The 144,179-nt window shown below is 40.2% G+C and overlaps 2 protein-coding genes across 4 annotated transcripts; one reads left to right on the top strand and one right to left on the bottom strand.

Annotated features, from left to right (window-relative positions):
• The first annotated feature begins 1,556 nt into the window (after nt 1–1,556).
• On the top strand, nt 1,557–22,112 carry EBAG9 (estrogen receptor binding site associated antigen 9). Of its 3 annotated transcripts, none has more exons than XM_068933136.1 (8): nt 1,557–1,724; nt 7,115–7,290; nt 8,197–8,294; nt 12,968–13,046; nt 13,170–13,328; nt 15,048–15,155; nt 16,105–16,196; nt 21,565–22,112. In XM_068933136.1, the coding sequence occupies exons 3-8, from the start codon at nt 8,212–8,214 to the stop codon at nt 21,683–21,685; spliced, it is 642 nt and encodes a 213-aa protein (XP_068789237.1). In that variant the 5' UTR covers nt 1,557–1,724; nt 7,115–7,290; nt 8,197–8,211; the 3' UTR covers nt 21,686–22,112. The 3 variants fall into 3 exon arrangements, with proteins under 3 accessions (XP_068789237.1, XP_068789239.1, XP_068789238.1); XM_068933137.1 differs by lacking the exon at nt 1,557–1,724 and adding an exon at nt 2,046–2,067; XM_068933138.1 differs by lacking the exon at nt 7,115–7,290.
• A 4,756-nt stretch (nt 22,113–26,868) lies between these two features.
• On the bottom strand, nt 26,869–69,691 carry SYBU (syntabulin). The gene is made up of 7 exons (XM_068933135.1): nt 69,553–69,691; nt 68,800–68,998; nt 55,495–55,692; nt 33,840–33,942; nt 31,195–31,398; nt 30,011–30,160; nt 26,869–28,967 (listed from the first exon to the last, which is right to left on the bottom strand). The coding sequence occupies exons 1-7, from the start codon at nt 69,577–69,579 to the stop codon at nt 27,854–27,856; spliced, it is 1,995 nt and encodes a 664-aa protein (XP_068789236.1). The 5' UTR covers nt 69,580–69,691; the 3' UTR covers nt 26,869–27,853.
• Nucleotides 69,692–144,179: the final 74,488 nt, after the last annotated feature.

Here is a 144,179-nt window from a genome sequence, read left to right on the forward strand (position 1 = left end):
TAAAAAACTGGGAATGTAGAGGAATAACTTTAATATATTTTTCCTAGACTAAAGAATCTAAAAATATAAACGTGAACTCGGTGTCTACAAGTACCAAGAACGATTGGTAAAAATGCTCAGAAAGATGAGAGATGTAAAGAAAGACCAATATTTAATCATCATTAAATGACAGACCCATATTACTGAGAAATGAATATAAGTGACAGCTTAATCTCTTTACCGAAAAATGAAAGCCACTGCCACATGGTGAGCTGCACATCTGAGGGCAGTTCTGCTTATTTCTCTACTTGTCATGATTAGTCTTGCAGTCTGGTGGTTGGGACAAGTGAATCCCTGAATCTCTAGATACGATGAGCTAAATTCACCAGGGTTGGCAAAAGTAGGCAGAAGATATATAATAAGGTATATAATAAGAAGATATTAAAGTGATGTGGAACTAGAGAAGACTGAGAAAGGTTTTCTCTGTATTAGCTGTCAGGCAAAGTGAAAATGCAGGTGACTTCCACTGGCAGGACAGGCAGTCTTTAAGGAAAGATACTTGAAGAAAGTATAATGAGCTGAATGGTACAGTCCGGAGTTGCAAAGGACTTCGTGCCTTTGCTTTTTTAGAAGTAGGTTAGGAGTCCTGGTGAGAAGGGGGCAAAGTTTCCACTTACCCCATCTACTGAGCTTGTTTAATGGCATAATACAATTTGGAAGCATTCACAGAGCTCAGAAAAATCTTACATTACATTACTTAGTATCTTCCTCCTCCCTTCTTCCCGGCGTGAACAGTGAATGAATAAACGATATTGGGAGGCTGGCTGGTTGACACGCACAAGCAGCTTTTGAAGAATCTACTTCAGCAAACTGAGACACTGGCGAGATCTGAGGCCAGCTGAGGCAACATCCTGTCACAAACTACTTCAGCAATATTTTTTTAGTAACTTCCAAATTTAGAGCACCCATTCCTGCCAACGGCATACGAGTATGTTCACAACCACAAACGCAGCACACAGATAACCTTACACTAAGGCCTATACTTATTGTCCCAGTTCCCTGAAGTGATGACCTGGCTTAAATTCCTCTGGGGACCGAGCGGACCAGTGGCCTTACTGTCCTGAACATAGCGTGTAACTGCTAGAGCGGATTTAATTTCAGGAGCACCGAGCTCCTCGCCGATGCCGTCTCCGCGCCACGGGACGGAGGGGCTCGGGCCCGGCAGGGCGAGCGCTCGCAGCAAGGGGCAGCCGAGCTGCTGCCTCGCCTCCCCTGCTCCCCCAGCGCGGCCCCGCCGCCGCGGCCCGGCAAGCCGAGGGTGAGGCCGCAGCCGGGATAGAGCCGCCGGGCAGAGCCGAGCCGGGCCGAGCCGAGCCGGGCCGGGCCGGGCCGGGAGACACGCGGCCGGCTGCGGGGCACCGGCGCATACGTGAGCGGCGGCGGGGCACAGCACCCCCCCCCCCCACCGCCAGCGGCCGTTAACCCCCCCGCCCCCGCCAACGGCCGGCAGCAGCCGCCCAACGGCCCGCCCAGGCGCCGGCGACGGTTGGCGGCGCGAGGCCGGAAGGGGCGGCCCCGTCTCCCAGGTGACAGGAGCCGAGATGGCGGCGCGGGAGGCCGTGGCGGCGGCGCGGCGGCGCGCGCCGAGCTTTGAATGAGGGGCGCCCGGCGAGGGCGGAGGCTGCGGGAGCGGCCGGCTCGGGCCCCGGCCCCGCGCCCCCGGAGAGGCCCCCCCCGCGCGGCAGGTGAGCGGACAGGGGGCCGCTGGCGCCGCGCCGCCCGCTCGCTTCCGCCTCGGCGGGGCGGGGGGCCGGGCTCGGTGCCTGCCGCCGGCCTCGCCGCCGGGACTGTCGCCGCGCGTCTCGCTCAGCAGCGCCTGGCCTGCTGCGCGGCCCCCGCGCCCGCCCGTCCTGGCCGCCGGGCCGGTGCTGCCCGCCGCCGCACTTGCGCTTGCGCCGGGCCGGGCCTTGCCCGAGGCGGAGCGCGGCCGGCTGGCGTCCCTGCCGGCGGCTGGCCCCGGGTCCCTGCGGCGGGGAGGTGGGGGGGGGTCTGCCGAGATGGGAGGTACAAGAGGTGGCCGACGAGTAGGTAGGCAGCGCGTTTGGGGGCTGGGAGGTTTGGCGCCCTGCTGGCACCACGGCCGGGAGGGCGCCCTCTCGCAGCTGTGGGGGTTTTGTGCTGTTTCCTGTGGATTAGGGGCTCAGCGGGACCGCGCTCTGGGCGGCTGCCTAGTGTGGAAATTTTCCGTGTTCGTGCTGATTCAGGAACTGCATAAAAGCTCACGTGAAACTCGTTTAGCAAACGTTTAAAGGCTTAAGAATCTCATGCAAAACTCAAGTGTTATAATCTGGTTTCTGTGCTGTGTCTCTAATAGCACTTGGGTTTGTGATTGTTCTGTAGAATGATGAAGCACTGTTATACGACCATGAATTAATGATGCAAGTGCCTCAGTTACACATCTGATGAAAAATAACGTAGTGTGCTGCTGTACGGTCATTCTGAATACTTTAGAAATACTGACATGCTCTGTAGAGTTTTCTTTAAGCCACCCTGCGCAGCATGTTTTGCAGTGTATCTTGACTGTGAGCACTGAATAGTTGGTGTTTATAAAGACAACATAAACAGTTGTGATAGTAACAATGAGAGTGTGTTAATTTATTGTCTCTAGCTTTCCATGTAGATACGGATAACTTAAGTCCAGGATGACTAACAAAGTCTAGAACAGAACTAGGGTCTCCTGAACTCAAGTTTTGTCATCTGAGAACTTCTCCAATATTGCAAAGTGAGTTACATGGATTAGTGTATTATTTTAAAGACTTCATGCAAGTGTGAACTAAGTTGTAGTGTAGTATCATGGGACTGTGTGACTGCAGTTGTTACATTCTGTATGTTTTTTCAGAAGGCAGTAGCATATGTAGACGGTGGGTTATCAAAGAAGAATCACTGTGCCTAGCCACTGGACATAAATATTCTGGTTTAACTAATGGTGCTTTGAAAAGTGGAACTTATTCTAATTCAGAGCATAAAGCTTCAGGAGTTCATGTCATCAAGACTGAAAGTATTTAGTGAGGTGAGATGAGGTGGCATTACCGTAGTGGTTTTATGGTTCCAGAAGGAAAGGGTTTTTAAAAAAAAAAAAAAAAAAAAGTTTAAACTCCCTCTATAGTAATCTGAGTGTTAGGTATCTAGGCATAATAGGAATGGTAGACAAATGCATTCCTTCCTAGATTTTACTGCCTTCTGCAGCTCCTAGTAATCTCAAAATCTGTTTCTGGATTTGAGCACTCTGGATAACTTAACTCACTTCCATAAAACATATGAACAGCCAAATCTCTCAGCTACTGTATCACTTCCTGGTTAGGATGCTTGCACTCAAAGCTGGAACATTAATGTTGAAAGTATGGTTCCTTTCACTAACATCATCCTAACCACCTACCTATAGTTAGGTAGAGAAGTACCTCCTGCTCTTCCTTTTGTATTCCCCTCTTCCCTCTAACCCCATAGTACCACGGCTTCAAGATTGCCCTGCTGCTGTTTAAGCTGTCCGTTTATCAAACTCAATTGTAAAGGCACTGACCTAGTAGTTTTTTTTCCTCCTCAGTGTTGCCAATATTATGTATGTAGCAAGCGATTTTTAAAATAAACAACCTGAAAGAGGAGAAAACAACATCCTCATTAGGATACAGAATCATGGTTGCTTTTTCTGAAGTGCAGGAGATGCTGACTGTGTCTTTCAGAACCCGACTGAACGCTACTCCTAACTCATTATTTTCTCCCTCCGCCACCATACACACCTTTTTTAATACAAAATGTCTTTGTACATCTTGTAATATACATGATTTGGAGGAATGTTTATGTACCTGAAAGTAAATAGTTTTTCAGCTCCATCTGCTGATGTTCATAAGATCATCATTAAATCGATTAACAATTTTGGTACCATAGAGTAATTTTATTTTAGAATTTTATTCTCTCTCTTGAAATATTGTTTAAATAGTATTTATTTTGTGCAGTTAGGTAAAAAAGAGGAAGTGCTTCTCTGAGCAATAATGTACTCGTTACACAGTAACCATCAGTGAGAATCTTGTTTGTGGCACCTCTGTTCACTCACTCAGCTGGACTATACGCACCACACATAACTTGCTAGCTAGTGTGGATGCAGTCTGAGTTGCCAGGAGTTCCAAAGCTGCTGCTGCTGCAAGCTGAAAGCAATGTGAAAATGTTTCAGTTCAATAAAATTCTGAACTCTCCCTCCCTTCACTGTATTTCCTCTATTGATCTGCAAAATGTTTTCAGGGCTAAGTTGCCTTGTTCTTCTGACTTATTTATAATGTGTTTAACATCTTGCTGCTGTTGTGTTTTAACCTTTCCTGTGCTCATCTTGCATGTGAGCAGCAGCTGTGACTTTCTACCACATGAACCGCATCATCCTGGTTAAGTTGAACTCCTGTTAAGTTTGGGTATCTGTTATGAAAGTGTTGCACTGGCTGCTAATACATTAAAAATTCAGTTGATAGAAAGTTTGCTACATCTTATATATTAGAAGAATTACATAAATTTAAATAATGGGAGAAGCAAAGCTCTATCCTACTTTACAAATGGGAAACTGAGGCACAGATGTGATATGCACAAGGGTGTATCCAGCTGACAGATGGACTGGATTTTCTTAACTCTAATCCAATGTTTTACCTCTACCTCCATCTATTAATAAATGTTCCTAATTTTCTTCCTGGAGCACTGCTTCTCTATATTCTGTCTCAGTGAAGTCCTATATCATAGTAAGCTGCTGATGCAGTTTTAGCTCCTTTTGAGATGGATTATCAAGGAAAGACTTCTGGGAAGAAAAGGGGGGGGAAGAACTTCATGGCCCTCCTGCTTCGTATTAGGCTGTTCAGTTTTTGTTCCCATTCATAAGACAAGCTACGTGGCTGTGCATCCTTGCTTTCTAGCTGCTGGAGAAAGACTGACAGCTTGAGAAGAATGAATACTTTGTTTCACCTGACAGGTCCAGTGTAATGGTATCAGGTGAATTAGGTTTGCACTAAGCTCAGAAAGTATTAGGTTCCTTGTACATTTCCACTCATGCAACTGTTTCAGAAGATAAAGTTATAACCCTCTGAGAAAATTCACTAGTTAACTTAAAAAAACAAACAAACAAAAACCTTTCTTTCTCATTGGGGGATGCTGTCCTTAGAACAATAATGCCGGTGTTTCATGTGCTGTTTTAGGCGCTGGCAGGAATGTTTTACTTGTCCTAATCTCAGTCCGAGGAGCTGGTTCAAGATTCTTGTTATGTAGCTTCTAGCATATTGCGAAAATTAGTGCGTATTTACTGCTTCATATCTTAATTAGCGGTATAACTGCCAGATATGCTGCTGCAAGCACTTTTTAAAGTGAAGTGATTGCTGATATTACTGTGGCCAGCTGATATTTTATTTTTTCCAAAACTCAGTGTATCCTCCTTTTTCTAGTATGTAAGGCTTAATGTAATAGGGAAGACTACAATCAAAGTTTAGAGAAGAGGAAGGCAGAACAGGATTTACTGTCTGGAAGGGCTTGGTTTTGTCATACTTGAAGTGAAACGTCTTTCTTATACGAATACAGTATGGCATGTCTTTCTCAATATAACTCTGAAATATCCACATCAGACATGGCAAGTGAAGGTGGGGAGGAGTCCTCTGAGTGCTATGGGGAAGGGAGTGAAGACAGTTATTGAACCTCGACAAACAGGTATATGTTGAAAGTATACTCATTCATGTATGAGAATGACCCAGGAAAAAAGCATTAACTTTGACTTCTGATGGCTAATTCTTGTCAGCAGTGAGCTGCGAGGCAGGCTAGACTTTCCATATGGATTCTGTGGATTTTCTTGTGGATTGTGTGCATGTGGGTTTTTTGTTTGTTTAGCTTTATATTGAGAAGTCAATACAGTATGCAACTCAACATCAAGAAAAAATTACAGAGGCTGGAGATCAATTGAAAAAACATATTTTATGTATAAATGACACTTCACTGTTGTTTAGTTTTGGTTTTACACTTAGCTAATAAGCTTCCCAGTCCTGCAGATTCAGTGTTATTTGTGCTTAATTTTGAAGAATTTTTTAGTAACGGTTGCTTCCTAAGACGATCTTTTCAATCAGTAGTTCTGTTTTTTAATACAGGGTCTGCCTGGACTGTCTGGTTTGGCAGCTAGGTAGGCTAAACTGGGAAAATTGCTTCACTCTTTCTGGCGTTGAGTACGTTTCTTCCCCTCTCCCCAGCAACAGAAGAGTGCATTGTGATGAAGAAGAGGGGGATAAGCCTCTAAACAACTCTCCTTTCAGAAGAGATATACCTTTACTCTGATTTCAAAAGGTCACCTGCTCTTTATACGGGAAATCCCGCCTAGATGGCTTCTAGCTATGTCTTTTTAAAGTAACAATTTATTTGCCAATTCAGTGTTACTTTGTAATAATCTCCAACTTTACAATAGGGAACTGCCCATCTAGTTGCTCTTCACTGTTTTTGCTCACCAGTTTCCATGTGTCCTCATTCTTCAGATTCTTAACTGATGCATTTTTCTGTCACCTAGATAGCATCAAAACTGCGTATTCCAGAAGATAAGGAAATGTGTGAGCACAATACAAAATGATGATCCTTTCTTTAAAACTGACAGCTAAATGTATTAGATGATGTCTGCAGTTCTTACTTCTTCTGGGGAAACTTGACTACTTCCTGTTGCAGTCTAGAGGCAAAGCTCATTTAATGCCCACTCCTGTATAAAATTCTCTGTTTTGTAGTATCTCAAGAAATGAGATTAAGGCAAAGCTAGTTTTGAAGCTGAGGTGAAATGTGTCCTACGAGGCCTTTCTCCTGAGCTACAACTTGGTAGTATGGTCTGTATCCTGGTGGTTACTTACTGACTTAAGCCTTCTGTTTTGCAGAATAAGGGCCTGTTTGCTTAATGGCCACCCCATTTAATTTTTCATGGTAGAAATTTCTTATCTGGGCTATATTTGAAATAATACTTACAGTGCCGTATTACTGCAATGTTTAATACTAGTTACGTTACCTGGCAAACGAGCACCAACTAATAAAAAGAATCTAAGCTCCACGACGCTCACAAATCCCATTGTGTACCTTTTAATAAAATCCTCAGGGCAGTATTGGAGCAGCCTACCTATTGATCCACCTTCCTGACTCTTCCTAACCTAAAGCCTGGAATATAAAAAATGGCTTAAATACCACAGCATATTTGAAATCAAGCTATCCTTGCGTGGAATACTCGTGGTCTGAGGAAAATGCCACAGGGCTGTCTTCTCTTCTCACCAGGAGGTATGGTAAAGTTGCAACAGAAAATGTTATCATCAGTCTAGCTGTATATAAAAGCTGCTTTTGTAGCCTAACTTCTTCCCTCTGAAATACTCACCTGTAGGAGAGATGAAAGGATCTTAGAATTACAGAAGCTTATTCTGACTTAGTGTATACTTATCTGAGGGGATCTGTTGGAATGAATATGGTGTGCTGAACATAAATTCTCTAGATGATCAAATTGACACTGAAAAATAGCAGCCAGCATAAGTGACTTCTGCCGAAGATCAGGTTTTACCTGATTTGATTTGCTGACTTGGTCCAGTCTGGCACAGAAATGTTGACATAGCTAGGGGATTAACTTGTGCTGTAATGCACCCAGGATGAGTAGAATCTTTCTTTCCTAATGATTTTCCAGTGATACTGATCTCTAAAATAAACAATGTTTGTTCTCATCACACATTCCCTATTAAGGTCATTGGAAACTTTAAACAGCCAGTTCTGGATTTTGACTTAATGGTGGTTTCATAAAAATGTATAATTGGAACATGCAGGACTTGTTTAAGCAAATATGAGCTTCTTACTGGTCGTCATTCTACTCTCCATGCAGTTGTTTCAACACTATTGTTCATTTCTAAAGTAGATCAGCTGTTCAGAGTCACTGCAGCTGATTGCCAGCAGTTCCCCTTGAAAAGTGTCTTTAACTCTGACTTTATCTATGTTTTGTGCTGTGTCTTTAACATAAATAAGATATTTTTATTATTTACATCAGTGAAATGTCCTGATAAATAGACAGGGAGACTCTCCATTCTATGTACTTCTGCTCTTTTCTTACATGGAATGCTCCTTGCTTATGAGCAGTAAGGAAATTGGCTTTGACAGCTATGTAAAGATGTATTATGCTCAACATTTAACTTTTTTCTTTTGCAGGAAGGGTTTCTCACCATGGCCATAACGCAGTTTCGGCTCTTTAAAATCTGTACTTGCCTGGCAGCAGTGCTTTCTTTCATTAAAAAGCTAATATGCAGGTAAACATATTCAATGTAATTTGGTTACCTTTTCTTTTTTAACTACAGGTCATTTTTCTTCTTTCCTTCTTGCCACACCTACCCACCTCTTTTCGTAGTTCTGGTATTAGTGCTAATTACAGAGCAACCAAGACAGATACAACTAAATTAAATTCATTCTTGAATCTGCATATTCCATTGGAGTTCAAAAGTCTATATACTGCAGTTGTAAGAATCGGCATATTTTGTGGCATGCCAGATATCGTGAGGAACGGTTTACAAACAGCTATGACAGGGTATAAATTTGCCTTTTAAAACTGCCCTGTGACAAACCTGAAGAAAAATTATTCTCCAATTTTTTTGAAAGGATTTGTCAAGAGATTTTTTTGTTTTAAAAGGTTCAGTTAGGGACAGCATCTGCTCTGTCTTCAGTCACTAAGCTTTCGTTATAGATATAGCTGATCCTCATCCTGCTTTATTAAAAAACAGTTGCTTAAAACTTAGGTTCTTCTGACTATTAGTGTTTTTTTTTTTTTTTTTTTTTTCAAAGGTTTTGAGGACAGTGATTAGAGGTCAAGAGAATTGCCTTCCTTTTTTTTTTTTCTTAAATGAAGGTATCTTATGACTTACAAGAATGCACACACAATGTATAAACTTACGAACGTGGCAGTGTAGGTTGTATTAGCTTAAAAAAAAACCCTCAAAAATTGTGGCTATGTAATAGTAGGGTTCAACAATACCAGAGCTAGATCTTCTCAGTATTGTACTGTCATCTGGACTACTGTTCATGTCTCGTCAACCATACAAAATGTTGTTCTACATAAACAACAGTCTGGAGAAATACATTTTGCTTTTGTGTATGAAGACTACTTGCCATTAAAGTTAAGAGGTATGGAAAACACGACGCAAAATAGTATCTGAACTGTTTATCTTCTCTTCCCCTTTAATTGTTCCAAGAATAAGAGGAAGCTTTCAGCTGACTGATAAATTCAATGTGGATCTAGTTAACTCCTAAAAGGCTGCATTTTAATGCTGCCTAGAGCTATATAAATGTCAGCCTTAGTTCTGTGACTCAAATTCCAGGTTCAATTAAGAATACTTGCTGTTCAAGTTCTAAAAGAAGTCAAGTCACTGAATTGATTATAACTTCTGAAACACACGGTCCCCTAATCCCTTTAAGTGTTAAGATAGCTTTTGTAAGCAGATAATTGTTTACTTGGTGTAGTGACAGTATTTTCCTCCCTTATTCAACTTTTTTAAAGTACTAAATCATTGAAATAGTTGAGGAACTGATTGGGAGTAAGAAGTAGGAGAGCTGCTCTTTGAATAACAACTAGTTAAAGGATGAAAATTATAAAATCTTTCATGTAAGCCAATCAGTGGGTCGGACTGGCTCAGTCGGTTAACCACAGATATTTCTCCTGTTTAATGTCAGCTTCAAAGCATAGTTTGATAAATTTTGATTTCTTGTAATCCATCGCTGCATATGAGTTTGTCTGATAACCAGCAAATGTGATTGCTTGTGCATTTTAATTCAATGGACATGAGCTAGCATGTATTCAGGTTATAATTTAAATTAGTTTTTAATTTAAACAAGTATCTGTAAAGACTGTGCATCTTTCTAGTCAGCATAAAACATATATTTGTTACTTGTTATCTTTTTAGTTAAAAATGTGTTGACTTACAACACTCTGCATGAATTGCTGTTTCCAGGAAATAACTAAATATTTAAAACAGAAGGATGCTTCCTTTCATTGTGCATTTATACCTGTTAAGTTCATCCTACTGGCAAATCTGGATGCTACTAAATTGTAAGGATTAAGAAAACTAAGAAGTCTTGAGAAATTTGGCCTTCAAGGCAATAATCAGTATCTGTCTAATGATAGGGTGCAACTGTTCCTGAGAGCCTGTTGGTCCCTCTGTAGAAAAGAGATGCAGATATGTAGCCTTCCTCAGTGCTGCCCTATATGCTGCCTAATTCTTTTCCAACTTCTGTGACAGAAGCTGTTTCCTTCCTCATTCATGCTTGTCAATGCCACTGTTTTGGCTAGATCATTTGTTATAAGCCACTCATTGATATCATTATTGTGTCTTCTAGATCAAGTCTTAGACATAGCTGTAGAATAGCAGTGCCACCTCTCCTTTAAGAGGGTTTGGGCAAAGATTGAGACAACTTGATTTCGTTAGTTACTAGAGATTTGAGAACTTTCTGTATCACAATTTCCCAAATTATCAGGAACGTTGTGTGGTTTCACACAGGCTTCTAGCTGTTAAGAAGTAGAGCTGGGCAAAGAAGTCCAGACTCTGAAAGTTTTAAATATAGTATGCCTTTCTGAGTGGCATGTTCTGTGCGATAACAGTGCTAGAGATGCTGTAAAGATATTTAACAGTTTTGAAGTTCTGCAGGTGCAGAACTTCCAGCAAGGCTTATTTTTCTTGCCAGCGAATGAAGATTTCATTTGGAAAGGTCTTATGTTAAATATGAATTCACAGAAGCTACTTTGCCTATATGTAGACCAATTTTTTTTCTCAAGATTAGAAAGCTAATGTAAACTGTTCATGTATATATAGGAAAATATAAGCCACCATTTCAGTAGTTTATATATACAATATGTATACTTCTCTCTAATACTACAGTAAGTTTAAAGGATGATGTTTCTAATGTTTAAAGGATGATGGGTTTCTTTTAGAGAGACCAGCTAAAATCTAGTCAGTGTAAGAACCAGAAGTCTCTAATCTGTTTGTGCTTTTCTTTTTTGTCCGTTAGAGAATCTAACGACAAATAGATGGAATTATTTTTTTATGCCAAGGAAAGAGTAAAGTAGATCTCACCTGACTGCATAAGTGAAGGCAAACACTCCTGAGGGAAAATGTAATTGTTCACCCTTCAATAGTAGATTGCCTTTGGTTTAAAGACCACTCCCGCTTCATCCCCCACGGTCATCCTGAAATGATACTTACATGTGGGTTTCCTTGTGATCTTTTTGTATGGGGATGTGCTCAAAGTTTAAACTTACGCATATACCACGTAGGATAGAGTTTAGAATTGTGTCGACTATTTTAGTGTTTTTAGAATTAGTCATAACTGTTTCTGAGCTACCTTCATTTGGACTTCTTAACACTGTAGGGTTTAGGGGCTTTTTGTTTTGTTTTGTTTTTTCCTGAAGCTGCCTCAAGGTTGTTAGGCCTCTGTAAGTTGCAGTCTTAAACCTGAAGCATGTAAGGTTTTCCCTCTCCTGGAATTCTTTTTTGCAAGTGAAGTGTAACTTCTCTTTTTTGCTTTCAAGGCAGAAGTATTTCAGTGTGACTTGTAATTGTCTTCCCTCATCTCTACCTTTTCAATATTTCCTGTTTGGAAAAGGTAAAAAGAAATTTGGGTAGTACTAAGGAGCTTCCTTCTTTTAATTTAAGATGTTGTGAAGAAAAATCACTTACATAGTTATTTTTAAGGCTGGAAATTTTCAGTGGAGGGTCAGTCTGTATTGGTACCTTTTGCAATTACATCCATATTACTATAAAGATTTTCAGAAATGAATTAATAAAATTATAGTGACCTTTCTTTATCCCTAAACTGAGTTGTTTTTCAGTCGAAAGGAATAATTTCTCAGTTGACTGGAGTTTATTGCATAAAGCCTGAAAAACTTAACATAAACAGCTGATCTCTCGTAAGGAAGACATCTGTTGGACTTCAAGTAGGAAAAATGGTATCTGATTGCTTACCGACGTGCAGCAGAGGTTGCATTACAAATGGTTGAATTGTTCTGACCTGATGGTAGAATGTTCTGTAATAGTAAAAATAACAAACACACACTCTAAACTGTAGTTTCCCTGGTGCATTCTCCTCAGTAGTAATAAATAAATCTTGCTTTTTCAAGTTGAGTAAGTCCAGTTATATGCCTGTCTTGCTATAGGAGAGTATGCTTCTTGGGGAAAACATGAGAGCGTCAGTATGAAGTTCATTCCCCTGTGTAATTTAAAATACATCAAATGTCAACTAAATATATTTTAATTATTATTATAATCTTTGCCCACTATCATTAAGTAAATATCTGTCTCATTTATAATGTACAAGTGTTTGTCTTCAATTAAAATTATTTGATACAATTGCTGAAACACCTTCGTTGGAACAATATTCTTTAATTAGAAGCATGTACTGAACAGAAGCTGTGGACTTGTATACTCTTGTGCTACCTCTATTTAGACTTCTGAGGACAAAGTGCTTTAGAGGAGCTTTCAAATCAAGACGCTCAGAACATGATTTGTAAAACACAGCTTAACATCTCAGACCGGTAGAAATATTTCCCAGAGAGCTTTCAGTGGAGGTAGTTGTCTTTGAACAAATATAGATTCGTAGTGTTTGCTTTTTAAGCACTGACAATCTGCAAATTGAACCTGACTATAAACACATAACTGAATTTGTCTCTATTCAAACTGTCATGCAAATCAAGGCTCTGTAAGAAATACAAAAAGTAAATCACACTTTGAAATTCTTATGAACGTTCCTTTAAACTCTTACTGCTGATGAAATTCCTTTGTTTAGCAAGACTCTTAGCAGTAGCTAATATTGAGGTAGTTTAAGCACTTAATGATTTAGCCATGACTATTTTCAGTAGTTCTGTTCTCAGACTTCCTTTCTTTTTTAACTTAATGCTCATGTTTTCAGAGCTTGGAGGAATCCTACGTTTTTCTTTCAGGTCTGGAAGAGGGCGAAAGTTAAGTGGGGACCAAATAACTTTGCCAACCACAGTGGATTATTCGTCTGTTCCCAAACAGGTAATTACTTAAGTTGTAGGTGACTTAATAGAGTCATTATTACCATTCCTCTTGTCTCAGTAATATATAGTAAGGCAAAGTTTTATTTGCAAGTAATAACTTCTGTTGTTCACTTCTCTTCAGCCAGAAGTAGAAGACTGGTCTTCATGGGATGAAGATGCACCTACCAGTGTGAAGATTGAAGGTGGGAACGGTAATGTGACTGCTCAGCAAAATGCTTTGGAACAAATGGAACCTGATTATTTCAAAGACATGACACCAACTATAAGAAAAACTCAAAAAGTAAGTACTGAGCTTTCAGCCATACTTACAATCTATTTTCAAGTAAAGTGAACACTCAGTAAGTAAATCGTAAAATAGGTGCTTTGGGCAAAATTAAACTGTCCTCCTGAAATGAGGTTAGATGCTAATGTCTAGCATAACAGTCCAATTGCAAGTCCTGAGTCTTGGAGGTCTTTCAATATGAAGCATTAGTTTATGTTTATGTCGTTGATCTTAATGTTTCTGGAAACTTATGAGGCACTTCATAGTATGAACGTTCTGGAAATATAGGGAATAACTTTGAGAACCCTCATGCCAGCTTCAATTCTGAAAATAGAACCACTGAAAGAAGACACTTGTTCACATGCCTTTCCGTTGTTCGCACAGAGACGTTCCAGGTCCTGCTCTTTCAAAAGTTTGAGGTAGCTATACTGGTGTTCTAGAAAACGGAATTTTGCTCATTTCACCAAGCTGCACTGGGAGAGTGGTATTACGGAGTTGATGTTTCAAAATAGCTTGCTCTTCAAAGGTCTGATTTTCTTTTCAAGAAAAGGCACAAGCATATCTCTGCAATAGTGTTAATACCATAAACAAATACTATAAACTAGATAAAGCCTGGAGTAACCTGCTCTAATCTCAAAGTTGACCCTGCTTTGTGCAGGTGCTTGGACTGGAGATCCTATGATCCTATGATCTGGAGATGATACTGGAGTCAGTTTTCTGTACGCTCAGGACTTGCAGGATTCTGCGACTTGAATTCTTCTTAGGATATTGATCTTGCAAAATCTGGGGGGTGGAGGAGGAGTGGGCAAGAGGTAGACTTCACTTTTGTATCTTGTGACGTTTTCCACCAAACAGATTGAGCCTCACGTACAGAAACAAAACCCAAGAGTCCATGCAGCTTGAAGTCTTTATGTTTGGTTTAGTTTAAACGCATTTCTAGGATTGCCTGCAGACACGTTAAAGATCATACCTTCCAACTCTGCCCTACTACCACCTTTAAATTTGAATTTGTAGTTGTAGTTTTGCAGTGAATGGGCTGAGGTGAAGTCTCCTTGTGTTATTGCTCGTATGTATAATGTCTGGATGTTTGTACAGTCAGTGGAATTGGGGATCTTCCTCTTTTGGAAGCAGCATGAACTTAAAGGAGACTAAACAAAGCAAGCGAGCTCATATTTTGAGCTTAAGACAAAGGGATGCATGATCTTGGCAACCATTTAAAACTTACTAATTAGGTTTTCAGGAGAAGCATTAGTGCATATTTTTCAGCTAAACCCATACAGAACCAGTTGATGCTATAGTGAGTTACTTTCTGTCTACTGAAACTCGGATTGTCGGCACAGCAACGTTGTTATGTACCTGAGATAACTCATGTTCCAAAGCAGCGTTTATCATGGAGGCTGGATTTCTCTAGGGGAACATGTCACTGGTAAATTATACGAATACTGGGAGATGTGGCTATAGGATCTTTAACTCTTTCTGCCCTTTTTCTGTCTTGATGCAGTCATAGGTCTCCATGTCACTGGAGAAAAAGCTGGCTTGGTGAGTGGGGGGATGAAGGCAAAAAAGGCTGCTGCTACTTATGAATCGATTTAGCTGTACAGCTTCTGGGACCTGAGCAGATTTGAGACACAGTACAGTGTGTAGGTGTCCTTTCATAGGTAGAGTATCTGATCACCAAGGAATCTGTGCAGTGCTCTAGCTCACCTTTTTTCATTCCTTTTTTTTGAATATTTTCAGATAGTTATTAAAAAACGAGAGCCTTTAAATTTTGGAATCCCGGAGGGAAACTCAGGATTCTCTAGCAGATTAGCAGCTACACAAGATATTCCTTTTATTCACCAGTCTGTAAGTATGCTCTAAATACTGATCTTTTATTTGACAGGTAAATTGCTGTTCCTAAGGAGAAAGGAGGTCTGCTCTATGGAGAGCAGGAGAATAGCTGCTGAATAATGTAAATGCTTTTAAAATTGAGCATTTAGTTCAAAGCAAAAAAGTAGCTAATCCTAACTAATTTATTCTACTGAGAAGTTTATCAGATTAGAGGATAAAAAGGTAGGAAGACTCCTGAACAGCTATGTATTTGCAAGTCTCCTAAAACAGTGGACTGTGAACTTTTGAGGCTTTGCATCGTTTAGTTCTCAACAAGAGTAGAAGTTTTTTTTTTTTCTTATGGTAAGGCTTCTGGCTTATCTTTCCATCTTGATTGTGTGTTCTCTCCTTTAAAATCTTCTAAATATTTTTAACTTCTTACCTCTGGACAAAGTGCCACAAAACATTTTTTTTAACATTTCGCCACATTAATGTGGTGCACAAAAGGGTCTAGGCAGGAAGCAGTGCGGGATGGTCATAACACAGCCGTAGAATAAGAATTAAATTATTTTCATTATGAAAATAATTCTAGAAAAGAACTTGCAAGTAACAGCAGCACTCAAACAGTATTGGAAGGATAAACCAATGGATGTATATGTCGGTTTGTCCATGGAACTTCCAGAAATCTGTTACATTTGCTCAGCTGTCTGTTCAACTTAATCTTCCCCTTCCTAAAAACACCTTTCAATAATTCCGTCCACTCTTCCATCCATCCTTCCCCAGCTGTGAAGAATCCAAAAAGCTATACCAACAATAAGCTGAAAAAAGTCAGTATTGGAAGATGGGAAAACACACAGATGATAAGCTCAGAAGCAGTCATATGCCAAAGGTTTCTGGAAATCTTAAGCATTAAGATTAAAAACAAAAGTGTTTTTATCTGAGAGCACCTCCATGTGCGTATAGAGCCTTTTTTGTTTTGTTTCAGCCTGAATTGGGAGACCTGGATACCTGGCAAGAAAATACTAATGCTTGGGAAGAAGAGGAAGATGCTGCCTGGCAGGCAGAAGAAGTACTTAGGTAAATGAAAATAGCGTAACACAGTATAACTTTTTTCCAGTGTTAAGATATAATAATCTTAACTTTACTGTGCGTTAGACTTTTATGTTCCCACATAAACTTTTTATGTGCAGGGGAATCAGATAGTTTTGTTTTTCGTAAGTCTTTTTTTGTAAGTGCTAAGAAAGGCCAAAGAATTTTTAAGACAAATGATTTTTATTCATCTTGTCTCAGTGTAACTACTCCTCTGCAGAATACGTTTTATAACTAATCCAGTTAATTTAGTATCTCAAATAGTGGAGAAAATCTGAGAATCCCTAAAAGTGGGAATAATAAATTTAAAAAACTCACTATACACAAATAGGATATTTCAGCTTAATTAAGTAAAATACTTACTACTGGGTGCCCTTAAAGATCATAACCGCTTGCTATCAACTGAAAAACAGCCGAGGATAGAATTGATAAGTAAATGTATTCTTGGAATCCCCATAAGTGCTATGCTTTTCTAGCTAACTTAATTTACCTATAATGCTTATATGCAAAATCAATGACTTACACAAAATTAGCCTGAATACCTCCTTTGTTCTTGTATCCTGTTCTTGTCACTTGGCAATTAAGTTTCACTTCAAGGTTTTATCAAATTTTAATTGCTTATTTCATGATCAGATAACCTGTATAGGATGGTTCCAACATCCTTAGCTGCTCTTATTTTGCCCTCAAAATCACAGATCTGTGGGGTTAGTATGACAATTGTGAAATAAGGACATGATATATTTTACAAAGTCATTATAGAACTGTGAATTTCTCCAAAGAAGTATTTTGCAGAAAGAGGATTCTGTTGAGCTATTTAGTGTAACATTATATGAGAAATTTACTTTTTTTCAACAAGTAGAGTAAAAGGAAAGGGAAGTCGCTAGAAAGCTTCTGATGAATTGATAATAAACTCAATTCTGATACTGATCCTGTTGAACTCGCCAGCAGCTTGTGAAAATGGGGCTGTAATGCAAGTATTTTTGTGAACTTAATCAGATACTTTCAAGTACACATTCTAGTCAATATCTTTTTTTAAATACTGAAACTGTTTCAAGTTCTGTCTTTCACTATTGTATCACAGAAGTACAAACTATGTGATATGTTTGAATGACGTGCCTTAGGGATGATTTTATTCCAAGGGTAGTATTTTTTCCTGTGAAGAATATTAACAGGCTCGGTAAGATCTTTAAAGTGCAATACGCTGAGCCTAGTATATGTCTTTCGTTTTTCTCTGTCTGGTACCCCCAGAAAACGCCCCTTTTCTTGAACTGAAAAATGAAACTACTTTTTTTTTTTGTTATTTTGTTAACTATAGATTCCACGCTATTTTACTGAAAATGCACTATATTACATTAAAGTGTTTAATTGTTTTAAGATTGTAAAAATAAGTACTCAAGCTTTCTGAGGCATGGACTTCTAATATAAAAATTAGCTACTGAAAGCTGGTGTGTGCATGTACCAGTTTATATCTGGAGTGTAAAACTTATTGTGGATTTTCATGGCATGCTTAAAGGCATATTGTTTCCCAAGTGTTAAGTTCATGCTCTAGAACACTCAGATTTAGACTTCTGGAGATCTCTTGTGTATGAAGAGCAGTGAGGTTTCATCCAAACTTTGTTTTTGGATATGTCAGTTTATTTGGTTGCAGCTCTTCTAAATATTTCTGCCTGATGCATTTTTACTATTAAGTTTTCAGCTCAAGTGGTTAATTCTCAGAGAATTGCTCCCTCCCACCCCCTACACACCTCCAGATAGCTCTACTTGTTTAGTAGGGGTGTGTAGGGGGAAAAAAACCACACACACACACACACACACACACACACACACACGGGTATGTGTTTGTATATACATGTGCAAATATTTCAAACAGAAAAAGAGCATGATCAGAACTGTAGCTATCTGTATGACATAACCTCTTGGCCAGCTATGAATGGCTGCCTCAGTGCAACAGATTGTTTTGAGTTGTAGCCCAGCTGTGAAGTAAAAGTTTTTGTTGAATTCATGACACATCACTCGATTTACTGCATTTTTCTGTAAATGAGGAAAATGCAGACAGATTTTTAGCAAGAGCAGTAGGAAATATCTTTTAGGTTTAGGATCTCTCTTGGAGTAGAGACCTGTGGCGTATTTGATTTCTGACTCTTAATGTGCAAGAGCTTACATTACTTGACAGGTCTGGCTCTGTGTTCAACAGACTATATTCAGGAGGAGATCTCAAGTCCGTTCTTAAGGCCAAAAGACAAGCATCTTGGCCTATGAAATGCTCTGAAGCTCTCGGACTAGTAATTGTTGCATAAAGTCTGCCTAATCCTCCAGAGAATGCTAATACTGAGCTTACTCCAGCAGTGCTTATCAAGAATGGAATGTGTAATTTTCAAATAAAAAAATAAATTAAATAGGGATCTCCGTTAGCTAGGTATGTCTAGGTACCTATTGGTGCCCAGTTAATATTCAAAGGTGTCTTAGATTGGAGTAATTCTTTCTGTAGTAATGGAGTGATGATCCATCATACTAAAATGGGCTGTGGCCTCTTAAATAGCAGAAAGGCTGTATCCTAAGGCCTTGTCTCTGGTGATTTAATACATATATATTAGCTGAAAGCATATATAGCAGGCCAAGTGCTTCCTGGGAATCAGCGCATGCAGGTAAACACTAAGACAGACAAGACTTAGGAGCACGCTACTATTTTCTGAGAAGTTTGTGTAGTCCACTTTTCTTCAGAGTGGAGTCTGGGCTGGATGCACTGAAATTTCTTCTAGTCAGTGGGTGAATCAGTGTAGTAGACAAAAAGCTGGCTTTACATTTCCTTTAAAATTAATTGAAAGTAGTGTTGTTTTTTTTTTTTAAACTAACATTTGTAGAACCACCTATTATCTGTCTGCACCTTTAGATTCTCTAATACCATTGAAGGTTTTTTACAGCAGGAACAACAGTTAAGCTAACTGTTTCTTGGTTTAATAAGCAGCTACATGTAAAAGATCACGTGTGAAAATGTTTTTTGCTTTTTTTTCTGTTGAAGTGAAAGAGTAAGTTATAGGAATTCATTCATCTAAGTTATTCAGAATTATACAGTAATTAAAAACACATAGGATAAGAATGTCTTTCTACTAACAGTGTTCTGATTATAATTTTATATAGTTTGTACTGTATAATTAGTGTTCTACTTCTAACCAATGAGAGATTTAGTTTTTGGATATAACTCATGTTATGAATACAGAGCAAGAATACTACTTCTGCTTTAAGCAACTTGCATCGTTCCATCCTAACTTCTTGCTGAACTCCTTGCTCTGGAATTCCCCAGAAGTGAGCCAGATATGGATGTGGTTCATCATAGGTGCTTTACTGAGAAATGAAAACTTCCTGAGCCGGAAACATAGTAATTTTATGTTGAAAACAGTAGGAAGTTGGGAATAGAAATTGGTATTTTGGATAATGATGAGCTAAGTAAAATGGTAGCAAAAAGATAATTACTTATGGTAAACTCTTTATAAAGATATTTTTCTGTTACATTACATTAAATGAATAGGGGCTTTACTTCCTGTATCTGAGGTATTGTGGAGGTCTCTTCTTGTTTGAATGTAACTGAAGTCCAGTAATATTACTCAGCCAGCAGAGGGCATAGAAACCACTTAGAGGAATCTTCTCTGTGCAGAGGAACACTGTGTCGTTTGCAGCTTATGGGGAAAAAACAATGATCTGCTATGACTTTCTCACCTCACAAAAACAAATGAAGAGTGGCATTGCTTAAAACCTTGTGGGTGGTTTTTTTTTTTTTTTTTTTGAGACTCCAATGTCTCTACATGCCTGATTGCGTATGTTACCTCTTCATCTCTTCTACTGCATCAATTTGTGGACAGCAGATGAGAAAAATCTGCTGCTGTGAAGTGGCAAATATGTTACTCTGCATGCTAGACTGACAGCCTTGATAACTATCTGTCTTGGAGATGGCTGGCCTTCTGGTGGGATGCAGAATAGCAGGTCAAGATCTAAGAAAATATTTGGGCTTCAGTGGGACTTTAGTGGGAATGGGAGTTAGGCGCTTGCATGCCTGTAGATTTAGACCCTGATGCGAATGACCCTCCATAGCAGCAGAGCAACTTAATAGACTGTAGGAAAACTTGTAGCCGTTACTAATGGAAGCCGCAAAGCTATTTAGTAGGTGTAATCTCTTCTCTTTCCACTACTTTCCTAATATGTAGTCTTCATACCTCTAATATTTCTAAATTTCATATGCTCAATTTGGCCGTGGTTGGGAATCTACAAAGAAGGTTGCCTTAGGTGGTGGTGATTTCTAAATCTGTGCGTGTATTACACATTTGAGTGGAAATATACTGTTAATTTAGATTAATGTTAACTGCCTTATCCACTAGATTTTTGAGTTATTCTTTTTTAATAAGCTATTTTTATTCTTACTGAATCTGTTAAATGTAACCTTTTCAAATTAATCAACCTTCACTTTTATTTTTAAGCTATCTTACAAGAAATCTGGCAAATTTTTCATATCTAATGAACTGAATCCAGATCAGGATTGACCTCCTTGCACTATTTTATTACTGCTTATGAAATACAGGAGAGAGCTACGATCTGTCACTTGATCCAGTTGCTGCCCCTGTGCCACACAATGAGTTCTAGCTGGAGGGGGGAAGTAAAGTGAGCACAGTCTGGTTTTCGAGTCAGCTATGTTTGTTGCAATTGAAAACTATTTCTGTAGACAGATCCTTTGAGCTGGCAGATAGCGATGTCGGGTTTGATAGCAGTAATAAGAAATAATGCTTAAAGGATACACAGCTGAGGACTTCCTTTTTTAGCTTTTATTTCCTAAAGGGTATTGTTTATATTTGTCCTGAGCAACAGAATTCATCACAGATCCTGGACAAGTGAAAGGGAATAGTAGAAGTTAGCACCCCATCTGATCATGGAGAAAGTGTTTGTAGCGCTTGCATACAAGGAGGATAGTTAGTTACGCCTCTGCTTGAGGGAAAGGGGGGACAAAACTCAATGTTCTAGGCAAGTTGAATCATATTGGTCTAAATTTGAGGAGATAAGTGTAATTTTGACTCTTACAGCTAGATGGATTTTCCTAAATAGTTCTATTTATTCTGAATTTTTGAGAATGAAGTAGCTTTTAGATGGTAAAATATTTGAAGAAATATTACGGCCTAAGATTAATCTGAGCAAAGGATGGATACTCTATCACAATAAGAAGAATAACTATTCTGAGTCTAACTGCTGTAGACTTTGAGATTTTGTTTGTATTAGCTATTATTTAACCTATGTAATGGTAGAAACCTAAGATACAACTATACTGAAAACTAGACTCCTATTTTTAGCAATTCATTTTTTTCTCTAATTGCAGGCAGCAGAAGATAGCAGAAAGGGAAAAGAGAGCAGCAGAACAACAACGAAAGAAAATGGAGAAAGAGGCTCAAAGGCTAATGAAAAAAGAACAAAACAAAATTGGCGTTAAACTTTCCTAACAGAAACCAGGCATCAATGGCAATGCCAGTAAAAAAAGAGAATTCCAGCTCTACAACATATGCATTACTGGTATTGATTTAAGTATTTCTAGGACTTCAATGTACTGCTTGGTTTTAATGCATTCTTCAGGTCATCTCGGAAGCCAGAATTCTCCTAAAATACCTTGAACTACTAGCGGACAGATCTTTAATGGGGCGGGTAGGGGGGGAAACCACACACAAAATCATGCCTCAAATGATCTTTTCTGCAATAGCTCTATTCTGGCACTGTTCTCTGCGAGAAAAGTGACCGAACGGGGATGTTGATTGAGAGACGTTCTTAATGAACAGCTCAAGCTTAGGGAAAGGAGTGTAAATATTCAGTGGTGGGGAATATACTGTATTGTCTGTGCTTACCTGAAATATGTAATTAAATGATTTTAAAGAACCCTTTGCTTCATGCCTGATACAAGAATGTCTGCTTTTGCCCTTCTTATGAAAGTATTTATAAATACTGCAGTGTTTTCCATGGGCAATCGTATTGACCTGTGCAGAAGAAAATGACTTGTTATGGATGACCTGCAACTTTTCAAATCTACTACTGGTAGAGCATACTGCCATAGAGGACACTAACTGAATTTCTTATCACTTTGTAACTTGCAACTTAGGGTCATACCATGCCTGCCTGCAACACATTGTAATGGCTACACACAATGGCATCATTACACAACAGTGGTGCAGTCTGTTTACTTCTTGTGAAGGTCAAAACAGTCAGCATCGGGGAGTGATTTAATATGCCAGGTTTTAATCACTTTTTGTACTGGTAAATGTGTTTGTGCTTCTAGCACAATTTTCTTTACTTGCTATGGTTAGGAAAATAAAATCCCTACACTTTATGCTTATTGATTAGGTAGTATAAGTGAGATCACTTGTGCCTTCCCCCTTAATGAAGCTGGTGATTCAGTTATACAGGGTTTTTTTTTTTTGTGTGTGTGTGTTAAAGATATACAAAGACGGCAAATTCTGCCCCTAAGACTTCTTCCCTGTGCATACAGTGAACAGTAAAGTTGTAAGAGGTAGGGAAGGGCTAAATGTACTCCCTTGCCTATTTGCCAGCTGCTCTTAGAGCAGCTTGGAGGTTGTTTGACTAGATCACCTGTCCCTAGAAAAATAGGAGTTTTAACCAAGTTGTAAGCAGGTTCTGACACAAGTTTTATTTAAAAGATTGAGAAAGCAAGACAGTAAGACTTACCTTTAATGGCCTCAGTGAGGGAGAGAAGTTTAAAAAATGTTAAGTCTGCTTGTCCTGTTGCTGCAGAGCTTAGATGATGGTATGATAGCTTCTCAGCCAACTTGATAGCAACTTTTAAGTCTGAATGAAGTCCTTTTGCCCTTAAGGAAAAACTTGGATATGCCACAGCTTTGAGAGTTTTAAAATATGTTTTGGAAAGCAACAGAGGGAAAATTAACTACAGAAAAATCACTATAATGTGTGTATTTTCTGCCCAGAGTTGTTTTAGTTGAAATGGAATGGGTGACTAGCAGCTGTGCAGACTCTAAATAGCTGTATGGCAAACCTGCTCCTAATGTATCTGAACGGGCTAATGGGAGATAAGGAGAAAGTCTGAATTGGGGAAAAAAAAAAGGGGGGGGGGTCCTTTTTAAGTGCACTGATGAAGTGAGGAGGTACAAGTTGCAATGGGGCTCTTAGGACAGGAAAATGTAGATTTAGACAATTCTATTGCTTATTTATGATAAAATTTATTGAAAGCTATATCTCATATTAAAAAAAGTTCAATGCTTACTTTTGCCATTTCTGGGAGAATACGAAGTAGATACTGATACTTTTCAATACATAAAGAATATTTAACAAATCATTGGCTAGTAAGTAAAAAGTTTGAAGCATAGACCCTGAAGACATTATAAAAGTGCATTTCTTCTTTTAGCCATCAAGTATGTTAAAAAGTGTTAGCTGCCTTTTTGTTGTTGCATGTCAGCCCTCTTATGTTGATTTTCCTACCTGTGCTGCATACTAGCACTGATTTACTGTTCTTCCCATATACGTGCCCATTTTCCAGTTTCAGTCTAGATAGTTGAGCACTGCTGCTCTAGAAGTTACAGGAATTTGACAAATGGAAGATGGAAGTATGTCCCAGCATAAAGATAGTAAGAATCTGCTGTTCTTGCAGGTAGTATCTTGCATATTAAAAACCCAGATGGTGTTATCTATTTCCTCCTCTTTCCTCTGCTAGCTGTCCCCACTAGCTGCTTTTTATCCTCGGCAAACGTCAAAACATTTTTGCTAAACCTTTATGTAGTTGCCCCTCTGATAATAACTTTTTCCTCACTTTGAGTTCCTTAAGCCATCTTGTGCAACCTTTGGATACAGTTGCTTCCATTTTTTCATGTTGCCATAGCCTCCTCCTTTCCCCTCTCTGCACATAGCCTGTCTGCCCTTTCTTTTCTTCTTTACTGGAAGCTGGTCTTGATTGCTTTCAGTGTTATTCTTCACCATACAGGAGTGACCTGCTGTGACAAGTGGAAAACCGTTCTTTCCTCAGCTGTGCCACTGATGGTTGTATTTGAAATGTCCTGCGCTCAATTTATCTGTCCGAAGGATTTTGAAGTAAAATGCTTGTTTGTTCTACTCAGGTAGGACACTGCAAAAATAAGACATGACTTTCATTTTAGTACATTTCCAGAGCTTGGGATTTGGGAGATGTAATGATTAAGTTATTTGGGGGGAAGGGGAAGGGAAGTTAAGAACAGCTTTGTGAGAGCGGGGACATAGTTAAGAGTGCAGGTGAATCTTTTGTGGGCAAGTGGATAGTCCCTATGCTTGAAAGTTTTCTGCAGCTTACAGACATGTTGGGAACCTCTAAGCTGAATGTTAAAAAGTCTTTTCTGTTTCTGGGTTGGAAAGGGAAAGCGTTAATGGGGTTATCAACAAACTTTGCTTCGGCCAGGAAAGGGGCTGGCTTGGTTCCTATGCTCTCCTGTAAGCTTGAATTTAAGTGCACACCTGCTACTTCACCCTAAGCCTGTGAGCTGCTTGTCCTCCCCATCTGTATGTTTTGAGGCAAGATTTTTTCAGTGCTGTATGGGTATGAACATTTTCTAAACTCAGAAGAAAGGATAGGATTTTTTATGATTAGAACTGTTTGGAGGCTCATGGTCTTCCTAGCTGCTCTGTACAGCACCAGCTGATACATGGCTAACACTTGAGCCAAATGTTAGAGGAAAAAAAATGTAAGATGGTGTGTCTGCTACAACTGCTGGGATATCCTCCTGTGGATGGAGATTAAAAAGTCCGGTTCCCCAAGGTCAGGGGCTGGAGCTTGGTACTTCAGGCCTCTTCTTGCAAAGGACATCTTGGGCTGTCTATATCCTTGCAGTACGAAGGAGGAAAGGTGGAGACTTGGAAGCAATCTGAATTTTGAGTAGAGATCAGAGGACGGGTTTTTACTGATCTTGTGATGGGGACTCTGTAACATCTCACTGAGCATAGTTAAATCCCTTTTAAGAGATGAGTGAACAGAAAGATTTTTTAAGGGCAGGAAGCAACAACGATGTTATTCTAGTGTTAGTACCTTATGTCTTGAACAATACGTTTACACTGCTAAATGGAACCTGCCAGAATCATGGCTTGAAATGAGCTTAACCCACTGAATTTTTAAAACGTAAATGTAAGGAGCTTTGTGTTGCTTTGTTGCCTGCTTGCTACCAAAAAAATCTGCAGTTGCAACTGAATGCCTCTCCTAAACCTGAAGATTATTTTTCCCCATAAATTACGTTCTATTTACCAGCACTCAAAGTGTAGATTGCTTGAGCAGTAGTGGAGCAAAAGATAAATCCAAAATTGTAGTAAAGATGGTAACAGAAGGGCTCAGAAATTGCTCTCTTAGCCTTGAACAGATGTATTTTTGAAGTAGGAATAAGGCTTTTTCCATAATGTTTTTCAGTCCTGAGGGGAAATACTTAGGAATGGCATAATTCTGACATTAAGTGTAAAATCTGCATCAAAAAAAAAGATTTTGGCCCTAGCAGCTACGTAAAAACAAAACACAACAAAACACCTCTTTAAAGCGATGGTGACCTTTAGATACCTATATATATGGCAGTGGTATAAGGCTAACTAGCCAGCATGGACCCAACCATGCACGAGACCATCGAAGAAGGTTAAGGCAGCGAGGGCAGAACGTGGTCATGGCTACCTTCACGGACTTATGCAGAGTCATTCATCAAATGCATCAAATAGTCTGTCAGATTTCCTTACTGTAATCTTTAAGGAACCCACTTAAAGTCTTTGTTGCAAACACAAGTAATTCAGCACACAGGTACCACGGGGAGGTAAAAGATCACTAGTACTCTCCTGTAAGCATCTGTATACATCACCCTCTTGAGTGCTGTAAATACTCCCAACATGCTGGCCAATTATTCCTGCTCCCTTGTAGTTTACTAGTAACTCCCTAACAGCTGCAAAGCAATGCATGAGCACGCTCAGGCTTCACCGTACGCCTGCTGCTCAGGGCTGCACAGGGCAATGCTGTACTTGCTTTGCTGCGGGGAAAACAGGAGGACAGTGAGGTTTAAATGTCGAATGGTACTGTTGAAAGTCTGTGTGGAGCCAGACTAACTGGATTGTTATCTCCGTGTCACGTTGCCCTCCTCTGATCTACGCACAGATCTCAAGTTCTGGACATGGAGAATTTGTGGTTTAATTGCCACTGTACATCTCAGAGTACATACTGAGACTGCATGACTCAGCTGCGTTTAAAAAAGGCTTTCTGGCTTTTTCTTAAACGCCAGGAAGACTGATATCCTTGTGGGAGTGCAGAAGTAAAAAGTTACAGGTCTCTGGAAGATTTTGTTGGGTTAAAGGCTAGGTCACTGTTGAATCTGTTAATGCACAACATTAACAGATCTGTGGGTGCACCCATTAACACATCTGTGGGTGCGGCAGAAGGGGTGGCTGCGGCTCTGCAGACAGCATGGAGCCTTTTTCTCTGGCTGAGCGCTTCCCCTTGAAGCCGTAATCAGGTTTTCTCTATCTCGTTCTGTTCTCAGGGTACTGACAGTTCCTTCCGGCCCCCCTACAGCTCCTCCTCCCACTTTGTGTGCGTGCCTGAGTGGTATCCCCCTCCCCCGCCCCCCCCCGAAACTGAATTTTCTTGTTATTGCTTTTGCTAGAATAAAACACTCTCTCACATTTTTAACATGCTTACTGTATTTGTGATTATAAAGGTAATTTACAATAAAGCAATTAAATAACCAATAAGTTAATACACAATACATTTATACATAGTATTTCACAGGGCTCGAATGACTATCAGGTTCCAATACATTTAAGACCTTAAAACAACATTAATATTCAAAGTGTATCCACGTCCACATTTATCCTTGTAACACGATTCAAGACTCCCAACAACTTCTACGTTTTTGGTTACTGTCCCCTTATACACACAAGACCAGTGGAATGCTCAAGCAATCGCCTAATTGAAAAGAGCACTACGCGAGACAGGCATAAACTATGCGCTGGAAGCTGCCTTGGAAATGTGAATTTTCCAAGTGGAACTGACAATTCAGACTACAAACGGAAAGCGCTAGCATGCTTTCAAGAGTACGCGTGTGATACACTTAGTGGAAACGAGTCTCCGTGTCACTTAACGGTGTAGTTTCACAAATGTTTTAGGTTAGTGCTGCCTAAGGAAAGTTCCAGTCCTCTCTGGCCGTGTGTTCCTGTATGCATCCGTGAGCCAGCGTGGAGCCTTTGTGCGCTCGCTCAGTGAAACAGCAGGGAAAGCGAGCTTAAAACTAATTCAGCAGACAAGCACAGAAGAGTGCTAGCTGTAATTCTCCTCCATTTCTCTGATCATTTTTCACTGTGCAGATGGGGTGGCACAGGGAAGACACCAGCACAGGGGAGGGAATCGGCGGCTAGGAGCACGCAGGGCTATTTCTGTAGGCAGCAGTACTAGCCTGTGCCAGTTAAAAACGTCTTGTGGAACTACAGGGTTCAGCTTCTTTGTTTGAAACAAGAAACATGTTTTCGAACCAATTTATAGTGCAAATCAAATAGTCAAGAGCAAAATGATGGACTCTGCCATAAAATACAGTATCTTTTTACGATCTAGCTCAACCTTCTTTCCCTCTGCCTCAGCCAATTGGTGCCTGATAATAGAGTGAAATTTAGGTTTTTATATTGAAGGGTGTACGACGTAAAGAGTGCAGGGCCACCAAGCAGCAGCCACGAAGCAATGCTCCGATATTATAAACAGGATCTGTACCTCCTCTCTGAGTACTGAATGCCCACATGAGAGTTGGTACAACAGGGGCTGCTACAGCTAGAAGATCTACAAGGAGACTGCTACTCCAGTATCGCTTCACGATTCCTGTCTGAGAGAAAGTATTGACATACCCCAAAGCTTCATCATGAGGGTCTGTAAAATCAAGTTCTCTCATGACACGGTTTTCATTAATTCCGCAATCCGCTTTGCTGCATGGAGACTCCATAGGAGACAAAAGAATGGCAGAGTTTGGATCACTTGGAGTTAAGTCTACTACTACGCCAGAATCACTCAAGTATCCAGAAGGAAATTCATCCAATTCCTTCAGTACAGAAGGTGGGCTGACAGGACTGCTATCTTGAGATCTGAAGATATTTTGAATGAGCTGCTCCACATCTAGGCTATACGGCACCACATCGGTCTGAATGGCCTGTTCCACCCCCATGTTGTTGCTGCTTTCCTCCTCTTCTGGGGAAGAAATCAGTTTTTCATCAGGAACATTTTCAAATACCTCTTGATTCATAGCAGAACTGAAGGCAGCTGGATCACCCAAGTCAGAAGTTGTGGTGGTCAAACTCTCTTCAAACGAGTCAGTCCCGTTAGCTGTGTCTTCACTTAGAAGCAGCCCACTATCTGCCATCTCCTCCAGCGCCTGGTCTTCTGTGATTAAGCTGTCTGACATTTTGGAATACAACGCTAACGACTTCCCCGGTGAGCCACACATGTACTCCAGACACTGCTCGTCCCGCATAGAGCCGTTCTGCGCCATCTCCATGCTCTGAAGCAAAGATTCCAGTTTCTTGTTTTGAATGTTTATGTCTATAAAATATTTCTGAATGCCTTTGTCTTTCTCAGCCAAGCTGTTCTTCATGGTTTCAATAACCTGCTTGAGTTGTTTAATTTCCTTTCTTGCTTCCTTCAAAGCCAGCTGTGCCTCCACACGATGACACTCTTCTTCAATCCAGTCTTCCCTCATGCGCCCCAGCTGAGCCTTGAGCTCTTCTATTTCTGTTTCCCTGTAGCAAAACAAAAATGTTGTAACACTTCTGCTGGCTGGTCAATGAAAGAGTCAAAGAGAAGGTCCCTGAGCTGGAATGCAGAGCTCCTCCAAGGAGGAGGCAAATTCCTCCACGCACCATTTAGTGCCACTTCAGAGAGAATTGGCAGAGGTGCAACGAGGCTGCCAAGATAAGCGGTTAACTGCTATCTGTCTGGAGTCACTGACCTCCTCACACAAGCAGCATGTGCCTGCTTTCCAAGTAGGCAGCTCTGCATGGAGTGAGAGGCTGCTGCCCCGACTTGTAGCCAAGTGGGGAGAGGCAGCTCCTAAGTGACCTCCAGCCCTTACAAATGCAGAGGTCTGACCTCTGCCCTGAGCCAGACACAGGGGGTCCCAGGAGTCCGCACTGGGATTTTGTTCAAATGCCGCTTTTTGCCTGCTTGGGGTTCTGTGTGATGGAGACCCAAGTCTCAGTCTGCACTTCTTAATTAAAGAAACTACATCTGTTGCTGTGTAATGCATACTGTCACTCCTTTGCTCAGCATCAGTACAAAGGTATGTACGTTGTGAAAAAGTCAATCATCTAAGCAACAAAAACACAGGCAGGCACACGGGTTTGTGTAAGAGCTTTCCTTTCATTATGGAAGACGGGGCACATTTTGTAGGCATATTTCACTGACTGAGGTAGAACAGAAGACTGAGGTGATACATACTTGCACGCATGAACTGTCGTCTGTATAAAAGGTCCTGATGCTAAATGAGACTGATAAAAAAACGTCCTTCTGAAATATTATTCTATTAGACAAGTTCAAAGAAGGGAAACAAGCCAATCATATTCATCAAATTCGTAAGTAAACTGAATAGTACATATTCACTGAACAGGCTACGAAACCTGAAATGCCTGAAAAGAACTTAATCAGACTGACTCTATTTTAAATTCCTTAGTTAAAACTTCTGTGAGGTCGAGAAATGAGGAAAACGTTCAGGATTCCCCCCTCAAATCCTTCTGAATAAATCTGACCCCTTCTTTGTAACTCTGATTTCTGAAATGAAATGCACCTTTCTTGAAGTTTGCTCTCAGATTCCTTCAACTTTGTTTTTAAATGTCGTACTGTAACTTCTTTCTGCTGCAGAGGAGTCAAATACTGCTCTGGATTTGGTGGCTTAATGCCATGATTCTCACCACAAGACGTGTATCTCACTGATCGCCTGAAAAGAAAAAGAAACAAACCAACCACCACATAACATCAGTCCTACAGTTCTTTAGTCTTGGCAAAAAGAAAGATATCACATTGACTGATACAAAGCTGAGTTTACACTTGACTCATTTTGGGCTTCTCCCAGTGGCAGCATAATCGACTCAGTCTGGCAAACCAAAGTACTTGAGGAAACTGCTGATTTGTGGCTATAGTAAAAATTTTACTATTTATTGTACTTGGTTTCAGTGCAGTCATATCAAATGAGATATTTGACTTTGAAATACCTAAACATTCCCTCATCTAAAATGGGTGGAGCGTTCAACAGCAGACAGCAAGGACACTTGCAAGGGCACTCCTCAGCTGTAGACGCAGCTGAGTAAGTTAGTTTCAGAATTCAGTTTAGATCCGTGTGTGAGCTATGAAGGCAAGCACAGTGAAAGTGGTTTTATCCTATCTGTCTTTAGGTGTATATTTGGCATGCCTAACAGCGAGCTGCCTGAGGGACAAAGAGAGAGAAGGAAACAGCAGCAGAATGGAAGCGACATCCAGGTGGCAATTCAGTCTCTGTAACATGTGAGAAGTCCTCTGGCAGGTACATGTTTTCTTCTCGGTACATGGAACTGCATTCTTTAGGTATGTGCCTAAGGCTAAGCAGGGTGAATTTTCACATGAGCGCATAACATTTTCTGTACGGCTACACCCAATGCTTTCTGAGGCAAAATGGACCCTTTTATATGAAAGAGCCAGTAAATTCACATGAGAATTGATGGTTTGAAACCACATGAGCCTGCCTTGGAGTGAAAACCAACTACAAGAGACCTTTGACCAAGAGTAGCACTGAATTTTGCAGTGCTGAAACAATCAAGCTTTCATACTGAGAGAAAAACGTGGGATGGAGCAACTTGCTGAGTGTCCAACCACGAACATGAAAAGTCACACCTATGTTGAGGAGCAAGATGACTTGCTCACCAATCCAGAGAGCTGATTCCACGTTCGAGGGTCGAGAAGGTAAGTGAATACTGGGAGGATGAAGTAAACACTTGCCTCATTATTGGGCTGCTGTCACTTCCTTTGTACGAGCCCGAGTTACTGCTACTGGCTGAAGAAGCCCCATAATTCTGATGGATGTTAACAGGATTCAGCTGATTTCTGCACAGCGTCGACAAAAGGTCCTTTTCACGGGAAGTAGGTGGGCTGCCTCCAGACTTGTAGGATGAGGATCCATTATTCCGACCATAGGAGCCACGACTGGAGGGGAACCAAAACGGTTAAAGCATATTAGGTAATCCTTGTCACACAACCCATCGTGTGTCTTATTTTAAACACAACTTTGTCTGTGTCTCTCTGTCTAAAACAGTTAAATAACAGCGAGTGGCTGGGGAGAAAGAAAGTCTTGACGTCATCAGCCACTGCACATTCTTTCATTGACCGTGAGGGTCTTAGTTTGAATTATGGGATCCAGGGAAACCTCTGGCATTTTCACATTTCTCTGTTTATAGTACAGTTACCAGTGATTCCATCAGATCATCCTTGTTCTCTGAACCTCTGACTCCTTTAAGTAATGAGAGGACTGCAATCTTGACTCATTCCCAAACAACCACATTTCAGCTTTTCCTTGCCAGGCCTGCAGAGAGATGCCTATCCTTGGAGGCTGATGGAGGTTTGCTGTAAGAGTGCTTTCACAATCCTCAGCAAGCAGCCTGAGGGATCACAGTGTGCAGTGAAAACAGATTTTTGTTTGAGCCACTGTTCTTTTATGCCTTTGGCATACTGGGTGCTTCAGCTGTCATTGTCAGCTATTCATTTACTTAGATATAGTTTGAACCCTACTGAGAGAAGGCTCAAACGGTATTAAAATAGACAAAGAAAAGCACAGCTCTTATTTTCTTCCCATTTCTCTCACACATATCTACCTTTCTTTTCCCAATATTTATTAAATAACCTGATTGTTAACTGTGTGTGCATGAAAGCAATTCACAGCTGCACTGTCCAATGGCTGCCCAAGAACTAGGGCACTCTGAAAACAGATTTTGGAGGTGCACTTTTATTTTACTCAGTTGATTTGCTTTCCTACTGTGCCTCTACCTTCATTCTCTCTCATGGAATTTGTTGTTCTAAACTGTAATAAAGAAAAAAGGGCAAGTTTCAAAAAATATGGAAAATGGCAAATCCAGCCAGCAAAATAGAAGGATAGAACACAAAAAATAAAATACCAGAGAATTATGAAGTAAAATCTCATCTTAAAATTGTCTGAACTGGTTTCCTCCCTCCTCTGAAAATGGAACACTTTATAAGGAACAGATGGTTGAGTGGCTACGCTGCAAGCCTTCATCACAGTGCTGTGGTTTGGGGGATTTTATAATTATTTTACAATAAAGTGCAGGACTGTGGTTGGTGACAACACTGAAATGTTTCATAGTGAGTTAAGTCAAACAGTTAAAATGAACGTATTACACAGGAGACATCTCTCTTCATTTTGTACAGTACAGCACCAATTTTTGTGTAAGGCAGGATCTGCACAGAATGTGAACAACAGCAATGCATTTGGAAGAGCGTTATTACAGAAGACTTCTAGCCAATTAAGTAGGGCAGTACGGTCTAATTTAAAGCTATATTTAAACACTCAACAATATATGCAATTACATATTCTCTTACTGAAAGTAAGGTCATTTTAGGACTTCATATTATATTTAGTGCTGCTTTTTTCACAGCCAGTACTTTACTAGTTAAGATTTATTCTAGAGAGAGCTTAACCACTGTTTATTTTTCTAACAGTCTCCTGACACAGATAGGAAACTCTTCATTAAGCATCATTCAACTGATCTCTGTACACTGGGGCACACTGTCATCTTGGAGAAGCCTGCGTGCCTTGAGCATATGGGTATCCTGCTGTCCTTCCCCTTCTGCCTGCCAGCTCCACTCTTGTGACTGCACAAAGGGCAGGAAACAAATCTTTCAGGCTGAACTCTGTCCACCCACTCGAAAAACTGTAATCAGCAGGGGTTGCGTGGGCAGAGCACAATGTGCACTGCTCCATCCAAACTCCCCAGTATTCAGAGGCAGTTCACATGTGATCTGGAGAAAATTACAGAAATCTTTTATGAAATGTTCGTTTAAATAGATGACTATGATCTTCTTTTAATATGTGTATAGTTTGCTCATATAAAGGTGAAACACAGGTGTTTTAGAAAAGAACATTAAAGGCAAAATTGTCAGCTTCTTCCTACAAAAAATAAGGTCATAACCTGTAAAGGTGCATGCTGAGCTGACCACTTATTACAACGGAAAAACCAAAGTGGTATGACCAGAAGGTTAAGATGAACTGGTCAGAAGCACTGCTGTTAACTAACATATATCCCAGCTGTTTGCTCGTCTATTCCAGCCAATGCCTTTTTTACCTTACCTGATTCAATTGCAAATGCTTGTTATGAATAAACCACAAAAAAGTGCCCGTTAGCTGATCTTATGGCATATTGACAATTTTTGTTCTCCAAATATAGCATTTCTGTTCCCTCTCATGTCACAACTCTGATTGGTGTAAGTACTGCCACAGAGCATACTGTAACCCAAACTGTTTTAAAACTCACAGTAGTGATATTATATGTGTTAGCTGCAAGGCATTACATAGTAGTCTCTCTTTGTATTAAGCAACACTTGAAATAATATATAGAAGAAATTGCTTTGCTTACTTGCGAGAAAAAGAAGATCTTTTGCTTCCAGCAGCAGACATATGGACTTCAGGAGCTGAAATACTGCCTGTGCTGCTTGAAGAGCTAAAATCAGCTTCACTCCCTGGAAAGGAAAAGGGAAGAGTAAAACATGATGGAAATTATAACTCAACGACTGTTTTCAAAATAACAGTGAATCACAAGCATCCTTCCTTTGTCTGTCTTTTGTGAATTTTAAAAGTTGCATGAATTTTCAACCATCCCCGAGGACAAGCACTGGCTATGTTCCAGATTTTCAACAATTCCTCAGAACTGGCAATTCAACAAGAGTAGAAAAAAAAAAAAAAAGGACACAGAAACTTATTCTATGGAAACCATTTTAGAACTAGGCTAAAAACATTTGTTATGACAACCTGTTTGCTTTCTCACAGTTATCAATATACGAATGAGGCTGGTGTATATAGCTCCTTCAAGAGCCCAGTGATTAAGAACATACAATTGTTAACGCATTTCTCTTCCTTTAAACCATTGGGAAGCACTCCTTGCTGGGGAGAAAGCTTGTCCTTTACTGCTTTCTGAGATGATATACATGTATATAGATGACTAGGGTAAATAGCTCGCTCTCTCTATACGTATGTGTACAGATATATGTGTGTATATATGTGTATAGATATATGTATTTACATTTTCATGTGGCACAGAAGCATAGTAAGGCAGTTCTAATAGATTTGAAATAATCCAATAATAATGCGTGGCTCTCAAGCGCTTCTTGGGTGTTAAGCCATACTATCTGATTACTGACTTTCTGTGGATTACAGCTTTCATTTTTCAAGCTCTGTTATATAAAAGAAAAATCTGCTGCCTTTGCTGAGGCCAGTAGAAGGTAAATTTACTAAAAAAGTCTTATTATCTGGAAAAAAATCCTGAAGAAGTCAGTTTTTTTTTTAATCTCAGTTTGTCACTCAAATAGCAAATGTTCCAAGCCATACCCTCATCTAATGCTTCACAGTCACAATGATGGATAACAACTTTACTTCAGGGAATGGAAATAACTTTCCAACATGCTTTAATAACAGCAGGAAGAAATGTCATGACTTACCTAGCATCTTACATTTGGGAATTTCAACACACCTTGAGGCCATGAACTATCCTAGCATCACCCAAATCATACCCAGAAACTGGGGAGGGGACTTGCCCAAGACCATCAAGCAAGTGCATGGCGCCCTGGTCCCACAAAGCTCCCCCTACACAGGCTGATCTTTCCAGGGCCAGCTAGGAAGCCGCAAGGAACACCAGGAGGCCACCGAGGTAATGCGGCTGAGGAGGCGGCACCTCGCTGCCCTCCAAAAGCAGGGAGGGACACCTCCGAGTTGCGTTGCGGCAAGTCTCCTTATGAAACCTGATGCCACAGACTTCCCGGCAGCGTTTATACCCTGGTTGGAGGCCTCCCGGCAAGGTTTATACCTGGGCTCTGCCAGGCAGCCCTGGCCACCCTTCGCTGACTGCGCTGAGTGGTGGCTCTTCCCAGCAAGGAACAGCTGAGAACACCGTTCCCGCTGTCTCCTTCAGAGGTGCCTCTACCATCCTGCACAGAAACATCCACTCAGGTGAGTAGCTGGAGACTTGTCAGAGAAGAGCTCTTTTTTTTTTTTTTTTTTTTTTGCTATAAACCACTTTTCCACGAGGGGGAGATGCAGCTACAGTTCCTGGGATAGCCACCATGACAAATAAAACCTCTTAAGTTCACAGATCCTTAAATCTTTAGCACAGCTGACTGGCACATCTTAGGCTCCTGAATGCTTTGGACTGGAAAAAGGCATTGTTAGAGCATGTTTTCACAGACACAGCCTTAAAGAGGAGGAATCATTTCGGAAAAGAAGTTAGCCACTTATGGCCATAGTGGTCTCAGAACATACGCGTTCTGATTTAACCCAGTACAGTTTCCTAATTTCACAAAGTCTGAGTGTCAGAACATACATTACTTATTACTCCAACCTGTTCTTTCAGTCTCAAGTATCAACTGACAAGAATTGTTCTCTCTTTTTGGCAAGGAAAGCATTGCCCTTCCTGTGATGTCGTCGTCTTTTTTTTTTTTTTTAATGCTGCAGGGTTCAGTAGAATCAAGCTGGTTTTATTATGTTGTTTATTTTTTTTCCAGTTGCAAGTCTACGAGATACAAATCAGATTACGTTGGTTTACCTGTCACAGACATGGAAGCAAAGGAGTTCAAGAAACTCAAAAACAAAACCAAACTCAGCCTACTCTCCACTATTAACTGGGCTCTCTTGTGATGACAGGACAGAAGCCCTGTCCCATTACAGAGGAATCACTAGAGGAAATAAATTTCAGAGTCAGGTCTTGGCTGTTTTCATGCTGAAGAACTCTAATCAAAAACACATTACAGACCCATTATTTCTTGTTGGTTAATGCTCTACAACATCGCCACATAAAAGGTATCTACAAGCCACAGTTTCTGGAAGAGTGGGAGAAGGGGAGTCTTTCCTAGCTAGAATGGTGGGTAGTAATAAAGTGGCCTTCAAAATAACCCTTGGCAAACACTTATATAAAGGGTGGGAGCAGGAACAGAAATAGCCGGAAGCACAAGGCGTGGAATCTGTTAGTGGGGTGCAGTGAGAAGTCTGCGACAGAGCAGATAGTTGTACCTATTCAACAGTAAAACTGATAGACTAATAAATCTCAGAGGAAACGGATTTTACAAGAGGAGTCTGATCTCCATCTGACCTCTAAAACAAAATCTCTGGCTATAGCTGGTCTGTACCTGGGTCTCCTAGAGGAACTGCAACGTTTCACTTCAAAATTTCTCAAAAGGCCAAATTACCTGCACCGGAGGGTCATGCTAGGTGCAAGGCTGGACACCAGGTGCAGAGGGCAGCCTGAAGAGGCGGCTGTTACCCAGGAAAACGTATTTCAGCCCTAACACAGCCTGAAACGCAGAGTACACGAAGACGGCTTTAAACATCAGTCCCTTTTTCTCTGTGCTTCTAATTCAGCTCAACCAAGAATATTCCAGAGCCTAATTTCAAAAGAGAGAAATGTACTGCCTAGTTCCTGAAAGCGGCATCCCAGGGATCCAATTTTATTGCCTTTAACCAATTCCACACCCAGTGTAACAGCCCTGAAAAATCAGACCCGTAGTGACCTGTGTCGCTACAGTTCTCACCAAATAGGAACCACATGCAAAGACAGGGAGGGAAGGGCAGGAGGGAAGCAACAAAGCCACTTTGTTTCACAGAATACTTATACCACCATGTCTGCAAATGCAGATGTCAATGATCCTCTCCTTGGGGAAGCAAAATGATCATGGGACACACTGTCCGAAGCTGCAGCAGAGTTTTCCTGATAAACAAAACACTCTCATCTAAGAGATTAAAGTCCACACAGAATACTGTCTCAGTACCGTGCTGATCTCAAATCTAATTTTAAAAATAAGGACCCGAACAGGTAAACACATCACATAGATTTCATACCTCCAGTGTTTGGCCCCCCAACACATTCCTGCCCTTGCAAGACGCCAACAGCTTTCCAAAGCCAAGTACTGGCTCCTACACAGAGAACATGAGCCCGAGCTGAGGCTCATCTCTGATTAAGTAGACCACATTATAATCAGATCGTGTTATTGAAAGCATTTCAAGGAAGCAAGGCTTAATAATAGCCTCTCCCTGACCCGTTTGGCTCGGAGCGTAGTGCTGGGAAGGGCTGCCAAGCTAGGTACTGCAGATAAGATTTAGCAGAGCCTGGAAATGTAACCATCTCAAATTCTGAGGTTTCTGAAAGGCTGAAATACATTTGAAACAGGAAGTGCTTCTACGAAGCAAGAATTAGCCTCTCTGGCCCCAATTCCGACAACAGTTATGCGTATCCTTAACACTGAGCACAGGAGACTACTCCTGCTTAAAATCAGGCAGTGTACATTTATAGGATCTTCCAGAAGTTTTTGTAAATTAAAGGGGTGGCAGTTAATTGCATTCCCAAGTGTGATAGCGGACTTCAAGCCAGCTCACGTGTAGAAGAGCTTGACAGTAATGTTACTAGGAGATTTTTAAGAATACTTTCTCCCATTTGGTAAACATCTCTATGCAAAATAATGCATTTACCCACACATAATATAAATTGCAACACATCCTTGAGAGTAAGTATGACTTCCATCTTCCAAATATTTTCACAAAGAGATGAAACTCCTTCTCTAACTAGCAGCAATATAGGTAGGAGCAGAATACAGCCTTTTAACAGCCATTCTCTTGACTGACAGCTACCCAAGGAAGCCTGTTGACTATTTTTGTTGCTGTGGCAATGTGATCACAAAAGCTCACCCATGTAAGCAGCCAAACAGCCTCAGAAGCAGCATTAACCATGACAGAAGTTGTCGTTTCTCAAAAACATATTCTTTTGTCCTGACTGGCGATAACATGTGTTTTGCCCTGGTCTGAGATTTCCCTGTTTTACAGGAGCACCATTAGTGAGCCCTGCCTGCAAAAGGTGCCACACGTTGAGCTGCCAGCTTCAGAGCTACCTTATTCGAAATTCATTCATACATATTTTTCCATGCTCTCGGCACCAGAGCACCAATAACCTGCTGGCAGGGCGGCTGACCTGGGATTCAGCACCTACAGAAGTGCTTGTGCTGCATGTACGGCGTCTGACGCTGCAGGGCCGCCGCTCCGGCCTCGGGCTGCTTTGCAACAGGCTGCTGGGGACACCCATGGCTCTCGGAGCCCCGGGAAGGACAAGGCGACAGCTTGCGCTCAGCAGTGGTTAAGCAGAAGGACGGCCAGCAGAGTACTGTCACATTTTCCAGAATTCCTCCTTGCCTTGAATGGGCATCTGAGGAATGAAGTAGTGCAGCATCCGGCACCATCCATCCCCATGCTTTACAGGCAAACGGGACACGGCATCAAGCTAAAAATACGCCATGGACGGCACGGTGCTTTGGGCACTTTTAGCCTTCTTGGCTTCCTGCTGCCATGACAACGGTGTGAGCCTCAAGCAGTCCGGGCTGAGATGGAGGGCAGGAGGGAGCCTAGAGCCCTGCGGCTGCGTCCCGTGCCCGGCGGTGCAGGGCGCGCGCCGTGCTGGCCCGCACAGACACGGCAAACGCAGAGCGGGAGGCAGGCGACAGCCTGCCAGGTGCACGGCTTCTCATCCGGGCTGCGGGTTGGGCATCACTGGTCTAGGAAGCAGCACATTGCCGCCGGCGCACCGCAACTGACTGCGCAACCCAGCACAAATTACTTGAGGCCAAATCTTCCAAACTGTGGAAGTGATTATGTTACAAACATTACACATGTATCACACAACAGAAATATTACAATTGTATTACAAACATTGGGGGGGGGAGGGGAGGGATTGAGGAGAGAGAGATCTCTGGGCGAGGGCAGTTGCGTCTCCAGGGGATGCTGGTACGTGTTCATCCCGCTGGCGCACTGCAGCCTTCATGCCTACATTTGTGAGTGCAGACAAGCCACACCTTTAACTCTGCGCTGTTCGCTTCCTCAGCTGTGCTCTCAGGATAATGACATGGCACTGTCATCATATAAGACATATAATTAGCAGCTTTTACAGGTTGAACAGGCTACATGTTTTGGGGACACCACAGCAGCATGCAAGCACTCAAATACCACATCATATATGTATGCATACAGAGAGAGTATGTGTATTTCTTACACAGTTGCATAAACATCCACATGAATGCATGGACTGTGGAACACATTTCTACTGTTTCTAGTTAATACAGATGGTTCAAACACCAGATCGTACGGTCTTCTGGCCTCAGATACAGTATTAAAATTATACCTGCACTTTAGCATTTAGTATTTTTTCTTCTGTAAGAATAATGTTGAAACCTTCTCATGTGCATTTTACTGTCCATTTTCTATTTAAATGGTAAGATTAAAATACAGAAAAAAGTTTATGAGCGATATTTGCAACAGGAACATTGAGAGCCGATCAGCAGAACGGGATTCCCAAAACTCAGGATGCGTATGAACTTATTAAAATTTAGTTATATTTTGTATCTCTTTCTCATTTATAACTGCAGTACTGATCCATAGCTGCCCAACTTAGATAAACTACAGAACTTGTCTTGAAACTCCATAAACACGGACTCTCTATATAATCAGCCTCGATGCTAGGTTTTGCATTTCGTCACTCAATGAAACAGAGCTGTAAATAAAACAGTGCTGACAGAGACAGCTTGTCCTCAAGATGTAAAGCACTTACATTCTCTGAGCTTACTTGCCTTCAAAAGCATCCTATTACAGGGCAAAGGGACCAAAATATGCATACATGTTCACCAACCCCATGCAGCAAACAGGGAATTCAATGGAGCACTCTTTCTGTAGACAGCTTTATTTAGAGACCCCAGGACAATAAAGGTCCAGCAAAGCCATTAGAAGTAGCTGGAGAAGCAGAGAGGATCTGTATTTCTCAGAGATTTAGTTTCATTTATCTTGAAACCTTTAATGCGCAGTCACATCTTCAGGTCTAATTTTTCACAGTGTAAGTAATACGTCTCCAGGAAATACTAATGCAGCTCCCTTTCGACTTAATATGGGGTTGCTCCTGCAAGAATATTTCTGTAGGCAACAAGCATCTCAATCACAGAATTCCAGAATGGCTGAGGTTGGAAGGGACCCTTAGGGATCATCTAGTCCAACCCCCCTGCTCAAGCAGGGTCACCTAGAGCAGGTTGCCCAGGACCGTGTCCAGGCCGCTTTTTAACATCTCCAAAGAAGGAGACTCCATTATGCACACGCACTGATACAAGCAAGAAAAAGGAGCTGCAAAGAAGTGATGAGCTTGCTTTAGCGTTTCAGGCTTTTTCTTCAGCTAATACCCTTAAAAATGATCTGTTTCAAGGGCAATGTCTCCTGCTGGGAAATGTACTTGCTTGCCAGTGTGACGCCAAAGGGTCTTAGTTCCCTTCCTAGGTCTTAAACTTCTTAGTACTTATTTGACTTACTATTACTATACTTGAGACTTTTCACCTTAGATTTACTATTATCAAACAACAACTGGATACAAACAGAAATAATCCTGGGAGCAAGGAATAGGACACAGGAACCTTCCCTCCATGTAGATGCTCTAATCATTGGGCCACAGAAGCTCCTGCAGGCTCCCTTCCTGCCCGTGCCTCATACCCGCCACTGCAATGAAGTCCGAAGTAAACGGGAGAAACTGGCTTTCTGTGGTTCAGGACCTCTTACGAGAGGTGTGAATTTGAACTCCTTCGGACTGAGGAGGAGCAAACGCTCTTAATGGCTCAGCTGTTACACAAAACATGGTGGTACCACCAGTGCTGGCCACGTTTCAAAGGAATGAAATGTGCTAGTTGTCTGTACTCACAGCCATGGTCCAGCTCTGCAAGGAGGTTCAGAGCGAATTTGAGGCATGTGTGGGCACACTCAGGACTACAAATAAGTGGCTAAGTCCGGGATCCACCCCTCTGCTGTTTCCCGTGGACTGCAGAGGGTTTTTTTGGCCTGCTGTGCTCCCGGCTGTGAATCCTGGCCTTCCCTCATAATGCAATGCCTCCTCATCAGATTGCTATCTATTTCAACCAAAAGTAGCCCGGATCTTCTATTATGTGAGTGGATTTCCAGCTCGATGTCAGATAGCAGACTTCAGGCCCAAACTGCAACGCAGAGCCTAGTTCCCTGCATTCGGGATTTACAAATGATCCCTTCAATTCACACTGCCGGTTGTGTGATCTAAACTAATTATTTATTTTGATTTTTGCTCATCTTGATGGCTTACTCATCTTACTTTGGAAGAAGGTTTGTTATCAATTAATGTAATCAAATTCTCATCAAATAGCCTTCTGATCTCACCTAAATCGATAGTCTTGACAGTAATCTGAAATACATTAATGCAAAATTATGAGCACTGCAGATCTCAGTTTATGAATACAGAATATAACTTGTGTATGCTGTAAGACCACAATCAATTAGGCTCTTCCCTAAACACACTAGTCACTACCAACTAATTACTGATATTAGTTGGGAGTCGCACTGTATATTCTGCATAGCACTATGATCTAGGCCTGTGTTTTTCTTAATTGTAGTTTTAATTCATCTATTTGTAGAGCAGCTACAAGTGGATGTTGGAACAAAGAGCACTTCGAGTAATTTTTTCCGCTTTATATATTTTAAGGAGCTCTGTTATACAGAAATCAACCAGCCCTGGGTATTTTTTGTAGTAGTACATATAATTTGAGCTGTTCTGACAGTACTTTTAAAATGGCTTCCATAATTTTTCTCTTCTCAGCCTGAAACGACCCTTGTGAGGGGGGAACATATGTTCACAGAGCAGAAGGGAAGAGTCTGGGGAACCTATCTTCCTGTTCAAACAAAGATGCCCTTTGGATCAGAGGGACGCTACTTTGCTGCATCAACCAGTACCGTATGTACTTCTTTACTTATGATGAGACTGGATGTTTGAAAAATACACTGATAGTGATATAATACTCAGCTTGCAATTGACAGTTTTATACAATGTGCAAATGCACCTACACACAGATGTTTTTTTACAAGCGAGTGCAGTATAATTTTTTTAGTATGCCTGAGATGGTGTTATTTGGTGCATTTCAAGGGAAATATATAGGCTGGTCAGAAGTATTTTTAGGAGCTGGAAAATGTCATCTTTGGCAGGGATGACTTAGCAGTACCCAGAAAGGGAGTGAACTTCATCAGAGCCTGGAAAAACATCCCAACTCTCCTCTCACTTTGGTGGCAGATTTTTAACAAAGGCCTTTCAGAGGCCCGTTCTACACATCTTCTAAATGTGGTTCCAATAAGCAACGAAGAGAGAGGCTGTTTGGTTTATAGTAATTAACTATACAGGCAGGCATCCACAGTACATATGCACGTGCATAAAATCATTCGCTAAATCTGATTCAGTTGAAAGCTTTTGCACAATCACCCTTAATATGAGACATATGGTTTTCATTATAACGTAAATAAAAGATTTTAAATCACTTTGACATGTTTTCAACAGTGAAGAAAAAAACACTGCAAAGAGAAACATATCTGGGAGGCAACGAACTAAACAACTCTGCAGTTCCAAGGACAAAAAGCAAAATTTGTCATAATCTAATCAAATATTTACTACAACACACACACGTGGAAACGATTACAAAAACTAATTGCATTCAAGCGCCATTTACTGAAAAGAACAGCAAAACCCTAGCCTGTATATTGATCGGTTGCCCAAACTATAATTTTTGTAGTAATAAAGTCAATGTAGTTCCGAGCGCAATACACTTCAAGTTATGACTGTTGTCATTAACTAGTTTTTTTTTTTTTTTTTCAATAGCACTTATCATTAAGAAGCACTAATTACAGACATGAAGACTGTGCTTTTCAGCTAATTAATCTTTTAGGGTTTGTGGTCACACTGTATCTTCTGCTGATTCTAGGAAACAATCACAGCCTGCTCAGTTCCTGAATTTCAAAAGCTAATAGCTTACTAACAGAATTTCAGAAGTGAGGAAGAAGAGATCTGCAATGAAACGTCTCAATACGTAACAAAGACAAGGTTCATAATATTAAAAAAAAAAAGTGATACAAGGCCTGCGGAATTTTCATTTCCTTTAAATATGTTTTATATAACGGTGTATATAAGATACGCTATTATAAAGTATCTTTCCTATTTTGTTATTCACTGGTTCAATGAGCAGTATCTAAAAGCATCAGGATACAAATGCATGTATACTGCCAAACTCCTAGACCCAGAAGAGGAACTCAAAAAAAAAAAAAACCAACAAAACAAAACAAACACACTCCCTATCTGCCACCTGGCTGCTGCACAGCATCTCCCGGTCACATCACTGGGGACACACGCTGCAGCCACCAGCGGCAACCGGGCGAGAGCTGGGACGCCCGTCCCCTGAGCGCCCCTGTCCTCTCCCCCCACCCATACACCCACCCCAGCTGGAATACCTGTCTCATTCCTCACTTCCACACGGGGGACTCCAAACAGCCCTGAACTCCCCACAGCTTCCCTCTCCATCAGGGACCCTACCCACCTGATGATATTCTGCAGCCTGAGCGCACATAATTTCTGTTACAGACGTTCCGCTTTCCATGAATATCAAAGACGCATTGGGCAGAGGAACAGACTTGGGAAAACTAAACTCTACAATCTAAAGTTTTGGACGCTCATCTGGGAAAAGGGTGACTTCTATCTGCTTGCTGTTCCAGCTGTTAGTTTGTTGTTGTTGTTGATGTCGTTTATTTATTTATTTATTGGAACAGGGATGGAAAAAGTATTTCCCCTCTCTCCTAGGCCCTTCCTCAGCTCAGAATAGCAATTTAGGCTGAGAACCAAAATAGCACTTATTTATCTAAAACATTACTTCATCAGTGTTTTGATATCTACGTACATAAAAGCAAGTAAAATACCACTACTTAATCAGGTCAAGAGTCTGAGATGCCACAGCTCTCTGCAAAGGCCCCTTTACTTGTTTATGGCTGAGCTGACATTTTTGATTCCACTCATCACCTATTTAGCTGATGTCTTTATAGCAGGGAAATCAAATAATTGAGATTTGCATGCCTAAACTAAAGACATGCCCTTAACTTCCCATGCCTACATGTAAATATAGATATAAAAACACAAGTAATATATTGACATGTCTAATCAGTACTGCTCTGTTAAAAGCAAGCACTCAAAAGAAAAAAAATATTCTTGGGGGAATCATTTAGTCAGTAAAAAAAAAAAAAATTTGTTGAGCACTGAAACTATTTATGAATTGAAACTAAACTTGGTCAGAAAACAGAAAAACAGAAGTGTTGGCTTTTTGTTTGAAATGATGCTTTCATTTTGAAAACTGCCAAGTTTTTTTTCCTTTTTGAAATGGTGTTAAAAACATTAAAAAATCTCCCCAAATATAAATTCTAATTCTAGTTTGAACATCATCTTTGTTCAGCCTGAAACAAAGGTTTTCTTTACTGCATTGATTTGGCAACAAAACCCCAAATCAGTTATTTGCATAGCTCCACTTTGGACATAATAAGATGTCAGACAAAAAAGAAATACTGGATGCAAAGGAAAATAAAAAAGGAAATAATCTATCAACTCTTGAGTAAACACTGCTCAGAAAACAGTTTAAGTCCCAGGATTCTCATTAAAAAGGCATTAATAACCTGGAAGAAATCCAAAAAAGGTCAACAATAATTGAAATAGGATTACAGGGCAATATTTATGAAGGGAGATTAAGGCAATGCAATTTGTGTATTCTAAGATAAAACGAAATACTGCCAACACTGTGTTTATCATGGGGAAGATGAATACAGATGGAAAATTGTGTAGAAAACAATGCAACATCAACACAGGATTCTCACTGAGATGCATATTATTTCATGAATAACGACTTGAAATAAAAACTGAAGGTTAGTGGGAGTCGGGCGCAGTAAAATTTAGCTGGAGCATATTCAGAATACTTTTAATATAACTAGGGAATGAGAAAGCTATTTTAAACATTGACATAAATAATAGAGATTGCAATTTAAAAGTGGAGCACAAAAAAAAAAAAAAAATCTCCTAAGGGAAGATTCCTAATGGCCTCTTATGTATGCACAGTATTTCTTTATGCGTAGGTGAAGCAGGCCACAGGAAACAGCCAGGAGGAACGGAAAATTCACTAGAGTAAATACATATTGCATACTATGTTCTAGCTCACATCTTTTAGAGCAAATACTGAGAGTGTGCAGTGCGTATGGCATTAATTTATTTTTTCTTTTTTTTGGCAGGGTACCTCATATTCCATTCTAGATTAACAGAGGGTAGAAAATCTGCTTGAATATATCTAAGTTTTTTTTTTTTTTTTTTTGACTAAAAATGACAGTTGTTGCCATCTTCCACACCTGCCTCAACTCTGAACCCTAAGTCCCAGGGCCATTCTTATGCCAGGACTCAGCTGCTGTCTGATGCAGGACCACGTCCCAGACCTCCACAGGAGAGCTGCTCCAAAAGGCATTTGGAGGTAAAAGTTGATGTGATGGCACACGTGTCTCATCCTACCCAGCAGCCTGGTGGCTGTGGCACTCCCTGTAACAGTCCCATATCTGAATCCCCTGGAAGCTTGAACCCAGCCCTCCCATGGTCAGAGACAGGGCCAGTGTGCAGAGCATCCTCGAGTGAGAGGCTCCCGTTAAAGATGGATGCCCCGTTTTATGTAAAACTAGAGCAATATGAGGATAATTAATGGGCTAGAGAAAGGGGTTAGGGTGTGCATACTGGGATCTTGGCTTCAAATCCCTGATGAAACAGTTACTTAACTACACAAAGTAGAACAGCTTCCCGGGGAGAGGGCTCCATGAGTCCTCTCAGACTATTTAACAGCCTGGTGACAAGGGCACGCTTTTCGTACACGCTGAAGTCCATCGTCCAACAGAGGCAGAAACAGATTCTATATCTAAGTTTCTTTCCCCTTTCCCTTACTGGACTAGATGACAGTGGTCTTTTTCTTTTTTTGTGAGAAAGGACATAGATACCAAGCTCCAGAAGATGATTTGCGCCCATGACTTCTTGCTTGTAGGCAGTTTGTCCCTCCAGCCAAACAGGTAGCAGTTACTTATCTTTGACAGGTGGGGTTTAAGCCTCTGCCCTTTACTTGCCATTTCCTCCAGAAGAATTTCTGCGTTTTCCTTAGCCACTTGCTGGCTTCTTTATTAGATATGTGGTTTTCACTGTTATATCTGGGCACTTGGTGGGCCCTGAGACTCTTCCGAGTGATAAGAGATGCATGTTTTGAGCGTCTACCTCCCAACCACTAATTGCTTTTGTGTCTACTCACCAGCATCTGAAAGAGTTTTCGGGAGGTGATGAATCCTAAAATTTGTGATGCAGAATTAAAAATTTGTTTTTTTTTTTTTTAAGGCCGATTTAATGTAACAGGAACTTGCAGATTTGGATTCAAAAACATAGAACACTTTGAAGTAAAACAGTGTATGTAGCTGCTACTTCATCTATTCACGTCTGAAAGAAATACTTGGTTATTAGAACATGTTTTCCACACCAATGCAAGGAAATCTGTTTGAATTCAAAGTTTATACCTAATACATATAAAATCCAAACTGAAAAACAGTGACATGCTAACATTTTCTTAAAACTTTACACAAGTCTTTTGCTCAAAATATTTATTTTTCAGAGCTGTAGAGCAGAATGTATTTGGGTTAGCTCCTAAAAATATTTCAACATTGCAATGCTCGACTCCTAGATGTCCGGCTGACTAATGAAATTCTCAGTGCAAAATCAGACGTACAATTTCCCCATATAATATTAGGCACCTGAGGCAGTGGTCATCGGAAAGAGAACAATCAGCAAATACCTAAGCTTATCAGGGAGGAACAGAAGAGAAAAAGGCATTTAATTGAACCTGCTGACCTAAATAGAGATAGGTACCAACCTCCAAGCCTGATGTTCAATCACAAGCCTCGTTCTGCAACTAAATACCTAAGACTGACCTTCCTTTCTCTTCAAAAAAAAAGCATTAAAAAAGACTCAGCTTGGCTCCAATAAGGACTAATGGTACAGCTGTCAGAGACCTCCTGTAGGATACAGGAGACATGGGTGGGATTCATCTCACTAAAGTGAGATGTCTCTACTGTAGGCACTTATATCTGGGCCAACGCTTAGTCAATGGAGATTTAATTGGTATAATCAGTGAGTTCAGGGTACTATTCCTCGTCCTTAAATTAAATACTTATAGTTGGTCAGAAAAACCGCACGCCAGAGTCACTGATTTTGTCAGTCAAATTGCTCAGGCAGAAACAACTACAACTACGCTGCAGATGTGGAACTCAAGCCAGACAAATTATTGCCCATCACTGCTCTGGCTGGTTTGGCTCAGGACCACGAGCTCCCATCTCCCTCACCTCTGAAACAGCCTCCATAATCACTACAAGAGAAAATGACAGAGTCACCTGTTAAAGCTGTCCCACTTTCTATAAGCAATTAAAGTCATTGGACCAGAGAAAGACAGGCAGGCCCCACCTGTAGTCCAGGCCCCAACACAACCTAAGGAGAGCTGTAGATTCAAACCCTCACCTCTTTCTGAATCACGCATATTCAGGGGTTTGCGCGGGACAAGACGAGCCCCACTAGGATCTGTCGGCTCTGCTGGATCTGTTGACCCAGCCGAACGGGACCACTCCAGAACCGCCGTAGTGACGACAGCCGCCCCGCAGCACGCGGGAGGAAGAGGAGCGAAGGGGAAACGAGAGGCACACGGTCGGCCCCCATAGCAGCGCACCAGGATCTACCGAAGTTTAAAGCAGCAACTGCTACCGCTCAGAAAGCCCTCGCAGAGTGATACTGTCCGTGCTCAGTCCTAGGATGTAAGACCTGAGGAGAGCACGGGCTCGTACCCGAACGCTGCATCTCTCCCTCGGAAGGGAGATCTGTGTATTTTGATCTCCCTGTGAAGTATACTCTCGAACCGCTGTATCCATGGAGACGGAGTCTTTAATAACTCCCCGCGCTAGCAGGTCAAGTAAGCAAATCTACACGGCTCCATAGCAACCGACGTGAAATTAAAACGGATCCTATCAGTAAAACATGCAGGAGGGCTCAGTGACTACAGATATATTATCTGGAAACACTCTTATTTAAAAAAAAATTAAAAAAAAAAAAAAAACCACAACCATCAACAGCTATTTTGAGTAGGCCAAAAATGAAGAGCTAGGGAGAGGGAAAAAAGCAAAAAAGTAAACAAGAGAAAGGTCAAAAACTGCCACAGCTGTGTTTGTTAGATTCTGTGTTAGAAAAGGTCTCAACCACTCTTGTCCCACATAACATTATGAAGTCCGTATATAAGAAGGGGAAAATAGTGGCACAGAATTCTAGAGGAAATAAATCTGCCATTAGAGCCGAATATTAGGACGGGTATGATGTCTGCTTTTGGTCTCCTATCAGATACAGTACAGAAGTGAAACAAGGCATGTACCTATATCCAAGGCAGATGACATATATACTCAAGCGCTCCCTCCCATTCTATTGTCAATATTATTTTCTAAAAAGCAGATGGAAAGCCTTCCAGCAGCACAAGTACTTGACCACTGCGTATCTGTTCTTTTCCAAATATTGAGTTGCTTAAAAAATCTAGTGCTCAAGTTAAGGCCATCCTTATCAAGTTTAAGTTACTGAGGGAACCTGGCCTCTGCTCTTCCTGTTTTCACTTAAAAGCTCTTTTGATTTTTCCGTAATACAATGTACTTACAAATAAACAAGGCCACATCAAAATATGATTCATCATTAAATCAAATACTTTAAGGAGAGCCAAAAAGAAGAGTATTTGGAAAACTTAATGATCATAGACAAAACAGTGCATCATTTGTTATCGACTTACTTCACTCGGACTATCTTCAGAACTTTTTTTTGTAAGATCAATTATTTAAGTCACACTGAATCAGATTTAGCTCACCTCCTAATTTTAGTATTCATATACATTTGATATCAGCCACATATTCAATTATTTGAATACTCCCAGGAACGAAGGCACCCATCTTCTCATCTTCCCTGCACACATAAAGTTAGGGCTGATTGCAGGAGTATGGTGCACTCTGACTAAACCTTGCATTTACAACTGGATTAGTTTTCTTTGACATACTCTTGTTCTTAATTATCCCTCCTTCAGAAAAAGTGCTGTGTTGGAATGTGGGTTATAAAGCACTGCTAAATAAGTGACAGCAGAAAGAGATACAGTATACTGAGTTTTTCTCATCAGTCTCACTTTTGTATGAAGCTGCTTTTAAAATGAGGCATACTAATTTGTTTCTGGGATTAGTCAAGGCAAATTGTTACCACCAAACACATACCTGTGTTGTTATTTTATTTTTAAAACAACCAAACGGTGACTTCGCCTTGGAACATACAGTACACCAGCAGCACTTTAAAAGGCTTTTCAGCATAAGAGGTAAAAGTACAACTCACAGTTACAAAGAACAATGAATCTCTTTGCACGACATCAGCTCTATTCAAGTCAGCACGCTCTGCACCTTTGTTCCTGTATTCTGCACCTTTGTTCCTGAACAACAGGAATAACAGTTCTATTATATTTCCCACAGTTAGCAGAAATTCAGGGCAGAGAATGAACAGAAGTCATGCAAATACAATGTTGTACAAATGCATCAATAAAAAATGTCTGTCTAATATTTCATCAGTCCTTCCCAAGATAAAAATAAAGAAAATCCTGCCATTGCATCTATCTACAATCAGAAAGATAAAGTTCTTCAGAATAAACTAGATTTCCAAAATCAACTCTAAGATAATCCTCTCCCAGATCTTACACATGAACTAACGTGTTTTTTAGTGAAGCACATAGACATACGTTTGCGTCAGATACTGTTATTCCCATATTACCTTACTGAACTGAGGGAGTGGGATGACAAAGGATCCGCAAAATCATAAAGCCAGGTCTCAGTAATATAAGCTAAATCAGGAAATTTATGTTTTGCTTTTCAAATAACCAAATAAGGTGACTTTGTCATTAGAATACAGATACGTTCAGATATATATGAACAACATGGATACTCTTATCTGTTAATTTTACATTAATCAACTGCTCACTATTCTTGCTTTGCATAAGATGAGCAAGTTCCTGGTCATGTAGTTTCCAGGGAATCTAATGCCCATGCACCAGACCAAAAGAAAAAAAAAAAATCAGTAGGAAGAATACTACATTTTAACAGCTAGACTCGCTTTTCCTGTCTTATTTGCTTGGTTTATCTACTTCTAACTATAATATTTCCAAATGCTCAGAGAAATCATCTTCCTTGTCTCCTTTTTGCTAACTGCGCCCAAGCTAATTAAAAAGGCACCCCCCCCCCCCACCTTCTCAGTGCTCACAATCAATTTAAGGCCAATATCGGTTTCTCTGTCTGTCACTTCTACAAACCCTAATAGTCCTAACACTTTCAAAGATTAATTTGTTCAGACTGGGACATCCTACCCCAAGTCTTATGCACATGTGACTTGAAAAGTATACCAGGAAAAAGTGGAAAAGACCATAACGGCAACGCGTGCCGAGTACAACTTTACTTATTTTGACTATAAGTTAAAAGATGTTTTTAAATGAATGGTGATTGTTAAGATGACTTTCATTTATTCCGTCATTTCTATGAACTCAGATATGAAAGCGCACAGATATTAAAGGCAGGAAAGGAAGATCACAAGCTTGCATTGCAACTACTGAACAACAGATCTGGACAACGCACTACGTAAAGGAATAAAAGCCTAGACAGCAAAGGTAGGTAGTCTATGTGGTTAAAGCCTCCGAGATTTTCCTATTAATTTGAACAGAATGAAGTTTTAACGTCTGAATTCTAAATGACTACCGTTCCCGAAATGTAATACATTGCAGTTCAGCTGCAGTATAATCCAGAGAGTTACTGTTCAGCCAGATTCAGCAATACATAGCCAAATGTTTTATCAGCAGTGAAAGGGAACTTTTCTGTATAGCCTGCTGCTGCCTGGAGTGGTTGTTACTGAACAGAGCTGTGAATAATGAACAGTCAGACTTTCTGGGGCTGACCTTAACTGCAGCTCATCTAGGATTACTTTAATGCAGTGATGTTTAATCTCTACTCTGTAGGCTCATAAAGGTTCAAAAGCAGTTATTTTAACAGGTCTGGGACAGTCTTAATGTCTCTACTCTTAATGATTACATATGAAATTTTAGCCATTCAATGGACTCTGAGAGATAGCTCCAACACAAACCTCACTCAGATCATTCAGTAGACTGGACCAAGGCTGCCCATGAAGCCAAAAGCAGGAAAGCAAAGACCAGAACTCCTGCCAGAAATGCTGAACACAGTCAGTTGATCAGGTGCCATTCTAGAATTACACAGACATTCAAAACCACATACAGCTGTGTGTTGCTTTAAGCTTACAAGCCTTTTAAAAGTTATTGACACAACTCGCACCTGAGATTCTTTTCTTGATCCATGTTCCTCTAAGTTTATCATGAATTTCCAACTTACTCTGAGCATTCCTATGGAAGTCAAAAAATGAGAGGTGGAAAGACTGTTCAAGAAAGCAAAGTAGTTCCTGCTATCCTTAATAAGATTTGGACATCAGCTGCAGGAATTCAGGATGGGATTCCGTAGCATTAGAACAATAATGTGAATACGTTTAAGTGCTCATGTTCCTATTGATATACATTTACAGAAACTATAGGTCTCAGTACAGCACCTTGAGAGAAATGTAGCACTAGTGCTGATCAAGTATTCTACATACCTCTCTGCTGGGGCCATTTCCTGCAACAAATTTCCCGTTGCTTTTAATACTGCAAAAAATGAATCACATCCAAGAGAGGGATCCTTTCTAAAATCCCAAAATTAAAAGGCCCACAACTTTTTTTACCGGAGCGGACGTTATATTTATTCCCTAATGTACCTGTCCTCTCCATTCTTACTAGGGAAAGCAGCGGCCAGTTTTAAGCCAATGCTAAGTGATACTATCAGTTTGGTCTTTTCAATTCATTCTGACATTTATTCTGAAATTCATCTATAACATTGCTGTGATCCAGATTTAACGTGGAATAAAAATATCACCAACTATCACAAATGGATAACATTTCTATGATTATAAAACTTTCAGAGGTTTAGCAAGATGCAGCAATAACGCATTTTAGGATTAAGTACAGTTCACTGAGCAGACAACATAAATTATGAATGATACTCCAAATCTAATGTGTTATTACTTCGAGAGCTGAATATGACTTAGATCCATATAATGATGTCTTAGGCTGTTACAGAAGAGAAAGCTGTACTATATTTGATATTTTTAAGCATGGAAAAGAAAGATGAAGTGCTATTGCTAGAGCAGCAAAAAACATTGGAGCTTGAGAACAGCTTAAAGTCGTCCCAGGGTTCATTCTCAATGCTATCCCACTCTGACATTTCCTGAATTATCTAAATATTTGTGTGAGTGTTACTTCTGAGATTCAGCATGTTCCCAGAAAACAATGCTAGAAGCACATAAATTTTCAGTAAAAGGGCAGGCAGTCTGAAGGTGCACTCTGATTTATGCACTTGCCCACAGAACTGCAGCATGGGTCAGACTCTAAAGAGTAGCGTACTGGATTTTTGTCTTTTATGGCTCCTGCTGTGCAGTCATTATCACCAGACCTTTCTAGATAAATACTATGTCACGATTATATTCATAAATCAGCAAATATTTTGGTAGAGAGAAAAATACTATGCACAGATATTTTGTGCACAGTTCTTTGAGATATCCAGCTGAGGTATATAGAAGTAGGTTACGTAATGGCATGGATGTACTGCTGCTTTCTCCTCCCACAGCCCACTTCCCTTCTATTGCTCCCCTGCTACTCCCTCCATGTTTTGCTCAACTATAGTGACTTCTCTTTGCACAAGGACTGTATCTTTCTGACTGGGTCACCTGTCAGGGTCATTTGTGCATTCATGCACAAAAAGGTCATAAGGAATGGAATGGATCCATGTGAAACCAAGAGACGGGAAAGGAAGAGAATTATGTTAATCCCCGTGGACCAAAGTGAAAAAAAAAAAAAACGAACCCTAGCTATCTCCTCGCTTCCCTTCCATTTCAGGAATGCCCTTCTCCTGTGCCAGCTCTCACATTGACTAGAATGTGATTTTTGACAACTTTATGCTAGAAAAGGTGTGAGCTAATTGGTAGGAAGTACTTTGAGGTGACTATATATCAGACCTATTATAAATTAGGACTACCTCCTGCTCTGACAGTTTTGATAGATCCCATGAACGATATGCTTGAACTCCAGAGATAATTTTTCAACCTTAGAGATTAATCAATGAAGAGGTACTAACAGCTACAGAACGGTCAACCTACAAGAACAGAGCAATATTAAAAGGAAGTGACACAGATGACAAATTAGAGCTTCGAACTGAATAGGTGAGAATGTCAGTACGTCAAGCTGCCCAAAGAATATATCACAAAGCCAAGGTGCCATTGACTTATCTGGATTGACTGAGTTTTCTTCCCCCCCACCCCCCCACCCCCCATCTAAAGTTTATTAAAATTCTACTCAGATTGCCTTTATTTTCCCCCTTTCAGCCTTTCAACTTACACTCTTGCAACCTTACTGATTCCTCTAATCAGTTTCATATTTACCTGAAACTGCTTGGGAGACTCCAAATAATTCAGTGAAGATGGAGACAAGAAAAGAAACACAGGTATACACAGGTCAAATTATTACCGAAGACTACTATCTATAAGAAATATGGATTAAAAAAAAATAGTCTTTTAAAAATACAATTCTTTAACTCATTTCAGAGATTTGAATGAATTAAAATGAAGTTGACTTCTAACTATTAATGCTGAAGGCTATTAACTCAATATTACAGTTTGATTTAGTCTAATAATTGAAAACAATTAAGTTACTTAATGAGACAAGTGCATAATTCTCTTCCATGAGTATAGCACCATTTAGCAAAATAAACTTTCAAAGTCCTTTATTCACCTTTTCTTAGGTTACAAGTTTATTTACATACAAATTGGTTGTGACAGTCATGCTTGCAGATCTGATTGTCATATATTATGTTCATTTCACTCCACCTGCATTAGATTCCTTGATTTATGTGGAACAGAGAACAAAATTACAAAAATATAATCAATTGTCCATTCTGCAGAGTAACAGGAGGCTGGGAACACCCAGTTAACACGCGTACTATGAAATAAGTTGAAGAACTTTCCAGGGCTAGTGATAAGTTAGATCCAGTTATCCTTTTCAGTGACAAAGCCAGTGAAATATTTTTGTGCCAGATTCTCTGCTGTTCCCGACTCTAGAAATACGGTGCTGGAAAAGCTGAGCTGGCTCCAAATGAAAACAGCTAAATTATTTCCAGAGGTGAAATGGCCCTAGAAATGGCATAGCCATGAAGTACCTGAGCTAACAAACCACGCTGATTCCAGTTGGCTCTGCACAGGGTCAAAACACCCTCTTTGCAACCATGATTGATTAAATAATAACCCAAATATTCTGCCCATTTGTAATCCAGAGCTCACCGTACACGAATTACAAAAATATTTTTGTATCTACTTATTACAATTACACTGGCTTACGAAACACCAGGTTATTTAGTCTTGGATGTATGACAAGCAAGTGCTGATGGTCCAAGGTGGCTTATTAGCCTGAGGCAATGTGACATATGTTCTTGATTCAGATGATGTACTATCGATCTACATTTGCATAACTCCCACATTTAGACTGGCCCTTATCTTGCCTTGGTTCGACATACAATACCCCCAGAACCGTCACAGCTTGGTAACATAAACTTTAGCCGGGATCTAATCATAAATCTAACACCATTAAAAGACTGTAATTCTTTGTTTTGATAGCAACAGTCATCTGTCTTTGCCCAGTGAAATGTGTGTGAAATTACCATGGAACGGCAGAAAATCCATTTTAGTTGTTATTTGACATCACCATCTAGTCTCATAAAAGAAAGTGAAGATGTCAATCAGTTATATTTCCATAAAAAAGCTAATACCGTTTTGAAACCTTGCAAGTGCTTCCACAGAAAGAACCCGATTATGTCCTATCAATATTGGTTCTGTGACATATAGCACAACACAATGCATCTAAACACCTGTAGATATATCAGTCTGTTAAAAACAGTAATTAAAGAAATGAAGGGGGCTATGGCATACTTACCGGGCTTTACAAGGCTTGTCTTTGTCTCCTTCTTATACCGAGCCACCTGCAGGTTTCCTTCGCTCATTGTCCCTGCATGAAATTTCTTTCTAGTGAAGTCTCCATCGCTACCAGTGCAAAAACTGATTGGACTGTTTCCAGCATCAGAAGGAGTCTTAACTGGAGATACTGACTGGCTACTAGGACAACCAGTGTCATCTGAAAAGAAAAGGGAAAACATCAAAATTTCTAACTAGGAAATACATGAAGCTGGTAGAATAAGAAAAAGGGTCTGGGCTATAACCCTTCACAAGCAGAAACACTTATCCGATCTACCTAACTGTGACTCTGAAACTTGATGGGGCCCTCATTTATATCAGTTTCTCCCATTTTGTGAAAAAGTGCCCGATATCTTATGGCAGACTAAAATGGCAAATGCCTGTTTCAGTAAGTTCGACAAAGTGCAAAATCACAGGCCGGATAGTGAAAACTGAGATCTAAGGCAAACTCTTGACTTACCAAGGTAAGGGAATATTATGGCATGAAAGTTAAGAAATACACATAAGAATAACCTGCGTCACTGTGTGCATACTGGACAAAAAGCAAGCACGGGTCACGTACTTTCCTTTTAAGATAGGCTCCTATCTGAACCATGATAGAACAATCTACACTCTATCTGCATATAGTGAAGATTTTTATTTAACAAACTAATAAAGGTTTCTTAAAATTGTTTTTTCTTTCAAAGAAAATGTGATCACAGAAGTCTTTCATTCATAACAAGGGGATGTATGTTACCTAGTTCTAAAAAGGTTATACTATGCACTGATTTTGTTTAAAGTGGAATTATTTTGGGTAAACACCAGTGCTATATTATATCAGCATTCGTCTTTCGGAAGAAATCATAATTTCTAAGCTTCAGGACTACAAACATTCAAACTCCTGATAATGAAATAAAAAGTACAAAGTCAGAGGCAAGATAAAACCCACATACCAAAAGTAACTTCATCTAAATCCCTCCAGAGTAATCATATCTTCCGTAATAGTCACGGTGGTTTTGAAGATGCATAATAAAAAACAAGCAAGCTACCCTGACACTGGGAAGCCCTGAATATTTACTCTCCCGGAGAAATGTAATTGTTTATTCTTTCCCAGGACTAAGCGGAAGCCACTATCTTAATTATACAGTTGTACTCTGTTCTCAGGATCTTTACATAACATGAAACTCCCAAGTACCTGCAACTGAACCAAATAATTTGGATGACCGTATTTCACTTACCACTTCCATCCTATTCATAATCCAGTTCAAGCCTGATCTTGCAACGAGCTTTGCAGATAGCCTGAAGTCAGTATACGGCTCTAGCTCTGAGGTAAAAGGACACCCCTTTTGCTATTAACTGTTGCTCCCTCAATACAATTAAACCACCTCATCTTTTCATGAGAAATAGTTTTTTCCTGGTTACCCTACCTTACCAAATGCTCTCATAGCTCCACCTATTTGTTCCTATGACTGCCTTCTGCTGCTCGTTTCTCCATACTCTTCCTCTAATTCTCAGCAAATTATCTAAAAGTGCTGATTAGCCAATGTGGGTTATACACATGAGTATATAATAGTAACCAGTACTTCTACTGAGGCTTGTGCAAACTTACAGAAATGATGTTAAGCCAAGAGGGTAGCCAAAGCTACTCTAAGAATTACCTCCAGGGCACAAAGGCAAATAACGGTGCAAAGCACCTAATCCAACTTAATCATATTTGATTCCTTCAGCTCAATTAAGCCTGCAACGATCTCCTTTTGACATGTTGTTGCTATTCTGCAACTCAGAATTAGTTTCTTAGTTTCTTGAAAAACAATGGGGAAGGCAAGACTGCTACTAAGAAAAAAAGTGCATGTTCCTGGAGTTCACTTTTTCATGTGACCTTTCTCTATGTGGTATTACTTTCAAAACTTTGTGTTAAAAAAAAATATATATATAGACCAGAAATTATTTACTTCGTGTCTCCACCAATAAAGTCACTGCAATAGCCAGACAGGTTCTGCTGACCTTACAGATGCATTTTATATGGGAGATTCTACGTACAAATAACTCCAAAAGCTACAGGGATTCTATTTGGAAGAACCTCAGGAGCTGATAAAACCTTGTTAAAAAGGGTTAGTTAGAAACAACGAAAATCTAAACTGCAGCTTTAGGAATTAGGGCATTAAAAACAAATACGTGAAAACAATTGAGATAAGAAAATACAGTAGCAAAATAAAGCAATCAAAAACAAATATTTTAATTACCAGTTAACATTTCCTCTGATATCACACTGATGATATTGTATGATCAGATTACATCAAATATACATATGCACATACTATATATATATGTATATATCCACATTGCATGCTTAAGGACTGCAGCTTTCGTTGCAACAGGGCATTTATTAAGGGAATAAAATGAACCTGGAATAAAGAACAATAGGTCTTCTCTACTATCATTTGTGACCTTTAGACACGCCAATAACCAGCCAAGTATTTCCACTCCAGCTGAAGTAAATGAATGATTTTAGTGTACTCCTCTTTCCTCTGATCATTTGTTACTTTTAATATAACGTATAGTTTCTTCTACGTGACATTAACCAGAAATATAAACAAATTCTCTAAATCTAGGGCATGCTGCCAAATAAACATTTTATCATGCCTGCCAATACCAGCTTTTTGCGGTGCCTTTTGAAGAAACAAAAGGCTTACCTCTACACGAAAGGAAGAGCTGCATAACAAAAACCACAGCTCATCACCAAGGGTAAGAAAACCTCTGCTGTAAACTGGAGGGATACACCTCTCTATCAACTTGCAACTGACCCCTCTGTTACAAGAAAAAATAACGGTAAACACTACGGTGCCACCCAACTGTTCAATGGCGAGTTAAACTGCCAGCGCTTGTCTTCATTTTTTTCCCTACTACTGAAGCCTTAAAGGGTTATTTACTTATCTAAACTTTTAATACGGCAGCTGAATTCCCTGCAGAACAGCAGCAGATAAAAACTCCATGCAACGCTTCCTCCTCTGGAAAGGGTGAGCCTCACTGCACATCAAACTGATAGAGCCAACTTCCATCCTACACATGGGCTTAGATAACCAGGCTTAAAAAGGGCTCGATGTTAAACTGCTCGCTGCCAAAGCATGCAACACTTCTTTCACTAGAGAAGGAATGTAACTAAGACAGTTCGAGTTTAGCATTTGCCACATATATACACACATATATATACACACACACATATATATGGGGTCCTCCAAAACTCGAACGTTAAGAATTCTGAGGGAAAGAGGTGAAAATGTCAAACTGCCTAGAAATAGGTCAAGGTAAGGAATCTACTTCCAAAGCTGGCAGTGGGGAACAGAAGCAGATGAGCCCCAAAAGGAATTTACCTTCTGCTGAACACATGAATGTAGTTTTCAGTATGGTCAGATAAGGACTTAGCCTTATAATTATGCCCCAGTAAGGATGTCAGGCAAAGACTTCTCACAATTTATATATATATATGTGACTTACTTCCACAGGCATATGGGCATTAGGAAGATAGCAGAGAGAAAGCTGGCAAAATCTGCTATGAAAGTCACTGCTTCTCATCTTCCTGTATGATTTAGTTGACAAACAGAGATAAAATAAGTAAATAACATACAACTTCCATCTCTTCCTTAGCTGTATTCACGACGTTTTCTTTCACGCTGGCCTTCTAAGGCGGCTCTGGAACTGGATTTGCACTTTGAACATCAGCTGGATTTCATCACTGAAACTCTATGTCTAACCCCTCTCCCAGATCAGATACACTTGCCAAAAGTGTATTTCAAGGCCAAGTATGGGAGAGTGTCTTGTCACACAAACAGGATCAGATAGGAAAGTTGCTCAGAGTACTGTGACATTTGTATTCATAGACTAACTTTCAAATATTCAAGTCAAAGAATAAACAGTTTCAAAGGTAGTGACACTCTAACCATATAATTCATAGACTTTAAGGTCGTAAGTGGTGACATGATAATCTCTGATTTTCCCTGCACAGAGGTTTTAGAATATATACTAGAATATGCCTTAGAGCCCTCTTCAGAAAAACACTGCCTTTTTATCCTGAAGACTTCAAGTAATATTGAATATACAACCTCCTTCCTCGGTCCATCCAAAAAATTAGTTATGCTGTCTCTCATTTCTACTTTCACTCTTACCTGCCAGATTTAGTTGTGCACTTTTATGAGTTTGAACTGTTCGTTCCCTAAATGATCTCTTTTCTGTTGTCACATTTTTGTCTTTCCTTGGTCAATGTTTAAACTACATGTAATTTGTACTTCCTCTATGAAATGTGGATTCCAGAATTGAACACAGAATTCTAGTAGAGGCCTTATGAATTCAGTGTACTAAGGCAAAAATAACTTCCCTACTTTTACCTGAAATTTCCCTTTCTCTACCTCCTAGTCTTTGTAGTCACGGCTCTGCACGGATGGCACACTGTCTTTATTTACAGTGAACCATCAGGTGTATTTCAGAACCTTCCAGGATAATCTCCCATTCTGCCAGACTACTCAGCATTTTTTAAACCCATAAATGTTGCTTTGGGCTTCCTTTCATGAATGTTCCTGTAAGAGAGGAGCAAGTTATGCGTTAATGAAAGTCGCTGACAGACACCAAAGGGAATGTATCACCTAAATTCTGTATGAAATTGAGAGAAACAGGCTCCTCTAGAGGATGAGTCAGAAATAAAGCCTTAAAGCCTATTTTAGGCTTCGCCAGAGAAGCCAAGTCATCCCACTGTTCTGAATCACTGTCTGGAAGATCTCAGCTCCCTCCATTGACTGTGTAAGGAGCCTAGAGTAACTAACATTCTCATTTAGGCAGCTACATCAGTAAGGCGTAAGGGTTCACCCCTAAGCTGAAAAACATCATTAATTGTAAAAATCACAGTTTCATTCTGGAACAACTGGATAACCCCGAGGACCAGAGTAAAAGAGACAGGATGAAGTATAAAGTGAAAGGCCAAATATAAAAAGGCAGAGTTGGGGTATATTCACATTCACAACATTAAGCTCCAAACAGGTAGGAATCCAATGCCTGTCTAATCAAGACACTCCGAATCGCGTTCTGGAGGCGCCCACATCCACCCACGGACAATTTAGGGAGCATAAATTAAGTGTGATATTCTCCTCAATTTTTATTTGTACTAAAACAGCTCATTTTTATTGCAGCCATTCCAATAGGTGAGTTTAGCTACTCCATAAGATTAGTCATCCGCTGCTAGCCATTTCTTTTGTCGTCTGCAAATCAGGAAAGATTTTATAGCATCGTTTAGACGGTTCACAAATAATTTCACTGAAAGTGGAACCCTAAAAGGGCCATTAGTTTTTGGGTCTTCTGATCAATCCTAACTTCATTTTAGAGCTATATTTAAGATCTACTGGGGTTGGTATTTAATAAAACTAATCAGAACATCATGTGGTGCTAAGGCCAAGATCTTGCAGGAAATCAAGCACACTAAATCAGAGTAGAAGAGCAACCAAAGCTATAGCCTTGTCAAAAAAAGAGACGATGTTTATTTGACAAGGCCTACTTTTATGAAATCCTGCTAAGCAAATTAATTCCACATTTAATCTCTAGGTCTCTGTAGACAGAACTTGAATTAACTATGCCCCATTTTGTGCAAGGCAGGCTAGCAGCTCTACAATTTTTTTTCGGTAACCTAGAGAGGTTGTGCAATCTCTGTCCTTGGAGATTTTTATGTTTCGGATAGACAGAGCCACAACTGACGTGATGTAGTGCTGATAACAATCCTGCCCCCAAAAAGAGGTTGGGCTAAGTGATCTCCAAAGACCCCTTGCAACCAACATTCCTACAGTTCTACTTTTCTTCTAGATTTTGTATATATTCAAAGCCTGTTCTACAGCTGCGAACCATTTTGTTTTTCCACAGTCCACCTTTCAAGATGGAGCTACGGACCTGACTGTTCCAGTCACAAAAACTAAGTCACTAAAGCTCAGTAAAATCAGCCCAAACACCTTCAACTCCTTTTGATTGTTACCTGGATTCCTATCATTAGGACACAGGTGATTTTAAAAGGCTGTTCTCTACCAGCCCCTTTGTGCTTGCAGTCATCGCATCCAGGAGCTGATCGGTCACCACTTAAAATTCAGCAGGAAATTCTCCCCGCTCACTCACAGCGCGGCCCAAACAATAACAGGCTCAGACTTTGCAGAAGGGAGAGAAAGGTGAAAGAAGATGGATTTACCCTCTCCTAAAGCTTAGGCATCTTTTACTAAGCAGTATTTCCCATAAATATGCCCCTAAAGATATCAGCTCTTGGCAGCTGACTGTACAATAGCTAAGTTAAACAGAAGCAGCAAGTTTTAATAGACTTTGGCAGCAAGCGCTGTCCTTGCTACTTCCATCGTTCTATCTGAACGCTGCACTAATAAGTAGGATTGACGTGAGTTCTAGGAAACTATCCGGAAAAAAGCCTATATAATTGTGGTTTAGTGGCTCTGTCATTACTTTTACAGCACAACTAATGGTATTACTAGAACAGAACAAAAGCAGTAAAGTTTACTAATAAAAATATCAATGAAAAACAGTACCGTTACTAGGAGAACACCACAATCAGGAATAGCACGGCTCCTAGAAGTTTTCGTATCACGTCATAGAAGACATTCGGATTTGTTTCAGATAATAAAGGACTGAAAAACTATTTGGAAATTCTAAAGAAAAGTGCTAACTAAAGGGGGAGAGTTTACAGCCTTTGGAGGAAAGAGTCTGAAACAGAGACAAACAAACGTCCTGGCTGTTTGGTGGGGTTTTTTTAAGCACATCTTTGAATATATCAAGTATAAGCAATAGTGCTCGTTTCATATCGACATTATGTGAAATATATATATACACATATAAAGACGTGTGTGTGTGTTTTAATTCTATTATGCAGCAAAGGAAGAAACCACAAGTTTCTTTGAATTTACCATTTTTGGAAATAAAAACCTTAAATAGATCACAGAAATTTGTATCTGTTCCTCAAACAGTCCAAAATGTTACACTCCTTTTTTCTCATACAGCTCTAGTATAATTCCGCCTTAGCAGCTGACAGCATATAACTGTGACCCTCACAGCTTCAATATTATCTCATAAGTTTGCACCGTTTGCTTCCTAATGATGCTTGGAAACCATATATATTCTATCCATTGGTGTTTTATCCATATTTTGCATGCTTTTTGTCTTCTCAACTGCCCCAAATGCCAGACTGGCACTAAGAATCACCATAGGACCACTCACTGTTTTTGGTGAAATACATAAAGACAGAACGCTGTTCCAAAATTTCAAGGATATCAAGTAGAATATCTTTTAAAATATCAAGATTCTCTTTTAATACAACAAAATCAAAGACTGCTGATGAGATGCAAGCTTCATTTCCTCTACAATTTGCAATGTTTTTTTCAACTGGCATGACAATATTCAACCCAGTGAAAATTTGTGTTAAAGTTACTTTAAAATAAAAGTATTTGGACTACGCATTGGTGGCAAAGAAAACAGCACATAGCTTAGAAAGTCATTACTGTCATCATCATACACAGCCAGATGTGACAAACAGGGCACTAGAAAGGGTGAGGTACTAACTGTTCTCGGGACACAATCCAAAATTTGCCAGAGTCAACGGAAACTCTTCTACTGACTTCAGTGGGCTCTGGATCAGGCTTTAAAGATTCACAGCGCTGACAGATGCACAAAAAGGTGACAACAGACATTCAAAAGGCCAAATGTTTTGGCTTTCAGATGCTGTTGTGTGGGGTAGGAACAAAAGGATAGTTACTTAGTAGGAAGGAATAAATAGTGCAGTTGAAAGGGAAGTAAGAAAAGGCCAAAGGTTGAGAAACGGGCAGGCTTTGCTTTTAAGTACCTTGACGCTTTTCTGATTTCCTTGTTTAAAACACATCTCTGCTCTACAGCAAAAGAACTGATGGTTAACACTATGAAAAATTATTGCATGTAAGTAGGCCCAGCAGGATATTCTCCACGGAAACAGCAGTGAGAAAAGGAAGCATGTCACCAGAGCGTTGCCCTCACGCAAAAGCCGTACGTGCATTTTTAAAAGCGGATTTTGTTGCAGTGTGTTTTGGAAAGTATCACAGTGCTCGCTAAACTGCCTTACGGAGTGCTGTAACGTGATCCTGCAAACTCAGAGTCAGAGAAGAGCTCTGCTTCAGAACTTATGGTTTGAAAAAACGGCATAAAGAACTGTGCGAAGCGCTGCATAAAGGACTGCAGAAAAGAGAAGCTAATATATCAGATATTTCCTTGATTCAGTAACTCACAGAAAAAAACAAAAACAAATCACTGAGGAAGTATTTCTTCTTATGAAAAGAAACAAGAAGAATGGGAGAGCTCACCATTTCCATATGTATATGTTTACAAATACAAATAATCAGGGTAACTATTTTTAGTGATTTATGTTAATTATCTGGATTCAATCTGTTGACTTGTTGAAACACCACCACGCCATTTTCCTCCATCTTCTTCTATTCAGAAACATATAGCTAAGTATACATGCTTTAACAGTTTAGTAGTCTCCAAGGCTAGCTGGCTGGAGATTGCGCCTGCATCAGCATTCAAGTTCGAAATTATTTACCAGAGGGACAGAAGGCACGGGATTTTGCCCAACAGCATAGAGTTTCACTGCACCTGTACAGATTCCCCTCTCCTTGGATCTGTGCCTAGCAATACAGGTAGGGCACTCGCATTGATTTTAATAGGCCTGCGTAAAGCCTGCACGCCTTTTTTAATGGATGTGCTCTGAACTCAGCCTCAGCATCCACTGACAGCTGAGCCAACTGGAAAATAATCTCCAAGTCCAAGTGGACTATGTGGATGAATAACGGAGCAGGATATGGTAATAGGGATCTTCCTGCTGCAGTGCTTACAATGCAGCCACATTATCAAAACATATTTATTGTGCTACACGTGCAAAGAATGAGGGAGGAAGATTTTAAAATCTTTATACCAGAAAAAAAAAAGGGAGTTATGAAATAAGCACTGAATCCAGATCTTGAAATCTGAAAGTAAAAGTAATAACAATAATAGAAAAAGCTTAATTTTAAATTCTGAACCCTTTCTTTTTTTTTTTTTGAAAACTCTGATGAGTGAGTCATAATCATTCATATACAGAGATACTACTACTGTAGTACTATGGAGTCTAGTTAAAAAAAGAGGTTTGCAGCTAAGCCTAAGAAAAGAGGAATATTTTGCCATAGGAATGAAACAGCTCCTCTAGCTCATGAAATTTTTTGCTGAACTGATTATTAAATGCACAAGTGCTTCTTTTAAAGCTGCAATCTCAGTGAACAAATCACTTCTGCATTGTCCCCAGAAATTCGGTAGGCTGGCTTCTGTAGAAAGGCTGAAGAAGAGGTTGGACATTGTTAAAAAGATCTAGAACCCTTCTTTATAAGACGAAATTTAAAAGCTGAGCTATTCAGAAGCAGAAGCTAGAAAAAGGTAAAGCCCAAACTGACTCTTTTAAGAGTAAAGACTAAATAGACTACTGAATGTAGCACCTCTAGACCAAAAGCTGCTTTCAATCTGATAACAGCAATTTGCTTGATATTAAAAGGATGCGTACGCAAAAATCGAAGATTACACCACCCTAAGTATCTTATCCCTCACAAGGCAAATACTGTAGCTGAAATTACCAGAGAGAGCCTCATTCTTTCTCAGGGCAGCTACGACACCTGTTCAGACATGCACCTGTGACTGAACTATGTGTTTGTGATGTTTAACAACGCACCCCCCTCCCGATTGACAAGGTAAGTGTGTCAAGCTGCTTCAAAGCCAAACGTAAGTTATGAAGAAAACACGCATGACATGGGGAAATACTCAGTAGCAGTCAAGCCAGACGAAGATGCTGGAAGAACGTTTTTCCATAATTTGACATGTGAGTTCTGTGGCTGACGTCCAAACCAAAAGAGGGCAGAAGTTGAAGAAAGAAATGCTCCAATGCTAAATGACAAACAGTGCCTCAGATGTGCTAAGATTTGAAAGAAGGATTATGCACAGTAAATACTGATGGAAAGATTCAACTTACCTATTCAATATTCAGAAAGCACCCATGTACATTTGGCTTAAGCAAAGTATATTAAAATATATTTTATCAAGAATATCACAGATAAAATAGATTAACAGACTCATCATGTTTCATACAGACTTGCCAAGCAAAACTAACACAAAATTAATTGTAAAAAAACTGACTAACTCAATCAGCTGAGTCTCTGATGGACTACAAGACAATGGAGGAGCTGATCATGCAAACATAAAACTTATCTGAGCCAGAACTCCTCTTCACTGAGAAACTAGGAAGAAAAACTAAGCGCCTTTTTCCTGTTGTTGAGTGTTTTTTTTTTTTTTTGCTGTTGTCACCATGCTTACAGAATCACTACAGTTCCTAAAAGTTCTCAACCCATTTATTTTGCTGTCTTTTGCCTACCGAAAACAGTATTAATGTTATCTAGAAGACATTGGTGCTGTTATTTAAGGAGAGAAGAACTCAAAGCCTTCTGGTATGCACTGGGACCAATGTAAGCACACGAGGAAAAGGAGCTAGCTCGAAAGCTCTAGGGAATCAAACAGGAGACATATATTTAGAATAGACCAAGGAAGAAAAATCAACTCTAACTGAGAGAAAAAGGAATCTACCTATCATAACTGCTTGGTGTCAATAATCAAGGTAGATAGCAACCTTTTGAGGGAAGGGTCAAGAAGAAAGGAATTATTCCAGGTGCTGATTCACACTATCTGCTGGTTATCAAGAACCTTTTGGAGTTTGCTGCTGCAACCTCCATAGCGAGCAAAGCCATTTATCCACATGCTCATGAGCTCTTCACAATGCCATCACACTGTTATTCATCATAGTGTTCATTTGTTCACCTCTTCCAAACTTATTACTCGCTAACTTTAAACACACTTGCTGTGCATGTCACTTTTCAACTAGGATGTAAATGCCTACCCAGGCACGTGTAGCTCATCAAGGAAAGAAAGGTTAGAGGACTGCGGCCCCTCCATCCACCTCTCCACACAGCCCTTCCCCATCCTCTTCCCAGAAAAAGACATCAGAAGCCACCTGCTGCTGCTGCTGCTGCATTTCAGTTTAAACTAGATATATCATGATAAAGAATGGTCATAAGCAAAAGACAGGAAAGAGACACCAGAGAACGAGGAAACCAAGCAAGTGACTGTTATTATACCTGCATCACAGTAAAAAACCTAGCAACAATAAAAACATTGAGAACCATAGGTGAGGCTTGGCTGACCCTCGGCTCAGTAAGTTTTGAAGACTTCAGGAATCAAATTGAGTATTGCACAACTGTATGGGTGCTGCAGGTAGCAGGAGAATGGGCACAAAGCTGTTAGCAAGGAAAAAACAACAAAAGAACAGACTAAACCACTGCAGGTTCAGGATGATTTTTTTCAGAGCAAAAGTTGAATAAAGGAAGCAAAAATATGAGCAGTTCTGCTTAGCAGAAAGCTTACAAGAACAGCATTATACTCATGAATACCTCTGTGAATGGTGCTTTAGAACTGCCAAACCAAGAGATTAGGCAGAGCCAGAGTCAATACAAAGCTGCAGCTAGCACTCAAGAAGTAGCCTGTGTAATGCAGCGGAATAGCAAGGAGCACTATGGTAGACTATGCTGAATAGATCTGAAGGACACAATACAAAATTAAAAGATATCACAAAAAAGAAACTTCAGTAACCAGGAAAAAGAGTTGTCAACACAGGGGAAAAAAAAAAAAAAAGATTCTGAAGGAAAAAAGGAGCCATTTTGGAGAGATCATAATAAAGAATGTGTTTCTAGAAAGCATCAAAAGATTTTAATTCCTTGTTTCTTCTGCAGGAACAGGCAAACTCGAATCAAAAAGGTAATATGGAGGCATGCAAGAGGCATGGGAAAAACAGTTCAGTGTTTGTCCAGCCTAAGTTGTTTAATGATAGCCATTCTTCATTAAACAATAAATAACCTAACAGGTCATTCCACTGAGTCTGAACTGTAAAATCTACCCAAGCTGAGAGAGAAATACTAGAATCAGGGAGGGATATTGTGTTCCTTATCTAGGAAAAGTCACCATTCTTGTACATAGTGTTAAATATATTGCTACTACTCAGGAGAAATTAAAAAAAAAAAAAATCTGATCCACCACAGTAAAGAAAAAAATGAGTATTTCTGGCTATACTCAGGAAAACTTTTGGTATTTTAAATACTTTATGAATAAACAGAAGTTCAGGAACTTGCTCTGATATTTTAAGTATTACACAGATATCCGTTATAATTGAGATTTTAATTAGAGGAAGAATGTTATTCTCTCTACAATGCCAACTACTACAACCAAATGTCTGATAACCAAAATATCTTTAAAATTAATTTTAATCTTTAAAATATGTTTAAAATATGCAACGCCCAAGGAGTTCCTGACTTGACCCTCAGAATACTTATCCAGGTATGTAACTTCAAGCACGATGAGGAGTCCCTACTGAACTGAAAGACTACTCACACTTAGTAAGTATCCGAGTGGGTCGCAGCTAGACAGGGAACTTAAACTGCACTAAACTCTGCAGAGAGCAAGAGTTTAGTTTTCCCCTCCCCATATACATAATGGTATATACTCTTTTTAAAAAGCAAATGACACTTCTGTGTTCTGTGGTTGTAAAGTGCTAACTTATTTCTGAAACTTCACCTCGCCATTGCGCTCTCTGCAGAGGAGACATCATGCCCAATTCCCATCTGGATAAACACTTTCTGTTAAAAGACCGAGTTCTCCAACAACCAAAATTAACTTCAATATAACAGTGAAGACTTCACCTACAGGTTTTGCTCCGATTCATGCACGGAAACCAATGTGAAATTCTACAACATCCAAATGAGTCACAATATCCGACCCACATGCGTTACCCTTCATGGCAACTACCCTGTTTTACGTAAACAGAGAGACTCTCGGGCTTGGGGGCTTTTCGGGATTCCTCAAACACGGGCTGCAGCGTTCAGGCAAACCTCTCTCCTCAAGCCGCTACGGTCGCAATGAAACCGCCAGCTCTCCACGCAGCGGAGGGCAAAGCCTTCAGAACGTGAAGCATCTGGCGTCGCTCACCGACGCGCACTGCACCAGCAGATACCGGATCGCAGCGGCAAAACCCGTGGCTGCGCTGCCTCGGCCGCCCAGCCCGTCGGGGGCGCGACCCGCCGGGGCGGCGGCAGGGGCTGGCGGCGCCCGCCCGGCTACGGCACCGCACCGCCGGGCAGCGCGGCGCTTGGCGGGGCGCCGCCTCGCGTACCTGAGCAGAAGCTGTTGCTGCTGACGGTCCTGGCGGAGCCCCCCGAGGAGCTGGGCGGGTTGAACTCCCTGCTCTCCTCCTCCGAGAAGGGCGACTCGGAAGCGGGCGACACCTTCTGCTGCTGCGGCGGCTGCGGCCGCAGGACGAGGCGGGGGATGCGGCTGCGGGACGTCTCCTTCTCCGGCTGCGCTTTCTGCTCCTTCTCGACAAGCGAGCGCGCCCCGGCGCCGTCAGGGCCGGCTGCCGGCCCGGCCTCCCCGCGGAAACACCCGCCGCCGCCCGCGGAGGCGGGCAGGAGGCGGCGGCCGCCGCCCCCCCGGAGATGGCGGCTGGGCGCCGGCGGCGGCGGGCGCTGCGCCCTCCTCCTGCCGCCCTGCGCGGCAGCGGGCGTGCAGGAAGGTGGACCCAAACGTGACGGCCCCCTGCCTGCAGCCACGGCCCCCCCCCCCCCGCCTCACCTCGGGCCCCGCAGCCCTGCGCCAAACCGCTCCCCGGTTCTTCACCCCCCCCCCGCCCCAGCCCCGCAGCCACCCCCGCCGCCCGCCCCCCCGCCCCAGCCCTGCAGCCAACCCCCACTCCCCTCCGGCCCCTCTGCCCCGATCCCCGCGGCCCCTCATGCAGCCCCGTGCCCCGCTGCGCAGGGCCCCCCTCCCCTCCTAACTGCCCCGGTGCTCGCGTCCCCCCCGTGCCCCCACCACCCTCTTGCCCGGGTCCCCCCTCCCCCGTGCCCCCGGCCGCTGCCGGGCTCCTCACCTTGCTGCTCTCCCGCAGGGGCCCCATGCCGCCTCAGTCGCCGCACGGCCGGCAGCAGGCACCTGGCATGCGAGAGAGGCAGGCGCTGAGCCGGGGCCGCGGCTGCTGCTCCTGCGGCGGCCGCTGCGCTGCGGGTGGCGGAGCGGCCCGGCCCGGCCCGGCCCCGCGCCGCCGCCGCCGCCGCTCCCCGCCCCGACACGTGGTGGTGGTGCCGCCGCCCGCCCGTCTGTCCGCCCGCCCGGGCCTGGCGCGGCCGCCGCAGGCGAGCGCCCAGCGCGAGGCGCAGCGGGGGCCCGGCGGCAGCGGAGCGCGGCTGCCCGGGAGCCCAGCTCCGTCCGCCGCCCGCCCCTGCGTGCAAGTGCAGATCGTACAGGTGATGCTAGCGGCCGGGCAGCCCGAGCCCGGGCTGTGTTTGCTGTGCGGCGCGTTTCGTGCTGAGGCACCAAACCGGCAGGTGTTGTAAGTACAAACATAATGAATTAAGTCACTTCGTAAGTAGCGAGGTGCGTCTGCTCTCTCCTGCTCCTCATTAGTCAGTCGCAGCTTTTTTTTTTTAAGTATACCCAGGGATGCAAAAGCTTACTTTATCCTCAGACAGTACAATGCACAGTATATTTAATTATTGCATTGTCTCTTTTACCCTTTGTCATGCTAATTGTTGCTGGCCCGACTATTGATTAACATACTTGTGTTCACATCATTCATCTGCTGCTCTGAAACTGCTGGGACCAGTTAAAGCACATGCTCGCATTAGTAGGACTGGATCTGGACTGCACGCATAGCTACATAGTGGGTGAAAAGGACTTCTTTTCCCCAAAAGGTAGAGAAATTCTGCATGTGGATTTCCTGGGAGGTTCCACAGAAGTATCTCCTTATCGGACTTAATGGACTTGGAGAAACTGTACTTTCAGCAGTAGTATTTTATGACAAAGGTTTCCCTTTGCTTCGTACAAACCACCCCCCCCCCTCCCCCCGTTTCTGGTTGGGAACTTCTGGTTGCTATTAGAGCATAAATATTAAATATTGTCTTAAAATAAATAAGGACAAATGCATCTTTTTTGTGCAGTGCAGCGAATACACCATCATTAACAGGAAAGGTGATGTATTTGTCTAGTCCTCTAACAGGCAAGAGGTCCCTGGTGAGGGTCCCGTGAGGGTATTGTCACACTGATTGCTATATATAAAAAAGTGATAATGACTCATTTATTAACCTAGTGTTAGTATTAGATCCATTTCTCACGTACAGCTCCAGGCTAAATTCTGCCAAAAAAGAGATACTATCTTCCTCTCACAGTGGAATATAACTATCAGGTAGTTATATTTATAAAAATGCTTAAAATTATTGAATTAAAAACACTGCCTGCTTATCAAGAAGATTCTAAGCCCTAGAATACATCTTCATGAGGCATAAAAGAGGAGGAAGTATCCTGGACCTTCTCCTGCTCTGAGACTGTTTCCATGGAATAAGGAGAACTGCAAATTACATATGTAAACCACGCAAATTTGCTCTGCCATTGAGTAGAAAGCAGGGCATCTGAGAACGTAGGCTTCTCCAGTGAGCCATACATGGCATGTGTGTGGTGGAAATTTCCCGTGCACGTTTACAAAGCTGTTGTATTGGTAAAAACAGTAGAAGAAGCTGTGCAGCAGCACTGCCATTGCCATAGTAACTCAGCTAGAGTTGATGGTGGTGATTCAATTGTCAGAGCCTGCTTCATCTTTTTCTATTTGGAACTCAAATTTTTGCCTAGCTAAGAAACAAGATGTGAAAAGTGAAATCTTCAGGCTGTCTCAGGATTCATAATGAGATGACATTCCCTTTTATCTCCTGTCATATTTTTGCATAGAGATTTCTAGCCTTATGTTAAAATCATAAAAAATCCTTAACTTTCAAGAAATTTTTTTTTCCCTAGTAGTGCATGTGTATAATAAATCATCAAGGAATTAAGTCACTCTTTAGCTTATTAACATATTTTTACTGTGTACTAATCATCAGTGTTGGGAGGAACACATTCTTGCAATGATCATATGATAGCATGCTGTTCTCCTCTCAATGTAGTTTACCAACTGTAGCTATATTGCTGCATTGCATTTAAAACTCATTTTCACAATTAGCATATAACTCTGACTAAAACTGTATTCACTGTGGAAAGAAAAAGCACTGTAGGTTTTCTGAGGGCCTCAGAAAACCTACAGAACACAGTGTCTTTTCATGATTGCTCCTGCTCTACTCCCTACTGAAAAATAACAGCTATACAGGAAGTTGCAGTGGCCTGCAAATTCAGCAGAAGCGCCTGAACTCAAAAAGTTGCCAGGGAAAGCTGGGCACCAAGCCAGGCTTTTTGGTTGAGCCTTAGGCTTTCATGAAAGGGGAGCAAGGTAGATGAAAACAGTTTGTATTTTATGCTTTGCCACTAATGTCCTCACTCAGATGATGCGTTCTTCAAGAAAAAGGTTGCAAGGGAAGGAAGATAAAGTATATTATGATGGATCGTAAAGCACATTTTCCTTCCCTTCTGAAGGAGGAAGCATTCCACTCCTGCTGCTGCTCTCTTTAAGTTTTAAGCGGAAAGGAGAATGTGTTTCTAAATCAGGAGAGTTTTATTAGCCAGCAATTATCTGTGTCCTTTAGTACAGAGGCAAACGTCTTGGTGCGTAGCATATGAACTACTAAGAAAAGTCTTCACCTGATGTTTTTACAAAGCTTTCTGAGACATCTGTTTTTGTAAGATTGTTTGTTCCATCTGATGGTACCTTGATTCTAGACATCTGCAAATGCTGTTTTTCAGTTTTCCTACTTACAGTGTAGTATATTTGCCCTTGAGCTTTCAAAATAATAGCAGCAGTCAGCCCAGTAAAGGTCTCAGTCTGAGTACTGAAATACCTCTGCTCAGAATTGGGAACTTCAGAAGAACAAGCCAAAAAATCACCAAGGGGAGAGTAGGTCAGAACTGAGCAATAGGTACAAGGATGCCTTTGCATCCTTCAGCACAAAAAACTTATTCATGCTGCGAGCAGAGATCAGGTCTTAGTTGAGAGCATGTCTGTGGTGCAGCCTGGTATGCTGTCTTTCGAACCTGTGAATTTTCATTCCTTCCTGTATAGTGGTTCAGCTTCAGCAAGAAGGCTTCCACTCCTAACTCGTTTTACTCTTGACCTCTCCCTCACATAGCAGAAGAAAGCAGGACTTCTAGGAAATCAGAGGTCTCAGTCTCCCTAGGTGGTGAAAGGAATGGAACCTGTACTTTTTGTTCTCTCTCTCTTTTTTTTTTTTTTGGTGCAGTAAATATAAGGCTAAACAATCATTCCTGCCTTAATGTATTCACAGAATTATAGAATGGTTGAGGTTGGAAGGGACCTCTGGAGACTGTCTAGTCCAACCCCCCTGCTCAAGCAAGGGGGTCCTCTAGAGCATTTTTCCCAGGATTGCGTCCAGGCGGGCTTTGAATATCTCCAGGGAAGGAGACTCCACTACCTCTCGGGGCAACCTGTTCCAATGCTCTGTCACCCTCACAGGAAAGAAGTTTTTTCCTCCTGTTCAGATGGAACTTCCTGTGGTTCAGTTTCTGCCCGTTGCCTCTTGTCTTGTCGCTAGGCACCAGTGAAAAGAGTCTGGCCCCATCCTCTTGACACCCTCCCTTCAGATACTTGTACACATAGATGAGATCCCCCCTCAGTCTTCTCTTCTCCAGACTGAACAGGCCCAGCTCTCGCAGTCTTTCTTCATAGGAGGGTTGCTCCAGTCCCCTCATCATCTTGGTAGCCCCCCGCTGGACTCTCTCCAGGAGTGCCATGTCTCTCTTGTACTGGGGAGCCCAGAACTGGACACAGTACTCGAGGTGAGGCCTCCCCAGGGCTGAGGAGAGGGGCAGGATCACCTCCCTCGACCTGCTGGCAACACTCTGCCTGATGCAGCCCAGGACGCTGTTGGCCTTCTTGGCCACAAGGGCACATTCACACTAAGCAGTCATCCTTGTCTATTGTTGCTATGTTTTATGCTGTCATCGTTCGGCATTTGTTGTTGCATATGCTTGCTAAATTTGGCTTCACGGGGGAGTGGCAAGCTTCTGTACTTAGATTATTGCCTGTAGAGGATGTTGGTCCAAAAGTGGGCTAGCTCATTGCTCAGACCAAAACAGTTGCACATTTTTATAGAGCTGAAAGCACCTGTGGACATTTGGGACAAAAAGAAGCACTTATGTGCGTTAGGGTTAGGTGACTTTCTTGCAAAGTTATTTTGGATTACAGATTTTTATGCCTAAATCTGTTAAATTTGATTTTAAGTGCGTGGATTTTTCCTTTAGATTTAGCACTGGGCTTTCAGAGGTCAGCACAATACAAAAAACATCTTATAGTGCTGCAGGACCATAACCCAGAATTTGTTCTTGGTTCACGTCTCCATCTGAGTTCAAAACAGATGCTGAATGTGGCATGCAGGAGAACTGAAATCCTGACATCACACAATTTGATTAATGTAGACAAATAGCTGATGGTGCTTCTCTCTGTTCTATGAAGTATCTTTACTTTGCTAGCTGAGGCCTATGATGCTTTGACATTTTTTCCACCACCCAAAGCTTGAGAATGGTGCTGAAATTAGTTTTGCAGAGTTTGGGAATGAGTAGGTGGTGGGAAGAGTGCATGAAGCTGGGGAAAAATGTAGACAACATTGCAGTTTGTAGATATTAAAAATAATTGAATCTGGCGATCATTTTTAAATATTTACTTTCTAACTAATTAACATGTGGGTGAGAAAAAACAGTGAAAAACGTTGCCAGATATGCAAGATTGTTCATTTGCAGCCTTATATATCAGTCGGTTAGCAGGAAATGGGATAGATGGAAATGGTGAATAAATTATAACTTGGAGAATTAGAAGATTACAAATAAACCTGCATTTAAAAAGTCAGAATCAAATTTTTTTTGAATAAAGACTATAGATAGAAAGTCAGTATTAAGCATTCAGGTAAATGCAAAAGATAAATTGAGCAAAGCAAAAGATTGAAAAAAAAAATTCATTGAATAGCATGTATATATATATCTACTTAATATTTATGAACGTGATTTTTACATTTTCTATTTTGACGGGCAAAGAATGGACACTGTTTCTGCTTTAGAAATAAGAGGTACAGTAGAATTAAAATCCAAATGTATGTCTTTTCTGACTGGCCTTAGTTTAGACAAGTTCAAATTCCCCAAGATGAGTAACATCCTCTAGTTTGATTATCTAGTGTTGATCCTGTTTTTCCATTTACTGGGGCTGGAGAAATATCAACAGAATTCACTTTTTCCCAAATGATAAAAAGAGGATCCAAGAGAACACCAGCTGGAGCTAACAATTTTCACCTCAATAGCTTATACTTAAAGATCTTCAGAGAATTACTTGAGAATTTCTCTCATCATCTTGAAGAAATACTGGAAAATCAGAGAAAGATAAGAAAACTACAAATATTGTTATAGTATATAGAAGATGGCAAAAGGGAAGCACACTTTCATCTCAGTCCTGGGCAAAATAAGAGAATAATCAGTGTGGGACTGTGGTAACACAACACACAACTTAGAAGTTAAAAATGTGATTAATAGCCATCGGGATATCCTTACAGGAAGTACATCTTGTCAGAAAAACTCGTTATATAGAATGAAAAGTAACAATTTAACAGAATACTTAGAAATACAGACAGATGCAATGAAAAACATCTGGGACAAAGAATAAGGGCTCTGCCAACAGCATAGGAAACTGTTTTGGAAAGCAATTATGAGAAAAACACTTTAGATCCATACTGGTTATATATCTTAATGTGAGTTCTTAGACCACAGCTGTGGTTAAAGAAACGAACGCCTAAGAAGTGGAATATTTAGATGAAACAGGGGAGCAATCTTGTCTGTGTACATAGCATAAGTAAGATGTCTGCTGGAACAGTCTATTCAGATCTAGAAGGGAAGAGTTCAATGGAGATGTTATTTTTCTGCAAGACATTTATTTAACCCAACTTCTGATAAAATCTGTCATCTGTTTTTACTGGATAGATCTGTGTCTGTACTACTCAGTGAAACGTAAGCCGGAAAGCAACCTATAGCACTGCAGACCCTTAGATGTTTGTGTAGCAGCCTATATGGCTTCCTAGGAAAGCCTTAGGTCAGTCGTCTGACTTGAGGCATCTGAAGGTGCTGCATGAAATTATGAGATCTGTAGGGGCGGAGTCAGGACAAGCAGGCACATCCAGGTCTGTGTCCACATTGGAGAGGGAGCTGAGGACAAGGACATGTGCTAAGTGACTGCCTGAACTTAAGCCTCCTTCTCCAGTGTGTTCCCGAGCTCTGCCAAAACTCATGACTAAGCCCTGTACCCAAACAGTTTGGGAAATACAGGAAATTTGGACTGAAGTGTAGTTTGGATCTGCTCTTAAAATACAGTGTTATATTACCAAATCTACTTAAAAACCAACTGCTGGATTGTCTTACCCTAACAGGTACTTTCATCAAAACCTATTGTTTTGTAAATGTATGGTCTAAGTGCCACAGGAATATCTACATGTTACAGCTATGCCCAAGCTCTAGTAGAAGGAAATCTAATGTTGCTAAACGGATCCAGTTTATCTAATTCATAAAATGGCTTTATACAACAAGGCATACATTTGGATAAGCTCTGTGGAGCTATTGCTTGGCCCAGTGTCAAAGTTTAGGAACAACCTAGTTATGACTTCTGAAGTTGAACCGGCTGAACTGAGTAGCAGTAGCTTGCCATCATAAGGCTTTTCTATATAACATCAACTCTAGAATAGATTTGCAGGAGAGCTTGGGATGCGCTTGGGGTGAAGTCCTGAATAAGATGATGGTGTGCAGCTATTTCTACTAGATAAATCCTGATACAATTAATAATTAAAATGTTTTAGGTTTAGTAAGTAGTGCACTATTGCTGAGGCATGAAATACCAAGGAAGACAGATTGTGCTGAGACAGCCACGTACATAACATCTTCTACCTGGCTTTGAAAGCTTGCTTTCTTTGGAGCAAATATTCTCCAGTTCATCTATCTTTGTTCAGTGGATATCAGCCTATCATCCTTTAAACTGGGGGATGGTCTGGTGGATCTAACAGAGACATTTTTCATATTAAGTCAGAATGAGTGAGAAAGTGAGTAGCACTTGTATTTAGTAGTTAATCACTTCTGAATGCTGGCTCTCCTGGGGTTATCGAGAACATCAATTAAGTGTCTTGCCTCAGTTTCCTCAGTACCTTATGTACGTTTACACAGATAGAGCATTTGCAGTACGGAGTGGATGGAAAAAGTGTTTGACTGGAAATCTGGACTGAAGCACCACTTGGAGAGGAATAGCTGACGTTTTTAGTACTAGCTGGAGGCAAGTGTCTCTTGATGAATACGCTACTTGTGAAAGAAGTTTTATGACCCCGGCTTGGGTTTCTGAGAAGTGTCTGCTCATTTATCTTCCATGCCTGGTTGGATCTCTCCATTCTAATAAGCAGAAGATTTATTTCAGGGCTACTTTTATTCTGTCCTTTTCCTGTGGATAGAGAGTCTGATTTCAAATGCTTTCCTTTGTGGGAAAGACAAAGGATGCAGTGATACCATCAATATCAAAAAGTTTCCCAGGAATTGAAGCATACTTTTGCAGAGGTCTTCAGGTGAGCTTGAAATTGGTTGATGACATTTAATACGGTTAAGAGGATAAGCTCTCGCTGACCTGGAATCTAACACGATTCTTGTGAGCTCTGCACTTTGAATCAAATTTAAGCTTTGCCAATTACCACATGCTTCTGGCAAAATGTAACGATTGGAACTAGGACAAATTTCATCAATTTATGGAAACACTCCCACAGGAGCCAAAGGCAAAATGAGAGGCCATCATGGTAGAGAGATAGAAGAGACCTAGAACTTCCTCATAGGCTCCTTTGTACGAACCTGAAAGCACTGTATATGCTATAGCCAAATTAGACTGGATAAAGTAGGTAAAGATCAGTAGTAGGTCCCTGGGGGGTAGAAAGGAAGGTAATGGAGGAAAGGATATCTGTGGTGCAGATGTGATACAAGACACTCCTGGCCAAAGTAATATGATTTCCTGGGATTGGTATATGAAGAACAAATCCATTTGAACTGCCACTGAAATAAGAAACACAACATAAATGGCATGCAACAGCCAACCTCAGTATCTGTTCAACTTACGGAAGAGCTGAGGCTCTGTAACTAGAGCATTGTAATCTGAGTTTAGGAAACTGAATTGAATTTGAACCATATTTTACAAATAACAATAATGAAAAATGGTGAAAACTTAGGCTTTTTTTTTACCTTGAGAGTATCCTTTTAAATTACAAAAAAATGAACAATAAACCCTCCAGCCCCAAAGTGGACTTTAAAAAGTAAGACTCTTACACACAATCTGCCATCTTAGTTACCGTATTAAGTGCTGTATCAGTCCTGGGATTGCTTTCATAATAAAATTAAAGATATGCATGTATTTTTTCAGTATTCAGGTCCAGTATTGAACAAATAGAAATTTCTGTATGGGTATCCATGTATAAATTAGTTCTTGAAAATATTTCTCTCAAAATGTGCAGACTTCAGAATTTATGTCAATAGAACCAAAGGGGAACCAGAAACATTATGAGCCCTTTTTTATTTGATCAACTGATAATACAGTGTTGGTATTTTGGTTCTATCGTTCTCAGCCTGCTTTCACTTCTACCAAGTTGCTTGCAGTATCAATATATATAAGCTAATGATTATATTATAGTTGCTATCATCTTCCTGCCCTTTTTCCTTCTGTTTTTATTAACGCCCTTGGTTAGACATCCCACAGTGGCCTCCACATACGCGCTTGCAGTGGAAGTTTAGAGTCTGAGTGACTGACTGTCGGCAGGGACAAGGCCTTTTATCTATTTTTTCGTTGTTTAGTACAATGTGGTCTTGAGCAGGGCCTTGGACTGTTACTCTGATAAAAACAACAGGTGATAATAGAAGTTAATGATAAAGCTCAAATGCCTTCAACATTAGAAAGACCGTTTTAATGCTAGTTAGGCTGTAAATTGTTTGAGTAATCAAACAGATTGATGTAGTCCTTGGTAGCTTTTAAATCCTTTTCTCTAATGCAGAAGACAGATTGTGGAGAAATGTGCCTATGGTTAGTAGGTGTGGTTCCTGACAGGTACATTTTTACTTGATAACATCCCCAAAGTGGATGAGTTATGTTGTTACTATACTCACATTTCCTTTCAATAAGATAACTGTGCTATCTAGGACACTTTAAATGCAAATATCACCTTTTTATCTAGGCACCTACTTTCATACAATGCGAGTACTATGTTTTGCATGCCTGTCACTAAATGTCAGTGACGTTGCCTTGATACAAAGGCTTATAGAGTTTTCGAGAACACTGAAGAAACATGCAAAGGGCAGAAATGTAGTGCTCCATTTCTAGGAAAAGACGTGTGTTTACAGGGCTGCTGGAGAATCTCACTGTTCTTCGGAAAAAATCAACAGGAGAAAATGAGATTTTTAATGTTGATTTTGCATTGGATTTGGCCATTTTGTTGCTGTTATTAGTTCATAATGTTAATTACATTTTCCCTAAAAGCAGGCAAGATAAACAACAAAAAAATATTCGCTACTGATCTTGAATTGACAACTATATTAAATATATTATTGGTTTATACTCTACTTATTTAGTTGCAAGAAACCGATCTGGTATGAGCTGTGAATTTACATCATGCATAACAGTGAAAACTATGTAGCTTCGCTTACCTTTTTGTTGACACTCAGCCACATTTTCGAGCAGCTTCCTGCTGAAATATGCTTTGGCTCGAGCGGTGTTGTTCCAGAGCCTACTGGAGGCATCCAGCCAGCATTGCCCTGCTGAACATGTCTGACACCCAATCCCTTTGCTCAGTTTAACTGCTAACGGGACCAGATGCCTCCTAGGATTGGAGTGTGGGGGGAGCAGGGGTACACGAGGACAGAGTCCCCTTGCGTTTCCCCTTGAACACCCTATCTGAAAAGCAGGAGTGGGAACCCACTTGTGGTTTTTGCTCTCCCTTGCAAAAAATTAAGCAGCATTGTTAATCTGGAAGAAACTGGGAGAGGAGGGATCTATGCAAGTGTAGGGGATAGAGAGGAAGCTTATCAGAATTAATTTTGTATCCTGTTCACCCCATGAACTTTGATGGGGATAGGAGTGCTTCTCTTCTGGGAAGCTGTGCCGATGGGAACAGTGGGCTCGCAGCATCGCCTACTGCAGGTAAAGCAGGTGGCCTTCAAGCTCCAGTTCAGGAAAGACTGAAGAACCAGACTCCATTTATTTCTCAAATATGATTCAATCCTTATACGTCCGTAATTCCCAGCGTAACTGAAAGCTTAGGTTTTGCCCTTCAGTTCCTACCTGAAGTAAAGACTAAGCTTCTAAAATCATCTACCAGGGAATTCTTCATTATATTAATTATATATCTATTATATTAAGAGTATCTTAAATAGTTATCAAGCACCCATTGGTGATATGATGATAGCAATAACAGCTGTTATTGAACATTTTCCATTTTCTACCTTTGCTCTCCTGATTTCCTTATGCTTTGATGTGCTTATCTTGACCTAAAATGTTCTTTGGGTCTTTCAACTGAATTAAAAATTTTGGGGAGAATGAATGAAGATTCAACCTCTTAGTTTCAAATGCAAATCATTTTTCCTTTCTAAAAATGTATTAAATGAATTTAGGTGAAGTAAATGATAGTTTATTTTTTAATGTTCTGTATGCTCCTCAAATTTCAGTTACTTTCCTGGATATATTTAATGCATTTTTTTTATGAGTTAGCTTGAGGGACTACGACTGCTGCTTAGTGGGGTCTTGAATCTGAGTTTGTAGCAGTCAAAAGCACCCACCAAACCCATTACAAACATTAGTCTTGAATCTTCATGGAATACAAATTCAACCTGTGTCAAAACAAAATCCCATTAATCCATAAGCCAGATGCAATAAGGTTTACCATTAAGTTAGTCAGCAGTTATGCACTGGCAACTCTGCAGGATTGAGCCCGATTGTAGTGTTAAATTTACATCACTGCTGGAAGATAACTTTAAAAAATTCTGCATAAACAATACTCACATAACACCCAGCATTATTTTTTATGGTATCAGTAGAGTTAAAAGAAACATACTTCTAGCCTGGACCCGAGAGAGAACTTGTGACAAAATGAAATATAGCCTGCTGAAACCTACTGTAAGCAAATACCACAAGCTGTGCCAAACAATTATATTAGTTTCACTGTAAAAGTAACACCAAATACAAAGAAAGGACTGGTATATTTCTATCACCATTGTTTTTAAGTGGTACATCCGTGAAGAAGGCCAGTAATCATCTGGTTAAAAAATCATTAAACTGTAATCTATTCTTGCAAATATTTTACATAGACAGAAGCTTTAGAGACCTTTTTTAATAAAGAAAAATGGATCTGAAATCAGTTCTGCTTCATAGTGCTAATTAGGAATAATTAGAAACCCTGCTCTTATTTCAGAATTTGTTTCACTAAGGTTTAAACTGTAGTTGACTTCTCTGATCCTGTATGGATATAAACTCGTTTTCTACTTTTCATTTTAAAAACTATGGTGTAATGCATCTGCTGTTTGCAGCAAAGCAGCATAAATGGGGTTAATATTTACTTCATGCCTAGCCTAGTACATCGTAATATTTATAACTGCATAAACGGAGTTGTGTGGGTACCTCTGCAATGGCAGAGTTATACGTGCTTCCAACATCAGGTAAGGGGTACGTGTCTCCGTATTAAAAACAACAACTTCAGATGGTCTCTTGCCAAAAGGTAGTAAGTTTTGTACAGTTGTCCTAGAAAAAAGTAGACTGACAACAGATCTAGGATCAAATACTCCTGGCTTAGGGCCCTTGATATAAGTTCTCATCAGATACTCAAGTACTTTTTCAAACACGCTGTTTCTATAACCTGACCTCAACCTCCTGAGAGAAACTGCCTTATCCACTATGGCAAATGAAACTGGAAATGACTAGAAATTACAGAGCATGATAACAGTTAGGGAATTTATCTTTGTATTTTGTCAGAACACACGACTAACAGTTTTGATTTCAGAGCTGAGTTAGACTTTTTCTTTAGTGAATCCAATTGGGAATCATCACAAATATTTAATTTTAATAACGCTTCAACAAGAGTAGACATATTTCAAGAGTTTTATATCTATATTAATCAGATTTTTTTTATTGGTTTATTTGTAGCCCTGAATTTCATATGTTGGAATATATCCTCATTTTTACCTCACTATTTTACCTCGCTAAAACTGTTTTTCATAGTCTGTGTCATCAATGTAAGTCAAAAATGTCCATACATCGCACCATCCCCACACAGTCTAACCATACCAGAAATTACTGACTTTGGCTAATTGTCTGCATCACCTAACAAATCATTCAGTACATCTCCAGGATTCCCTTATTTATTTTCTCCACAGAGCTGTGCTTTAGAGTAAATCAAGAGCACGTATCTGAAGAAACAGTTCCCACTTTGGAAGTGGATCAAGTACTGCTATTATTATTAAAAACTGCAGTGCAAACTTGAAGGTTGTAGTCCTACTTTATCAATAATAGTTTATTATTTTCTTACTGATCCTATTTTCAAGCTATAAGAGAGAGCTGAAAAGAGCCTTACTTTGATTTTTTGCTTCAATCACTTTCTAAAGTTAGTTTGTTACAGTTTCTTCCATGACCTCAGCTAACTTCTAAAATCGCACTAGCTTTTATGGGTGCTTTGGCATGAACCATGAGATGACCTAAGCATTTTAATAACTTCACTGAAATAAATATTTTTAATGGTACTTCTATCTGCCAGCTCCCTGTGACTTATAAGGCAGTGTATTGAAATTGGAAATGACGTGCAGTGCTTGAAGAGAGCAGATATTTCTTTCTTGTTTCCCAGGTTAAAGGTGGTGCCATCTCCCATAAATCCTACGAGTTCATTACTGAAGCCCATAGCAAGGTATTAGAAGTCATTGAGAAGAGTGCTTCATGCTGCAACTTCTTTCAGGTTTAAATAACGTTAAGAACGTTAAAATAAGAGCCAACAGTAAGAATAGAAAATACAGAACTTGCTACATGAAAATGACGATTTCTAGTTCTGCAGCTTGACTGATAATATTAGTAACTCCTCTCATCTTATTCTGGTTATATGTACATGTCCAAATCCATACCATGGCAGCTTCTCATTTGGCCCTGTGAGATATTTTCATTTTTACCATCGTGTGAACAATAGCATACAATTTGGTAAAATTCCATCTTCTGTTTGCTTCACTATCTAAGAAACCTTAGTTCAGAAATATGAAGCTTGTTTTAATCTAATATAAAAATACCAAGAGGTTTTTTCAAAGCAAATAGTTTTTGGTACTTTTTATGGTTGGAAACATCTACTGACCAGCTCCACTTTCAGTCACAGGCAACTAATAGCATCAGCGGAGGTGTTATTATTTCTCCAGTTAGAATATCATGTTTTGTAGACAGAGGACAATTAATTACATCTGTCAGGAGATTCATATTGCAATTGATCACAAGTGAAGTTCATATTCCCTGACTTTTTTACTGTTCTCAGATGATGCGACGTCTTTTCCAACCCTTCTTTATCATCATTTATTTCTGCTTTTACTGAAGCCCTCATAATCTTTCCCCAGCTCCTTGTCAGTAGCCACTATTCAGCTCCCAATAGGACTAAAAAATATGAACGATATGAAATCATACTTGGCATTTTTCCCATTCACAAAGTGCTTTTACATTAAAGAGTCTGACCTCATCCGATATCTGAAATTATAGCTATATTAAGGAAACCTGAATTCATCCTCTTCTATGCAACAAAGAAATTAAGAGATACCTTATCCTATAGAATAATCAGGAAGTTTGCCTGGAACTCAATTAAGCATGTCTAATAATGGGACTTTTTTTATCATCCTCCTGGAGGTTCTGGTTCCTGGTGAAAACCAGTCTGTCTTTATAAAAATTATAAATGCGTTTGAAATGTTTTACGTGTCATCTTAAACCTATTGCTTCGAATAGTGATGTGGGAGAAAAGTGAAAGAAGCCCTGATTCTGTGAGCACGTGTGTGTGTGCATACACATACTAGGTGTAAAGACACAAACATGTGCGTGTCTGGAGACACTCATACTTTCTGTATGAAAGAACAAATCGGGTTTCTTCCTAAACTCGGTGTATTGCTTTTGGTTTTCTGCTTTACTGAATAGAAAAATAATGCTGGATCATGAGCATAGGTCACATTTGTGTGACCTATACATAAGTGTTCTCTGTAAGTAGTAATCATAATTATTCTAGCAGTAAGAGTAAGCAATAAAAAAAATATGTGGGGGGGATGTGAAATTCCATGTTTTGGAGTGAAGATACTCTCTGAGTGTTAAGGGTATGAGGAGATATCTCTTGGGGATAGAGTATCCATGCCTTAATATGGGCTCCTTCACACCTTCCTTTGAAGCATTTAGCCAGCTACTGTCAGAGCTGTGACACAAAGCTGGGTACACCACTGGTCTGATGCAACAGCAGCTCTTCTGCTTCTTTTCTTACAGATAGTTTAACAATTAGCAACATTTGGCTATAAAAACATGTATTACAAACATAAAAGCCCTTTTTGTTGAGGAATTACACTGGAAAGGGAATTAATACAAATTTATCTCCTTTGGCTTTAGATTTACAAATAGTAAGAATTTATTTCCTAATCAAAAGTAATTGGAATGATTAAATGTTTTTTTTTTTTTTTAAATGGTGTCTGTTAGCAGTACAGAATCAGAGCTGGAAGGGAGATCATCCAGCTTGTTCCCGGTGTTCAACTATACCTGTGTTGTGTCTCGTAGATGCATGTTGAACTTGCTGTTAGAAGTCTCCAGTGATGGTTTCCATAATCACCCCAACTAAATTATTCCTCCATCCTTAATTATATTGCCCTGCAGGAAGGCTTTCCCTGTTTAGTTTGAACCTCCTTTGCTAAAGGGTTAAGCTCATTTCTTCTTGTTCTATCCACTGCGGACATGAAGAACAAAGTGTCCTTTTCTTCCTTGTAGTAGCCTTTTATGCACTTGAGTACTGCCCTTTGCTCACCTCTTATGTATATTATCTTCTTTGGGGTTAATGCTTGTATTTTGTCCAAACTTTTGTTTGAAGGTCTTGTTTTGTAGTGCCCTTATTATACTTCTAGTGGTCCTCTGAACTCCCTTCAGCTGGTCCATCCCAAAACATGGCACCCGATTCTGGACACACTGGTCCAATTGAGCCCTTACAAACTGAAGAATTATTTCATACATGTTATTGTCTATAGAAATCATTATGCCCTTTTTTTGACAGTGGTGATAGCTTGTGTTTCACAGTAATCCTGATCCTTTACTACAGAACTGCTTCCTAATGACTTCTTCCTCATCCTGTACAGCTCATTATTCCTTCAGTAATTTTCATTTATCCTTTTTGGAAAATCATCCTATTATACTGAGATGATATAATTTGTTAGCGTGATTTTGAATTCTAAGCATTCTTCAATATACTGACAGTCCCACTCCACTTGGAGTTGTCTCCAAGTTGTTTTAATAACATACTCCTTATTTCATCACCCAGGCTATTAATGAAACAACTTACCAGAACCAGGACAGATTCCTGAGGCCCTTACTGAAATATATGCTGCCTTTTTTTTTACAGTGAACCATTGAAAACTATTTTCCAGATATGATTTTGTAAACAGTTTTGCACCCAGTCAATGATGTTTTCATCTTTGTCATGGATCCCTAGTTTGCTTTCAGAATGCAATGCCAGTACAATGTCAAAAGAAGTACTGCATTCAAAATATATGACTTCAGCTGTCTCTCTTGCTCACAAGACCTGTTACCCTGTCACTGAGGAATTTATATTGGCTTGGCATAATGTATTTGTAGCTAATCAATCCTGGCTGTTAGTCATCTCTTTTTCCTTTGGATGCTAACAGATCGTTTGTGCAAAAATGATTATTTAGGTTAGGACTGAGGGGGAGCAGTGGTTAGACAAGCACTGTGGCTTGCTCCCAGTTGAATGTCAGTGGGTATTATCAGAATAAAACCTACCTCTAGGCTCTTCAGCCCAGCCACTCTTCAGGTTGCAGGAGGGATTGTCGCTGCCAGGAAGCTTAAGAATAGGGATGTGGCCGGTCTGTGCCAGTCAGCCTTTGTGCTCAGGGACTGTTTCTTGGCATGTTTAATTCACTACTTCAGACGTAACTTCAGTCTTTTTATCCTGTTGCTTCCCTTTTCAAATCTGAGATCTTTCACCGTTGTCACCAGTTGCTAATCACATGATCACATGGTTAGCAACGGATCTTTTTAATAAAAAGAAACTTAGCAACATAATTTATTCATATCCACTGAGTGGTAGATGAACGGTTTCTTTGTGTTTTTTTCCCTCCTATTATTAAAGTATTCCTGATGTCTCTTGTTAGTTGCATTACCTTTTTTTCACTTTTATAAAGGTAGTAAATTTGTCTTGCAATTAAAATCTGTTATGTGATAGTCCTTTTAAGCAAATTTCTGCTGAAGTGTTTATCTTCACAAAGCCTGTGACAACTTCAAATGTATATTCATGTCACTCCATTTTAAAATATAACCTCTGATAAGTTTATTTTAGAGTATGGGCATCTCACAGATGAGACTAGATACCATGAACATATAGATATATATATATGTGTGTGTGTGTGTGTGTGTGTGTGTGTGTGTGTGTGTGTGTGTGTGTGTGTGTGTACGATCATTCTTTTTTCTTTGTTTTCAAGTTAGTATTTATTCTCATGCACACACTTAAACTAATTAAAAGCTAAGAAAGGCCACAGCGGATAAGGCTGAAAGCCTATGTAACACAGTGGATGCATGAGAAAGAATATAAGGGCAGGATAGGTATGTAGTAATACTTTCACGAAATATTTTCCTAGCTTTTGGCAATTTATAGGTCAAGAACTTTCTGTAGTAAGGTGATGCTGCTTGTATTTTATTGGCCTAACTGGATATTTGTTCCATGAATTTGCCTTGTTGTTTTTTGAAACCATTTTTATACTCTCAAAACCTGCCATGTTCTGCAGAATGGACTTCCACAACTTAATCACATGTGGGGACATATCACTTCTTTCTGTTGATTTTTTCCCAAGATAGTTTGGCCCAGTCAGTCAGCACTTTGGCAACAGTGCTCAGACAACTGTCATCTTACCCTGAATAACTTTGTGTCATCAAATTTTGTCCGCGCACTATTCACTGCCTTTTCCACTGAGAGGCTGCTTATTCTTCAGTTACAGAAACCCCTCTGGGATGGAAGAGCTAAAGAAAGCTACTCTTCCATCCTTAAGCCCTTCTTTCCCTTACCTCCTGCTTCCCCCCATACCTCTGCTTCAGAAAAGATGAGGAAGTTTGGTGACATGGCACCTGGGAATTGCTGACACTTCCCCCTGTTATTCCATGAACTGGGCTCAAGCAGAGCAGCACAGGGTAGACTCGGAACAGGCATCGTGGAGAGGCTGTAGCTTCTTTTCCGTTCCCAGAAATGAATAGTGAAAGGGCTGCTAAGCTGTGTCTTGTTCTGTCCTCAGCTGATTGAACTGATGTCTCCAGGTAAAAGTTTGCTCTGTAAACTTGATTCGGACAAGGTGAGCTGGCCTCCTCCACTTGAAAACTCACATGCATTTAAAAATGATTTTGATCGGTTTCAAAAACATTAAAAAGTGAAATCATGTGACGTTAGTTTTTTTTCGAAATGTGGTAAACAGTGAACTAGCTATGCCAAAGAAATTCATTATACAGTTAATATTATGGCAACAAATTCCCTTATTTGCTTTGATGGGTCACATGAAGGTGCTTGTTTTAGTATGGCTGGAGAATACAGGCTGACTGTACGTATGGTGAGCTGCCAGAAGTATGAAAGCGTGGAAGCCGGGAGCTCATAAACACTGAGTTATAGTCTCCATAAAATCTTCTTTGTTTGTTGTCATAAATGATTATCAGCCTATGTTTTGTCTGCTAGACTGTAATGCCATCCTTCCTGTTTTTATTCTTTAATTATTCTTATTGTTATTTGTTGCTTTCTGAAATCAGGGGATCAAAGAAGCATTTCTGAAAGTAGTGAAACCATAGTAGTATAACAGCAAGTTTTCATGCATCTAAAGATATCAGAAATATTCTAATTTAGAAGGTGAAATGATGCACTATTTTATCCAAATACTTCTTGTTTTGGGAGCCTTTTGTTTCATAAGTCTAGGCTGCAGGCCTAGAAAGTTAATAAATCCATTCTTTGGAGCTTAAATGGATGAAACATTAGCGTGAGACAGAACCTTGCACCTCTAAGATTGCAGATTCAAATCAAAGCTCAGGTTAAGCTAAATATTAAAAACCTGCTTCACAGTTGCTTGGCAGTCTCTGTCATGACCTACGTGGGGACTCCACGTTCTGATTCCCAGCACAAATGCAATCACAATTTTCCAAACTTCTACTTTTGGTAGATGCAACAAAGAACACAAAGACCGAAGAAAGTCCCTTCCACAGAGCAGGTGTTAGCGCGCCACAGGGGCAGCCTGGCCCACACTGGGGCTCAGTATGACTGTGACAGGGAATCGAGGAGCAGCCGCGCGGCAGCTTTCCCCCTGCCGCTGCAGGGCACCGACTGCCCTGGGCCTTTGCAGGCTGCCGGCTCTGCCAGGGCTCAGACACCACCGACACCGAGATGGGGCTCTGTGCAGCCTATGGCCGTTGACTCCGCCCCACTGCACAAAAACATAGCGCTGGTCAGCAACATACCCCAACAAGTTTAAAAAGCAAAACAATTAGAAAAATCAATCAGTGTATTTGTTCTATACTGAAAAGCTGATATCGGTCTTTTGTACGTAACATTTATACTGGCACTGGGCGAGGCAACTACATAATTCATGGTTAGCATTAAAAAACACTAACTCTGCAGAATAACGATGAATCCGTCTTGACAAAATCCTAGACCTGGAGAGATGTGAGTGTATCTTTGCCTGCACTTGCAAGACTTGAAAGGGACAGAGTAGGCAGCAAGAAATCTGAGGGATCAAGGGAATGAAGTACAGAGGTGGAATAACAGAAAAACAGAGCAATTTTCACAGAATCGCAGGACGATAGAGGTTGGAAGGCACCTCTGGAGATCATCTAGTCCAACTCCCCTGCTCAAGCAGGGTCAGCTACAGCACCTTGCACAGGACCGTGTCCAGACAACTTTTGAATACCTCCAAGGATGAAGACCTTAACCATTTTAGCAGCCTTTTACTGGACTGGCTCCAGCATGTCCATGTCTCTCTTGTACTGGGGAGCCCAGAACTGGACACAGCACTCCCGGTGTGGCCTCACCAGGGTTGAGCAGGGGGGGAGGATCACCTCTCTCCACCTTTTAATGCTCGACATGTTAATGCTTTTTGCTTTGCATTTGGAGCAACAAGATTACCCAAGAAACCATTTTGCAGACTTTGTTCCCCAGCACCCTCTCCTGGCTGGCTGGAGAGTGGCATTACAGTCCTGAAAGATAAAAGCTATTTTGGCAGAGGTAAGGATGACAGACTCCCACCTACATTTCGAACAGATAATGTGGGAATGAAAAGAATGAGAGAAATTAAACTATTTTCCTCCTACCCAAAAGCCTTGGTCCTATTTACAGGATATGCGAGGGGTTAAATTTGGCATAAATTGTTACTCGTGCCTAGTTGATAAGGCTGTACCTAGGAAATGAAAGACTACAATTGCATTTTCATATGCTCAGAAACAGATTCAGAACAGCTATCTGCAGTGTTTTATGAAGCCACACTTCTGGTGCTCCAGAGAAGAGAGCTATGCACAAGTTCACCTCCCGGTCCCTTCCTCAGCTATGGAGCCACAGCTTCAAGTCATTAACTACAATATTTCCCACAGGATAGAGCACAGGGCTTTTAACTGTCATGTCTGGAAGGAAAGGCGCAATAAAACAAAAAATGTGTGCTGCCAAAATCAGTCTCATGCCTAATATGAATAATTTCTACACGGTATGCACAACAGAGAGAAAAAGAATACCTTCTGTTCAGGTCACCACTAACTTCAGTTACACTTATGCTCCTGAAACACAATAATCTTATTAGTCTTTCATTTCATTTGAGGCATATGAATATTTAGATGCCATGAAATGAAAGGCAAGACTCTTAAGATTAGAGTGTTTTAAGAAAATGTTGACAAACTCTGCACTGTAAAAATGTATCAGAAAAATGAAAGTTAGATGTTTCTCATGACTTTAATCAAGTTATTTTGTCAGTATGTTTATCCTAAGGATGTATAAAAAATATAAGATTAAGTGAATATGAATAAGTAAATAATTTCAGTCACGGACTTTAGGAATATTGCCAAATTGTAAAAAAGATTTTTTTAAGCTCTTTGACAATCATTTTCTCGTAACGACAAGAATGAAATAAATGTAAGCTATTAGTTTACAGGAGTTTTACTACCTTTGATCAAAAGGCATTTAATGTTCTTAAAATGTTGATATGAGGAATAACATACAGAAAAGAAAAAATATTTTGCTTACCAAAATAATGCTTCAGTGAAAGTCAACAATTACAGCCATCAACTGAGCAAATCAGGTATTATCTCAATGTGTGGTATGCTAAGCATTCATACATCAAATTGGTTATATGCAGATGCATAGGTATAAAAGCTGTAAATATCTTTTAAACGAAACATAAGAGAATGGATATATTAAAACAACATATTTATCTTAAGCTTATGTTGAAAATGCACTATATCAGTCAGACTTTAAATCCTGTAAATCATTACTGCCATTTGAAGCAAATAGCCTTATCACTTTCAGTCCCATATATTTCAGCTTCTTCACTTGTAGTTATTTATCTTACTAATGCCATGTGTACAGCACTCTATTTTTAGATGCTGTGTGCCTTTTCCGCAGCCCCAAATGGATAGTCCCCATATATTATGCATAGGGACCTACTTTACAGAGGTGCAGAGAGCTGCTTAGCTGACCAATAGCAAACATTGAAGCTTGGTTTTACGTTGTGCCCTGCTGTATGACCACCAAGCCCTCTTCTGATTAGGGTATAGGTAGATGTCATTTGCTAGGCTGTGTAGACGTGCCTAATAGAGCTCAAATCTGGATGCTCATCTAAACTGAACCCTCTCTTCCACGTAGTGGTGTCAACGTCATCCTTTCCCCTGCTCTGTGATTTGTTTTGATGTGGATGATCCATTTCCCTTTAAGGGATTTGAACTTGCTAGCAAGGAAGACAAACTGAGCACAGGTGTCTGGAGAGGAAATGTTTCAATCCTTCCTCAAAAGTACCTAAACATCATGAAAGTAGGGAAACCAGGTGACCCCTTTCCCACCTGACTCCATGTGGTGGTGCTTATATTCACCTCATGGCCCAGTGACTTTCATTGGGCTGAGATCACTGGAGTGGCTATGCCAGGAAGAACTGAAAGACCACACTCCAGTGCCATTGAGATTTTCCAGGGAGAGTACCCTTGATGCCTAGTGTGGAAAAGGAAAATACCCAGAGAAACTCCAGCCCTTCTCAACAGCAGGAAGTGGGCAATGGCAAGCACCATGAGCAGCTGAGCACCTGAGCACCATGTCATGCCTAGGTGGAGAAGTCCCTCAGGGACCTCTGCTGCTAGTGGGGGCATCCTGTGGTTGGATGGAGTCTGGCTACTTCATTCTATATGACTCCTAATAGAATTTGCTTTAGACAAGGGCTTTTAAGTGCAATGACAGCAAGAAGAAGGGTAGGTCAGATGACCTATTAATTAAGATATCAAGGACTAGTTTTTGAAATGAGAAGTGGGTAAAATGCAATCTAGATTTTGCAGTTTTGTTTGGCAGTATTGCTGTTATTTTGTCTTAATACAGATATAGTGACTTCCACTGCAATTCCTGTGCAGGAAATGTTGAAATTGAAGTAAAAAGGTTTGGATCCCAAAATTCTTGAGTGGTTTGCATGACTTGTCAGATCTTAAGAGAATGTCCTATAAGTACCTATATTATATATATATATGTATATATGTATATATAAATATAGAGATAATTCAAGTTGGTGTAAGGAAATGATTTTTCTTCCAGAAGCATTCAATTCCTCCTCCACTCAAAGTAATTATAGTCACATACTAATGTCACCAGATACATTAATCTGAAATTAAATCACATCCCTTGTGCTGTATGAGCAATGAGAAATAAAAGTAATTTTCATAATACACATCTATTTCCAGTTAGAGAAGCTGTTCCTATGTGGCTAGGAATGAGAAATTTCTTATAAGTCATTTATCAGTTGTCCTTCATTTTGTGAGCTTCTTTTAAAAAAAATCAAATTTTGGTAATTGTGAAGAAAAAGAGAAAGCTCCTTAAAAATTAACTTCTTTAGGCTTTCGGGAGACAAATGCAATTGTCCAGAGTGCATTGCCTGTAGGGCAGTCTGCAAGGACCAAGGTGACAGCAACAACCCCTTCACAAGAAGTTGGGCAGAGGCTGTTGAACTGAAGAGCTCAGAGAACAGGAAGAATCTTGCTTCTTGAAGAGTTGCTCAGTGTGTCTGCCTTTGCAGGCTTTGTCATCGACCTTGAACTAATCATTCCTGGTGGGCAAAAGCACTGTTCATTGCTTTATCAGAATCTGAAATTTCCTACGAGTTCTACTAGAAATTTTTGCTATTCAGAGTAAATAGAATAATTAAATATACATGGAGAGCAACGTATGATTAGCAGCAATTAACTCAATAATCTATAGCGCTGCAAAATTTCCTCCAGTAGTAATGTTATTTTGCAAAAGCCTTCAGTACAGAAATATGGGGCTATTATTTTCATCCTGTCCAATGCTGAAAAGAAAACTGCAGTGATATCATTTAAGTTAATATAAAGAATTAAATATCAAATTCTATTTGAAGGCTTTTTAAATAGTACTCAGATATATTACACCTTGCTTCTAAATCCCACCTGCAGATTCCAATCAATAGATTGCATTAATACCTTTCAGAAACACTGCAGAAAGTAGGTCAGAAAAAAATGCAGTGCTGTTCTCCAGTGTGTTTTACAGAATTTAATAGTATAATAGTTATTTTCAGACTACCAATTTTGAAATGAATTTGCTAAATTAGCACTGAGTGACCCATTCACCGCAGCACCACTTTAGCTCACGTGACTTGTGTTATTGCTGTTATTGAGGCTCTGCATCAGCCTCATGAATGCTGATAGCCACTGCTATCCTTAATGCAATTTAATGATCAATCATCTTCCAAATCTTAATATTCTACAAAAATGTAGTAACGAATAACTCAATTTTGACACCTTATGAGCATGGTAAATTCTTGTAACCTTATATATAATTTGAAAGGATTTAACATTAGTTTACTATTCAACTGCTCTATTTCTAGGCAAAGAAGATGGCAGTACAAGCCATATAACCTTTGAAATGCATGTAGAGAAGTTCTCTGCTTTCGGAGGAAATCATAACAGGCTGGTTTTGGTACGTATGTACGACGAATGGTGCTCTGCTAACAGTTAAATTGGTGGATTAGATGTGGACATTGTGTGCAACTGCTATTCACATAGTATTTATAAAAACACAGGAAATCCTGATCCAAAATGTTTGAGTGTTTAGTTTATGAAGAGTGAACCTAACAAAAGAACTAGTATTTAACTAACATTAGTGTTGTGTGAATGCTCTACTGTCTTCAATCCTGAGTGTGAGGTACATGCTGGCCTTTTGACTATTGTGCTTACAAATAGGGGAAGTGGAAGCCAGAACATGAAAAACGAGATATGGATATAAAAATAGGATAACTACCGCCTCTCAGCCTAGTGGTTCACAAATCCACCTGGCAATCACAGGTTTAAATTCTCTTACACACCTACGTACCTTACACCTCTATGGAGATGGCCTTAGGTAATTAATTGCCTATTTGGGATACGTAGTCAAAAATCTAGTTCCTCAGACCCTCAGGTACCTGCTGTCTCTCCCAAATGTTCTGAGATGCTCACTGAGAAAGCATCCATGGATCCTTCCCTCCTACTGACTGGAAGAAGCACAACCATCTGAGTTTTCATGGTGTGCAACTAGTCTGTGTCTAAGACCTTGGGAGCTTTGCAGCCACTGGTCTAGATCACTAGCTCTGAGGACAAACTTACTGAAGCATTTCTTCCGTTTGTCCTCTCAAAGATATCCACTGGCCCAGAGGAATGACCACCTTAGCTAGGACACGGTAACCAAATGCCTCTTTTGTCTCAGTTGAGGGGTTCTTCCACATTTGAGAAAAGGGCTGTAGTTAGGTGCTCTGGTAGTACTCAGCTGGAGTTCTCCCAAGCCCTTTTGCCATAGCCACTCAATCTGTTACTAAATATTAATTAGGGTTGCAAAAAACAAGCCAACTTAAATAAATGGAAATTCATTTTCCAAATTATTTCCCAAACTATTTGTTTTCTTGGAGAAGATTAAAAAATGAAGGTCGAATTCTCTCCATGAGTGGAGCTGAGGACGTGAGAAAATCAGTTCCATTGTCCAGAGGCACAACTTTCAACAGAGGCACTTGGGGCCTGCTGGTGGGTAGTTAGTGAAGTCTGAGTCAATTTTTCTCTTTTATGCCAATTCTTTACTGATGCAATTTTGTTGCATTCATTGAGACTACTGAAAATCTTCACAGATGTGAATGAAAGGAAAATTATCTCTTTTGCAGTTTTCTGAATCCATGGCATACACAAATGACACAACATGGTATTTATTAATTGCTCACTTGTATATGTATTCAGCAGGTCTTAGAGAAAACCAATTGCCATTAATTCTTTCATAAAAGTGATATCCTTAGCATGATAATAGTTAGCTCTGAAGCAAATAACCAACATTTATAATCCCAAAGCCCCTTATCATTTGGCAAATTATCATTTAAACAGAATATCAACAAATATGTTAATCCATCAAAATATGTCGACATATAAACACATTGTTTTTAACCACCTGTGGTCCAAGAGGATGTATTATGTTGGCAATGTTCTTTGCTGGCATCATGCATAGCAATTTAAGTTCATAGTAAATTTCTCCTTTGTTTCCTTACAGTTTATGTGACAAGCAAAATCTGCCTATTTTTACAATTAAAAAACTTTATTAAAGTTATTGAAAATATGTCCACAGTATGACACTTTCAATTTGCTTTGTATCACCAATTATTTGTTTTTATTACAGGATAATTGTCTTTGCTTGTGGACAGATTTGAAATTGGTGAAGTCAAGAACAACTCAGTTGACCTCGAACTCTAATTTACCTGTGAAAGTGCGGAAGACTGATGCCAATGAAATCACCATGGTTCTGCTGTAGGCTCATTTTGCACTGGGTACCAAAGGTCTAAATTGAGAAGGAGTTTTCTAAGGCTGCACCAGGAGTGATAGACCGTTTAGTTTCCCAACCTGACCTCCTCTGCCTTCCTATGGACATCACAGGCTGAGATATGGGGAACAGTGCCTCCTTACTGCCAAAACTGTGTAGGCTGCTTGTAGTTGTACAAAATGATTGCATGTTCCTCCTTCACAGGCAATGATGAAGGAGATTACTCACACACCATAACTGGTGCTTTAATAGTCAGGGTAAAAGAAAGCGGAAAATATTGTAAATTATTAGGGAAAATCAAGGCAAATAAGCATGGCAGACCTGATGGAGTGTCTTTTCCCACTAACACCCTAATTATTGATAGAACTATATTTTTTCATTACTAAGAACCACATGAGTTTTAACATATGAGGGTGTGGTAAATCCTTTCGTTTATAATCTCAAAGCAGGTAGTAGAATCTACAGAAAACCTAATAGGTCTTTTGAAGGTCAAAGCTATTATATGCATTTTTTCAACAAAACTGAAAACAATAAAGAATTCAGAGAATATTTGGGATATAGATTTCATAGATCCTAGATACATTAAGGTACCCATTCTGCACAATAATCAAAACCAAAAACTTGTTCATACAGAAATTCTGTAAGAATAATCCTCTTTATATGAACCAGAAAATTCCAGTAAATATCAAATAAACTGTACCTATCCATATAAGAGTAAAAGCTGACATTCAAGGTCATATACTTCCTTTACTTATGCTGACTTCAGCAGGACATACTGTGGAGTGAGGCACAATCTGAGTATGGCTCAGTGAATCACATGGCTGTGGGCATCCTAGGCTTGGGGAACTAAAACATAAATGACAATTTCAGCTCTCATATTTTGTATGAAGATAGCACAGAAAAGGAAACCCAGCCATATCTGAGTGCCAGCTTATGACAGTAAAAACTAGGGCACCTTTCCATAAATGGTATCGCCTACACTTTATTCAAATTCATAAAATTTTCCCATAAAAACTCACTGCTCTTCCTCTCTTCCTTGCAGCATATTTACCACTTAACATCAGGGAAGAAAGTAATAGCAATGAACAATTCGAAACATACTTAAAACAGATCAGGTCAAAAAGAATTGCATATATTACATGCTACTTTTGTCAGCTCTACACTAAGCACTATAAAGACCTCAAAATCAAAAGCAGAATGATTTGCCGCTGCTTGTGAGCCCCCATCTCCGTACAAAAGCATACTGCCTTGCCAGTTGGACCACCATATAGAATTTTTATCAATCAAGTACACTTAAGGTACCCATTCACACATTTTGACCTCTCAAGGAACAATAGCTTTAACATTATATGGAGTTTTGTTTTAAAGAAAAGGGTAGAAACATTTTACCTCAAATCAAATGATTATTTACACATTTTGAAGCTCAGAAAACTTTTCAAAAACTGTTATTTGTATGGCAGACCTTTCAGATAAAGTTATATCGTATTGCAAAATTATAAGGTTAAAGAGTGAGATCCTTAAAAATATATATAAAGGAATTAGGTTAATAACTAACTGCTGCGTATCTGTTAGAAAATGGTCTAGCTATGCTGAATTGTACTGCAAATCTGGCTCTTTATTACCCACATCTGAATGCTGACTACACTGATAGACTATTAAAATCAGTTAGTCTGAAAAGCTCTTTAAAAGGCCAAAAGGCATCCAAAATGATAATTTGAGGATTATTGTCCCAGAAAAGACTGAGATTTCTGTTTTACTGACTGAAATCAAACATACTGATTTCTTTCTTGCTTACTGTATTATTCTGAAGCTATGAACATGAAGGATTTCCAAAATTATTTCCCTCCCACAAACAGTATTTTCTTAATCTTTTTCATACACATTCCTCAAACAAATCCTGTTGATTTGATTCGTGAAAGCAAGCAGAGCCTGGGCTAGCAATATCAGTACAAGAAGAAGAATAAACCTCCTTCAGATTTTAAATAAGAAAACACTTGCCTTTAGAGACGAAGAGATGAGATAACACAGCAAAGCTATGTTCTTCTTAAGGAACCCTGCCTTGGACACACAAAAAAAAATGTAACTTCTTTCTTGATCTGGACCCAAAGAATGAAGCAGTTTCTATGCAGTTATCATGCAATACTTGTGCCCCTTCTAAAATAGAGAGCAGAAAGACATGCACTAAGTCCTGTGTTGCAGAACTGTCCCTTTGTTCTAGACAGAATGCTAATGGAAAAACTGCTACTTCACACTGCTCCCTTTACTTTGTTGAACAATGATTTGATCTGACAAAGAGCTTCTAGCCAAATATCCTGTTAAAAAAAAAAGGATCAGCTATGTTGCCCCCTTTCAGAGTGAATATGGACCTAAAAACAAAACAAAAACACCTCAAAAACCAACAAAGAAAACATTTAAAGGCATGGTTAAATGAGGCTGAAGGACAGGAAAACTCTGGTCCTGGTAGCGTTTGTTGCCCTTCCAAAAAATTCTCCTGCAAAGCATATTCAAGCAATGAAAATAAAATTAGAATATTGAATAATTCCACCCCTTTCTTAGCGTGCTCATGTCAATGAAGGTGAACCTGCCTCTAAGACTAAACATTGTGAATCAGGAATGACAGTACTGTTCATGAATACTCTACATACCCTCTGAGAGGGAGATATATTGCTTAAAATAAAAAAGATGCATAGGTAGGAGTAAGGAGATGAACTGAAGGCAAATAAAAATATAGTGTGAAGTTAAGAAAATTTCCTTTTAATGGAGTATGTGACAAGATTTGGGTAGTTTGATTCTAGGCAGCACAAAACAGTAGAATGTGTTTTGGGTAGTGCCATCTGTCTCATGGCAAGTGTCACAGCTGGGATCATGAAAAATGAATCTCTTTAATGAATCTGATCTTACATTTTGAGCAGAAATAAGTTGGTTTCCTGGACTCTCAGCTCCATAGGTTTTGACCCTTTTTCACTCTCTGGTGAACATCCACAAACTCCTTGTTAGAAAGCAAGAAAAAATAATAGTGAAAAGTGACTATAACAAATCATAGGATTGTAGTGGGATGAATTGTTAGCTTATCCTCTAGGAGCGCTCCTAAAGGACCCCGGGGATTTTCAAGGCCTACAAGCTAGGTTGCTTTTCTATGGCAACTCCTTTTGGATTTCCAGCCTGTTTTCTTTGTCTTGAGGAATGCTTTTCTGCAGTGCTTATGAGCATGCTTGCTTTACTACCTTTATATGCTTCTCATTCATATATTCTTCTCTGGCTACTTGCCGGCCACAGCACAGCTACCTATGTCTCATTCATCTGTTTAGTAAGCTTCGTTCTCAAAACTCTTAGGCTCCCTATATATGAGGCCTATAGGATCCTATCATGACATGTGGAAGTAGCTGTTATCTTAAATGCATCCTTAACTCGTATATTCAGTCTTTCTCTGATCTCTTTGAGCTACCTTATTACTTCCAGAAGCAAAGGAGCATTACCCAAAATCCAGGTTTGTTACTAGGTTTATTCTGGTGTCGTCAATATCCAAATGAATCTCTTTTGGAAAGGGATGAGCACTGTTTTAATCTGCTTATATTTTAAGATGTTTGTATAAAAAATAACCTTCTCATAGAGTAATGAGTATTCTCTTTTGATCAGTACAGGTAAGACTATCTTGCATTTTTTCTATTTTCTTTATTCATGTCATTAATACAACTTTTAGCTTTTGATATGCCAAAAATGTTTAGGCTCATGCAATTTATCAAATTATAAGAGAATGAGTTCATACTGCTAAAACTCAGTTCTATACTACCAGTAGTCAACAGCAGCAGCTTAAAAGCCGGGTAGAGACAAAAGAAACATAAAAGTCACAGATGTAGAAATGAAGCATTCTTTACTTTAGGCAGCTTGCAAAAAAGTGGAAGCACGGTATAGTATAAATGGGATTACTAACCCTTAAGGAACTGCCCTTGCTCGGTTCCTGTTTAGGTGCACTTTTTCCGGAACCCAGGTTCCGCCGCGGCGCCGGGGCCCGCTGCAGCACCACGGACAGCGCCACCTGCCCCGCTGCAGCACCATGGACAGCGCCGTCCCGTCGACGGGGGCGCGGTGACTTGGGACGCTCCGGGCAGGCGAGTCGGGCAGAGCCAGGTTTGACAGCTCACGCTCCCAGTGAGGGAATATTAACGCAATGACTTTAGTTATATCCATTTTCTCCCTCAAGTACGCATGATGTATGTAGGCAACTGCCATTAGTCCTAATGGGAGTAACTTAAACCCAAATCTTATGGGAATTGCGCTTGTGGATGGTGCATGATTGATGGTAATGGAAAATGGACTCGCCTTTCTACATATCAAACAGAAGAGCTCCAAGTACTTAGCACCTCTCTGAATGCAACATCGAGAGAGCTTTTAAAACAGCAAAAGACTAGCATAATACATCAAGGTATTTGTGCATTCTGCATTAGATTAGAGAACATAATAGCATAACCTTAGTATTTCCCTTAGATGAGTCAGATAGTGTGAAATGTCCACTGTACATAGGATCAAAGGTAAACGGTATGAACTGCGAAAATGGAAAGGTATATGCAAAATGTTGTTTACATCTGGTCAAATCAAAGTATTGAGTATATACATGAAATAACAACAGTTGTGATGGTAAGTAACACAGCTTAACAAAGATAATCAAATATCACGGAAGCATATAATCCTTCTGAAACTTTTTGAATGACTCCACTGTTTTTCTGTTGCTTAGTGGACATGTAGAAAAACATGTTTTTTCAAAAGCATTGCCTTTATTGTATATATATCCTCTGGCTGTGGAGCACGTGCATGGGAAGATCCCATAATTTCCCTGCTTGCTAGATTTTTCCACTGCTGAAAGATCTGATCTCACGTGTTCATTACTGTCATATCACACTTTCAGAGTAATTTGAGCCCTTTCACCTGGAATAAAGTACTACCCAGGCAAAAGCTCAAACAAGAAAGCAGTTCCTCAAAATCCATGGTCTTGTCTCTGTGGGGTTAAAGCGGTTGTAGTCAGGGTAATGTGATGGATCTCCTAAGGATTAAATATGCACCCCCATTTCGGGTTATTTTTGAAAGTGTTCACATACACATGAACTGGGATTTCATGCATAGGGATGTAGTTGCTTCTCCAGTTGTGAAAGAAAAAATGCCTTTGAGAAAAGTAGGCATACCTCTGAGCTAGCGTGGTGTGTCAAGTGATGTTCCTAAAGAGAAATCAACGTATGACCTACTTTTTCGTTCAGTGTGTTCACTAAAAGGTTATTGAAACAACAACAAAAGGGCTGACAGTTCCTAGCTGTATGTACCTCTCTCTTACCTGGAGCCATCACCTGCTTAATTCCCCTTCCTTTTCCTCTCACTGTACTCTTTGAATGCATGATATTTGATAAGTGTACATTGTGCTTGTATGTTTATAATGGTTTTCACTTTCCATTATTAAGTTGGACATATGTAATGCAGTTCACAAAACTAGGTGGATAAGGCATCCTGTACTTAAGCATCTTAGATAGGAAAAAGATAATTCACAATAGTACAGTTAAAAGTGTACATATGTGTTTGAAGGGTAAGTATGAGTCTCTTGAGCTTCACACAGTCCCCAAATATACCGACACTGGTATTCTTAAACACCGCATCAACATGGTACTTTAACAAAGCAGGGTCTGTGCACAAACTGAAAAAGATGTCAGTTTCTTCTATTGTGTTTGTGAAGGGCTTAGAGCGTATGAGGAGCAGAGAGAACACACGCACCCTGCCAAAGCTCCTGTTGCAGCAGTGGAAATGGCAAAATAAGCTGTGAAGCAGGCATGCCATCACCATAGTAACAGAAAGGGAAGGATGCCAATTCAGTATTCAACATACACTCTTCCCATTACTGTGCAACCTCTTGCCTCAGGATTTTTTAAAAAGTGTGGTCTCCAAATAGCACCTTCCTGCTACTCTAAAACACCTCTACATGCAGGGTTTACATGTAATCCTCTACTGTTGGAAAGACTGAATAAAGCAAAGGAGCATCTGATGTCAGAATGCTAAGCTGTCAGAAATGGAAAAAAAAGGAAAAGGTATTTGCTGAAGATATTATGTCTGTGGAATAAATCCTACACTTACTGAATAATGAGTTAAATGATACTCTAATGCTTTTAGATTTCCTCTATCTGTTATGGTTCCTTCCCCACTTGGAAAGTTCAGTTGTAAATCTTCAAATTACTTAGTGAAAGGAGATGGAATAGGCTGTCTAGTGTTACTCACAGCCATCTCTGTGACGAGCCAAAACTTTTGTTTTTCCTCCACCAAAGAGTAAAAATGGATTTAAATTAAACTATGTGTAAATTTCAAAGGGGAAAAGATATTTTATAAACAGTAGCTAAAAAGCCCTCAGTAGTTTCGTAACTGATCCCTTGTGAATGCATCTATGTGGATCTTTACCAGCAGACTGGAGTCTGCTGCATCCAGCCCTGACCCATATATCAGCTTTCTCCACTTTGCTCCGAGCTAACTGGTATCCAAATTACTATGTTAATGCAAAGATAAACTATTGTGAACCTCTTAGCACAGACTCACTGTCATGCAAACCACAGCTTCTAGGATGCGGGCAAAGTGAGGCTCATCTTTAGCACTGCAGACCATGCTGATATACCACAGAGATTTTCTGATATACTGCTCCTTGGTTCCTGGAGTTAATTCAGGTGCAGATGCGACATCCTATCCAACACATGAAAGTGAAAGGTTTTAATTATATGTATTTTTCTAATCTGTGCATTTTTTTTAAAACAGAAAGCAGCAAGTGGCAAGACATGAAACTGCATGTCTTCAACTAGTGAGCTGAATAAAGCAGATGATTCTGAGATGCTAGTTTTGATATTAACATTTACTGACATGTTTGTTGCACTACACAGCAGCATTGACCTTATTATGCCAGTCTCATCTTCAAGCATTCTCAGTGCAGCAATGGGGGAAGGCTATTTTTATAAAATACAAAATGGACACGGATCACAGTGCTCACTGAAGCAAGCACATCTTCTGATGACTTTAAAGGAGCAGTAAAAATAATAATAAAGGTGAAGATTTTTCTTTAGAATGTAAGAGGAAAAATGCTACTACTCAAAACATTGTGCTGGAGTATAACTGGGACACGTATGCAGCAGTTATGGCTGAGAATGTAATGAGTAAGATATCTGCAAATAAATCCCTAAGCCAGACGTTATTAGTGTTGGTATGCTTCAACTTGAACAAAGACATTTCACATTGACTAATTATTTTGACATCTTTTTTACTGGAGAACATTTTTGATGATTTTTTAAAAAAGGCACCTAGATTGCAGAGCTTTTCAGTTCTTCTAGAGTACCAGTTCTCCCTTGGTTTAACTCCCACTGTCTGAGGGCCCTTTCATCACCCCTTTGAAAAGAGTTCACAGCCTCAAGCTGTGTCCCATAAAGTTTACTCCTGTCTGAGAAATTCACCATGGATATATTCAACTTCTGCCCTAGTTTCCTCCTTCTGGAACAGGCTCACATAAAAGATAACTAAAGGCAAATATGAAGTTATTCACTTGAGGCTAGTATTCTGGATTCAGACCAGAGCATGGGATGCAAACTGCACCATTGGTGCTAAAAGAAGATATTTCTATTTCAAAGAACAATGGGAAAACATGTATTCTCTTCCTCCTCAACGTCTCAAAATCATGCGATAGTACAGTCTTGTTTAGGACAGTTAGCAGAGATTCAGAATAATTTGCTAAGCTACTCTGAGTACTTCTCAGAGGGAACAATAAAATGGGTAGTGATGGAAAATTTAATCTTGAGGATTAGTTTTACTTACAGAGTATTACAGAATTAGCTGTTTCTCCTTAGTCCGATTAAACCTTTAAATTCAGCTAGATTAAGATGGAATAGAGTGGCAGGTGATATAGAGCTACCTGAACTCCACCACATGTGGCAATAGGGCTGCTATCAAAACAACAAATGTTAGGATAAACAGTGGATAAACAGATGGAAACTGAGTCCAAGCTAGAGGTTAAGCTGGAGGAGGATGCATTTCTGGACAGTCTCAGGGCAGCCTTTTTAATCAGAAGAAAAAGTCTTGTGATTGCCTGATTCATTTCTGTAACGAAGACTGCTGCTGGATTCCTCACTGGCGTTAAATCTTTACCACTTCAGCCTGATTTCTGCTTTTGATATTTCTCAACAACGATGGATATTCAGCAATCTAAAGTCTCCAGAGCTTAGGAAACTCCAGTTGGTACACACCACCGCAGCATTAGCAGCGATGGATGCCACGAACGCATTGAACCGGTTTCCACCCAGGACTGGCTGTTCACAGAATGTCAAATCAAGTTCAAAACATTGGTCTTTTTATTTTCAAAGTCCTATAGGGTCTAAAAAGTCGTTTAACCCTCTAGGCTGAAGACAATGACTGAAGACAGGAGAACAAGCAAATGACGCAAGTTAATCACCTACGCTTAATATAGCAGCAAAAGAATTTGTGTTACGGCAGAGGAAGGGAGGGTAGAAGATACAGAGGTCCTTGCTAATAGTCTCAGCAGAAGTTAATACAAGCAAGCACCATCTCTGACGAAAGCAAGTCTCACAATCATATCTGAACCATGCTTTTAAGAAGTTAGCTCTGTCATGGCTTACCTTATACTTTATTTGTACATGGAGGATTTCAGTTCCCAGAGCTGTCAATCTGATATTTATTGCAATGCTCCATATCCGTTAAGATGCATCTGATACCTGCTTGGTGATATTAGCCTTACAAAGTGCTCTGAAGGCTGAATTATCTTCCTATTTGACTCAGGTACTAGCTCAAGTGTTTGCCAGGTGCCTTTCTGCACTGCCTAGGAGTGAGCCCTCTAAAAGATTCCCTTCCCCTCCTGGAGCTCATATCACTCAGTATTGTCTGGGGAATCTGAGAGACACTAGAATGATGTCTTTTGGAAATTGGTGGTAAGATGCTTCCAGCTGATAAATCCAGCCCTGGAATAAACTCCTTTTGTTTATGCACTAAAGAAAAAAAGACAACCTAATTTTCTGAGGGAATCTTTTTTGCTGTGAAGTTTAGAGTCGAAACTGCTGTGAACCTATTAACCTGTGCTTTCGTGCCACTATAACCAGACATCTTTTCATAAGATGAAAGAGAGGAAAAAATGATGATAAAAGCATAAACTAAAAACAACCATGTGATAACAGCGTAAATTAAGTTAAGAAATAAGGTAACAGAACAAATACCCCTTCCTTCAATGCAATACTTTTTGTTTAATTTATGTTTTCTCAGTTCTTTTAATACCAAGGGAAATGTGGTACATGTTCTCCTCTGAAGTGAGATGCAGCCCTACCCGCACTCCATGAGTATAGTCAAGAAAGGAAATTTTCTTCCTATTTTACGTTTATGTTTATGTTAGAAAAATATGAAACAGAAGAAATATGCCCTCTTGCCAGTCAGCTATGTGGATTCACCTCTCTCTGAGCTGTAGTCTCTTTGAAAGAAACTGTTGCTTAGCTTACATGTATTTTGCCATGACTAATCTGAATTCTTGGGCTTTTTATGAGATTGTGATAGCATGATAGGAATTTTTTAGTTTTTACTAGACCTCAAAGAAACGTAGATACTATATCTGAAATCAGACAAAGAGGGAAAAGAGGGATTGGGAAACCACACAGTGATTAGATTTTTTACCTGAGAGATATTGCATCTTAGAACAATGGTATTATTTATGTGCAGCAGCTGTAGCCCATCTCCGTAACTGAAACCACATCTAACACAACACTGAAAACAAAGCCCATAGAATTGCTGGCTGGCAATTCCAAGGTGTCCGTATGATTTCATCATTCCTTCTCTATTTACAGAAAACAGGGGCCCTTCAATCTTTTTATTTTTTCATTACTGTACAAAATGTCTGTGCTGTGTGCTGAGAAACCCTGGATCCACCCTCACACACCATGCATTGTACTCGTTACTGAGCGGTTACAAAATCTTAGCTGTGTGGATGGCATCTCTTCCTTTCTCCGCGGTAATCTTTTTTGCTCTGGTGCTGTGTAACATGGATACCTCAGGGGCTGATAGCTTCTGATATCAACCACCCTGACATCTGTTGGGAAGACAGCACAGCTAGACACAAACAGTCGAGGAGGTTCCTGCAGAGGATTGATGATAATTTCTTGACTCAGGTGGTGGAGACGCCAACGAGGAGAGGTGTACTGCTAGACCTTGATGACTAATGAACAAAAAAGGTCTAGTTGGAGAGGTGAAGGTTGGGGGCAGCCTTGGCTGCAGTGACCATGAGATGGTGGAGTTCAGGATCCTGCGAGGAGGGAGCAGGGCAATGAGTAGGATGGCAACCCTGGACTTCAGGAGAGCTAACTTTGGCCTCTTCAGGGACCTACTTAGGGGAATCTCATGGGGTCGGGCCCTAGAAGGAAGAGGGGTCCAAGAAAGCTGGTTAATATTCAAGCATCACCTCCTCCAGGCTCAAGATCAGTGCATCCCTCTGAGTAAGAAGTCCAGCAAAGCAGGCAGGAGACCTACATGGATGAGCAGGGAACTCCTGGCAGGACTCCAGCAGAAGAAGGAAGTGTACAGAATGTGGAAAAGGGGACAGGCCTCTTGGGAGGAATACGGGGACGCTGTCAGAGTGTGCAGGGATGCGACAAGGAAGGCTAAGGCCCAGTTGGAATTAAATCTGGCAAGGGATGTCAAGGACAACAAGAAGGGCTTCTTCAAATACATCAATAGCAAAAGGAAGACTAGGGAAAATGTGAGCCCACTGCTGAATGGGGCGGGTGCCCTGGTAACAAAGGATACAGAGAAGGCAGAGTTATTGAATACTGCCTTTGTTTCAGTCTTCACTGCTAAGGCCAGTCCTCAGGAATTCCAGACCCTGGGGAGGAAGAGGAAGTCTGGAGAAAGGAAGACTCTCCCTTGGTTGAGGAGGATCAGGTTAGAGATCTTTTGTCCAAACTTGACATCCACAAATCCATGGGCCCCGATGGGATCCACCCACGAGTGCTGAGGGAGCTGGCGGATGTTATCGCTAGGCCACTCTCCATCATCTTGGAAAGGTCCTGGAGATCAGGAGAGGTGCCTGAGGCCTGGAAGAAAGCTCATGTCACGCCAGTCTTCCAAAAGGGCAAGAAGGAGGAGCCAGGAAACTACAGGCCTGTCAGCCTCACCTCCATCCCTGGAAAGCTGATGGAACAGCTCCTCCTGGAGGTCATCACTAAGCATGTGGAGGGCAAGAAGGTGATCAGGAGTAGTCAGCATGGATTCACCAAAGGGAAATCATGCTTGACCAATCTGATAGCCTTCTATGATGGAGTGACTGGCTGGGTAGATGAAGGCAGAGCAGTGGATGTTGTCTACTTGGACTTCAGCAAGGCTTTGGACACTGTCTCCCATCCCATCCTCCTAGGTAAGCTCAGGAAGTGTGGGCTAGATGAGTGGACGGTGAGGTGGATGGAGAACTGGCTGGATGGCAGAGCTCAGAGGGTTGTGGTCAGCAGCGTGGAGTCTAGTGGGAGGCCTGTAGCTAGTGGTGTCCCCCAGGGGTCAGTCCTGGGTCCAGTCTTGGTCAATGCATTCATCAGTGACCTGGAGGAAGGGACAGAGTGCACCCTCAGCAAGTTTGCTGATGATACTAAACTGGGGGGAGAGGCTGACACACCAGAAGACTGTGCTGCCATTCCGAGGGACCTGGACAGGCTGGAGAGGTGGGCGGAGAGGAACCTCCTGAACTTCAACAAAGGCAAGTGCAGGGTCCTGCATCTGGGGAGGAATAACCCCGTGCACCAGGACAGGCTGGGGGCTGACCTGTTGGAAAGTAGCTCTGTGGAGGAGGACCTGGGAGTGCTGGTGGACAACAAGTGAAGCATGAGGCAGCAGTGTGGCCTTGTGGCCAAGAAGGCCAATGGTCTCCTGGGGTGCATTAGGCAGAGTGTTGCCAGCAGGTGGAGGGAGGTGATCCTGCCCCTCTCCTCAGCCCTGGTGAGGCCTCACCTGGAGTACTGGGTCCAATTCTGGGCTCCCCAGTACAAGAGAGATGTGGCACTACTGAAGAGAGTCCAGTGGAGGGCTACCAAGATGATGAGGGCACTGCAGCATCTCTCCTGTGAAGAAAGGCTGCGAGAGCTGGGCCTGTTCAGCCTGGAGAAGAGAAGACTGAGGGGGGATCTCATCAATGTCTACAAATATCTAAAGGGAGGGTGTCAAGAGGATGGGGCCAATCTCTTCTCCGTGGTGCCCAGCAACAGGACAAGAGGCAATGGGCAGAAACTGAACCACAGGCAAGTCCACCTAAACCTGAGAAAAAACTTCTTTGCTCTGAGGGTGACAGAGCACTGGAACAGGTTGCCCGGAGAGGTAGTGGAGTCTCCTTCGCTGGAGATCTTCAAAACCCGTCTGGATGTGATCCTGGGCAATATGCTCTAGAGGGCCCTGCTTGAGCAGGGAGGTTGGACTAGATGATCTCCAGAGGTCCCTTCCAACCTAAACCATTCTGTGATTCTGTGATATGGGCTTTGCTGTGTGAGTTGATCTGAAGAGATACAGATTTGACCCAGAAAATCCTCTTACTGATTTTGGTGTACCGGTTATTGCAGACAGCCCGTTTGTTGTACCAGGACTTTTATTTCTAATCTGAAGCATCATAACAGTTCTTCATAGTATCTGTAATTTTATTCATTGGAGAAGAATTTAACTTCCCAGATGTTTTGCATTCTGAGTAAATTCTATATCAAGCATTTCTTTTAAGTTATAATGTGACCTTCCTTGATGAAAAGTTTGTCTGACTTCAGTACTGAGTTCTTTTGCTCTTACATTCAAAGTTAATAGCATAGAAATAGGGTAGCATGTATCAGCCCATAAATCTAAGTCCTCTGCGTTTTACAATTTCAACAGAAGCCAGAAGTAATAACTGACGCTGAAATAAACAAAGATCACAATCATGAAATCACCTTCCATTTTTCACAGTGTTTTGTCCTCCTTGAGTCTGTCAAGGTGGCTGTTTTTCAGCAAGGAGATTGTATTTTCATGCACTGTACTACACCAAGGACTGTCAGAACCAAGCAACTAATAATAATAATTCACACTGATTTGCTCGTTGGAAACAATCACTTGTGCTCCTTTGCTACTGAAGTAAAAAGAGCAAAGTCTCTTATCAAAGATAAGCAGATTCTGAAAGCCATTCAAAGCAACCTTTATCACCTCCCCCCCTCCCATTTCTTTTGTTTGGCTATGAGGATATTACGGATGACCATGCTGAAGGCCAGGCTAAAACTAAGGAAAACAGCACGCACTGGTCTTCAGCTGTTCATGAACCAGTCATCCCATTACAGAAAGCAATCAGGCTAATTAGGCATCATGTGCCTTTGGTATATGTGTGTGGGCTGCTCTCAATCAGCTTCTTGTCCTTCATGTGCCTAGAAATGGCCTCCAGGAAGATCTGATCCCTAATTTTCCTGTGGACTGAGATTGAGCAAACTGGCTTCCCAGATTTTCCTTTCTTGCCATTTGAAAATGGGTGTGACATTTTCCTTTTGCTAGTCATTGAGGATTTCACCTGATCTTCATGACCTGTCAATGATGATTCTGAGTGGCCTTGCAATGGCATAAGCCAAGACTCATTCCATCCTATGGACTTGTTTACATCCACTTTGCTTAAGTGGTCCATAATTTGATTCAATGGGTCAGAGACAGCTGTGTAGCCGGAAAGCATCATCTAACTTGTATTTTACTATGAGAGCATTTATACCATGCTTTTTATGCATAGGAAGGCTATAAAAGTGGTGCAAATCATAACCAGTTTAATTAGCAATTGAGAGGCAAATTGAGCTATCACGGTATTGCACCACCATCTTTAAAGTAATGAATATTATTTTTAATATGTCATGATTTTCCTTTCTTTTAAATGTCTGAATGCATTTTTGTACTTTGAATCTTATTTCTGGAAGCTGTAGTTAGATAAAACAATTATACCTGACATTGAGTTATTTAGTAACTCTCATGCAGTAAATTTGATCAGAAAAGAAGCATCTTGCAATATAGAAGATGATATGGACTCTTGAAGGAAGGAAGATTTCCTCCTTCTAAGACGTTTTTTATGTTTTAGCTCACATCCCTGTACAATGAATAGTAATAATAAAAAAAAAAATTTCATAAATTGCATAACATAAAACTATATGTCATCCCTCACAGGACAGTGTTCTAACAAAACAGTGTGTTTCTCAGACTGAGTTTGCTAGTGTATGGTGATATGAATATAAATCCATGTGGAGCATAAAATTCTGCTTTGCATGCATGCATTGGCACATATTTCTATTTTCTCAAGAAATTCAATCTTAACTGTATAATTTCCTTCCAGTGATGTCATGTGCCTTGTTACATGGGAGATTACTCACTGCTGTGTAATAATGACATTGTATATAATTCTATATGATTGTGATTATTGCTGTATTTCAAATGAGCACTGTAAAACTATTTTTGCACTTGCATCTCTATTTTATTATGTTAGTGTCAATGAAGAAATATTCAAATTTAATTCTAGTAAATTTAATTCAAATTTAATTCTAATAAGATCAAAGTCTTAAAGCTGTAGCGGCTGAATTCCATTTCTTTCTGAATCCTGGACACCTTCACACTTGATAGAGTTCATATATTTGAATTTAGTTTCACTTGTAAGGAAAAGAATCCAGTAAAAATGACAGGTTTGAATGTGTGTATTGCCATTAAAGAATCCTCAAAGTGCTGTTTCTTTGCTACAATAAAGAATATTACAGACCCAAAGAAGATAAAGGCACAATTCCATAAACAATCTCAGAGGTGTGAAGCCTGTCAAAGCTAGAATAAAAAGTGTCCCGTTCAATAAACACCTGATTCTGAGGTGCTTACACCTGCAGATTTCACTGCCTTTGGTGCAGAATGCACCTACATTAGTAAATGGTGTGGTGCAAAGAGGGAATAACCAGGGGTTTGATTTGGCTTGTTCGTTATGATCTAGGACTGTGTTCACAGATCCTGCATCTCAGCAGAGGAGTTCACACCAGCTGTTCGCATCACACATATCTATTAGCCTATGTGAAGCAGATTTCTGTATGGCCATCCCAGATTACCTTGCCATTACTAATATAATAAGAGAAAAAACTGCTGGAGGACTTTGGAGACATCCTTTCCTTCCAAAGAAGTTGCCTTACATGTACATTAGAAATGGGATAGTTTTCTTGGCACACTAGTGAATGACTTCAGCCTGGGCTTCACCAGGAAGGGAACCACATCTAGATCAGCAGAGGGTGTATTTGAGTGCACATTGCATGACTCCAATTATAAATGCGAGGCAAATTTGCTCCTAACAAAGCAGATGCATCCATAGAGTAGTTGTCTTAGCTCATTTCCAGAGTCTCCCGGTCTGAGCCTTTACTCAAGCCTTTGTGGATCCAGCAAGTTTATCTGCCATCAATTACCTGCCACTCTCATCTGTCTGCTGACGACCACAGCTCCCTCCTGAGAGACAGAAGAATCCCTAAAAGTTAGTATCTTCCACTTCCTGAGTAAGGGCTCTACTCACTCCCAATCCTGCTTTAAATATAGAACAGTGTCATTCAGTTCTTCTAGACAATGCAGAATTTGGGGGTGGAGGTCTAGAGGAATTATTATTTACACCAATAGGTCCTCAAAACAGATACCTAAGCCCTGAGTGAGACAGAATACCTAGCACGCCACAGCCCTTGGAATTTCTTACAGTCCATTCCCACATAGGGTTGATTTCCCATCCAAAGGCTGGGACAATAAGGGCCAGGGCCACAAGATTTTTCTGTCAGACTTGCCAACTTTAGCTATCAGGGCTCACTACTTGATTGACTCAAGGATGTCAATCACAAAATGAAAATCCAGATCTGACAGTGGAATGCATTTAAACAATCTTTTCTCCTTTCCCTCAGAGGTTAAAACTGTATCATGTTTTGTTTAGGGACTGAGAATCGTTAAAAGGTAAGATTAAACATCTTCCCAAACATAATGGCTATTACCAATGAAATTTTATAACCTGATCACTTTCTGTGTGTTATCTGCCACTCAGTTTGGTGTTAATGGCTGTTAAATAAAAGACAATCACATAATCTATATCATGCCCTGAAAAGCATCACTACGACCCTCAACTAGGTCACAATTAAAAGCAAAATCTTCTAGGCAGAGAGATTTCCACAGAGCATTATTGGTACTCCAGTTACCGAGATCTAAAGGAAGTTTACTGGCAGTCCCTCTGAGCCAGAGAAGGGCTAGAATACCAGGAGCTACAGAAAAGCACATAGTCATTGCTATGTCCAGGTGCTGAGTTCCTTCATATCTTGTGGGCATCAGTGAGAGCTCAGTGTATGGAAAACCAGAGTTCAAACTATGAAACCACAGGGTTTGAGAGCTTGATAGCATGTACCCAGTTGACAACATTGTGGATTGCTGACGGGATAGGCGTTACTGCTCTTCAGCAGAAGTAATCACTCTTCACTTCTTCCTCAGTGCTCCTACTTTCTCTCCTCCATGTTCGTTATTACTTTGACAGCATTCCTGAAGAGCAAAGATTGCCTTTCTACGGCTTTGTCCCCACCTCCTGGCCGTGATGCAAGCTAGAGTAATGCAGATAGCCTCATACTGCTCTTGCATCACTGATGAGCTTTAGCTTGGAACAAAAAGCTGCTTTTAGATTTTGCTCATGTATGTCAGTGACTAGTTAATGTTGCATGAACCTGTTTTGTTTCTGCTCACTTCTTGCTCATGACTTGCAGCCTGAATGTGAGGGAAAAAAAGGTACATTCAAATTTGAATCTCTCTCCCCTCTGCGTCTCAAAAGTGAAATCCTGAAAAGATAGGCGTCTTTTTCTCAGTTACATAGAGGACCCAGTTTTATACTTAAAATGATGGTTGCTCGAGTATACTTGAAAATGCTCAGAAAACATTTTGAATTGTTCAGATTATTTCATAATGAGGGCTGAAATTTGCTAAAATTCACCTGGTTTCATGCTTTGTTAGAAATAAGCCATTCTAAGGGCAAGTTACTAACTTTTCCAAACGAGAGCAAATGCTGACACCCAGAGGCAGGATAATGCGATGCTTTATAATGTCTCATGCAAATGTAAACACTGAATGCATGGCAAAAGGAATTACAGGAATGGATTCAAAGTAGTCTGATAACATATTTACCTCCATAATGCAGGGGAAGATTAGCATAAAAAGTTAAGAAACAAGACCAAGAGTGAAAGTGGATTGTTTAAAATGAGAAGCCATGAATCCTTTAAAAGGCCATGCGCCTTGGAGATGGCAAATGTCACAGGCAGCAGCTGCATCTTCAGTTCTCCTTCTCATCCATGGAACATTTTCCTATCCTGCCTCAAAGCAATCCCACCATTTCCTTCAAAGCCTTCCTCAAGACTTCTACATGCCTAAAGAAAAACACTAACCACTTTACAGGTTCTGATTAAAGAGCAATTATGTCAACAGTTTCATTATTGTCTATTATATGAAGAAACCTTATTGGAATAACCTCACTAAGGATGAAGGGAGAAGCACTTAAATGTTAGGAAATGTAAAGTTACAAGTATTTTAATTGACAGTCTTTTGTTTATGCCCACAGCAGATAATTTTTTTTCCCGTGAGGCTCTGTTTCTTTCTTATTGCCTGGCCCCAAACCTTTCTATTACTCACTTTTCAAACTGTGGTTTAAAAATAGAGCGATACATTCCTTATCTTTTCATCCCAAGATCATCTTAAACAAAAAGGAATTTAATTTCCATGTACCATTCCTGTACCCTGCAGGAATTTATGATATTAATCCTATTTTAAAATATTTTCACCATTTCACCAATGGAACAGGTGAGACTATGCAGCCTCCATCCTTGGGATATTCAAAACTTGATGGGACTCAGCCCTGAACAGTGTGGTCTGTCTCAGAGATGACCCTGCTTTGAATGGGAAGGAAGACCAAAGACAAGTAAGATTAAGCAGTCCTTGCATTACAGAAAAAGTGAGGAAAGACTAATCTAAGCAACAGCTTTTTCTTCCTGTTATCATAAAGAGCCTGAATGATGCTGTGTACCCATGGGAAGTATATGTGTAATCATGTAATTAATTACTATGTCATAACACTTCCATTTTGGCATTTCCTAACTTCCAAGTGCTTCATTTTACACTATTAGTAATGTTTTGTTCCAACAGAAATGCTGTCATGTAGGATGAGTGTAAATGTTGGAGCTATTTAATTCACTGCACAGACCTTCAGGGATTTCCTCTTCCCTGCCTTTTTTCAACAGACTGTTCATCTTAACAGCATCCTACTTGAGTGTTCCCGGTCCTACTGTTCTGCCTGCACGAATCCAGCTCCTACAGACGTAAGTTGTGCTCAGTCTATGCCTGAGCTGCCAAGGAAAGTGATTTCTCCAATAACCTTTACTACCATCAGGCTGCATGGATGGTGCAAGCTATCATTGCTGACAAGCAAACCAGCAAGACCATCTGTGGGTCTGATGCCAAAGGCTTCCCAGGGATCTGACGTGGCTTACTAGCTGAGACGAAGCAGATCAGGGTGTGGGACAACGTGCTGCTAGATGCAGCAAACTGGCTGCATGACCACATCTGCCTTTGCTGATGGCGGTTACCTGTTGCGGCTGAGCAAGAGCCAGCCTGTGGCACCGTAGCTGTGGGAGAAGAGACAGCCTCCGCGCATGGTAGAAGGTGTTATTGTGTGGTTTCAGCTGCAGAGGAACCTCTGACTTGCTCAGTGACCGTAGTCCTCCGTCACTGCTCCAACCCTTTCCTTCTGCCCTTTCTTTTCCTGTGACAGCTGTGGCCTGCCCTTCTCATATTTGAAAGGGCAAATGCCTTGAGCTGGCTCTGCGCATGCTCCAAGCAGCAGTCTTGCTCCACAGCTCCCTTTCTTGTTGTGGCTGACTCTCATTTAGTGTTTCCAAGTCTGCCTACGGCAGATCATGCTTCCTCTTCACCAGGTGTAATTCCTCCTACATTGCTTCATCCTTTCCTGCTCAAAACAATGGTGGAAAGGCGACAAAGGCTTTCAGCTGTGCTGGCCAAAATCTGATTTCCACCTCGGTGAGTTACTCACATAACATTTTTCTAACCCAGTCTTTTCTCCTTTCCTCACTCCAAGCATCTTCCTACCTGTAGACAGGAACATTTTATTTTAAATTTGTCATCAAGTGCTGAAGAAAGGATAGAGACTCTGTCACCTTGGGTGTCCCTAACATGAACTGAGGAGATGCTAGTGATGCTATAGATGCTCTACCTAGTGATGCTAAAGGTGTTAGACAGTGATGGGAACAAGCTCACAACTGCGGGATGCGGATGAGGCCTTAGTGCTTGAATGTATATCAGTCTAGAAAGATGGTTTTAACAAGAGCTGAATTAACTTTTTCCTGCCACAAGATGGCAGATGGGAACAAGACAACAGTACAGGGAGGGGATTAAACAGAACAGTAAATTTTTCTCACCTTTGAGCCAAATAACAGTTACTGACGATGATTCATCTACCTCGTGGGCCACAATAGGACATCCATGGCAAAAAAAGAAATTTTTTCATTGAGGTTAAGGGGAAGCAGATGATGCTCCGGAGACAGCTAATGCTAAAAGAATAGGATAAAAACAGCTCAGACTACTGATAATAAGTTTCAGATTAGCATTCTGACTTTTAAAATGCTGATCCTTGAAAGAAATACATTTAGTAGGTATGAATTTTAGACTCACTTTCAGATACAGCTGTGACTATAGTAAATGAACCACTGGCTTTTTTTTTTTTTTTTACTTTTCACTTCTATTTTTTCAATTGTAGTGTATCCACCAGTATGCCATCCCTATCCTGAGGCAATAGATAGGTTATTTTTTATTCTGTTTTGTTCTAGTCTCATTTGCTTATTATAGACCCCTTTTTTTCCCTATTTTAATCTAACAATCTCTCCTTCTTAGGTGCATAAAGCCTTAGAAGTCTTCCCCTGCTCCAAGACCTGCATATAATATATGTCTGCATATTTAGGCATATAATCTCAATATGAAAATGTGACCTTTATTTTGTCTGGCCCTGAGTTGTTCTGTGAAAAGCGGCTCCCCTGCAGTGCGGCATCTGAGATCACTGCTAAGGAAGTTGCTTGGTGTAGCCCTCCCTGGGAATTGTGAGGTGCTAAGTGGCAGTGACACACGAAAAAATCTTGAAAGTAATTTGAAAGTCAATTTTCCAGCCAATTGGTCAGAATGACTTACAAGTATTTCCTTTATTGTTTTATTTGAGAGAAGGTGGGGGCTTCATGTAGATTTAACATCACTGTGAAATGTAAGCTGTGTACAGATAAAATTACACACTTAACAAGCAACTAAATAAGACGGCAGTTTGGTGGCTCTCCAGGGCACAGACCCGTTGAATTACAGGTGAAAATCTATTAGGCAGTTAGAACAGCATTTAAGCCTCTGCCTATAATCCGAAGTGGTCTTGCTAGAGTGGCCACTGCTTCACACTACACGGAGCAGTAGCAAGTGTGCAGAAGTGAGGGATGGGGATGTAAGGGGATATGCTTCAGATCCTCAGCTCTTCTGCAGCATCTCTCTCCTTCCTTGCAAGGTGTTTTTGTTCTTTAGAAGGTTTTAGTGAAGAAACTCGTGATACAAGAGTTGCACTGCCTTGAATAGAGCTTTCCCTGGAACAGGCTGTTCCCTGAAACAACCAGCATCCTTCCTGCCTAGCTGGTAGCTTATAGCTGTGGTGTTTTTGCTTCTGCAGCTATTACTGCACATAACAGTGTATCACAAGTAGCTTAAATGAGCCTACCTATTAAATCCATTAGGAGACTGAAGCTGCTGTCAGGGCACTATGTGGGCTGGGGGCTCCCCAGGGCTGGGCGGTTCCCAGTGGGTCAGGGCCAGGCCTTGCCACCAGGACCCCTGAGGGAGCAGGGCACTGAGGGCAGCCGGGGCAGCCCCAGCCCTGGGGGTCAGCTCAGCAGGAAGGGGCCACCCTCGGCTGTGCCGGCTCTGAGCTGGCCTCAAGCCCCCGCAGCCAGACTTCCCAGAGGAGATGAGTTCTCAGGGCCCTTGCAGCTGTTACGAAATCTGATAGCCCTATTACTAATTTAGTCCTATTATTTCATTACTTGGACTTGCTGTCTCTTGGTTTTCAGTAGCATTTAAGCTACTGATTTCAACTTAGTAAACCCTATATGGTCAAGGGAATGCCTATTTGAGAGATTACCAGTGTTGGCATATAGAGGTTGACTGGAAAAATAAATTCCATCTTGCAGAATACCTTCCCATCTGAAGGCTTGAAATTTGTTTTGCAAGTTGTGAAACAAAACAGACACCTTTAGAGTTCCAGATGACTAACGAATGGACTCTTAAACAACCGCTGATGTAAGAGACTACAATTTCCAATCAGGCAGAGCAGAAGTTAGAACAGTCTTTTACATCCCAGCTGTGTGATTAACAGACTAGACTGGAGAGTGAGCCTCTCTTCAGCTTGCCTAATTGAACTCATCTGCCCTGTATAAATAATTAAATATTTATTAGGCCTTTGAGCAATGTAGCACTTTCCTAAAGAGCCTGTACAGACATTTTTTCATAAAGCTCGATATATTCTCAAGGGTCATTAAAGTTTAGATGGAAATAATGAAATCCTATCCACTTTTATGTGGGAGAAAAATGAGTTAAAATATCTCAGTGATGTTTTAGCATGATGTCCCTGAGATTAAGAGTTGGGGAGTGATGGCAAGAAAATCTCTTTTGCCTGGAAGCCTACCTGGGGACCATCTTAACATTTGTATTGAAACAGCTGGAGTTTGTCAGTCTTCAAAACATGCCCTGCTGCCTTATCATCCTATGCTGTAGTGGAGTGGTAAGAATATGGAGGGATAGACTCTTTTGTGGAAATGAAGAGACTGTTTCTGGATATGCTGTTTTCTTGCATAGTGATTTGGAAAAAAAGTCAGAAACATCTATAGCTTGGAAATAACAGCTTGCTTAAGAAACTTACTGATTGATATAGCCTCGCTAAGTATCAGGGAATAGCAAAAAGTACTGATTTCCTTCATCTACAGATGTGCAAGGATCCCAGTGTCCCAAACATCCTCTGCTGTATTTCCTATTTCCCTAAATATTTCAAGTGGGATTTCTCCACAGTGCAGTGGAGTGACTCAATGACTCAGTCCATGTAAACCAAGAGTTTTCCACCTACCGTCCTGTAGCTGAATGGTTATTTTATTTGAATTAAGTGACTACAGATACTGAGGAGAAATCAGTGTTTGCCTTTGCAAGCTGATTCAGAGGAGAAGTCAAAGAGCCCTGACACACTGTGAGTTCTTAAATGAGGTTAATGGTATTTCCCAGTTCACCCCCCTTGCATTACCAAGAGCAGGCTCCAGGCCACCCTGGATGTGTCATGACTTCAAGACAGGGTAGTCACTAGGGCCTGTTAGACATCAGTTCCCAGAGCAAAGATTGCCTGATTTGCTTTTATTCACAGTCACACTTACATGCAGGAAGTGAAAGTATGATGCAAACCTCACTAGCTGGTAATTTAGAAGGGATATTGATTAATACAGATATTGCAAGAAACTGGAACAGATCAGACCTCAGCCTGCAATGGCTTGGCCAAAAACACGACCGCATGACCATTCATACCTGAGGCCTGAACACAAATATTTCAAGCATGGTGGACTTAACAATCACATTTATATAGATAGATAAATACATATGATCTGAGTCACACGAAATAACAATACATATCTATATACATGCACACACATATATAATGTATACATACATATACATACACATATACACGTACATATATAGTAGGCATAAATTATATTTATTTATAATTTTTCTTCCAGGCCACCTGTGGAAGATAATCAATAATTAGGTAAACAGCCTGGTTTCTGAGGTGACGCCACATAAGCTGCGTACGAAGTACTGAATACTGAAGCGTGAATAACCGTAATCACTCCAAGCACTGTATTACAAACAGGATTTTTAATGGCACTGCTATAAACTCCTGCTGATAGTAGTTACAATCCACTCAAACTTAAGCAAATTTGATGTGCCACAGGGGATTTCTTCAGGAAAAAGTTCTGAAATCCAGTAAACTCCGAAAGGGCCAGTCGTAGACATGTCATGGCATTATATCCATCTTAGTGACAAAGGCATCCTCCTCTTGGCTTTTTAAATACTGTAACTATTGTTAAAACGAACGCACAGAAAACGTGAATGAAAATCAAGTTCATGTCTCTTTAGGAACAACCAGTTCCCACACGTCAGATTTTTTTGTCAAGAAAAATAAATACAGTTTATTCCTTTTGGGCATGCAAAGAAAGGAAAGACAAATATAGGACTTTGTCTGTTTGTCTGTTACTCCCTTTCATCCAATAGCTTTTGAATTTAATGTTAATTTCAGCTATACTAAATAAGATATTCCACTCCCAAAACTTTGGTGAAAAATGATGGCAGGGGAAGGAGGAAGATAAAATTAATGTCTCTGATGAGGCAAAGGCTTAAGCCTTCGTCTGTCCTCATGAGCTATTTCTTTTGTGGTTTTCCGGTTATTCATTTGTCTGGTTCACACAACTAGGTAGTCATCACATGCATAGCTGGAAGCAGCTGGGAGTTAGGAGAAAGAGGAGAATTGTAGGGGCGTGAATATGGGGAGAACATAAAAAATTGCATTACATGAGCTAAAGAAACCAATCTATAGGAAGATAGGCTGCAATAGTTACAAAAGCTCAAGGAAAAATGTTTTCATCAGTGATAAACTATATGATTTTATTTTTCTGTCGTGTGTGTACACCTTGCCAGACTGATCAGTGCCCTCTGCAGCACTAAACAGAAGTATAGAGAGAGCTCTAGCTTTAGCCTTAGAGATCACTCAGGAAAGTTTCCTTATTTAGGGAAACGTGAGACTAGCTGTCAGGTTGGCCACTGTGAGCCCACAGTATCTGCTGTGCTGCCTTTGCGTGCCCTTGAATGTTCAGGCCTAACAACTACTTCTGGACTCTAAGGTCACGCAGCAGAAGTGACACCTTTAGAAAAACACCTGACTTTTGATGCCTTTTCACAACAGTTAACATGACTAAGACACTTTCACTGATGCTCCTTAATCAATTACACTTAGATACTGGACCTAAACCGTTTACAGTGGAAGTATCCTCGCACTTTTTGCTCATACCATCTCCAAAAAGATAGTTTTGGCTAAGACAGAAAGGACAAAATCAGATATATGTGGTTATAGATCTTCTTGCTCAGTGGTTTGTAATTGTTGGGGATTGAAAAAGTGACACAAGTGTTAGTCTATGCAGCTAGGGATGTTAGCAGAAAGAGACTTCAGATAATGTTAGTAAAGGGCTCTACTGTTGTAAACTTATCTATGGCCAATAGAAGTCTTACTGGCTGGCCGCAAAGAACTAGTTTTAGTCATGTCACAACTGTCTCAAATGTCATTTAGAGGAAGATTAGTACCTGTAAGTGTTTATTAGGACAATTGTTCCTATTAAAAACTGTAGCATGTACTTAGTAATATAAGGAAGAAATTTGTCTCGTTTTTGTGAGACCATCTGCTTGACATTCAAGTGTTTGGCATCATAGGCTTCATCTATACTAGTAAATCAAGCAGGCCAAAATTCATCCTTTGGCTGTGAGGGCAAGTGGCATTGCATATCCCATATCTGTTCATCTAAATGATCTTCTCCCGCTATAACTGGATAGGGTGGTCTATACAGCCTGTTGAGAAGGCCACCTGTTTCATGCTGTTCCCTGAAATGCACTCAGATATTCATCTTCTAGTAGTGTACCTGCTGGCCAAAAGCATACTGGGCGCGTACCAACAATTAGAGTGTCATACGCTAGTGTTGCACTGAGGCTTTGGCCTTGCTAGATCTACTAATGTAGATAGTAACTTTTATTTTCTGGGCTCATCACTTAACCAAGACAAACATTTGAAAGACTGAAGCTTCAGTTAGATGATAAGCATTCAGCTAGTGCTATTCTTTAAGGAGGAGCAATAAATAACAGGAACAGTCCAGAAAGGCTGCTGATGTTGCCTAGCCTTTTGGACCAAGGGAACCATGACACTGTTTAAAAAAACTTAGAACCCTAAGGTAAACTTTCATCCTGGAACAACAAATAAAGTCCATAATCTGTTACCCACCATCTTTCTACAGCTCTTTTAAACATGGCGTCCTTCTTGCATAACAGGTACTTGATCATGTGACAAGCACATGTGTAGCTGACGGACCACATTTCTGTGCGTTTATGTGACATGCCAAGTACACTTTTCATCACATGCCTGTAAGCCGGTCTGAAGAAGGGGCTAAGCCATTATGTGCAAGAGGATTACAAAATTGGATTATATCATGAGGGTGACGCGTGTTCAGTCACGTTCAGATTGGCGGTGTATTGGATATGTTCAATCATTTGACAAAGAGAGTGCCATTAAACGTATTCCTTAAGGGTTCCTGAAATATCTATGCAGTGTACCTGCAGGAAAGATTGCTACCCACATTCCATCTTGGCTATTTAGACTTTAATTTGTACAGAACAGAGATTGTCTATTGCTGCACAGTGCCCGACACAAAAGAGTAGGGGTCAATCTAAGAAAAAGCTTTCATGTATATCAGTAATTACAAATAAACGAGTATTGACATGAGACAGCCAGACTTTCATATTTTGACCCAATTGCTTCAGAAGAAAAATCTAGTTAATATGTTGTAAATCTCATTTGCTAGCGTTCATACGAAGAACAAAAGATAGATTGTTTTCAAAGATTGTAAACAGTTCGGTGTGATCTCGGAGTCAAGAACAAAGGCCTTCTGCCAGACAAGAGGCAGATGTGTTCTGCAAGGAAAACAACTCTAATGAGGATGGTAGTTTGAGTGGCCTGCTTAATTCATAGTATTAATTAATGGAGTTAAGAGCACAGGGAGATAAAAATAAAACTTGTTTCTCAGCTGCTGTTGCAGATGTGAATTTTCATGCAGTAAGAACACTTTAACAGGTGACACAAATACAGAGGTGGCAGCAAGTGCTTGGAGCCTTGTTTAATTGAGCAGCTGTAGAAAGGCATCTCTGGTGCATTTGAAGGGTGCTGCAAGTTTCTCTAAAAATGGAATATATTTACTGATAACAGGTATTTTTCAAGGATAAAGGAAATAGGAGCATAAATTTATATTAATGCAATTCTTACTACCCATTTCAGTTTACCCCCAGATGAGACTCATTAATAAAAGGTACGGCATTTTTTAGTAAGCAGCCTTGCAAGAACTTAGAGATGAAGATACTTTCTATATAAAAGTATTTACTATCTTATAATTCAAGAGCTATCTCTAATTACATGCATCAAAACTCCAGAACGCTTCTATTGTAAATGTGTAATTAATTTGCATACTAAGAATATTTCACGTCCTAAAAGTATCTTAAAGCTTAATTACTGAGAGATTGTTCCACAAATAGACGATTTAGGAAACAGCCAAAGCTGGATCAGGAAGATATTCTCTTTTTAGATTATCATGAGAAATTTTAGTGAGACTTATGATGAGCAATAAACCACTTGAGAAAAAAACGCCTGTTACAATCAGGCTATGCCTTCCCACATGATCATTGCTATTTCCATTTCCATAGGAAAGAAGCAAACAAAAAGCATCACACAGCAAGCGTTTACCAGGCCTTTTCTACTGAAAGCTGGAAAGAATGTTGGAATATTTTCAGCCTATATATTTTCCCTGAATGGGAATTGAGGTCTGTGGTTCTTTGACTGTCATTCTTTGCACTCCTAACAGTCACCCTAATGGCACTTTCAAATGAAGCCGAAGATAGATTATTCTGTCTATCTGATGAACAAAATTAGTGCTTTCTTAAAATTTCCCCAAGATCTGTATTTTTTCCTCAGCTGAGACTCCGGGGCAGTACATTATTGACTCCTATTTCCGAAAGGATCATTCACTGTGTTAGCTTTATCCTCAGAAAGCATTTGATCAACCTTTGAAGCAATGCAAACACAAAAAGAAGAAGCAGAGAAGAAGCAGGAAGCTTAGCTCAGATGACTTCTGATCTCAGGGGAATAGAAAAAGTAACTGGGTTTCTTGTGCTGCCGTTCTTCATTTCTACACATTAACTGAAGATACTACTTAGAGCAGCACTTAAAAAGATATTTCACTCTGTGTTCAATAGCAGGAAACAAAGGCCTTCTGGAGCAGGAATGCGGAGAAAGTCATTCAGAAGTTTTGTGGGAGAAAACTCATCTTCTGCTTACCCTGTTTTACCAGTGACCTTTTCACTGTTTCTGAGGAATGATGCAATCAGGATTTGAAAGGTCCTAGGATGAGTTTTTCAGACATCTGTCTTCACAAGATCCCCATTAGCAACTAGTGACATTACTGCTTGAATCATTTTGATGGTGTGTGTGACCTTTTTAAAAGTGGATTTTAAGAATAAGATAATATCTGTTGAGGTCAAGATCAAGAAATAGCTTTATCTTAGAACTTAAGAATAAAGTCATATCTGATTAAAGTAAAAGCAAATCAAGTTTAGCATTTACTTAGGACACAATAAACATTGATATTCTGCAGACGATGCCATGCTCTTATACCTCTGTGCAGCCTTATCAGCACTGTCTGGGACTCTTTCCATAAACCCTAGCTTGGAGCTCTACAGTTAATTTTTGTCCAGATCTGCTGGATAATACTCCTGAGGTCTGTCTGTACAGTAGGAAGCAGAACGCCAGCTCCTCTACTTCTGGGCCAGCCAGATGCTACACATCCCCTCTGAATTGAAAACTGAGCCAGGATACAGCAGCTGCTCCCTGAAGAACAGAGAACACACTAATAAATATGGCGTTTCCTACTAGAATTGAGGAAAAAACTCCCGGTGAAATCTTGGTTAGGTTTAGGAAAATGGTTTGTGTACTTCTAGATCCATCGCATGAGGAGCTTTGCTGCAGAGTAATCTTAAAAAACTTCAAGCTGATAATTGAAAACAAATCAAATATTATCAAGTAATATTATTGATCAGATAGTAAAGACTGTGTGTTACTTACTGGCTGCAGAAATGGGCTGCTGAGAGCAGGCCATTTCAAAGGAGCTGAACAGGACACACACAATCTCTGTGGAAGTAGACCAGCTGCCTTTGTTCTAGCCCTCAGCGATATTAACCTTTAAGAGGGCACATCACATCTCCTCAGGTCTGCTCACATCTGAACATTAATGGCATTTAATTTGGCTACAAAGTGAATCAGAACAATACACAAGAGAATAATCAAGGTACCGCATTGAGAAGATGCTTATCATCCTCTCAGTGAGCCAAATCTGGTTTTGTGTCTTTTCCCTAAACATATTCAGCTGCAGCTGATAAGTGTTTTGAACACTGGCACTTAAAATCTTCTAGTCTTCAGTTAGAGCAACCATATAATCAACAATGTGCTTGAAGATTTCTAGGCAAAAATGGATAGATAATTATACAGATCTAATTGGGGGAAAATATGTTTGCACTAGGTATTTGTTTTGTTTTGTTTTGGTTTGGTTTTTTTTGCCTTCGTAAAATAAATGAATAGATAGTTCTGAACTGAATAATTTTTTTTTGTAAACTCCAAATTAAATATTTTGTCGGTTTTTGAGTTTCCTTTTTCCTTATTTAGATATTAAATTTCACTTTGTTTTAATTAAATTCCATTCAGACACAAGAAGGGTACAATTTATTATCACACTTTTCTCCTCCACTTTTCTAGTAGAAAAAAATGTTGTAAATTCATGAAGAGTTTATCAGAACAGATTTTTGTTTTTTAACAAAAAATTTGTTCACCTCTACTGTTGTAGTACGGTTACTCATAATATCACCTTTCGTGTATAATTGTCTTGGATTTATTTTTGTATAAATATGTGAAGAATTATTGAAAATTGCTAGATATTTTCTGCCTAAGATGACAATAGTGCTATTCTCTTTATAGTCAAGGACATCATCAGTCAATTAAAGTAGAAAATACTGTGAAGGACAAAGCTGCACACAAAGTTTTTGTTACTGTTCTGAAAATCCTAGAATTTAATTTTCACAGAAAGAAAGGGGTGTAATAAATAGAAAAGCATGCAACATAATTCCGTTTCTTGACTGGTTATAATAGTGAAGGTGCTAAAACTGCATATGTTCAGGTTATTTGTGATGCCTTGTCAAATGATGCGCTTTTCAAAATCCCCTAGGATGTTTTCCTAAGCTTTTTTTCCATGGTTGTCAGTTTGAGCAATATTATTCATGTGAGTAAATGCTGCATCTGCTGTCTCTATGAATTTGGGATATTCCCTGTTGATAAAGAATTTTTGCCTAATTAGCCATTTAATTGAAAGCTGAAATCAACAGCCTTGTTTCATATTCTGATTTGCTGAAACCAATATGAGGTGAACAGTTCTTGAATTTCCTTGAAGAGTAAGGGCCCAGCCAGGTAATGGTAGATGACACTGACGTGTGGAACAAAAAAACACCTTTATCTGGAGGAACCTGTCCTCATGTCCAGCTCACCCAATAACAGCGAATTGTGCTGTGCAACTTCTAATTCCTTTCCTTCTCACTCGGGTGCTTGGCCGTAATCCTCGGCGTCAGGGAGCAGGTATGCACAGCTCTGGATCTGAGATGAGTGTTACTATTTGAGGGCTAGAACTGCAGAGAATGTAGGGCACTAAAAATTAAATGTGGCAGTTGTTTGCCTGTCATGCAGTGCAGTTCCCTGTGTTAGGCGCTCATGCCCAGAGGGATCACGTAAAAAGTGCCACAGTTCTGAAGCCTAATTTTAGTCCATTTATATCCATAAGGTAGATTTATATCCATAAATCTCACTAGTCATTAGCCAAAATATGGAAATAGTATTGAGAACTCCCTCGTCACAAGTGAATTCTCCAACTTAGCCAGTCTTCCACAGTTCTTGTGACCTGATGACTCTAGCCCACGTATCTGCACAATAGTATAGATTTGGTAAATAGGTTGTTTTGGAGTTTAAGGGACAGCTGGGTTTAAAATCACAATTTTGGCCACCAAGTCCAACCTTCAGCGTGCAAGTCCCCTGTTTTACGAGACAGCTGCACCTTTGCCTGTACTATGCAGGGCTCAGAACATAAATTACAGATCTCATGCTGCCCCTACTGGGCTATGTTCATATGCAGGGACTTGGAACTTTCCGTTCCCAAATCCTGTTCCAGAAAAGAGAAAAGAAATTTGTTCATGGGTAATATGTTTACATTTAATCTCATTTATAAAAAATATTATACAAGCTTATAAAAGTTTTCTATACTAAGCACTATAAAGTACTTGATTTTTACATAGAATAAGTTTAAAAGGGATTCTTAGACCTTCACCAAAATGAGAACCATATAATGCAAACTGCTGTTTTCCTAATTGTGAATCAATTCTTATGAGAAAGTCTTAAAAGAAAGTACATTGAAATTAATAAGAAACTTGGTTATGAAGAGTCTTTCAGAACAATGAGATCTTAGCAATTCACCCTTGGTGCAGTTTGATAATAATATTTTGTTATCTTTCACCTAGAGGGAAAATATAAACTGCATTGTAAGGATGGAGCTCATGCAGGGCTCTTACCCAACTGTGTTTTCTTCATTTTCTAAATCTACTTTATGAATGGTTATGTGAAGTAGGAATGTTGATCCTAAATGCTTCTGAAATATTCTGGTGTCTTTCTGTTTAGAGGCTGGTGGGATGTTCTTTAACGCAGTCTCTGAAATACTCAGTAATTACAAAAAGGAGAGCTGGATTTCCTTCCTATAAGCTTTTGGTGAAAATGGGAACTGTTACCAGGTACAATTTTCTTGCCAATGCAAGTGGAAAGTATATTTAACTCTTGCTGAATGGTTTAGAGGGATGGTCTGTAGGCTGAAGAGCAATGGTAAACATAGGGTATAAACTGAATTATTTCCTTTCATTTCCTAGTGAAGAACTGTAATATGCAGCTGTTATTTAAAGGATAGGTCACAGCTCTGCTACTTCAAGCCATTGTCCACTTCAAAAAAAGCATGGTCTCTTACCCTAGAGAGGCCTCTGGCCATGAATAAAAATATTTTCATTCACAGTACAGACTCTTAGATACCCGTGAGTCCGGGTCACCATGAAAACCTGCACCTGAAATCCGGCAAATGCAATGACTGCTCCTGTGCATAAAGTGAAATCATGATAACTAAGACATGGTAGAGATTAAAGGAATTTATACCAATATATCCAGAGGAAATGAAAAAGAAGAAAAGCTTTGGTACAAGAAAAAAAAAGTTGCAAATTCCAGGGAGATTACTTCAGTTGCTGCTCTGTGCTTACTAGGGTGTACAAATAACCAGGCAAATGAGCGATTACTTCAGAAAAAAACAGAGTGTGGACAGAACTGAACGCTAGTAAAAGTAATAAACTAGTAAAGCAAGGAAAGCCTGATTAAGAAGTACATTTAAACTTCTAAGCACACATGTAGATGCAGAGTTGGAGACTTAATATTGCCATTGTAGGCATGATCCAACATACAGCATTAACAGACATTTTATGTCTCACTGTCCAGCAAGAAAGGATTGTCTTAAAATTTGTTAGAGCGATTTCAATGTGTGTGATATGTAGCTGTGCTGGTTTTACTGAACTGCTAAGATCAATCAAGGAGAAAGATACAAGCAAGCTTTCAGATTAGGTTTCTCATTGCAGGAACTCTATCAACAATAAAAAAATTCCTTGTAATAATTTAGGGCTTTGAGAAATAAGAGGGGCAAACCAATTAAATACTGACACATTGTAGATGAAGTTATCAGTAGTACTGTCCTTTCATTTATACATACACAATGAAATACAAGTCTTCATCCCACTGCAAATAACAATTGTTTAAACTTTCTCACAAAGACAAGAACGTCGGGGTGAATTTGGCCAGTGGTAGAAAATGTCATTTGTTTAAAAAGAAATCTTTGTTTAATAGAGAGAGAAAAGGATACTTGTCCTCATCAAACAATTCCCAATAAGGTAGATAAAATATTAAGTTAGTACATTCCTTTTAATATGAAATTAGAAAAGGTTGCAATGACAGTTGAAAACTACATGCCCAGATGGATGCCAGGGGAAATGATAGATAGCTGGAGAGATCAAGACTGAACTTAATTAACTTGAAAGTAGAACAAAAACTGTGGTGCTATTCTTATTGACCAAAATACAACACTGCAAGCAGCATACTAAGCTGCACCTATAGACATTTTGAGTGAAGATAAATTGCCTTTTTTGTTATGGCAACTAATGACATTTATGTTTTCTTGTAGACGTTCCTTTGTTAGCTCAATGATTAATGACTTGCATGACAATGTTCATATTGTTTAATCTACGTCAGGTCCTGCATATCTCATCTGTGTATATACGTCGAATAGGAGCATTAACAAAAGCTTTGTTATTTGACACAAGAGACAACAGCAAAATAAAAAGAAGCACAGATTGTCTAACAAGCATGAGTTGATTAAAAAATTTCTGAAGAAAAAGACTGCGTGTATAGGAACCAATACAAGATCAAACGCAGTATCAGGTAGTGAGGAAGGGGACTTAGGCAACATGTAGACTAATGAAACCTGACAGTGCAGCGGGCAATCTCTGCTCCTCGTGACAAATGGGATTGCTCAGCTCTGTCCCTCCAATCAAACCCTCCCTCTGGAACAGGATAGCCTGGCCCCTAGCGCTCCTGTGAACGGTTTCTGGCTTGTGCTAATTCCTTGGGCCTCCCAGGCACTGTCTGGGAGAGGGCTATGGGGAGAGACCAGACACATGCCAGGGAGGGTGCCATTAAGGTGGATGACTTTGTGCCTGCACAGGAAGTTGTGCCCTGGCCCTGGCAATAGACTAGAAAAAATACAGTGTCCAGAAAATGCAAATTTTCTTGCAGATCACATGCAAAGAGAGGTGACAACTTCTTAAAACAGCTCAGCTGGTCAAGAAAACTGATAGAGAGCTAGCCCAGTGACAGAGATATTGCAGCAGTTCCTTCTGTACTCATCCAATTAGATCTTCAATCTGATTAGATTTAAGCTATAGAAGGAGGTTAGTATAAAATTGTAAAGCAGTTTATAAGAGAATAAATTAAAATAAAAAACAACAGCAACCCATAAAAGAAATAAAATCCTGGAAGAGTGTGAGTTTGCAGCGTGAAGCTCTCATGATCTTGTTCTTCTAAACTGGACACACTGGTGCGCCCCTCAGGTGCTATTAAATAAGGATTTGCCGCTTGGATCAGTCTTTCTTACCAGCAAGCGACCTGCAGAAGTGTAAATACTACTTGCTTCTGAAGAAATTTAAAATATCTAGTGCCTCTAGCTGGATATTCCACACTGTGCACAGGAGAAAATTATATTGTTTTCCTACAGATTTCCAACTTGGATACTATCCTTGCTCCTGTAGGATGAAAAAAATGGTCTCTTAATTTATGTTGTTCTCCTAGAATGTGATTTAATAACAGAATAACAAGACTCCTGTAGTTTACGTTTCAGGCTAAGGAACGTTGTCGAAGTCCATGTCGGATAGCTCATGTAAAGCTCTGTGGCATTACACTGAGTCTCCTCACTAGACATTAATTTTTTCCTTTCCGTAAGAATAGAGCAATATCCCTACAAAAATAAGGAATCCCAGTCGCCTTTAATAGAAACTGTGAGCTCCAAGGCACACTACTAAGAAAATGGAATATTATTAAATGAACATTATTCATTTTTGAGCACTACAGATGCATAGGACTATACAAGAGCAAAACATTATTGTTTTGTGTTTTGCATCCAAAATCTACATCACATTTGCTAAGGTGAGATGAGTAATGTTTCCAACCTAATTAACCAACTAGCACGTATAGTAAGTTAGCTCCCTCTGAAATTAACATGAAAAATAGCAGACTGTTGCCTGTTGCAATTAAAGAAAAGAACACAGGATATGATTCGTAGACATGAATGAGTTATTGTCAGTCACCCAAATTTCAGAGGCTAATGGATGAAAAACATTAATATGTAAGAAAGTGAAAAATACCAGCTGCAAACTGAACTCTTTCCAACAACTTTGATTTTTCACCAGTCATGAAATAAATTCTCTCTTTCAGGCTCTCTTAATCAACTTTCAGTGTGTTCAGAGAGTGAAAAACTGCAATCCATGGACTCTGATTATACTATTATTTTTGAAGAGTGGTGTCTCTGGTATTGCTTGCAAGACTCTTCTATTTTCTTTATTTTTTTTTCCTGGCAACATTTGTATCAAGTAAGTGCTGTGGTAGAAGGAAGGGAATAATAGCAAAAGAGAAAGTTCACCTGCAGGTCAGCTTTGACCACATATTGCTCTTTCAGTGATGTCTTATTGCAAGGCTTCTAGTTTAACCTTGCTTGACTACCACCAACCCCAGATCTGTGCACTGCCAAATCAATCGACAGGACAAATACGTGCTAATCCAGGCATGGTTACAAAAATCACAGTTCTAATGTGCATTATTGGACTAGCAAGGTGCCTCAATAATGCCTCCATCATTCTGTCACTTATGCTAGAATTTGCATGCTCACCTAATACTGATCTGGCCTGGGAACTGTGAGACCAGTCATGTTTCACTTTGGGATGTTTTGGGCATCTTCTTCAAGGTAAAAGTTGGATGGACTCTACCCACAGAAGGGGTGGACAGTCTGTTTCCTAACTCAGCCGCCATCCAGGAAGCAGATACGTTAAAGATTTAATGTCATGTGAAGCCAGCTGCCTTTTGCGTTTCAGCACAGAGGGAATGATGTGTCCCTTTCATCTCCCACCTGAGCAAGTACAGCCTCAGCATCCTGGATCCAGGTCTGCTGCAACCGTGCAGTGACGACAAAGCTGCACCCAGGCTGCTGGCATGGGCCCCTCCTCTCCTGCTCATCAAGTTCCACATGCTGTTGCAGATGGCAGAAGTGGAGGTGAATTTAACACAGGCCGAATCGTTCAAATTGTGAGGAAATTCTCAGTGGTACTTCCAGAGAACAGCAGCCTGCTTTATGTAATGTCTAGGTTCATGAGGAAACTGCTGATTGTGCTAGCAAGGTGAAGAGACTGTTGGAAGGGGACATTCAGATACAGAAGGAGGGTGATATTTATTGATAGCAGTGTGAACTCACCCTTAATTATGGTGCTAAGCCACTTTTATTAAAACATCTTAATAAGGTTAATGATGTTTTGGCTAAGTTGGTGCATGTTCCCCTGCTGTAAGTCCACACCAAGATGATGAGAAATAGAAATGCCATCTAAAAGTCCTGATATCTGTTAGACACTACCTAAAATTCATTGATGCCTTTGGCTATTTACTGGCTAGCCAGCTCGCACTTGTATTTTTCCAGGGGTGTTCTATGAAATCGTACTGAGTAGTTCCTCTACGAACAATGCCTGAAGAACAGACACTGCATTCAGGAGCTGACTATCTGTTCTCAAAATTTGGTCCCATGTACTTTGGTTTCTGGATGCGACTAAGGAGAGAATCTGGACTATGAAAGCATTATTTTTCTCTTTATGAGCTAACTAGTTATTGGTGTTTCAGTTCAAATCTAGAACTTACAAAGTGGCTCATGAAGCAAAACAAGAGCAGACTTAGGCAGCTTCAGGTATCACTGTGGTGTTTTTTCCTAAACCAGAGCAAATATTTTATTACACATTTCATTAGTTTAACTTTTATGTGATGATCCAGAATGAAGAGCAAACGCACGCACACACACACGAAATCCCAAACTATGCACTGTTCGTATATCCATCGTTTAGAGACAACTATCCTTACACTTTGAGGTTTTAGATACTGACTCTGAACTCAGGTGTTCAGACTCTAATATGGGTTCTGCAGACTAGTATTTTATAAGTGGATATTTTACAAATGCCAACTGAAATTAATATAAGTAGTTAGCAACTTTCAACACCTATTTTTTCTCCGTAGTTGGTTGAGAGGCACCTCTCGGACTGCAGAAGGCTGTTCGTCCAGGCCTAAGACAAGTTTCCTCTCTTTCCTTTGATTAGTCAAAGAAGATAAACAATTAATTCAGACCATATCTAACTCTTACACAGCTGTAAGTAGGTTAGATGAATCCTATCCATCACACCTGGAGATTCTGAGAGCTTACACATGCCCTTTGGATTGAAAAGGGCAGGTTGTGTCTGTATTCTCCGACATGATTCATAACATTTACAAGATAGACAGTTATGCATCTACAGACAAGCAAGTACGAGCATGTCTCTCTGCATTGCTTTCTGTAAGAGTATTCTTGGAATTTTAGTGCATAAGGAGCAATGAAAATTGATGAAAAAAGAGATAAAACAATAAAAATCCAATTTATAAATAATAATCCGTAGAAAATGATGTCAAAAGAGTTCAGAAAGGAAATGGCACAGGGACAGTTCAGATTTTTTTAAAGATAGATAGGAAGGATATCAGGGTCTGTCATAGTCATTTACCTTTATTATTTCCCTCAGTCTTTCCTACTGGGGCTTCTCCTAAATCCCCATGTAACAAGGCCAGGTCACTGACTGTACCATTTAAACATTTCATCAGCAGCATTCCTGAAGAGTTTATTGTGATTCAAGAAAGTATGATAATTTGTGAGCAGTACAGAATGGAGTCTCTGAAAACGTAAAGCTCCCCATTTACTTTTGGCATAGGTAAAGCACTATCCATTTACAGAAGTGAATTTTCCAGTAAAAAGAATGCTACTCGTGGGAGCACTCTGACGTGAGCATGGTGGAAATGTGTACTGCATTCCCACATGTGCTTTCCTAGGACATTGAAAAACAATTGCTTCTGACTAGGAAAGACTACTCAAGGTAAATTGTACATGGCTACAATGCTTTTTACAACAAGAAAAGTAATACTGCTTCAGGAGAAGTAATGGGCTTGGTCTTTCTTCCACAAGATAAAAAGTAAGGATTAGGGTATAAAAAAATCTTCCTTAAGAAAGATTATACTATTCTTCACTTGCATCCTTTTGTATGCTCTTCCTCTCTTAATTCTCTTCCCCCTCCTTTCCCATTTACCTTATCTTCACCCATACACGGCCACTTCCCTGTGCTAGAGGCTGGGCACAGCCATGATTTTTTCATTTGGTCCCAAGTACGAAAAATGTGTTTTATGTCTTATAAAGAAGTCTTTCAATTTATATTTTCTGACTGCTGTTGAGTCTACATATCCAAGGGTAACATCTGAAGGTTCTAATCAAACATTCACGCCAGCAAACGTTCTCTTCTCTATAGGACTTGATATGTTCTGAAAAAAAATGATAGGAGTCTTTAAGAAATTTGTTTATGTTTGTTTTAGCTTTTAGAGGGCAGAAATGCTCATAAATAGTGAAATTAACAAATACAAGTTTCTTGCAATTTAACTGAATGGCAGTACCGGGCAAATCCATATAGAGATGCTTCTTTGAACATTTTCAATGTTTCAGCCGGATGTTTAATTTTTATTTTCTTCTTTAAAACCTCATTAACTTAGTTCTTTCAAACTTGACTTGAAAATCAGAATTTGATTTGTGCACCTTGAACCATTTTGCCCCTCCCTGCAGACCTCCCACGGTTCCAAGCGCAATGCGTCATTTACTTAGCAAAAAGCAGAATATCTTCTTCCTTACTCTTAGTTTCATGCCTTTTCAGAACACAGATGAAGTGATTTTTGGTTATCAGCCTGTGTTCTGCTGGCTTTATTGACGTGAATCACTTCATTTTGTTCAATGGAAGAGGGGGAGGCAAGCTTTAGTGTCTAGAAATAAAAAGAGATTCATGACTTATTTTTAGCATTTAGAACTTTTTCAAATCCATATTTTTACACCAACAGTTGCAGGTAGACAGATAATATTAATAAGTAAGACTTCAGATTATCACTCATATGGGATGCAATGATTTAGTGCTAGACTAAATAAAATAGAGCAATAAAACCGTATGTGAGATACATGGAATGAATAGCTCGCTGGCCAGGCTTCCAGTTGCAAGGCAAGAGGGATCTCTGTAACTTGCTTGATGATTCTTCGGTCTTCAACTCCCAGCTTGCTCGTGGTTAGCTTCTCTTTTTATTGGGACTTGTTTCTAAAAACAAATTTGCGATTTGTTTCTGAAAAGGCCTGTTTTCTCTTTTGAGAAGATCTGTTCATTAAGAATATGCTTACATTGCCGATCTGAGCTCCACTTGATGGATATATCGTCTAAAACAGTGTTTATATAACTAGCTTATACATCCTTAGAGTGGATCCTGAGCATTTATTGGCAAGATGAAGCCTGTACCACTGTGTTACTTTGTATTTTTTTGTTATCCAAAACAGCAACATTAAAATTGTTTGGGTAGGTCTTGCCTGCAATCTGAGAAATACTAGAGAAAGAGAGAAGACACCAGGCAGTCAAGGGACAATCTGGAGAGAGATTAAGAATAAAAAGTGGGAATTATGCTTTGATAATATGGGTTTTAATCAGGAAACTTTAGATGACTGGAGAGACAGTGCTTAGCATTCAGAGAATGGGTGAGCCGTCCAAAAAAAGGAGACACAAGCTAATAAATCTAATGAATTTCGGGAATAAAAATATGAAACTAAAATAGGGTAGGAAGAGGTCTTGATGCACAGTCATTGAAAATGATAGGAAGACTACTGCTAACATCAACAGGAATTATTGGAACACAAAAGACTTACAAGGGAAAAGACTGTGCTTCATTAAGAAAACAAAAGGGAATGGAGGATGAAATGAGGACTGGAAAGAAGTGGAGGTAGTACAGTAGTGGGCCTTATAGGTAAGGAACAATATAGGATTTAAAGGTCTAGGATGGTTTCGTGTATCAGAGAAGAGACTAACACACATATATGATGTGCATGGTTAATGCACAAATATGCATGGTCATAAAGCTGAGCAATTGAAATAATTTTGTCTAAAAATATGTACCAGATCACAACCTAGAAAAGAAGTACTTGTATGTATTCCATCAGTCACCCTTGCTGTTCTCTATAGGAACAGGCTGCCCAGAGAGGTCTTGCAGTCTCTGTTCTAGGAAGTTTTCAAGACTTGCCTGGAGAAAGCCAAGAGCAAGCTGGTCTGACCCCACGGGTGATCCTGCTTTGAGCACAGTGCTGGTCATCTGCAGATCTCCTGAGGTCCCTTCCAACTTGAATTATTCTGTGATAACGACTGCTTCCAAAGCTGTGCCTACTATCCAGTCTTTTTCTTTGGCAGGAGACCTAATTATATGTTCCCTCCAACTACCATAGCTACAAGAAAAAGGGAAGTCTGCAATGCGTTTAACCGTTCATCCAATCTTCATTACTTAAGGGAATAAGAGTCCCTTGCTCTGCATGAGTATGTTTGCAGCTCCCAAGGAATGACAGCCTGTATTCATACCAGGAAACAAAGACTCTCTCAGAGAAAAATGTTTTTAGGGTCTCACTCTTTATCATGCAAACATTCAAAAATGTGCATAAAAAGAGTACAGGATAAACAACTCAAGTATTGGCAATAGCTGACTCAACGAGAACGTTGAGCACAATAACTCTCCAAGAACTCAAAGCATGTGTTTTGCAGACATGCATTCGTTTCTTCAGATGACAGAGACATGAGGAGAACAAAGGAAAGGTTAAAAGGCCTAGTAATCTGAGAAAGAGGAATAGATGATTCACATTTAGTATTGAAATCACTTCATTGTTCATACTCTAATTAATCAAAAAAAGGCATACAAAATAGCATGCGAGATTTTACAAAGTTCCTTTGGATAAGCCACTGGGAGATTCAGTTTTGATTCTTCTGGCAAATTTTCTGATGATCAGACAAGGTTCAGCAAGGCAATGGCTAATGAGCCACACGAAGCCCAGCTACCAATTGGAGAACTCTGGCAGTTTGGTAATACAGTCTACCACTTAGATTACTTCTAAGTTTGCCAAAAAAGAGGAACCTTTTGAAGAGTGCAATATGTATACCTTTTATGACTTCTTACCTCTAATTGTATTATCCTTTGATAAGAATCAATATTGTTTTCTCAAAGAACTTTATCAGAAATTCATCATGGTCAATTTTTTTTTTGCTCTTTGAACACCTGCTTCAGAAGATGGGTGAATTCCTGAAAATCTCTACTTTCATTAAACCTAGCCACTGCTATTCCAAGGAAAAGCCTAAAAATATGAGTGGATGGACTCTAAAGATATGATCGGGCCCTAAAAACAGATTAATCAACTATTAAATTTATGACTCTAAAAAAATCATATTTGAGCGCTATCTAATCATGTGACCATGTGACCATTCACTGGAGCAGGCAGTAGTCCTCGTACTGTCACCCAGGCACTCAAACCAGGGCTACGATTGCTCTTGCACATCCTTTGTCTGACAGAACCATTTCAGACAAGCCTCTGAGAGTCAGTTTAGTGCCTAGGCATAGGCAGGCATTAAGTCAGATTTATGAGTCCAGTAATGGGTCCAACTTCTGACATTTCACTCTAAATATTTGATAAATCCATTGGCTTGTATTTACGTTAAAATTTTTTCAAATTTAATTTTAGTTATTTGGGCATGCATTTCACGGGTTAGCCTTCATGAAGAAATGTAGGGAAGTGTTTCTGTGCTCAAAGTTAGATATATACCAAAATAGCTAGGTGATTCAGTGACGTTAACCAAGCATTAGCCTTCTTTAATATCTATATTGGGCATGCACTCAAAATACAGATAAAAAAGTAAACTTTAAACATATCTAAAAGCTTAGGATTTTGAGATCGAGTCCTTCTAGTCCATAAGACCTGTAGCGCTGACGTTCTGTGTGCTGCTGACGGGTAGGGTTTTGACATCAGATACGTGCAATTAGTAATCTACTCAGTTGTCAATGGCAAGGGAGAGGCACTCCCAAAGTTTGATTCATCATATCCAAAGGTGACTATTCAAGAAAAATGGAGTGGGTTAGCATTTGCAGGTGCCTCTCTCTCCTCCTGGGCAGCAGCAGGAGCCTAAATAACTAGTTCAGTGCTAGTCAGCCACTGGCACAGACTGAAATTTCAGATCGTACCAGGGATCTCAGTACCACTACATATAAACCTTAGCAGGATTATTTTCTGATACTGAGGTCAGCCGGAATAAAGTGGTTGGTAGTATTACTATTGAGTACATTTTCACTCCAAAACGGTACAAAACGTTTGCAAGCTGATTATTGTGATTAGACCCTAAACCCTGTGGGAACTTCATGGGAGAGTGCTAGTCAGACTGCACCAAGTGTGTGCCAAGGATTATTTCAATCATTTAACAATGTAGAGGATTAAGTTCAAACATCTGGAAGTGCTCCTTGCACTGTTAAAAGTACCAGCTTAGAGACAGCTGGTGACAACAGAGTATTGAGCTGTATGCTCGGCAATAGGACTTCTGTAATTACAAGAATTTAGATGAAAGAAATCCTATGCAGCAGTATGGCAGCTGTTAACTGTGCAAACTTGATCTAGGGACCTGTGTGCTCTTTTCTGCGTCCATATTCAATTTATGTCCAAATTTTTATGAGACAAAAGAAATTTCTCCAATAGAAAATTACATCACAAATTACCTTCTCCAAAACAAAACCACTTTTTACCGGGAAAAGTTTTCATTCAGAGTTTGTTGTTGTATACTTGCATACTTTCCTACTGGTTTTAGTTGACGCAGGCACAGAAATGTTAACATATTGCTTGAAAACATAATCTCTTATCTGAAAGCTCTTAGGAATCAAAGCATTACAGTTCTAGGTAACCAGTTTCCAGATGCCATAGACCAAGACAGTTTGGGTTAAATAATGACCAACATGTTCATTTCTTAGCTTCTGAAGTTTCTCTAAACAGCAGTTACACTCCTACTCACTGCAAGATAAAATAATTATCTTCCTTAAACATTTGCATTTATCACTTATTATGAAAGTTTGTGCTGTATGGCTCATCTGAATTAGTGCATGGTAGAAATTACTTATCCAGAAACACTGCCAGTCATGAGTTCAGTTCATATGGCTTTTGCCATCTGTGAAAAAAGACGTATGTCTGGAAAGAAAATATAAATGTGACTCCTGGGGAAAATTTAATTCTAGATTTCTCTCCATAACAGGATAATTTAAGACGAGGAAGGTAAGAGAGCTGTTGGTGGTATGCAAACCAATAGGTAACAGGTAACAAATAAAGGATGAGGGGGAAACAACAGAAACTTGAAATGAGAACTGTAGAAAACAGAAGGGGAAGCAATGGTGCAGTAAGAGAAGGGCTGGTGCTGAGGACATCCTCTATTGTACACCCACATGCAAGTCTGTTGCGCTCTGCTGCTCAAACCCACTTTCTTTTTCTTCTTTGAGTAACTTTAAGAGGGTCTTTATAAAATCGGTATTTTTTTGAGTCAGCTGAATCAAATGTTTTTTAAAAAGCCACATGAATTCCTGCCCCTTTTCAATTATTTAAGCCACAATGAATTATTTAGTGTTCTCTGTGCTCATTTGTTTGTGGGCAATCAATCTATGTGTATCAGAGGGATGACATTGTTACTCAAGCACTTTTTTTTTTTAATGGTATTAAGAGTTCCTCTCAAAAAGAACTTTTAGAGCTCGTAATACTTTGTGTATTTCAAGAAACTATAAATATATCTTTCCTGTTTTTTATGATTGGTTGTATAATCTCACTTCTGAGCTGTCAGGCAAATACATGCTGTGCAATATAAACGTATAATTTAACCCCTTTTAGCAGTGTAGTTCAATCAAAGTGCTGGTTATCTCTGTTAAAAAGGGTGGGATACGTCCTCCCTAACTGGAGACGTTAAAATGTTGTTCGTTCAACAGGAGGGGCACTTCACTCCAGGAGATGGCCGATCCCAGGAGAGGAGGCGGGGTCACCTTGACCTCGAAGCTTCCCACGCCGCCCGGGCAGCCCCCGCAGCCTCGGGGCCTGCCCGAACAGGGGTGTTGCAGCAGAGGCATCTTCGGATGCTGAGGAGAAGCACTCGTCTTTCTCCTAGTCTACTGCGGACTCCGCTTTAATACCTTTTGATGCTGGTTTCTGTTTCTCATGCCACAGGCGGCAGTGATGGAGGTCAAGTGCAGCAGAATCAGCCGTAAGGCAGGACTACTGGCGTAAAGCCCGCAAGAAACTTTCTGTTAATGGTACCAGCAGGTATGGGTGTGGGGAATCGGAAAGCTCTTACTTGTGGGAGAGGAAGAGGAACTTTCTGAGTCAGGCAACATGTAGCAAGATATAGTGAAATCATAGACTGAGAGATTACTGTGGAGAGGAGGGATAGGGAGGGAGCTTGTTCCTCCGTACAGACAGGATATCTGTGGTCACTTTAGCCACATCAAGGGAAGACTGATGGGACAGGATAACCCAGGTGCATCCAGGATGGAGTAACACAGTCCACAGTTCTTCTCAAGGGAGGATCTGGACCTAAGGTTACGATCCTGCCAGCATGTTCACCCTTACTTCCTCTGACAGGCATTATAGGCCCACCTTGTGTGATGCTACCACTCTGGAGAGGTGCCTGAGCCTGTTAATTTCTACGTCATAAAGCATGTGAGGATTTAAACGGTTCTGTTGCCATTCAGAGAAAGTACTTGTAATTTAGAAACTCCCTACAACAGGGTAGTATTTTCTTTATGGTTTTAGAAGAAAAAATTGACTTTTATGGCAGAGAATGGTGGGAAAATAAGCCAGCTTCCTTCTGTTTTTCAGTTTTCTAGGAGCTGATACAAACTGGAAAGTAGTCTGTGATGGAGCAGGGAGCTTTTAAGCCCTGCAGACCCAGCTCCAGGTGTGTGTTTGAGGCTCCCCATCAGACAGCTTGTACAGCAGAGACCTGGGAGGCTTGTGCTGATGAAGTCGGTATTGCAGGGTTTCCCTTGCGCCATGTGTTTTGGAAGCCGTGGAGCCCACCAGGTTAGCCAGCAGGATTTTTGGCACAAGCCTGCAGAAAATATTTCTGAAAAGCAGTATTTCATGTCAAATTCCTGGAAGATTCTCAACCATCCCTACTACTTTCACATATAAAGTTCACTAAGTGTGCAAGCATTTGGGGATTTTAGCTTACATTTATAATTAATTACGCTAAAGATGAAATTAAAAGACACACAGAAAGTAATTTCCATCTCTGACTAGCCCATTCCTATCCCTTCAATCTTATTGAATTAGACAGAGCAAAGCACTAGAAAAAGAAACACGTTTTCAGGGAATGGAGTGGAGGACTTGGAATTTCTTTTGTGTCTCTATTTTCTAGGCTTGCCTTGCTTCCATATTTTCATTCATGTAAGTGTCTTGTTATTTAGCTTAGGTTGGAATGCCTGTTAAAGTAAAGTAATAAACAAAGCCAAGAGATTTTCCTGGTTATAAGTATTTGTTAGCAACAGTGATGCCTGGGGTTGTGTCTTGAAAAATTATTATTTCATGGAATCAGCAGATACATTTTATAGCAAGGAAATTGAGGATTAAATGAAGTACCATCCACCAAGGAGAAAAAATTCAGAGCAAAGTCGGATAGATTTGTTTCCAAAACCTCTATGTCATATTGCAGTTTTAACTTAAAGATATTTTTTCTATACTATGAAAGTCTTATAGCCTTATAAGCCAATGTACAGAAATAACATATATATTTTTCTTAAGAATTAACACGAAATCCTACAAAGCCGGTTCCACGCAGTCTTAAAAATAATCAATGATTTGGTCTGGAACACAAAACGAAATCGGATTCTCTCCCACCTTCGTAAACAGCCTATGGGAGTAGTTTCGCTGTTGGAACATATGCACTACAATGGGACATATGTGAATTAACTGTTTTTCTAATCACTACCCTAAGTGTTTTAATTAAAAACAGGTTCAGATCTTTGGCCAGTAGTTGACGTCGTCAGTAGTACTAATTTATGCTATTTAAGACAACGGAGCAGCGCTCGTTCTGTACCAAAGAAAACCAGTCTAGCAATCTTCGTTAGCCTAGTATATAAGCTATTTCTTGTTCTGTCAACAGTGCTTTTTCTTGTCTTGACTAAGTCTTTTGATGTATTTAAAAACCTTATTTGCACAAAGGCGAAATAGTATTTCCTTAGCTCAGCATGCTTTTTAAAAGATAAAATATTGAAGACTAAGACTCCTCAAGACTATGTTGATGGCAGCCAAGGGAGTAGGACTATTATTTTATTTTTCTGTCTTTCTTGCTTTCTTTTTTTTATATAGTAGGCCAACAAATTTTCTTTGCAGAAAGATTTGTCAAAAGAGAAAACTGTCAGGATGCAAAATTATTAAGTCAGAAAATCTTATCCAAAGATCACACTTTATACATTCCACTTTAGGTTGTGGGCCAACGGTAACTGGGTAACCATGTTTTATTAAAGAAAATCCAACAGCTATATCTTTTAGTAGATCCTGCTGTCCTTGCCAGATGGCAACAAAATAACAAGCAACACTGCTGATTGAAGCAAGAAAATAGGAACATATGCACCTGCTCTTCCCACTGCTTCAGAGATAAAATATTACTCATTCTACCAACCATGACTACATTAAGAAACAGTTTTGCCGTGAGAAATCAGCATTTGCTTTTTATGGCTTAAATAAAAATAAAATGCTGCTCTGATAGCCTGACACACTGTATAGTTATGGAGCAAATACACTGGAAGCTTCCAAAAGCTGCCCTGTTAGGTTATTAAAATCCTTCTTTAGAATGATAGCAAGTGCCATGCAGCAATTTCATCTCCAAATGCACTCAGTCTTTGACTTCTCTTCTGTGGTTGCCAGAAAGCTTGGGAACTGAAGTTGTTTCTTCTTCCTCTTCCTCTTCTTTTTCTGCTTTTACTGTGTACCTACTACCTTACTTTCAGCTGTCTTTTGATCACTTCCTTTTGAAGACACCTTTAGAGAGCAATAACCTTTTAATTATAGCGCATCAGAACTGTTTCTAAATTTCTTTCCTTGCGGGCCACTGCTTTTCTGCTGCCAGTTTCTTAAAGCAGGTGGCGTATATTTCTCTATTGTGTCTTCAATTGTTAGACGACCATTGCTGAGAACTTACCACCGATGGTACTTGAAATAGGCAGATGCCAAAAGCTACAGAAAGGCACCTGCAGAAAAAAACCCCAAACTAATTCCCATTGATTCCAGTTGCATGTTAGCACCAAGATGCTTCTAAATATATTATGGAGTGCTTCTAGTAATCCAAAAACCTTACTGACACCTTGTATCGACCTCTCAGTTGGGCTACTACATTTGTATTTGCCTGTATCTGTATCTAAATCAACAATATCTAAATTTGAAAGCTGCCTTACAGCCTCTCCACAGGAACCTTTTTGGGAGTTAGTCACATTGCTCATTCCATGAATATTCTGTATTAGGATCAGTGCAGCCAAGCAGTGAGGTGAGCAAGGCCAGAAAGGGAGAGGTGAGGGTTCGCTGCTGGTTCTCTTTGCTCATGACCTCGAACACTCGGGGGCTGTCCACATGCTGCAGGGGTGGCAGGAGGCTCCTCCCTGGTGGCTGCATTTGAGCAGGATTTCTGGGGTCCGGCTAAGTGAGTGCTGGCTGTGCCACGGAGATGCCACCTTGAGTAGCTGCATCCAAGTGTAGATAGCTGGCGTCGGGGAGCTTGAAGGTGATCCTAGGTACCAGTGTAGACGTAGTTTAAATACCTTCACAAGTCTGACTGCCCCTTTTTTTTTTATCTCATGTTTGCACGTGTGACCCTGACAATCCAGTCTTGGTTCCTGTCCAAGGTTGCATCGTTTGTGCCCGATTTCGCTCCAGAATAACCTCATAGGCTTTAATGTTTAGATAAATGCAGTTTCTTCTGTGAGGAGGAAACCAATATTCACACCAACTGAGTGCATATGGTCATGTTTTCCTCTCTATCTGCAGGGATATGAATAAGCTTCACATCTCACAGCAAAATGGCTAATCTTTCTACTGAAGCGGTAGAGTCTTATTCTTTGGTATTGGAACTCCTGCTTTCAGTTCATATAGATAAATTACGTTATATGGCCAGTGTCTAGAGAAAATGCCAGCTGGCTGGACAGGTCTTTTAAAAGACTGGAGTGCCTCAACATTTTTTTTTTACCCTGTCCCTGAGGGATATGAATTTGTCAGGGTGTATAGAAACTCAAGATTTAGAAACTTGGGCTTTCTAGTCCCAGCAGAACAACGCCACATTTAATACCTTCTATACTGTAATGAAACTATCACTTCTTCCCTCTCAGCTTGTTGGTCTCTTTCCGTGTAGAAGTGGAAAAAAACAAAGCAGAGTAGTAAAGTAAAGAAGAAATAAAGAAAAGCAAACATTTCATTTCATTGCTGGTCTGACAGCTGTGTACCTGAATGGGAGTAGTTTGTTCTGACACCTAAGCCTTCGTTACAAATGGAACCTGGAGCCTCCTTTCTAAGCTCCTGTAGATAGTGAAGAATTATTTAGTCAGGCAGGAGCAACGCCATTGTACTACTCATAAGAATTTACCGTTCTTTAGGGAGAGAGAGCACTTGCTTGTAAGTCAGCCTTCTCTTCAGGAGGGCTGGTTTGGTCACCGCTGATGAGCCTCTGTGAGGTGGCTGAGATAGGGGCAGTGGATTGCAGATGTAGTCCAAAGCTTCATCGTACACCAAATCCTGAAAGGATAATCCTTTTTTCCCCATAGTAGCGGCAAAGTTAGATAATACTGACTGAGTTCAAATCAAAGTGATTTGAAATAGATGCTGTTAGATTCACAGGTCGTTATAATTATGTACTGAATTGTACTAGGATCTGAAGGAAAAAAAAAGTTCAAATGGTCACCTTTGGTCTTACTGAAATATTATTTTTCCCCAAGAAAAAAACAGTGAAAGTAAACCATTAACAGAATTTGTCTAACTGTCAGGCTTTTCTCCCCTGCTTGACCATGGAAGATTACACCAGGGTTCCTATTTCCAAACAGCTGCTTTATTTCTGAATCTCAAAGATGAGAGCAACTCCAAGATGAAAAAAATGAAGTGAAAGCCATTCTGTGAGGCTCCTACTTACTGACCTGGATGAGTACAGAAGTTTTAATAGCATAAAATACTTCTGTGCACTTCTTTTGGAGGAATAATTAGAAAAAGCAATTTTATTCAGCTAGATCCGTACAGGCAGCATTTCCTTGGACTGGTGCTTTGGTGGCTCTCTGCCGGACGGCCTGTGGCTTAGAGAAGGCGGGAGGGAGGTCACTGGCATTCAGTATAGCAGAGGAAGAGTGACTATTATGGCCTGAGTATGTTCAGCAGTTTCTTAGCTTGGGGTATCTTTCTTCTTTTTTTGGGGGATGAATCTCTTGGAAAATCTAAAAGGTTCTCTCTTAATGCTGTAACTAAAATATTTGATGGGAGTTGCTTAGTACAATGTTTTGAGTGTCAAGAAAGCAAGTGTAGAAAGGGATCCTTGTAGCAAAGGAACCACCAGTACCTTTGATGACTGTAACTCAATTCCCCTCACTTCCTGAGCTCTATATTTTAACTTTTCCAGACTTCAAAGCAGTAAAGATATAGATTTAATTCTGTAAATTCAAATAATACATGGTCCTTTTTATTTTGGACGATTTTTTTTTTTAAATAAAAGCTTACACATTTTGAAGTCCCAAAGACCCTAGGTGATATTAGGGCTGACTAGAGGAAAGACTGCATTGCTCAAACTCCCAAATTTTAGAATTCAAGCTGGAAAAATATGATTACAACCAAAAGCCTTCAATATGTTCTATTATGTTGAGATGCTCTTGAAAAAAGGAATCAGATAATTCTACTTTTAGGAATTCAAGCAAAATATTCTACTACAGGTGCTGTTCCTGTAATACTGAATGCACATTTCAACCTGGGAATTAAAAGCAGAATGGGAAATGCTTTTATGGGCCATTATGAATGAAGGGAAAAAAAAAACAAACGATTTTTCATAGCCATTTCTCACAAAAGACTGAGGTGGGGTTTGTTGTTTAACATAGCCAAACATAAATAATAAGTTAGGCTCCTATTTACAAAAGAAGGACTTTACAAAGGTATATACAACACAGCAATTGTGATTATATTAATGGGTGCTAAAAACTAGGTGAACAAGCTTTGAAAAGATGCTTTCTATAGCCTGTAATTGATGTAAGTTTACAGTTAGGTATGGTAGCTCATTTAGAAGAAACAGCTACTACAAGGCACTAAAAGGTATCAGATAGCAGATTGATGCACTGAACTAACCTTATTATATTAAGTAGATATGTTCTGTATGCTTTCACTGTATTGGGTCATATGACAACTGTATTTTTTATTATTTGTTCTGAAGAATACATTTTTAAATCTTACATAATAAAAGGTAATAGTAGAAAAAT

This window comes from Struthio camelus, chromosome 2 (genome assembly GCF_040807025.1).
Source record: "Struthio camelus isolate bStrCam1 chromosome 2, bStrCam1.hap1, whole genome shotgun sequence".
NCBI lineage: Eukaryota > Metazoa > Chordata > Aves > Struthioniformes > Struthionidae > Struthio > Struthio camelus.

Excerpts from the sequence above, each read along its gene's own strand:
- EBAG9 (XM_068933136.1), top strand. The coding sequence starts at position 8,212 with ATGGCCATAACGCAGTTTCGGCTCTTTAAAATCTGTACTTGCCTGGCA. Across the intron at positions 13,047-13,169 it reads ATTCGTCTGTTCCCAAACAG|CCAGAAGTAGAAGACTGGTC; the intron begins GTAATTACTTAA and ends ACTTCTCTTCAG. Across the intron at positions 15,156-16,104 it reads TTCCTTTTATTCACCAGTCT|CCTGAATTGGGAGACCTGGA; the intron begins GTAAGTATGCTC and ends GTTTTGTTTCAG.
- SYBU (XM_068933135.1), bottom strand. The coding sequence starts at position 69,579 with ATGGGGCCCCTGCGGGAGAGCAGCAAG. Across the intron at positions 55,693-68,799 it reads CAGCAACAGCTTCTGCTCAG|ATGACACTGGTTGTCCTAGT; the intron begins GTACGCGAGGCG and ends TTTTCTTTTCAG. Across the intron at positions 30,161-31,194 it reads GACAGCAGCCCAATAATGAG|GCGATCAGTGAGATACACGT; the intron begins GCAAGTGTTTAC and ends TTTTCTTTTCAG.